Source organism: Mycena indigotica (assembly GCF_014461135.1).
Source record: "Mycena indigotica strain 171206Taipei chromosome Unknown Mind.scaff0011, whole genome shotgun sequence".
Taxonomy (NCBI): Eukaryota; Fungi; Basidiomycota; class Agaricomycetes; order Agaricales; family Mycenaceae; genus Mycena; species Mycena indigotica.
Genome location: NW_023503010.1, coordinates 646,477 through 788,081, shown reverse-complemented (window position 1 = coordinate 788,081; position 141,605 = coordinate 646,477). Strand labels below are relative to the sequence as shown.

The window sequence follows — 141,605 nt, the reverse complement described above, 5'->3', positions numbered from 1 at the left end:
CTGGAGCGCCAAATCTTCGAGATCGCGGCATCCATCCATCCAGAAACGCAATACCATCTCCTCTTCGTCGCCCGACGGGTGCTGGTTTGGTGCGTTGAAAGACTGCATCAGTCCCCGCCGGTAGTGTTGACGAAGCGAAAGGATTGAGCCGCTGTTGTACCACACGCTGTATTTCACGCAGCGGACAAAGTATCCGCCACTAACGCTCAAGCCGCCGGCGTTCTTCGCGCGCAACACAAGGCAGCTGGTGATGTACCAGGCGTCTGACGACGAGAAGACGCACGAAGTGCTGTCGCTGTGTCCGGGCATCACAGGCTTTGCACTTGGCGACATTCCGAGCGGCGCGGACTTTTACACAACGCTGTTTGAACTGCGAGCCATGCGCCGGCTCGCGTGCTTTTCCGAGCTGTTGCGCTGCCCCGACACCGCCGCAGAGATCCCCCCGCCGCCGTCGCGAGCCGCCCGCTACTGACAGTGCTGACACACATGGACGTGTTTGACCACGTGCAGGAAATGGGCGATACGATGATGACCTTCCTGACGCTGTTGCCCGCGCTGACACATCTCGCCGTCGCGGTGAACGACCCGGACATGCCGATGTTCTCTGTCTGGCGGCGGCTATTGCAGGAGTGCCCGCGGTTGCAGGTCCTCGTGCTGTTGGACTCGAGTGCGGACGGCGCGGAGGCGTACGAGGAGCTGGTCCCCTTGGATATGCGGGACGACCGCTTTGTGCTTACTTGGTACCACGAATGGGCGGAGGGCGTCTTGGAAGGGTACAGCTACTGGGATGTGGCTGAGGCATTTGTAGCGCGGAAGCGCAGGACGGACGTCAACGGTGGGCAGACTCGCCTTTTCGGCGTGTTCATATCTCAAAGACTCGTTTTACAGACGACCGATTCTTTGCGGATAGAGCGGGGATTGAATGACATCCTATGTGTTGTGGTTGATCAGTATACCATATATATGAGTGAAAAGCGGCTCATACTAGTATTATCGAAACTTCTTTCAGAAATCAACTTGGAATCTCATTTTCATTTGATTCTTTGAGAAGGTAAGTATATGAGAGACACTTAACTGTTGCTTGAAGTATTTTTATGTTGTTGGCTCCCAATTCAAGGTAGCTAGTAGCACAGTGTATTCATGATGGATTTGGCTATCTTCATTTCTAGCACTTGCTGACTTGAATCTTGGAGGTGATACACCCCAGTGAGGAGTCCGGCTGTCACGTTCCGCTCCCAACCGCTGGAATCTGTTGTTGTCAGTCGATAGCTGCTTTGTACAGAAATGGCATTCTTTCAATTCACTCAGTTTGTAGCACCTCGTCCAAATCTTAGAGTTTTCTGAGCCGTTTCGTTGACGTGTAAGCAGAATGACACGGATCAGCGGAAACTTTGCTTCTTCCATGTACAACCTGTGAACGTTGTCGACACGTGAATGGCGCCCAGTCTGACGCGCGTCCTTTGCAACTGCCAGCACTTCTGTAAGGGCCGACGCAAAATAGCATTGTCAACCTGGTACAACCACCGAGACTATTGAACGGGTGGTCCCAAAGCACACATACCTTATGCTCATCCGACTGTCTTTGAGGAGCAAAGCGACGACGACATCTCAGACGACGACTCAGACAGCGACTTGTCTTTATCCTCGTCTTCTTCCTTGTCAAGACCTGACTCTGACGACTTACAAAATACATCTCCCCATCCACAAAAGAAGTTGCGCCTTGAAGAGCCCAATCCTGCCCAAGAGGACGCTGGTTTCTTGAATCCCACAATAGATGATGTATGTATACTCATTTCTTTTCTGTCCACATGACCTGTTTTTCTGAACTTCTTGTGTATTTAGCTTCTAACCGCATTCGACATGGGCCAGGAAGAAGAAGACAACACCCCAGATGCCGGGAGCTTGGCCCAAGAAGATTTCCAGCATGGGGACGAGCCTCCGAGGGACGGAGCCCCTTAAAACGATGAAGATGAAGCTGTTCCTGGTGGTGTCGAGCCGCAGCTAGCAGAACTCCAACGCGTGGTTGCTTTCCAAACAGCCATTGAAGCTGCTACTCTCGACAATGGTGGGATGTCTTCTGATGACATCGAAGCCCTTCGCTTTCCTCCCCACGACATTCCCAACATCTCTGACCCTTCATTCCGCCATTCCCTCGATCTCTACCTTGCCACTTTCAGACACTGCTTCACCATAACGAGGCTCCACCCCACTTCACAAAGATGACAGCAGAAGCGCTGCAATACTTCCGTCTAACCTGTTGACGAGTGATTGGCGCACAAGGTATTTCTTTATCTTATCTTATCTATTTGCTTATATAGCTACTTCTCCTGTCCATCACCTCAGTCTCTTACCACGACGACTGAGGGTGAGTCTATTTATCCTTACTTACTTGTCCGGCTACTTACCGCTACCATTAGCTTACGTCTATTTCTTTACATAACCATGTATTCAGCTCTGCCTGAATATTGAAGTTTAAGTCACATCTTTAATTTTTGGTAGATCTTCAACAAGATGCTTAAATGAGTCCTTTTAGTATTTGTGGAGGATGTTGCTTAATAAACTCCATGCTTAAACAGATGTTTAAACCAGTGCTTTAGGGAATAACTTTAGGAAAAACTTACAATACTCTTGTAAGCCATAGCTAACATTGTAAGAAACACTTCAACAAGTTACGTAAGTAACATTTTAAAGCAAACCCTAAATTTCCATATTTACAGTGTGCTTTTCGGATGGGAAGAACTGGATTCAAGCCCAAACTAGCGAGCCGAGCTACAATGGCTCGTCATGGCTCAGATAATGCATCCTTACCCATCACAAAGTGAGTCGGATTTCACAAGGATCAGCGTGATCCGGTGACAGATGGAAAGGTTTTCTTCCTCTGCTCTCATGTCGCGTGGCCGCACATTTTGTCCCCACTCGACGATGTTGATAATTTGCGCATCAATGCTCTTTGCCACACTGGCAACACAACCGCTTGAGTGGTCGGCTGTCGACTCCTTTGGATTGGTGTCAGCTTGAAGGCAGACACTGTAAACTCTATCTGCCCGACGATCCTGGCCCTTGTACACGGCTATCGCTTCCTCTTCTTCCCGCCTGGACCCGCCACCATGGATATTGTCTATGGTCTGCTGCTGCTTGCACGTGGTAAAAGCACAAAGGCGGGGCGAGCAACTCGGAGCAAGTGGGCGGAAGACCTGCTCACAATGCGGGAGAGGTGCCTCTGCTGTCTCTGGAGTGGAACCTGACATGGAGGAGGACGAGCCCGTGTCCAAGGCAGAGACACATCTTCTGGTGCCTGGTCACCAATGTGTTGTCTGGCGGAGAGCGGCGGAATCATGAGCTCCGTTTGTCAACATTGACAACATTCAAAAATTTACTGCTCATTGTCACAACGGCCGTTGCATGGCATTTGCCGCTGTCAGAACTTGCCACAATCACTGATCGCACTATCCTCCAACGTCCATCTCAAGCTTCAACGAATACCAGCATCGTGTTCAGGGCAAACACCGATGGAAGTCCTTCAATGAGTATTTCAGCATGGCGGTAGCATCAATCAATCAACAAGATTCGCATCACCGCCATGTGGTACCTGCTCTTCTCTTCCCGAACCGTGATGTGAGCACTACGACAAGTCCTTTTATCTTGCGGCGGCGGCGGTAATACACGGGGAAAGTGAACTAATAGAGGAGTTCAATCAAGACCTCAACCCTATTAATCTACTAATCCACTATTTGTTTGTGTATGTGTGTGTGTTCGGGGGTTCGAGTTGCAGGAAACAACTAACTGACTCAGAATATCCAAATATAGCAATAGAATCTGCTTATTGAGAACTTTCTACAGATCACTTTGTACTGTTGTTATGAAACACAGAAGAAGGAACAATTAAGCTCAACCTCTAAAGTGCTTCACAAAATGAACAAGAATATGTATCTGTTCTTGACACAAGATACTAACTCAAATATGCAAACAAACTTGCTTCCTAGCCACTTGTTTCTTACTATAAACAAGATCCCTTGCTTCCTTGTCCTTGCACTTAACCTAACTTGACTACTACCTTGCTACCTGGTTACCTGGTTGTCACACTTGTGACCTAGCTGCCTTGCTTACTTGCCAAATATGGTAATAAGTGGGGTGGGATTCGTTCCTTTCATCTACTACAATCGAGCTCCTTATATACTACTCAGAAATTAATTATGTAATGTGACAATTAAACCAATGATGTGACAAAAGAAGCACTATGACTCAGTTGGAGTCAGTATGACTCAGTTCGAGTCATTGTGGCTGTGCATTCTAGAATATTCTGGACAATCAATCTTCTATATTGGAATGTTCTATTCCCATAACCAATGGTTCTGGTTCAGGTCTAGGCCGGAGTTCTGTGGCTGTGCTGCTAGAGCGGTCCAGAGCTGGTATTCTTAGCATTTCTGGGTTCATCTAGGTCTCTAGACCTATCAGACTCATATAATTCTGCTATAACTTTGGAATGTTCTCAAGTATTTAGAGCATTCAAATCATAATATTTGCTCTGTTTGATCAGTTTCTAGATGTGCTCCATTTACAGGCTCATCAGCGGCCCCCTTTATAACTGCAACTTCCTGCGGTCTCTACGCCAATTGGGATGACCGGAACTGGCGGTGCACCTGTTTATCCCAAAACCCACTGTGCATTATCAGTGGCAACCCAGCAGGTTGGCACTAATAACAGCCAGTCTTTTTTATTTTTGCCTCAGTGGTGAATGATTGGTGGAGATGGGGGTGAATATATCCAAAGTCCAAGGCCATTTTTTCGCTAAGTCCAACATGTAGGGGTGAATAAAGGTGAATAATTTGACACAGGCCATTAAGACCAAGTTCGCCAGTCATACTCCGTGACAAGTGTGACATATTGTCCCAAAAAGGAAGTTTTTACCAATAAACATGTAAGTAGGTTTTGTTGCCTATGTCCTGTTCTACAATATCATATAGCTATTTCCCTAAAAGGAAATTTGTGGTTTGTAAGGACAATCATCAAAGCATGTCACAGATTGTCACAAAATTAAAGTTGTATATCATGACTATATGAATAACTTTCATCAAGTGACCTATGCTCAATAGTAGTATTAGCACTGCCCAATTACTGGCTCATATATAGCTGATGGGCTTCTATCTTGCTTGTTACTTGAGTTAAATGCACAAATCAAGCACTAGCAAGAAGGGTCTTAATAGTATTATCAATTAATATGGATGTTTTCATTATTATCATGTGATATGATTCCTTTATTAACCATTCAGTCATAAACAAGAGAATATCTAGTACTTTAAAATTGTAAGGTGGCTGATTTGTAAACTTAGTTACTATAACTTATTGCTCCATTATGTACCCTCCTATCTCCTAGTGAATATGGCACTGACAATGCCATACATTCACTCATCAGTGGCATTTGATCTCCATCATGGTTGAAAGATCAGCACAGATCCCCAGCCTGCCTGGGTGGATAAAGCTGGAAGAGAGTTCATTTGAAAGGTATACCATCCAACTATACTTGAGCATCATCAACTATATTTTTTTTGCTACTATTAGGTTCATATATTTACTGCCAAGCATGCCTGAATACCAAGTTGAGTAGTATTTCGCTGATATACTGGGACTGCATGCATAGAATTTTATGATCTAACTTGATATGATACCATGGGATGGTGGCGCTGGGGACAATTGATGGCTGGATTAGTGTTGGGAAGATGCCGTTCTTTGGCGGGAAAGAGCCCAACTATGCAGACTTGCTCGTTGCCACATATGTCTCGTTTGTCAAGACTGCATTGGCACCGGAGAAGTGGGTGGAGCTCGCGACATCATACATGGCATGGTGAGCAGTGGGCAACGCTGTTGGATGCTCTCACGGAGTATGAGACTTGATTGTGCATGGGACAACAAAGTGACTGTTCACAATGCCAACTGTTTGGCAGCATTCTGGAGAGAGCGTCAAGTTGCTGCTTGAAATATGCCTAGCTCGATACGACACCCAGTAACTTATAAGACTAGACTGATTGGTCAACAGCGTGAGAGTTCGGGTGAGTACTTGCGCCATGAGGCGGTGCCACGGAGTGAATATGCCGTCGCCGAATACTAATAAAAGGCTGTGCGTTTCCGAGCTCGCTCCCCCTCTTCCCTCCCACCGTTCCTTGTACTAGTATACCCACTCCTCTGTTCCTTGCATACAGTGCATCGCGGCACTATAAGTCTACCTGGACCATCGTTGGCTGATACGTTAGTACTCCCAGCCCCACCCTTGATGCGTTTCCACACTGCCACTGCAATACTTGCACTCTCCCTTGCTTTGCTTGCGCAGACCACGGGCAGTGCCGCCCAGAACACTGCCATCACCACCGGGACCACTTCACGCCGGCTGTCCACTGCCCTCTTCCGCCCCGCGTCGCGGGGCTGGCCTGCATTCTCAGGTGCAGACGAGTTGGATGGCCTAAATTCTGCGTCGGAGCATGTCCGGCGCCACGGCCCGCGGCGCCGCGCGCGGTCCACCCTTGGTGTGTTGTGACACAAACTCCCGAGTTTTGTTTACTGAGGTTTGTCGTCGTCCGCAGAGCCCGCTGCTGTTGCCAGTGCATCCCCGATATGGGAGAGCTTGGTGCGCTTAATGCACCTGCCAGTGGACACACCTGTCCACCTGATTTCACGACTGTGTATAAGGATGACAGACTATTAATAGAACTCAAACTTGGACTCTTATCAGTGGATATTCACATGGACACTAACCCTAACCTGTGTACTTATTATACTTAGTGCTGGCCAGAATTATATTATGCTTGATTAAATATTGAATATATTCAGAATATTATGAGTATATTATGCCCTTCGTGGATCACTTGAATATGATTATGTTTGAATATATTATATTATATTATGACTATACTATATTATAGTCACAGAATATTCAACTATAGTAAGGTGGATGATTACAGCTATTTTCTCAGTCCATGTAATCAGTCCTAGTACTCATCTTAGTCTGAGTTAGCCGTACTTCTGATAAATGCCACATATTATCTATTATATATGGTGATTCATACATTACTCTTAGTAGGAACAAGTGTCAGGAGTGATCACTTTGGGTTAACCCTATAACATAGTGTAGGACCTCTGAATCAAGTGTCTACTGGCTAACCTGATACTAGTGGCAATGCCCCTGATTGTATTTTGAGAGTCCTATGTAACCCAGGGAGGCCCAAAAGGAAGTTGCCCTGACAATCCAGCATGTATTTTATGTTTTTGATTATTTTTTCTAGCAGCAAAATATGTCAGACATATCAAGAGATATGCATACTAGATTATAGTTGAATATATTCATAACATATTCATATTTTGCAGCTGAATATGATTATATTATACTACAAATATATTATTGGGTTGGAGCTCTGAATATGATATGATCATAATATATTATGCCCATAAAATAATATAATCATATTTGGCCAGCACTAATCCTAGGATATAAGGCAAGCTTCCCCATCCTTATGGGAACACCATTGTTTCTATGATTCTTACATCATGACATAGTCACGCCTCTCGCTTTGACCACGACGGTTGCGGATTTAACCTTTTGTTTGAGTCCCGCACACAGACAAAGGGGTATTATGAATTGGGCAATACTCGATAGACGCCTAAATCTGGCTTCCGTGTTCTCCCGAGTCCCGCGAAATGAAGCCGGCCGGGAGTGACGCGTCTCCCCGGCGGCTGCCATGCGTCCACTGCCACAACAGTCGCCTCACGCACCATCTTCACGTTGCTTCTGACCTCGATGGCGCCGACTTCGCTCCTCCTACTAGGCCTGCTGAAGGCCCAGATGCAGCTTGCGTGCCTCAAGACCAAGCTTGTCTTCTACCAAGGCTACCACGACCCGAGCGTTCCGATGCGCGAGCGGGTCATGAGTCTCGGGTACATCTTCAACTCTACCATTTCATGGCCTTTGACTGACTCAGCTGCGCGCAGACTCTGGACGGGGTTCGCGGGCGGGGGCGGGTTCGCGCTGGGTGCGCTGTCTGCGGCGATTCCACGCGCGGTCGAAGCTGCCATCCGCGCAAAACGGGTGTGTCCTCTGTTCAAGTTCCGTATCTCTCCATGTGGCATTTCTCAGCATTGCTTTGTCAGAAAACGGCGTATATGCCGCCCCTGCGCCTCTTCCGCCTGGGCGTCCTCAGCCACGCTGTTGCGCTCGGTTCCGGGACCGCCGCTGTGCCATCGACCGGATTCCTCCTCCAGCTGCTGGGCATACCGTCGGGCGCCGCGCCGCAACCCCAGCTTCTCGGATGGTCCGTCAACTCGGCACTCACAGTCCTGCTCAGCGCTCTCTGGGTCCTTCCTGTCCGCGTGCGCATCGACCGGGCATTTGCAGCACGTGGCGTGCGCATGGATAAGGCAGCCGATAACGTTAGCACGGCGCTCGCTGTTGGGCTCATGGGGCTCGCCTGGACGACATACAAGGATGTCATTCCAGAGTTCTGAGAAGCGTCCAATGGAATCTCATCTGAAGTAGAGATGTAGTAGCACTGTACTTGCCAAATCGCAAATTTCCCCACTCCTCAGGAGCAGGCCTGAATCGCGCAGGGGTTAGAGTAATATGGATCCGGCTCACAGGAATGCAGTGAGGTTTCCCTCGTTCAGGACAATCCACTGGAAGGTTGACAAGGTTGGATCAATCATTTATAGTGACTGGGCACGACACTGAAGAAAGGAAGTGGCTGCAAAGGAGAGTCGAAATGCAAAGAGCAACAAGAAGCGCAAAGAGCGCAAATTTAGACCCGATCCGCCCTGTTTGCAAAGAATCGGTCATCTGTGAACAGGATATAAGCCACAAGCCATACCCAGATTATAGTTTCACTCACCCTCGATCTCATGTCTGCGCTTTCTCGCGACAAATGCGTCCGCCGCATCCCAGTAGCTGTACCCCTCCAAGACGCCCTCGGCCCACTCGCGGTACCATGTGATCACGAAGCGGACGTCCCTGATGTCGGGCGGCACGCGCTCCTCATAGGCCTTGGCGGCGGAAACCTCAGAGTCGAGTAGCACCAGCACGTGCAGCCGTGGGCATTCCGCGAGAAGACGCTTGCGCGCGGGCCATGCCCCAGTCTCCCAGTCATTCACGGCCAGATGCGTCAGGGCAGGGAGCCTGCTCAGAAACGTGACAAGCGTGGCGTCCAGCACACGGTCAAACGCCTCGAAATGTGTCAGCACGCTCAGCAGCGGCCGAGCTGCGAGGGCTGCGGACATTGCGTCGGTGTTGGCGGGGCAGCGGAGCGCGCCGGAGAAGCAAGCAAGGTGGGATATGTTGTCCCGAGAGAAGAGCGAATCGTAGAAGTCTGGGCGGACAGGCACGTCTCCCAACGCGAGGCCGGTTGCATGGGAACAGAGAGTGAGGATTTGCTGGCTCTCGTCTGGGTGGGCGTCGTACATCACCAGCCGCCGCGTATACTGCGCAAAGAACACGGGCGGCTTAAGATTCAGCGGCGGGTACTTTGTCTTTTGCGTGAACTGCAGTGTGTGGTACAGCAGCGGCTCTATCCTTGACTAAGTCAGGTCTACCGGACATGGATAAGCTTGAAGGCACACCAGAGTTGCACACGTCGCGCGACAAAGAGAAGCGGGTATCTCATCGTGGCATGCAGCCCGGCCGCCATCTCGAAGATTTCGCGCTCCAGCTCGGGAGGAAGAGGGCCGCCGTCGCGGGACATGAGGGGCGAAGCCAAGATCAGGAGTGCTGACACATCACCGTGACGCGTACGTCGGGTGACCGCGGGCCGAAGGGGACACTGGAAGATGGTTGGAGCCTCACAGATGGCACAGCCAGTTCCACGGATTGTATACTCGAATGTGTGCCATTCCGATGTCTAATCGTACATAGTCCGTTGTGTAGTGTACACTTGCAAGCTGCCCCAATCCGGCGACCCAGTCCGAATGAGCGATCAAAATGCTTACGTGGCTTTTCGTCCTTCTTCTCTCCCTCCATCCAGCGCAAGCGGAACCTGTCATGCCGCCGAGCTATAACTGCCGGCGAACATCCAGCGACATAGAGCCGCCCACTGCCGCGGCGCGGAACCTCAGCAGCAGCTCTTTCGCTAGCTCCTCTGCGCGTCCCCGCCTCATGCCACGAAACATGCGCCAGAGCGAATCGGATGCCTCGTCGACGAACTGCTGGACCTCTGACCGGACCTGCGCCGCCGCCTCCGAGTTCTTGTACTCGGTGATAACCCATTGGAGATCCGGCTCGGACAGCGGTCGATTTGCCGCGCTGTGGGAAATGTGGTCGAGGAGGAGGAGACAGTGGATGCTGTATTCCAGGAAGGTGCGTGTTGCTCCGGGCCTATCTCGATTTCAGACTGACAAAATGCAGGACCTTGGAGCAGACGCACAGACGCTGACGAATCCGAATTACCACCTGTGTTATCCACAAAACCCCCGCAATCGTGGCCGCGACGTAGCCCCAGGCCCATGTCACTGCCGATCCCAGCAGCAGTCCCATGAAGACTTGGTACCGGTCCATGAAGTTGCTTCCCAAGACGTCAGTTTCCCTATCGACAATCCGACAAGACAGTCAATTGCGTACCGCAGGGACCATTTGGACTCTTCCGCACCGTCGGATAACACGGGCAGCGCGGACAGTCGCCGAACCTCCAACGTAAGCTGTGGAGAATCCCGTAGCTAGTACTTTTCAGTCAAGAGCGGAGGAATACAATGCTGACGAACGACGAAAGGATCGTTAAACGCCCACGAGCGACTCATGTCTCGATGCAATTTCCCCAAAACCGTGTCTAGGCTATTCCAAGTAACCACGGTGAATATCGCGCGGTAATATTCTTCAGGAACAATCAGAGTCGCGGGGCTTATTACATCCTCAGACGCACCGTCCATGGCCAACCTGTTCCATCCGCGATTGAGGCTGCATTCACGTTGACAGGCAAACTTCTACGTACCGCAAACACTCCTGAATTCTCTTGGACGCTTGTTGCAATTGAAACTTTGAAGCTTGAACCCCGCGTTTCTTCCTCGTCGCGCCATCTGGCGTCTGTATTGCGACAAGATCTTTCGACATTTGCAGCAGAGCGGCCAACATATCTGCTGTCTCACTGGAGATTAAATCATCATGCAGCCCTGTTCAAAGACCGTGAACTCGAGCGCAAGGGACGAAAATAATCGAGGATTCACCTGAGGTGTGTATGTGCTTCACGTCCGAGTTCAAAGCTTCCAACACATCTACACATTCTTGCTGAAACACTTTCTCGGAACGTTGTTCGATCGTTCGATCTACTCTTCTGTCGGGAACCGGCTCTTCCTCCAGACGAGCCACGAGGCGGTCGTGTTGAGTATAAATAACAATGACAGGCACTAGCATTCGGTTAGGTACGTCTCCGGAATCCAAAAGGATAATATATTCACCTGGTTTCAACTGTAGAATTTGAGACTCCACTTCGGTGAAAAGAGCAACTTCAGGTAGGGGAACCTTGACGCATAACCTACGCATGCAAGTCAAGATCGTCATGACATTCGTGATGCAAGCAACACTTACCAAACTATGTCTACACCCTCATTTAACACTATCCCATCTTGTCTCTTGGCGTCGGATGGTCGAATGAACTCGTCGATTGCATCATAGGTTTCTTCAAATACTTCATCCCGTTCATATCCGACAGAGTCGACCACTTCGAATTGCGGCTCCCTCGGAAAGTTTCGTGGCTCGAGTGGGTGCCAATCTCCTGCAGACTGATTTACAAGCCGCACATCCGATGACTGCTGCAAGATTTTAGCTATGTTCGAAATCAGGACTCTCTCTCACCTTCGACTCGATTGTGTCAACTGGGGCTCCGAAAGCTTTTCGAATCAAGGTAGTTTTTCCGACGCCCCTCTGAACAGCATAAGCAATCGCCGCAGCTGGATAATGCCCTACGCACACGTCCAAGGACCAGTACTCGGATCCTAGAAGCCTATTTAGCTGCCTGTCATCTGGGGAGGTAAGTCCGACACTAGCCTCCTGGTGGACTGGTTGGATGCGGATATCTGGCTCGCTTGCATTGGCGCGAGGTTAATGGAGCAGACGAAGGGAGACCGAAGGAAAGAAGAAGTATCCTGTGATCATTGCTAGCACGCAATCGCCTCGTGGCGAGCCCACAATCGAAAGTCGCGGCCCGTGCCTCCGTTGACAGCTCACACGAGGCCGTCCTTCTTCTGCTTGACTCCCATCTGCTCATCGATTCAGCTCGACTAACCGCACCTCTTACCCTCTTACAATGGAATCCCCCAGAGACGGCGAGAATGATCATCAGCCAAACAAAACCCCCGACGGAGCTCAAGTGCCTGCCAGTCGAGCCATGGTTGAGGAAGGTGTGGTTGAAGAGGGGTGGTCGGCTGTACTCCGAGCAAAGCCACAGTAAGCTGCCCATGTCGCCTCCCCGCGATTCCTCTTGATCCTCCTGGAATAGAGCGTTATCTCAATATCACATTCTCTGTGTTGGAAGAGCACACAGTCGAACGAAACTCTTCAAGATGTTCGCAGCATACGCAGATTCCGCTCGGGTGAGCATCATGATCGGTGGCCTCGTCGATAGACATTAATGCTGAAGTTTTGGAAAGTCTTCCGAGTCCACTACCCCGGTAACCACATGCTTCTTCGTCACTGCCAGTGTGAACTACTAACCATGTCCATAGACGTCGGCCGTCTCAAGTGACGGCACTGCCATTCGGGCATCCCCCATTGTGTTGACCAAGGACAATATTATGATTTCCATGCACGATCCAGTCCCACTCACGAAAACATCCGGTGTAGATACGGAAGAGATCAAACATTTCATACAAGTACGATCCAAGGCATTTGCACTTTCAGAGAAACTACATGCTATTTGGTCAGTTTAGTATGATTAATTTCAATTTCACAGAGGTTGAACATGTAAACAACAGGATCTGTATTGCAACTGAGATGTATCAGCCACCTTCCTACAACGAAGTCTTATTCCTCAACCGAAAAATCGCAACCTCAGGTGAGAAGAGTCCTTATCATTAACATTAGTCTGCGTTGTTCACTGGCATGGTCGCTAGTTCCGACATTCCTGGTTGTCACGAGGTTCGACGAGTTGGTCACCCAGGCCTTTATGCAGCTGAAGCCGTTGGTTGGCATCGTTGAGGCCCGGGTAAAGCGCTTTGATTTAGGAAGGGAGATCCTCCAGAACACGATCATTGAGCCCCTATGGCGGACTCCATTGCCGCCACATGGCTTTTTGATTCTCACTGGTGCGTTATACACTCACCATTGATGTACACTGAATATATTATGCTGTTATAGATGAGAATAGCACGTTCATTGAAAACCTACTGCTGCAAACCATGAAAATGCTAACTCCCAGTACCATCAATGACATGAAACATTCAATTCTTCAAAATTATGTCGACTTCAATACAGAAAATGCAATAAAGAAGTCAGGAAGTTGTCTCACTATTGGTTTTCCATTTTTCATCCCATGATAGTGTATTTACCTTTCGGCATCATCACAGATCCTTTAAATATCGGTTGGAATACCTCAGCCTCGACGACGCTCTAGGATCTCATGATGAAGCAACATTATTTGGAGACATTCTACCTTGTTTTCCATCTATTGGTGTATGTCTATTTTTCTGTAGCAAATTTTCAATCTGATTTACTGTTTCTATTCTAGCTTGTGCGTCACTAATTCTTTAAGATTTTTCATTTGAAAGTTATTAGTTTGTGAGTGATATCCTTGGTCTAATGCCATATTTGCTAATACTACTCAGACTGGATGTATTCAAAATCCCTCTGTAAGTATCTTGGCTAATTAGTTATATAGACAGCTCCAGAGCCACACAATCGCAAATACTCATCAGACATTGTTTGTCTTAATCAATTCTCAATTATTCAATTCTCACTTTATTATTGTAGTATGAAAATATTCATCGAAGGGTTTGTTTCAGCTCTTGTAACACAGATAAATCCTGGAATAAATATCTTCATTTTAGATGGTAAGGTTTCTAGGGGCTGAACAATATGATCATTACTTACATTGCTGTCACTCTAGCGCCCTTTGATCCATGAGTGTAGTAATGCATTCAGGACAGTCATTGGCATTCCCACCGTCTGTTCTCTCTCTTTGTTACTTTCTGGGTTAATATTGATTGTGTAATACAGAAAGAATGGATAACAAGTCATACACACCGTGCTGGCCATGTGGCAGCAATCTGCATCTGTATAGAGCAGGTGCTCGTTGAGCGGAGAACATCACCCCAAAAGTTTCTCTTACTATTTTAAAAAAGCACTGAAGACATACTTTGCACTGGACTGTGCTCTCAGACTTGCAGTGGATAGAGAAATAGCAAAATTTGCCCCACAAGATTTTCGGCTTGCCTACAATGATCAGGATAATGAAGAGTCCTGCAAGGCAATCCCCAAACTCATTGAGATTATCAAATCTCATCGGTTGAGTAAGTTGCTGGCAGCACCTGTATTCACTGCTAACCCGAGATAAGGGTTTCCTGCAGAAAAAATTCAATTAATCTGGAGCCCAACATAAGCATAATTTTTTTAAAAAATGGTTTTCATGAACAACACAAGCAGAGGATACAGCATAGTATAGATTGTGCTATTTTCCTATATCAAGAAAAACCGCTTAGTACAAATTCTCTGAATCATGAGAAAGTATGTTAGATTTGAAAAAAAAAAAAAACTATGAAAATGTTTAAAAATGAGTGGTAGTGATATTTTATTACTGTGGTCAGTTGTTTGATGTATCCAGGAATTGCTCAGTGAAAATATGACACTTTAGACATAGCAAGCTATATCAGAAGTTGATATCAGATAATAGATGAGACATAGTACTAAAACTTTGTCACCTTAAGGTGGGTGTGATGTATTGATAGGGAATGGAAGTAAGCAAACCCATGGGTATTACAGGTCCTGCTCTGTACCTGCACAGCCACTATGTACCTATGGTGACAAGCCTTTGGCTTGTTGTTACTTGTTTGGTCTTGTGTGTTCATGTTTGGTAGTTGTTCCTGATCTCTCCCTTTATGTGTTCCTTAGTTCCTATATAGTTCTGGCTCCAGTTCCAGTTCCAGTTCCAGTTCCAGTTCCTTCTCTTAGCTCCTAGTTCACTTAGTATATAACATCAGCAAAATCGGGAAGTCAGTACATGGTGCGGTATTGCCTTGTAGACACCACATTTGCACCTGTTTAGCCCACAAAGCACTGTACATTATCAGTGGTATGGCGCCGGGGTGGCACTGATAAGGCTCAGTTTTTTTCAGAATGCCCTGAGGGCTGAATAATTCTTGGTAGAGGGTTCAATAATGTTGAGTTTCTAAGACAATTTTTGCACTAAGTCCAGAATGTAGGGTTGAATAAAGCTGAATAATTACTACACAGGTCATGTACACCAAGTCCCCCGAAGTCATGCTATGTGACATGTGTGACATATCCTCCTAAAAAGGAAATTTTACCAATAGACACCTGAGCACACTGTGTCACACTTTCCAGTATCTATGAGAGTGACAAGGATGACAAATTTCCAAAATAGGAAATTTTCACCATTTAACAGTATGAGGATCAGATCACCGAATGTCACAGATCGTCACAAAATGAAAGTTGTATATTTTGACTAAACAAACAACTTTCATTAAGTGACTTATAGTGGTGGTTGAATGGTTGTACCAACACTGGTCAATAATTAGCTGATATATAATTGATGAGATGATAGCTTAATGACTCCAATAGCTACAGAGATGATTCAAGAACAGCTAAGGAGATCTGAATAGTAGGATTAATATGGCTGCTAAGACAATATTATCAGGATATCTTTACCATATAATGATTCTCTATCAAGCATATTGATCCAGCAATATCTCTACCAGTTCTCTATGAATTCAGCTGCTTGTTTTGCTGGTAGGTAGGCAGTTACCTGGCCTTCATATGTTCTGATGTGGGCATAGTCCTATGCCTTAAGCCTATGCTATTATACCCTTTTTCAATTGTTTTTCTGTGTTAATTTGGATCAGACATCCTGATGGCTTGATATCTAGCTCAGAAATCCATAGATAATCATGATCTAAGTTGTATTCTGCTCCAATATATGTTTCTCATAACCCTGAGAGACAGACACATTTTTAACTATCTTATCTGCCTGTATATATAATATGTATTCTGTTATCCCAGCCTTGCATTAACTCACTCACAGGTGAGTACTCCTCAATGAGATGATGGTAGGAACCATACAGAGGGGTCTCACCATGGCATGATATCCCTCACACCATCTTGCTTGTGTATAATCCCTTGTCATTCCCCATTCTATACATGACTGCTGTTACACATAGTATTGACAGTGCAGCCATGATCTGACAATTGATTACAGATCAAAATATGTCAAGTTCAGTCTATGAGCTATATACACCTACCCATATGCTCTGATTGATCCCTGTATGTTCCTGAAGGATGAATTGGGGCAGACATTTAAACAGAAGTTAAGTGCGAAACTGGTTTACATAAATAGTGGGGTCTATAGACTGAGTACTGCACAGTGAGATGCATGTATGAGGGTATTTGGATGTCTACTAGGACCCTGTACTATAATCAGTTCTGGTTCTGGCATGTGTTACAGAAGGTAGCTGAAGAGAGGTTAGGTACCTATAGAGCAGAAAAGAGTGTCTTCGCTATTACAACTGGTCAGAAATTAATTTCAAGTATGATACAAGACTTGAACATAGGATAGTATAGGACTTCAAATAAACCTGTCTAGCACTTAAATTAACCTCATAGCTATTCTGGATCTCTCACAGTACCATTATCAGTATTATCTATCTGAAAGATGATAAGTGTACCATAGCATGAGCTCTATGAGTCTGAAGAATCTGAGTATATCAACTAGTAGGGGTATGATCCACCTCCCAGAAAGTGGTGCCCCTGCCCCTCTAGCATATCTCCATCCAGGGTTATATAGCACCTAAGGTCCGCAGGAATTGACTAACCTTTACATATGCTGTCTGGTCACAAATGAGTAGGATGATAGTATAGCATCATATGTCACTATATCAGGTTGAATCATGGAATTCCATGCATGCAATCCCAGGATATCAGCAAAATACTCCCTCATTCAGTAGTCCAACATTCTTGGTAGCAACTGGATTGAGGTACTGGTAGCAGATGATATGAGTGAATGAGTCAGATAATGGCAGGATCACATACCTTCCAAATGAGTTTTTTTTTAGCTCTATCCACCAAGCATAGCTGGAGATCCATTCCCATCTTTTAGCATTGATGGAAATCAAATAATACTGATCACTGAATATATTGCACTCTTAGTGCCATATTCACTTGGGATTAGAGGTGCATAGACTTGAGCCTGAGTCTAAAGTACCTGAACCTAACAGTCAGCCACCTTACATTTTTTTAATACTAGATATTGTCATTTATATCAAAGAATAGTCAATAGAGTGGTTATATCATATGATGGTGATCAAATTCAAGAGCCAATCAATAGTAGTCTTGGAACCCTGCCTGCTAGGACTTTCTTCAGACTTGTAGCTTAAGTACCTATAAAGATAGAGGCCGATCAGTTATTTAGCAATTAGTGATGGGCACATCCCAATGCAATTACTCAACTTCTCCTATAGGTTATTTAATGAAAGTTGTTTATCAAGTCAAAATATATAACTGTCATTTTGTGACAATCTGTGACATTCTCTGTTGATTATACTGCCAAATAGTGAGAATTTCCTTTTTTGGAAATTTGTTATACTTGTTACTCTCAGTCATACTATATAAAGGTGTGGTACGGCTGTGTGGATCAGTTTAGGTGTCTGTGGGCAAAAAGATTCCTTTTTGAGAGAATGAGTCACACATGTCACATAGCGACTTGGTGTACATGACCTATCTAGTAATTATTCAACCCTATATTCTGGACTTAGTGCGAAAATTCTCTTAGAAACTCAACATTATCCAACCCTCTACCAAGAATTATTCAGCCCTCAGGGCATTCTGAAAAAACTGAGCCTTGTCAGTGCCACCCCGGCACCATACCACTGATAATGTACAGTGCTTTGTGGGCTAAACAGGTGGCAGTTGCTCCCTGCACCAGGCTCCTTTGCTGCTGCTTGAGGGTTTTTAAAAATATGTTTTGCGACCTGAGAGAGCATCAGAATAGTGAATGTAACTCATAAATCATACCATGAATAGCAGTGGGTTCTCGAGCAGCCCATCAGTCATGTTACTGGGGTTGTAGATGATCCCTGGGCGGTACATAAAAGCCGGAAACTCCAAGGCGGTACGAATGCGCTGAATGATGCTGAAACAATTAGAAGTTAAGGGCCAAATGATAGCGACACACTCTATTTCTCCGACATGTTCGAGGGGACACAAGAGTTGAGCGGTTATGTTGTTGATCCAGCCGCGGTAGGCCTTTTTGGCAAGGGGAGGCAGGTTTGGGATTGTAAGGGCAACCCCGGAGGCCTGAGATCAAGGTCCTAGCAGGGGAGGATCTAAAGAGAAGAAACTCTAAGGGTCCACCTGCTAGGGAGCTGACTATATACTGCTTGTCCGTAGCTGCCGCTGTCGGGCACAGAAGGCTTGGGCGGCGTTGCAGGTGAGGTCCCAGGGCGACCGTCGGGAGGGCATTGACAGATCAGTGATTGTGCGGGCGAGATGGAGGACCGGACCGAAGTCAGAACCGGAGTCAGACCGGAATCGGACACATCTCCGAGGGTCCGAAAGGGGGCTTCCCCTGACGGGGATGGAAATGTCTAGTGTTTTGAAGTAGTATGCTTGGTGTATGAGCTGTGTGATTGCCCAACTAAGCGAGCCTGAGTCGTCGGAGCGGGTGTTGTGAATGCCATCCATGATCTCAAGAGTAGTGAGTATAAGTGATACAATTGATAAATTATAATAGATGCACACCTGGGCACAGACTACCTTTTGCAGCTTGCGGTCTCCACCAAGTTCAATCATATTATCGAGGAAGTTTGGAATTGTAGCACAAACAATCTTCATGATAGCGTCGTCTTGCTCACATCTGTGAAAAGGTGGTTAGCGGAGTAGAAGGAAAAAGCAAAGGGCAAACTGCTCTATTTCTTTGCTTGTTTCGTCAGCAATGGTGATACTGTCAGTGTCGAGAAGTGCTCATGTGACAGCAGCTTTAACAATAGGGAGGAGCTCGATGAAGGGGCCTGTCAGGCGCACGAGGACCTGACCATATCCACGCAAGGTGGGCGCAGCTGGAAGACCATCAATGATTTCGTGATTTGCTGATGTCACAGTGTTACCACTGTCATTTGCCCTTAACTTCTCAGCGACGACAATGACAACGATAGCAAGAGAAAGACTTACTTGCGCCCACCACCGTGTTCAACCTGGGAGCAAGTCACTTTAGCTTGGAGGTGTAGAACCAGAGCCGAGGGAGCTGGAATGGTGTTGTTAGTCAAATTTTGGAGAGGGTTAGGCATGGTGGGGCAAACGGAAGAGAAGACAACTCCCACCCAGGCAAGTCTTTTGTTTTATATACCCTTAGGAGGTTGACTGGTGAACACATCAACAGACATCACATGCCTATACATCCTCTTGTTTTCGACCAAAACATAATGCTGGCAGACCCCAAAAACCATTGCCGGAGACGTCGATTCCGACTCCGACTCCAGTCCAGGGCGACTCCGAAGCCCTTTTTGGCGACATCAACCTTGCCTCAAAATTGGTCTTGCGACCAAACCCCCCGTTCACCTTCAACGGCGACCGGAAACGCGGCCGCCGCGTTCCTTTTACGGGTCCGCACCTCGCCCGCCTCGCCCCTGAGGCCTTCGTGGTCAATGGAGAGGCGAGCGAGGAAAAGGCCGTCCGCTATGCCATGTCGTTTAGGGCAGAAGGACCTGCCCAGCAATGGGCGGAGCGCCACGGAAGCAAAGCCCCGTTTCCGTTTCCGTCCTGGGGCTCGTTCGTTTCCGAGTTTCGACTCCGGTTTGTCGAGGAGAACGAGGGAGATCATGCTCTCTCCAAGCTGGAGACTTCCGCCTATCACATGGGTACAAAGGATGTCTACCAGTACACTGACAACTTCGAGGACCTGATGGACCTCGCCGGATTCGAAGACGCGCTGGTCAAGGTGACCAAGTTCCGCCACGGACTTGACCCCTTGATCAACAACGGAATCACGTCCTCGAACGACCCCGGACCTCCGGGACTACCTTAGCTGGCGCACCCGGGCCTTCCGTCAATACGAGGCCCTGGTCCGGGCCAAGCTGATCAAGTCAGCCGCCCCCAAGACGCCTGGTGGTTTGATTCGGACTCCGTTTCCGGTCAACCGCATCCCGGCTCCGGCCCCTTTCCGCCCGGTGGCTCCGGTCGTGCCACCCGCGGCCCGCGCCCCTGCTCCGGTGCCTCCAGCTCCCGTGCCTATGGAGTTGGATCGCACCAGGGCTCGGGGTGCCCCTCGTCGCGCCTGCTTCAGGTGCAGCGACCCAAACCATCTCGCCCGGGATTGCCCCCTCCCCGCGGACGTCCGCTCAATGGACATCCTCGACGAGGTGATCCAACAACTCGGTGACGAGATGTTAGCGGAGTTGATCGCCCGCTACTCGGACACAGCCGCGTTGCCGGAAACGGCTGCGGAGTCGATGGCCGGAGAGGATTTTGTCCCCCGCGACGAGTGACTGGTGTGCCCTCGTTCGCGTCCATAAATCGTTTCGCTTGTTTGTATGACGAATCAATTCCTTTGCCCTACAACGAGCCTGAAACGAAAGACATACCCTCCCCCGCCCCCGTTTCGACTCCGTCTCCGACTCCGCCCGCGACTCCGGTCATCGTCCTTCGCCGCCTCACTGCCTCCTCCCCGCTGATGTCCGCTCGATGGACATCCTCGACGAGGTGATCCAACAACTCGGTGACGAGATGTTAGCGGAGTTGATCGCCCGCTACACGGACACAGCTGCCCTGCCGGAGACGGCAGCGGAGTCGATGGCCGGAGAGGATTTTGTCCCCCGCGACGAGTGACTGGTGTGCCCTCGTTCGCGTCCATAAATTGTTTTGCCTCTTTGTATGATGAATGCAGTTCCTTGCCCTACAATGAGCCCAAAACGAAAGACACACCCTCTCCTGCCCCTGCCCCGACTCTGTTCGCCGCCTCACTGTCTGGGAAAAGAAACTGCCCAAGCATTACACTATTGCCGCTGCCCCTGGGGCGAACTCCCTCCACCTCCCGTTGGAGCTAGAGTCCACCACCAGCGTGCTGAAGCTCTCGCTCTCTGGGCTTGTCGACTGTGGTGCCACCTTCGACTTCATTGACACGAACTATGTTGCTCGGAACGGCATTCCGGTCCGCACCCTCGATCAGCCGATTCCGGTTTTCAATGTTGATGGCACCCCCAATGACGCTGGCTCCATCAAACAGATCACGGACTTGGTCCTGCTACAAAGGCCATGCCAAATGAGTTCAACTGGCCGTCACTCATCTTGGCAAGCAAGACCTCATCCTGGGGTACTCCTGGTTGCGGAAACACAACCCAGAGATCAACTGGGAAACCAAGGAGGTCAAGATGACATGGTGCCCTCGGAATTGCTCGACCTGCTGCGAGGAGGAGCGTGTCGAACGGACCGAGTTGCAGCGACTCCGGTCGCTCCAGAAATGTCTCCGCTCTGGCCCGTTCCCCTCGGTTTGCACTATGGACCTCTCTGGCCCTGAGGACGAAGACGATTCCAACTCCGGTCTCGATTCCGACCTGCCTGATCTGACACCGGACTCGGACTCGGACGACGAAGATGACCAGCTCGAAGATGGTGACCGCATCTTCTACACCTCATTTCGTCCCTCAGAGGAGATACGCGCAGGTAGCACCGTCTCACAGCGCCTGGCCGAAGCCTTTGCCAGGAACTCTGCCCCTCCGCCCTCCGAGATCCCAGACTGGGCTAAGGAGTTCCAGGACGTCTTCAACAAAGAGTCCTTCGATACGCTACCGGAACAGAGAGCCTGGGACCACGCCATTGAACTCGTCCCCGATGCTAAGCCCACCAACTGCAAGGTGTACCCTATCTCGCCCCTCGAGCAACGCAAGCTCGATGCATTGTTGTGTCTGGAAAAAGATACCCACAAAGGCTGGAATGGTAGTAAATTGATCACATGACAGAAATCGTGGGAAATCATCAAGGAATAGGTAATTTGATGGGCAAGAGTCATTTGGAGTCAATCTGAGTCAGTCTGAGTCATTTGGGAGTTCTTGACAGGCATAGCCTCAATGACTCACACTGAGTCACACTGAGTCAGTTGAGTCAGAGTGAGTCAGTTGGAGTCATTTCATTAACCCCAATATGGCAGGAAGTTCTCGTGAGGAAAGGTATATAAAGGAGGCCATTTTTCAGTAGTAAGTAAGTACCCTCTAGCACAGAACTCAGTGTCACTCTTGATTTACATAATCAATTGACATCCTTCCCACCCTACTTCTGTGGCTTATCATCAGCTTAGTCATCCATAGTCTATTTGGATTACTTGAGCAGACATTGGTCAAACTTCCTAAGTCTACTGAAGGACAATCAGCTGGATTCGTCCTGGTAACTTAGTAACAGTACAGTTTACGGAACAACAACCTAGTGGATTGCTGACGGAGAGGACTCCAGCCGAGTACTGACCACGTAGGTACACAGATTGACTTGAACTTAGGTTACAGAGAACTTGTGCAGAGTAACACCCTAGTGAGTAAGCACGTAGGGAAGCACCAACGGAATTAGGTTATACAGAGAACTTGCGCAGATCAACACCCTAGTGAGTAAGCACTTAGGGAAGCACTTCAGGAACAGGTAACAGAGAGAGCTCAAGCTGAACAACGCCCTAGTGAGTAAACACGTAGGGAGGCAGCTACAGATTTAGGTAACAGAGACAACTGAACCCAACACTACCCCTTCACAACCACCATCCAACCTCCCCTCCATTTTCCCAAATACATCTCACCTCCCTGTTTCTATACTACTGTGCCATTCCTTGAATAAAGTCACTTCCAGGAAGACACAGAGGGAAACTATTTTTCCCTACGACAGCGTTCAGCGAGGAAGGGCTTTGAACGGGCCGGATTTGCCCCTCCAAGTCTCGGATGGCGTCTCCGGTCTTCTTCGTCAAGAAGAAGGATGGCGGACTCCGCTTCATCCAGGACTACCGTGCTCTCAATGCGATAACTGTCAAAAACCGGTACCCCTTCCGCTGATCAACGACCTCATCAACCGGCTCAAAGGCACTCGTTACTTCACCAAACTCGATGTCTGTTGGGGCTTCAACAACGTCCGGATCAAGGAAGGTGACGAGTGGAAAGCGGCTTTCCGGACTAACCGAGGCCTGTTCGAGCCCTTGGTGATGTATTTCGGCCTGACAAACTCTCCCGCGACGTTCCAAACGATGATGATGAATGACATTTTCCAGAACCTCATCCTCTCCAGAGACGTCATGATCTACCTTGACGACATCCTGATCGCCCATTCCGACCTCCAGAAACACCGGCAGATCGTTCAGGAGGTCTTGCGGCGACTCTGAGAGCACAAGTTGTACCTCAGAGCGGAGAAGTGCGATCAATTGAGTACCTCAGAGTTATCATCTCCCATAACCACGTCGAAATGGACCCCGTCAAGGTCGCAGGCGTCTCCGCTTGGCCGACTCTGGAAAACAAGAAGGACATTCAGCAGTTCCTTGGGTTCGCTAATTTCTACCGCAGGTTCATTCGGGACTTCTCGACCCTTGCGCGCCCTCTTTTCGTGCTCACCAAGAAGGACCAGCAATGGACTTGGGGAGATGCGGAGGCCTCCGCGTTCCAAGCAATCAAGGACGCGGTCACCTCGGTACCGGTCCTGGCGATTCCGGAAGACGCACAGCCTTTCGGACTCGAGGCGGACAACTCTGATTATGCGATGGGGGCGGTTCTTTCACAATCCGCCCCGGACGGGAAGTGGCACCCTGTAGCATTCTATTCCAAAAGCTTAAATGATGTCCAGCGCAACTACGAAATCCACGACAAGGAGATGCTCGCGATCATCCGCGCACTCGAGGAGTATAGACACTTCCTCGAGGGCGCCGCGCACCCTGTCAAGATTTGGACTGACCATAAGAACTTGGAGTACTTCAGGAAGACGCAGCACCTCAACCGGAGACAGGCCCGGTGGTCCCTATACCTCTCCCGGTTTGACTTCACGCTGCACCACAAGCCTGGCCGCGACATGGGTCGACCTGACGCCCTCTCCCGGAGACCCAACCATGGAGTCGATTCCAAAAACTCCAATGTTGTCCTTCTACGGCCTGAACTCTTCCATGTCCGTGCACTCGAGGGTGTTTCCGTTTCCAGTCCCGGCTCTGAACTCCTCCGGCGACATCCGTGATGCCCTCTCCGGTGAGCCTGACCTGGAGGAGCCCGTCGCACTAGCGGCCCGGCAACTTCTTAAGGTTCAAGGTCAAGCTCGAGGCCCCCGCTCCTCACGGTCTGACGAGTGGGCCGTCTCCGGCGGTCTTCTCCATTTCCGAGGGAAGATCGTTGTACCAAAGGACAAGGACCTCCGGAGACGCATCATCGAGCTCTGCCATGACACCCGAGTTGCCGGACACGCAGGTCGTTTCAAGACCCTGGAGTTGGTCTCCTGGAACTACTGGTGGCCTCAGATGTCTCGCCATATCGGCCGGTATGTTGCAACCTGTGACTTGTGCTGTCGCACCAAGGCACTCCGGAGACTGCCCCACGGAGAGCTGCACCCCACGGAAACGCCCCCGGAATGCTGGCATACCGTCTCCGTCGACTTCATCGTAGAGCTTCCCGAAGCCCATGGGTACGACGCGATCATGGTCGTCGTTGACACCCTCAGAAAGTGTGCCCACTTCTCGGAGTGTCATATGACGGTTGATGCAGTAGGGGCAGCCCGCCTCTACTACCGGAACGTCTGGCGGCACCATGGGACTCCGGAGAAGTACGTCTCCGACCGCGGCTCGCAGTTCATCGCGGACTTCACCCGAGAACTTTGGCGTCTAATCGGCATCAAGCCCGCCACGTCTACCGCGTACCACCCGCAGACAGACGGTCAGACAGAGTGCGTCAACCAGGAGTTGGAGCAGTACTTGCGGATCTTCACCAACTATCAGCAGGACGACTGGGATGAGCTGATTCCGGCCGCGGAGTTCGCCTACAACAACCATGTTCACTCCTCCACGCAGCAGGTCCCCTTCATGACGGACACGGGATGGCTCCCGCGCATGGGCTTCGAACCCGGAGTCCGTTCCGCCATGGAGTCGGTGAACGAGTTCTGCGACCGGATCGCCACTGGTGTTGCTGAAGCCAAGGCCACTGCATCGAGACGCCGCATTCAAAGGGGGGGGGGGGGTGATGTCAGGGGAACCTCCCTTTCGGCCCGGAGACGCACCCGATTCCGGTCCGATTCCGGTTCCGACTCCAGTCCGGCCCTCCATCTCGCCCGCACAATCACCGATCCGTCAACGCCCTCCCGATGGTCACCCTGGGACCTCGCCTGCGACGCTGCCCAAGCCTTCTGTGCCCGACAGCGGCAGCTACGGACAAGCAGTATATAGTCAGCTCCCTAGCAAGCGGACCCTTAGAGTTTCTTCTCTTTGGATCCTCCCCTGCTAGGTCAGCTTCATTTGTATTCACTTACCAATGTTCACACTTGGGGACTTGTGGTGTAGTGGCATTCCACCTGTCCTGGCCTTTGGGTAAACCAAAAAGGTCCTGGGTTCAATCCCAGCAAAAAGCTGCCTAACGAGGGGTTTTAGTGGGTATTAAGGACAAAGAGCCTTGGAGTCCCACACTGTTTGTTCACACACTGTGTCATTCGTGCGTAAATGCATTCCCCCCGGTGGAGTAGTAGGATAAAGTCTTACTGCTTTGGATATTCACATGTCCAACCTTTACCAGAGCCTTGTGGGATGATCAATTATCAACTGCACAAGAGTTCGCATATGGTACAGCCAAAAAAAAAAAAAAAAAAAAAAAAAAAAAAAACAATGTTCACGCTTTGGATCCTCCCCTGCTAGGACCTTGACATCTTAGGCTTGCTTCATAACTTGGCGAATTGCAAGTTTTTCTGTTCTCATGGTCCTTTGTCTCAAGCGACAGATTTTCAACAACAATTCCAACGAAGAGTTGGTACGATAATGTCATATCCTCTTGAGCATTGCTAATCACACTCTTCTTAGAGTTCCGACTCAAGTCAACATGAATATAGTCCTCGCAGCAGTCCGACACCAACTTCTTCGATGTCCGCATTCAGTGGGGGCTCTCCCATGCAGTATGTGGATGAGGGTCCGACGACAGTAAGAGTTTTCTAGGTTCCTTGTGAAGCGTCTTCTAATTACTCATTAGCCTGACCACAGAACTTCCGAAACGCTGGTTGGCAGCTCTGACGGTGTATTGCCTGTTTTGCCCACCACCTTGGTCCCATACCCTGCCGGCTTTCTACCTCCCTTGCGGTCCACGACTGCTTTTGTACAGTATGCCACGTCGCTACGCTCATGCCGTCAAGTCCACACGTGCTGTACAAGAATTCACTTGTGAATATAACCCGGTGTGTTGATTCTTTTCATCCACAAACCTTGTTCTAACTATATGAGCTAGCTCCAAGACAAGTACTTCCTCGTCATACAGTTTGCACAGGGAGGACGAACTGCTGTGACATTTACTGGTGGTATCAGCCCACATGCTATCTTGCGTGGCTGGCACCATAACTCAGGGCCGAAGCCTTGGTGGGTTAAACTGCATCTTCAGGATGGTCGTTTGCGAATGTGGGTGGTTTCAATGGAGTTTGCTATCAGACGCTGCATACTCATGGCCAGCCTTAGATGAGCGCTTGCTCTCAAGCTGGCTCCCTGAGGATGAGGAGGAGTATAAGTCGGCCTCAGATGCAAGCAGCGACGACTCTACTGACAAGGTATGTATATCAACATGAAATCAATCACGCTGTATTGAAATTCATGTGAGGAGTACAATGAACCCAACAAGGAGATGAATGGTGCATTGGCGAAATATAGAGCTTGAAAATTGGCAGCACAAAGGGCATCTCATGCGCTGGTGCTCACGGAGGACCCACATGTTGTATGTATGTTCCTGAGCCACCAGCTCCACTCCCCAATGAGCCAGATGAATATGATCATGAAGACAATATCTCATTTGTGCCTTCCCAGGATGCTGAGTAGTCTATTCGCACAACGACAAATAACTTTGGTCTTTGGCACGAATACCCATGTTTTCTGACCCATAACCCCGACAGTGATGTTTCACTGGCTGATCTCTCGGATGTTCCGGTGGCGGAGCAACCCAACTTGCCTGGAGCTAGCGAAATATGTCTTTCCCCACTTGCTGCTCCAATGAACACTCTGCCCACAGCAAATGGGGACATGTCGTATGGACCATTCAACAACTTTACTGTTTGGGGGTTCATGAACTGGATGTAGACTGGGTCAGCAACGAAGAGTCTGGGAGAGGGGTTGAAGCTGCTGGCTTATCTGAAGTTGCCATTATTCAAACTCACAGACTTGATTGACTTTGACTTAACAGCGGAAACTTTACAATTCGACAAACACTTGTGGGAGCATTTGGTGATGTTAAGGATGGTTGGCAGAAGAGCAATGTGGATATTGATGTGCCCGACAACCGCCAACACACAAACGATGAACCACTGCTCCAGTATTCGGTACCTACACCCCCAATCCCAACTGATGTCTCAGTGATATCATCGGAAAATGTCTGAGAATATTTATGTAAGATATCCATAGGTAATCCCTCACATATTCAAGACAAATCCTACTGCCAAATCAAATGACTATTAGTTGATATCAGTGTGTGATCTCTGGTTGATATTTTTCAGGATTTCTCCAATAAATCTATCTGATATTCTTGAGATACCCAAGAGATACCTTAATAACATGTCATATATCATATAAACTATCTCACCATATCCTATGCTTGAATATATTTGAAGGTCACTTTTATGCTTGTACAATACACGGTAAAAGATGAGATTGTGATAATAATACACATTGGGTTGTCAATCATTAACTGTCCTCTTCTTTGAGCCGTTCATTTTCCTTTCCATCATCTGTCTCATCATCAGACAGCTCCTGTCCTGTCCGCTTGCGGCCCACATCGATCGGATTGGTGATTTTGGGGCTCTCGACCTTTGGTGCCAATTTACGGACACGCTGCAGCCATTTGGGACTGTGGCGGCCAACATCGGAGTCAAGTTTTACATCCTTGGACAATTCCCCATACTTTTTGATATCGGCCTCGAAATTCGCTTGAAGCGCACTAAAGAAATAGATCAACAGGGAGCAAAACCGACCATTAACACGTACAAAATATAAACACCGGCATCCTCATCCGAGCGCAGCTCGTGGAGTTGCTTGTCCAAGATTGGCCAGAAATCACGGCCCTTGTTTGAGGCGAGTTGCGTCCGCTATTATACAGATCAGCGATGATCAGCGTGGAATTGTCAGTGGTCACGCACCATTAACCCAAGACGCCAGAGAAATTGCAACGTCAATGGGCTCTCAATGCCCCAGCTGGACAAAAGCTGGTTGCCGACACTTGCAAGATCGGTATGTTTGGCTCCCATTGCCAGCAATGACTGTATCTGAGAGCCGATTCAAGAGTGGGAAGTGTACGGAGCGGGAAACACACCTTCTCTTTGATCATGTTCTTTGCCACAGACAGTTGGTGTCCAACGATCTTTTCGAATCCCTTGATGATAGCGCGTGATGCATCTTGGCTTGGCACCTTAGGGACTTTATCCTGGCGCATTGCGTCCTATCCGTGGCATGGGCATCGCGGACAAGCAGGAGTGTATTACGCACGATTATAACCATTTTCAGAGTACCTTCGTAAAATTTGGTGTTCGGATCAACAAGAAAAGCGCGACAGTATTTGCAGGCCTCCGCCTGTGCTCAAATGAGAACTAAAAGCAAGAATAAGATGAACGGCACACCGTAAGTTCCCCATTGGCTTTGAAGTCTTCACTCTTGGCCTCCAGCAACATTTCTTTCACCTCAGCCAACTCTCCACGAAGTTGGAAGACGGACAGAGCTTGAAGATTGTCCCGCTCATAAGCATTGGTGGCCTACACAGTGATTGCAACATATAGATGAGCACAGAGCGATGACGCAGAATGTGCCACTCACCCTACAAATTTCCAGGTAATCGCGCTCATGTTTGGGAGCCAATTTCACGCGCTTAAGTCGACGTTGGCCAAACGCAGTGAGATCAGGCACTTGAGTATAACTGGGGTTGTATTGGCCTGGGGTGCTGGGCAAGTTGGTATTGTCATTGATGTTGCCACCAGTACCAAAGTTAGAGAGTAGCGGCGATGAGCTGCGAAGTATATGACCAGGACTTGAGGGAGGGAGGTTGGCAGTGTCCAGAGCCTTCTCTGCTGCAGCAGCGGCGGCAGCGGCGGATCTCTGGCGGCCCATTTCCAGGAGAGATGACATGATATGGTACAGAGGAGAGTATTTGTGACTTGTCACCAGTCGCGTCGACGAAATAAATGTGTCCAGCTCGGAAATTGCCTGTGACAGCACGCCGGGCCGTGTCGCGTCGCGTCTGGTCACGGCCTTACCATTGACCATGCCACCCAAAAAGAAGCCCGAATGTAAGCGGCTTCTGTGTCTTGAGAGCGCTGTCTGTGCTAATAATGCTTTAGCCAATCCACATTTTCGCCCGCATCCAACTGACCCCGAGCTCACTCAGTGCATTCCCTGTGAGTTCTTTGGGCTGCAAGGAAAAGAGTATACCAAGAAGTCGGGCATACGGAAACACATCAGCACACCAGCTCATATTTCTTGTGTAACTCGTTTTGCGGAAAAGGCACAAGAGGCGGCAAAAGCTGAAAAATCTCGAAATTTGTCTATACAAAATGCTTACATGGCCCCACCGCTTATTCACCCTGCACAATCCAACTCGTCAACCTCACCTCTGTCTCGTCTTCCCATGATTTCCGCGGAACCACCGGAGTTGCTTGACCATAACATGGCAGACTTCCAGTTTATTGCGCAGGGTCTTGCACAGAACGATGTTGAGCAACGCGCTCAAGACGAATCGGATACGCCTGCCCTGGATCTCCAGCAGGAGTTCGAACGGATCTTGGCGGAGGCTCTGAGCCATACCGAGACTGAAGATGGTGAGGATGAGGAGTTCGAACAATTGCTCACCGAGGAGGACGATGAAGGCATCGTGGAGCCTGATCCGTTGTGTGCCCCATACCCAAATCGCACCGTAAGTTATTTCTCTCAATGTCTTCGACGGTTCCGGCACTGATTGTTTGAAAGGTCATGTTGCTCGATGTCATTGATAATCTTGCACGCTGCCGCTTCACCGGTGTTCAGATGCTCCTTGTCTTGAAGCTGCTTAAATGCCTTGGTGCTCACGACATTCCAACGTTGAAGTCACTTCGCAAAATTCAGAAGCAAATCCATACCGAGGTTGGGAACACACCAACGAAAATCACCACCGCCTTTGGTAATGTCTTTTACATCAACGACATTCGCGACTCGATTGCACGCGATTTTGCAAACCCTCTCGTTGCTCCACATCTCCATCTCTATCCTGAAGAGGTCCTCGGTGGCCCTGTTTTGGAGCGGTGGCAAGCCGAGCGCATTTTCGAGTATACGCCTGACCAACTGACGCCGATGTACTCCAACGGGAATCGCAGATACTGGATTAATGAGGTGGCGCAACTGAAAGACGGGCAGTTTGTTATCCCAACCACATGGATTATTCGGAACGGGAGACTCACATCCAATGTGCTATTGGTATCACGAAATGCCGATTCGAGCTGGGATTGCTCCGGGCGCGAGCTTCGGATTGATGCCCTTGACCTTTCGGCCAACTTTGACGACATGGTCGACGAGTATGGCGCAAACTTGACATGGAGCGATCGATCGCAGGCCTTTGTCGTCGCAATGCCTAACCCACAACGCCAACTCTTTGGAAATCGTGACCTGTATGTGGTTGGCTTGTCGGTTTGGGGGTTGACGATGTTTCTGGGAATCGCTCCAAGCAATACAACAAATTTCTGATGATGCTTGGGCAGAATACGGCGGTTCCGGGGCGGCTCTTGAAGCAGGAGTTTCATATTCATTTCATGGCTGCGTCGCAAAATGTATCGACAACCGAGTTCTCAGCAGCGCTGCGCGATTCGATTAAGGCGACAGAGACCAACCCCATTGTATGTTACAACGCCGAATCAGGGCAGGAGGCAGCCTTGATTTTGCGGCTGCATCACAAGGACGGCGATAATCCCCAGCGGTCGGAGGAGGCCAGTCATATTGGCTGTCATGCGAACAAGCCCTGTCGAAAATGTAAATGGGGCGGTTCGCAGAAGGAGAAAGAGACGGCCGCAACATACCATGCCGCCCATGCACCTGGCATTGCACGCACTGCTGCGGAAATTCGGGTTGATCTGTGAAAACAGCTCGAAATGGCTGCCAATGGTAGCAGTCTCAGCGCTATCGCAAAACATCAGCAAGAAACAGGAACCAAAGACAAAATAACGCAATACTGGATTGAACGAGTCGTTGAGCAGGTTGCAGCCAGGAAAGCGGAGAGCCCTAACAAGAAGAAGGATCAGATCGCCAACGATGTGCTCCAATGGCTCGAGGCACAACCAGGCGATAAAATGAACCCACTGCTTGATATCCTGGGTTTTGATCCCGCCCGCGACACTCCCATTGAGATTTTGCACACAATTCTCCTTGGCTCAATGCGGTATGTCTGGCACCACCTCCACACAAACGCATGGTCCGACGACGAGCGCCATCTGCTCGCAATCCGCCTGGAATCAACAGATATCAGTGCGATGAATATTGCATCAATGCGAGCAGCTTACAAAGTTCAATACCGCAATAATCTGATTGGGAAGGACTCCAAGGCCATTATGCAGGCGCTTGTATTCCATGCGCACAATATTTGCACGCCCGAACAATTTCAGCTGATCAAAACCACCGCGGATCTTGGTGCCTGGGTTTGGGTATCAGTTATCGACGATATGGAGACCTACATCCGGCAACTCACAACAGCTATCGCAAATGTGCTCGATGCGTGGGACGCTGTTGACCTGCTACGAATTATAGTCAAAGTCAAGCTCCATCTTCTTCCACACTTTCCCAATGAAGTTCGTCGGTTCGGGCCCCCCGTTCGTTATTTGACCGAGACGCAAGAAAGCTACAACGCAGTTTTCCGAATGTGTTCTGTGTTTGGGAATAACCAGGCACCCAGCCGAGATATTGCCACGAAATTCGCCTCGATGAATGCTGTCAAGCATATTCTCTCGGGTGGATTCTGGCGATCGAAGGAAAGTGGCAGATGGGTCCAGTCGGGACAACAAACGAGGCAGATCTTGCAAGAAGACACCGCGTTCCAGAGACATCTCGGATGGGCCCCTCCCTCGGTCGTCAAGCCCGGCTTCGTCCCACTGCTCGGTGCCCAAGTCCATCCCGCTATACAGTGGTGCCAGAGTGAGGCACAGAAGCACTGGGTGACCGAAGGGGGGGCCGCTTCCACAGGCGTTGTTCCGTCATGGTCTGTATGTTGTTGCACATACAGGAGACCACGTTAAGGAGTCTAATTGGGCCTTTGCGTGGGACAGGACTGCACGAGCGGCTGTCCTCGGACGGGTAGTCGAAATCATTGCTGCAGGCGATGTAAGTCTGGTCACCCTTGAGCGGTTCATCTGCACAAACCTGCGACATCCTCACTTCGACTGGCCGGTCATTCGCCGTCCCGACTGTGAAAGGGGAAAATGCAAGCCATCAGCGGCAGGAAAGAAACGCCAGGAAAGAGAAATAACGACTCACGATATTCGGCTAATCAAGCACACTGACGATGAGAACTTTGTCCTCAACTTGGGGTGCATCCATAACTTTGTCGAGGTGACACGCATGCTCCCGTCCCACGCATACGAACTCCGTTATCTTCAATCCGACCGGCAGACTTTCCACACTGCCGTAGCAGAAATGGCTCAGAGTACTCGAATGGCGGCGCGCAAAAAGACCGCGGAGAAACGGGCAGCAACCGCAAAGTCAAAAAAAGCCAGTGCCGAAGAGGCTGCCCGCGTTGCGGCAGAACTGGCTGCAAAGGAATCAGCACGCGCAGCCAACATTTTGGCAGATGCTGACGATTTTGACGAGGAAGGAGAGGGACTGGAGGATGATTTGGTAGAGATTGACGATATGGCGTCAGTAGAAGCAGGAGGTCGAAGGGCGGAAGTGCTTGAGGGCGTAGACCCAAGTACTGAAGGCAACAGGGTGGCCTCTGATTTGGAGAGCAACGACGACACCGAGTATGAGGTGTACTTGGGGCAGAAGCGTGGCCGAGGAGCTCAGGCTAATCAAAAAAGCAAAGAGAGGAAGACGTCGATGACAGCTGTCATGTCACGACTCCCACATCATATAGTCACAGCCGTATTTGTCAGTATTCCCATAGTAAATACCACTGAGATCGATAAAAACTTCACGCAAAAAATACTCTCTGATATTCTTCTGAATCTTTTGGGATATCATTCAGACATCCGACTAAGAACATCTGTTGTATCTACCTTTGATATATGGCTGACATCAGCAGGAAATGTCTGTCGGATTTCTGACAGTGACATCAGAGTGATATCTCAGTGGGTTGGGGGTGTAGGCTTCACTATCGGGCTCTTACTGCCACAATTTCCACAGTACTAGCAGAGGTAACATCACGATCCTTCTATTACACTCCCTTTCGACAATTCTGGCAACCGATTACGAAGACTTGTTGCAGGTAAGATTGCTGTTAACATCTGTGTCAGGCCTTTAATTTTATCAGTGTGCGCTGCCAGCGTTCGAGAAACTGCTTGCAGAGGAATATGCTGAAGACAATAAAATACTTCAAGACCTCATATTCGCCCATACATACTGGCATGGTTTGGCGAAGCTGTGCGTCCCACACCAGATTGTCCCTGGACCACCTACGGGAAGCAACATGCAATTTGGGCTACCAGCTGCAACAATTTGCACGGACAACTTGTGAAATTTCCCGACCAAAGAGCTCCCCCGCAAGGAGGAGGCAGCGTGGCGAAAGTGATATACACGCAAAGTCCAAGAAGCGAGCACTATAGGAAATCCACCTCCGCCAGCAGCAGCGCCTGGAACCAAACTCAAAACCTTCAATGTGAATATAGTCAAGATACACTTTCTCGGGGATTATGTACTGACCATCCCTTACATTGGCACTTCAGATTCATATTCCACAGTTGCAGTGCATGTCCAACTTTTTTTTTTTTTTTTTTTTTTTTACATTTCACCACTCATTGCATGAAAAGGGAGAAGCCAAACATAAACGAGGCAATGCATTCTATTCGCAGACAAGTAAGAACGATGTGATCAGCCAAATCAGCAACCTCAAGCGACAGGAGGCTGCCTTGTCAAAGATTGTGACCAATGCAAGCTATGGAGGCAAACATTCACATAAACATGGGTTCGGTGGAGTGTCCGGTTGCTGGTCAGAAGCAGAAGTGAGTGGGAGGTCTAAACCAACCATCGAAGCGACACAAACCGGTCCTCGCGCACTGGGCTGATATAGGAATTCCCCCTTTGGGAAAGTTACAGAATAAATGGATGAATAAATGCCAAATTTATCTATAGATTTTTTGTATGATAAAACCCCCTGTATAAGTGATAGTTTTTGCTACAAGGAAAATCCAGGAATAAAACTGACATATTTCCAGCACACAAACCCATGGTAAAACTTATAGATAAATGCCATATTTATCCACCAATTTAACCTGATATTTCTACAAAGGAAAAAACTAGAGATAAATTTTGGATAAATCCAGACATTTATCTGTAAGAAAAATGTGGGGTTTTCCTACTGGATAAAGCCACAGAAAAATTTGCCATTCAAAAGAGAAAGACAAGTTTATCTGTTGCTTTATCTGTCAGAAAAATCTCCGGTTTTTCCTGCAGATCGATGCTCAAATATATCTAAAATTTACACCTAGTTTTTTCCTTTGTCAAAATCACAGCTCAAATTAGTGAATAAATGTGGCATTTATCAGACAGTCTTACTTCCAGTTTTTCTGGTGGAAAAAGGACAGCTTTGTCCACAGATTTTCTTTGCCAGTGTGTCAAAAGCTATCATTTATATAGCCGTTTTATCACCCAAAGAATAGTCAGAAAAATCTGGAATTTACTCTTGCCTTTATCTTCTAACTTTCCGAAGGGGTAAATTTCCAAATCAGCCCAGTGAGATTAAACAGATCCGATTATATTTCTGATGGTCACGCGTCACCTCCAATTGTCCTTCCCAAAGCGCTGCCCGCGACAATGGCGCGGGGTACAATGAAGGGCTATTGTGCAGGGTGTATAAGGGGTGCCGCCTGCAGGAAGAGAAGATAACGACATCTCCCTCCACGCCCGTGCCTGCCTCTGTTTTACGCCCAAGACGACTTTTTTTCTGCCTCTGAGCCTGGTGGGTGGCTAGACGTTCTTCCTCTGTCTCAAGCTGACCTTATTTGCAGCATCTTTGTTAACCACCCACCCTTTCATTACTCCAGTCAACGACTCATGGCCTCCACCACCACCACTACCACCACCACCACCACTTTTGACTTCGGCGCTTTCACCCACCCCCAGTCTCAACGCTCTGCTGCCGCCCAGCGCATGCGCTCCTTCCTTCTTATTCCACGCGGCCCACCCTTTCGTCCGCGAACGACTACTGCCCCTACTGCTACTCTTGCTGCCTCCACCACACAACGCACACAACGGCCCTTTGCTTTCCCTGTCATCGAGGACGACGACAGCGCTAGCGACAGCGAGGGTTCAGTTTCGGACTGGGAGTCGGATTCGGGGAGCGTCCAAACAGCGGCGACTAGTGTGGCCAGCTTCTCCTTGCCTGCTGTTCCTGCTGTAGCCAAGCCGACAACGACTGCGGCGACAAGGAAGCTGGTGACACAATACCTCTACGAGGGCGGGCGCACGGGTGTCGTTAGTGGCGGGGTTATGCTGGGTGGGCAGCGCCCCGCGGCAGTTATTGCAGCAAAGTCTGTCCCTTCTCCCGCCCTGGTCAAGACGACCACCGGCCAGTCCGTGGCCAAAAACGCGAACAAGACGACGACCGGCTGGCGCGCTGCTTCAGCTACTATGACTAGCTGGCGCCGTGCGTAAAGAACCTGTACATGCTTGCTGTACATGCTTGCCATGTCATGCTCACGAAAAAAAGTCGAGCTCGATGCTCCGCTCTACGTTTTGCATTTCGGGACGCATTTCCGATATGGATGCGACACCAACTCTGACTCTCGACGACTGTAAATCCTTCGCAACCCGATGTATTTCTACCTCTCTGTGTTAGTATCTGTAGCAATATCACTGCCGTTTGTTTCCTTTCATTGTTTCCAGAAAAATGCAAGAAAACAGGGAAATCGCAGCAAGTGGCTGTTTTCGGTGATCTGCGGGAGCTTCAAAAACTGTGCGTCTTGGTAGGGCTTCCAAAGCCTTTCAAAGCGCTTCTGGTAGCGCTTTGGACCTGCCGTGGACGAGCAAGTTTCCGAGCTCAAGCTCTTGTCATCGCCCAAGGCCAAGTTGAATGTCCGGCTCGCCGCTCGAAGACAATTTACAGATAGGGTCGAGGAGGATCGCCATGCCCGAGAACGCAGCTTTTATCTCAGGCTGGTCTGGGCCGTACATGCGCCTATCTGATATGTGCAATCGACAAAGTAGGGCCGTCGTTGCGTGAATGGTTACTCTCAGGCAGTCAGGCTCTGTTGCGCAAATCAAAATACTGGAGCTGCTTTCGAGATGAGAATGAGGATGGGATTCGGCAATTGGCATAATGAACTGCCTGAATCAGTGAAGATAGAAGTAACTTAATCTAGCTAGCTTATTGAGGAGAGCATGTCTCTTCAAAGTTCAGGCTAGACACTCTCCCTGCCGCCACTCTCCCTGCCACTCTCTTTGCAATAAGAATGTCAAATTCCTATTGGATACCAGTACTCTCTCGTGAATGACTGTCTTCACGGGTCAGAAGAAAGGATTGCGAGCGAGATTACTTATATTATCAGTAAAGAAGACGTGAGCCGTGGCTGATGATATGAATCACATCTGATGGTCACGCGTCACCTCCAATTGTCCTTTCCCAAGCGCCGCCCGCGACAATGGCGCGGGGTACAATGAAGGGCTATTATGCGGGGTGTATAAAGGGTGCCGCCTACGGGAATAGAAGATAATAACATCTCCCTCCACGCCCGCTACTTGACGCCTGCCTCTGTTTTACGCCCTCGACGACTATTTTTGCCTGAAACTGGTGCGTGGCTAGACCTTCTTGCTCGGTCTCGAGCTGACCTTATTCGCAGCATCTTTGTTAACTACCCACCCTTTCATTACCAGATCCAACGACTCATGGCCTCTACCACCACCACTACCTTTGACTTTGGCGCCTCGGCCTACCCCCAATCCCAGCGCTCGGCTGCCGCCCAGCGCATGCGCTCTCTCCTTCTCATACCTCGTGGTCCGGCCTTCCGCCCACGCACAACTACCGCCCCGACGGGCTCCACTACTACCCCAGCCCGACGACCCTTTGCGTTCCCCGTCATCGAGGATGACGACAGCGCCAGCGATAGCGAGGACTCCATTTCTGAATCAGAATCCGATGCGGAGAGCGTGCAAACGGCGGCGACTAGTGTGGCCAGCTTGGCTCTGCCTGCTGTCAAGGACGTGCCGATGTCCAAACCCACAATGGCTACGACAACGAAGCCAGTCACACAATACCTCTACCAGGGCGGGCGTACCGGCGTAGTCAGCGGCGGAGTTATGCTCGGCGGGCAGCGCTCTTCAGCAGCTGCTGTCGCAAAGCCCGTCGTTCCTTCAATCGCGGCCAAGAAGACTATCATGGCCAAAAACTCAAACTCGAAGACAGCTGGCACAGGCTGGCGCGCTCCTTCAGCTGCTGCGGGAAACTGGCGTCGAGCGTGAAAACTTGACTTGCATTGACGAAGAAAACGAGCCGGGCTCGATGTCTTGTGCTCCACGAAACTCGATATGCAGACGATTCAAATTCTTTACTTTCGATGCGTACAATCCTGTAGACTAGTATTATCTCTGCCTGCTGTATCTCTTACCTACCTGTAGCAATATCATTATCCTCTCTGTTCAGCTTCTCGCGGAATCTCGGCTCAAAATTTTACTTGGACGAGGCCAAACAACCACGGGTGGTGAGCGGACGATTTATGTCGGCCCAGATGAAGGCGTCACGGAATCTCCTGGGAGATAAGCGGACGTGGATGGGTTAACTGCACTCCAGTGCCACACAAAATTACTTGGACGGTGTGACCGCGTCACCGCGAATCAGTGATCGCTTACTACTTCTATTTTATATCGTCCACGACGAGTGAGCCTGAAGCACGCATTCCAACATTTCTTTCACCACGGACGGCCACACACACACATAACCTACGCTGAATCGCTTTGATTTCTCCTCTCTCAGCCTCATCTGGCTCTTCCCGCCGAGAATAAGATGGATGTATGCTCAGGCCAGCCCAGGCGTGGCGCTAGCTCAAGCCTTAATTCCGTGCGTGAATATACCACTTCCCTTTGGTGTGCATTCCGATCACTTTTGCCAGCAGGACAAGTCTTATTAGACAACTTGAAGACGTCAGGCAGCCATGTTTACGGACAGGCTGTGATGCTGTGGGTGCAAGGGTGAACAAACCAGCCGGACCTGTTGGGTACGTCGTCGCTTAAGTATGCGAATTGCTGGATAGGGTCCTCTGCTCACCATAACTTTCATTTTAGTCAAGATACCTACTACTTAGTATGCCAACTTCGCGCCATTCCAGATTCGGGCATGGAAGCCTGTGAGCTCCTACTGCAAGTTCTCCTTCGCCGTTGTGGTCATGTCATTCGCTAACCATAGTCTGCAGGCTTGTCGAGGATGGGACGCAATTAAAAGCTCCAAGCTCGACAAGTTATGTCTGGATCTCGACGAACAGGGTTGGTAGTAAGCCTGAGCAGTAGCGTTATCGAGTGTCATCTCTCGGTTGTGGGTACTTTTTTTAACTCCACTCTGCTCATCGATGGAACTTGGCCCTGACTCCCCATGTTAGTACACACTGGCAAGAAATCTCGTGTCTATTCTCTCTCGAGACGGGCTCCGCCTCGCGTGCAACTGCGTCGACCGCTGTAATAGTATCCGGAAAACGAAAAACACCATTGTAGCAAATTCCGCCGCTCCAGCTTCAAGTGTACTTTAGCATCTCGACTTCAGCGCGGAGTCACGATTTTTGTGCTAGAATGGCGCATCTGAAGCTACGGGATGGCCAATTAGCGCCGCCCATCAAGCCCTGCTGCAGTGCTGCCGTGTTTCGGCTACCTTTGTGGTGTTCCACTATTTCATGAACCGTCACAATCTTGGTCACGTCGCTCCCTCTCATCCTCCTACCACTGTCTTCTCCCGAGCAGCAGCCGACCATGGACTACTTTAAACTGCCACCCGAGCAGATCGTCGTCCTAGAAAAGCGAACACCCTCTGGACAGCCGGTACACCATTCGTTCGCGCCATTGACACTTGTTGATCTGACCACCACAGCGCGTTCAACCCGTTTTCGACAGAGATGGGCCTAGAGACCGACCCCTCCAATGCAAAGTCCAAGGCTGCAGCTCAGCACATCTCAGGATGAACGAGCTCGAGCGCCACTTCCTCGCGCGACATTGTCCACCAGAGTTTCTCCAAGCACTGTGCGTTCTTGGCGCGCATTGCCACCCTCTTTACTCGACCGCTGACTTTCGTGCAGAGGATTAGGGGTATCCTGTAAACATCCCGGATGCAAGCATTGGACATTGCAGCGCAGCAACCTTCCCAACCACGAGAGAACACAGTGCGTTATCCGCCGACTCAGTGTCGATTTACTCATCCCGGTTGCAGCACAAAAGCTAGACTGACCTGCGAACACCCAGGTTGCAACGAGACGCGGTCGGATTCCGCAGCCTTGGTGCGGCATCGCAAAAGGGACCACGGGTATATCCCGGCACCCAGAGCGCCACGGGCCGACTCTTACCAGCGACAAGCCAAACGCGTCAAGACCAGCCATCATCCTGAAGAAACGTCCGCTTCCTACGCGAGCACGTCCGCACTCGCGCCACTCGATACCAACACACCCAATTCTTCCGACTTCACACTGAACACGACGACGTCGACTGCAGCTCAAATGTTGCCACCCACATGGTACTCTCCGAGTCCCGCCGCCCCTGACGTGACCTATTCTTCATCTCCGTCGGGGACGTTTGCTGGATATACAACCCAGCCCCATTGGCAACTTGATCGACAAGTTTCTGAGTCGGTTTATACCCATCCCACAAATTGGCAGCAGCCAAGAGGCTACTTCCCCTCCTCGCAATTCACCTTCGTCTCCGGATACCCTTATCCTTACGAGGCGAATACTACTAGCGGCGGCGGCGCTGCTTACCCGGATGCTTCGGCTGAATATGCAGACGCAACATGGACCAGGGACGAAGGCGCGGGTTTCGTTTATCCTCAGCCTCTTCAGCAAGCCTACACCGACCCGCTCGTGCTCGCTGGACCCCAGTGGCAAGAATACACCGACCCTATCCTCGAGCACTTCCTTAGAGAACATCTTGCTGGTCCATTTGTCGAAAGCGACCACGGCCAGGCTGTGGCAACCGCGGCCCAGTCCGACGAAAGCAGTATCCCTTCAGGCTCGATGGGCACTATTTACGCCACATACGACCGGGAGCATGAGTTCCCTGTCCATGCAGAAGATGCGCTCTGGTAAGAGTCTGACTACACGGTAGAAGGCAGTCCTAAGCCTCCGATTAGGGCCGGCTCTTGATCTCTTTGTTTGTTTATTTCTTGTTGTGCTGTAGTTATACCCGTGTAGAGATGATACCAAAAATCCCACTTTGTCTTGTCATGCAAGGCAGTCTAATAAGTCTTGTCGTGACAATGTTGAATGGTTCTCTTTGTTTCTAAATGCCATGAGAAACAAGTTGCTTGAAGCACATTCTAGTTCATGAACCCTTGACAAATGCCCACAAGCAGTAATTAGTTATCGAGTGCTTCCTAATGACATATTATATTTCTAAGGGTATCTCAGGCCGCGAGGAGCTTGCGAAGCCGATTGCTTTTGATGATATCCGCGATTCTCCCGTCAGCTTCCTCCGTGGCTTCGCGATAAAACTGCGGAGGGAGCTTGGCGATCTCCTTGTTGACGACGGTATAGGGCGAGGGTGACAAAGCGTGGTTTGCGATAAAGTATGCGCGCAGCGCTGTCTCGAACGCCTCGGGGAAGGCCGCGCCGGTGGCGCCCGCTTCCATGAAGGTATGCTCAATGCAGATACAGATGGCCGCAATGGCCTGTGCGCGTTTTGTGAGGGTCCATGCGGTTCCACTCTGTGGACAAGTAAGCTCATTCCGAGACTTGGCTGTAGACGTACGCGTGGTAGCATGAAAGCATAGATCAATGGACTACACTCGGTAATTTTTGAAGACTATAGCGTAGAAGCACTTGATTCATGTTGTCGCGATGGGAATTCGGGACACCTACCAGCTAAGCAAGCAGAAGTTATACAGAGAAAAACAAGGTGGGCAACGACATACTCTTAGATGGAGCTACAGTGTAATCAGCTATAATTGAGGGAGCCCTGCAAAAGACACACATCATGATCGGGGGAACCTTGTCCTATCGAAATCACTGGGTCCTGCGATCCACAATGAGAGCGGTCGGATGCGAAACTTGAAAAACAGACTGCCTATCATGAAAATCAGTCAATATGAATAACTTTCCACATTGTGAGATAGAAACGCACATACTGCGGAATTCCGGGTTAGAACTACAAGGAGTAATGGATCAAAAAACTCACGTCCTGTGTTAAATGCATCCTTAAGAGCGTGAAGGATATAGCACAAGCAACAACGACATACTTCGTGCTAAAAAAGATAGAGGGAATGCTTGAGCAGGCATTGTTTCAGGTAGTTACTCAGACGAACTGTACGCTGGAAACAAAATTGAATTGAACTCCCGGGGGGATATTCAGAGTACTCACCCAAATATGAGGGTAGCAGGACATTATCGCGGGCAATAAAGCTAGAGGAGTCAAGATGGTCACCGGCTGTGTGTTGATGGCCACTGACATGGAAGATTTTGTGTATCTTGACATCTATCGCAGGCTGAGTAGTTGACAATCACCGTCCAAAATAAGACGCACTGGACAATGGCCCGTTCCATACACAAATCGACGTTCAGTTGTTGAACGGAAATTAAGATTGGCCGAAGAATATCGCCCGACAGTAGGGTCAAAGTGACGCGAATGAGATCAGCGTAAGTAGGGGTCTCAGTCGTTAAATCTGTCATGTTCAAGTAAGAGCGGGTCAGACAAGCGAAAACAACCAACTATCCATCCGAACGCACTCGGCCGGCGGATATCGCATTGCCCTGAGGGGCAGTATGTATCTTGACTGGAGCAGTTCCAGTGCTCTGTCGAATCGTTTCGCCTTGGATTCTGCCCTTCCAAAAGTATCCCGGAGTTTGGCGTATGCCATCGATTCTAACCCATCAAATCTGGTGAAGACGACAATGATCGGAACTAAACAATGAGGCATCGTCTCGGTGCACTGGAAGAGAGTAGAAAGTCACCGTCTCCTGCAATATTGCTGCCAAAGAACTGCATGTCACCTGGAGAAAAGTGCATATGGGTATCTGTTCGGATACAGTACCTGGGAGGAGTGAGAATGGGTGGACTTCAGGTCTCATAGAGTAATCCCGTACCAAATCGCATGGAGTCTACTCGATAGTGACGTCGCTTTTGCTCGGTCAGCAATAAAAGCCTTTACGAGATTGATCTTGGAGTCTCCAGCACTTTCGAAGCCGACAGAATCGTGAAAAATGAAAGATGTGTGGGACAACTCCTCCTCGATTTCTTCTGATCTTTGCTGCTATATTGTCAACGCAGCTCAGCGAAACTAGTTAGATAAATCACCTCGTATGGCCTCAGACATATGCGACTCAGTAAAGTGGTTTTCCCCGCCCCGAGCCTTCCTGTGACGAGAATTCGGAATCTGCGACCCACATCGATGCCCTGTGCGTAGACTTCCGAAGCTTGATGATTTGGAGAAGAAGCCGGCGGCAACGAAGTGTCCGTGGCCAAATGATCATTGACCGATAGCCCTTGAAACGAGTGGGTTAGGTCTTCGTAACGCATTGAAGCGACAAAGGGCCCGCTACGAAAACCTCGTTCGTCCAAGTGGTGGTGAAGGTTTGAAGAAAGGTGTCAAGCGTGTGAAGGAATCACCCATTGTCTCCATTGGGACGTAATCGCCACATTCGGATCAAATTAGATCTGTGCTGAAATAGGCATCATGGCAAAAAAACTTTGGATAATCAGTCCGACATGGGAAATCTGTAGATGTGCCTCATGTTAAGCACACATGCAAGCCTTGCCGACAACTCTCCTCTTGACCTGCATGACGCGGCAAGAGGACAACCTTGGAGGCGAAAACTTCGAGTTAAGTCTTCGCAATGGCCCCACAGCCTATCACACAGCGGAACCGTATGTATCGCTTCCAATACGTCGTCAAGTTGCCTGTTGTCAAAGCTTACTATTGATAGCATTCATTTATTGGTTGTCGGCGGGGTACCCTATCCAGCTCTGAGCTCACTTGGAACTGCTTTCTAATCTCATGAAGGGCGGTGTCGGCAAATCAAGGTTGCTGCGACACGCACTCCAGTTTGGCATCGAGAATAAGGTGCGAAGAACTAGCAGGCTACGTATTATCTCAGGCACTCATCTGCTGCCTGGAATGTGGTGTGTGCAGATGACTTCATATCCCCCTGCAAGTGCTCGGAGCTGGTCGGCTATCCCTGGCGTCAGCTCTCCGCTTCAACCTGGAGTCGTAGCGCATGAGCTGTCGTATGTGGAGACCGAAGACGTCTTGCCTTCGGCTGCCGACACGATGATCGAGAAGGTCGAAAGATTTATTCACCTCAATCAAATGACGGAGAAATTGGGAGACCAAGTTCACATCATTTGGAAAGGATTTCGTCTTTTACCATTCCAAGGCCGCTGAAGTATTTTCGTAGGCTGTGCATCAGGGTTCCTGTCGATAGCAGTAGAAAAATCGCCATTCATCCCGCAGAGTTGGAATTCCTGAGGCGGCAACGAAGTAAGGACGCATATTTCTCTTTGCTTCATGTCCTGATCGGAAGCGCTCAGGACCCGTTATCGTTATCTTCACGCAATTTGACGGTCTGGTGTATCGAGTAGACGAAATGATGAACCTATCAGATGCTGAGGAATCACCCGAACAGTCAGCACTTCAACAAGTAGAAGAATTGTTCTACAAGACGTGTCAGCAACCGCTGGCCGATATCAAGCCATCCGTATCGTTTGTTCGAACGTCAAGTAAGTTGTGCCCCAAGTGATATTACTGAAGTTAATAATGGTCTTGTAAGGACTGGACCAGGACGAACTCACCATCACAGAGGCAGAAAACCTTCAAGGCTTATTAACGGCAACGCGTTACTTGAGCTTGGAGTACATCGAGCGAAGATCCGCAGAAATACCCGGGCGAAAGCAGCAAGCAGCTGAGCGTATTCAGATGGCCATCGCGTGAGCCCAGATCCCATTGGACCTACCAGTACAATATTGATTCGCAGGTTAGAATGGCAATGGAAGGTTACTAACTATTTCATGCTGTATAACAGCATTGACGTCCGCGAGTAGTTTATTCTAGCGCCGTCTTGAGCTGCATTTCGTTGAGTAGTTTGGTTACCATCCTGGGGAAACTACACCGTGATACGACTCGCGCTTGGGACTTCAATGACCCGTTCGTTGTAGGTACCGATGCTGGTTGGGACATGATGCTTGACCGACTCCAGAAACGGGACTCTCCAGAAATCATTTCCGAAGTCCAGGCTCTATCTTCGGCACAAAGCGTCTTGCATTGGGATTCCGAAGCGTGCCAGACATCATGGCTGTAAGACTGGGCCCCCCTCACATTCCATCTCTTGACAGTTTCGCAGAAGTTGGCTCGATAGATACCAGATTATCCTGGGCCTGGCGTTCGGGGCGTCGGTAACAGCAACTTTAGGCCGCGTTGCAGCGCTGCTTGCGGTCGTATTCTGGCTCGGACAGATTGCCATCCGTCTCAAACGGCGCTTGTAAGGTCTATTGGCTCGTCATCATCAGGCTGACAAAAAAGTAGACCGGAGACGACACGGACCTTCCTTGAATATAGCATCCACTTAATCCTCCTTGTTGACCGGATATCCTACGACACGTCCACGAGCCCGGCGCGTCCACTAAGCGAGATGGACTTCGAACGAGCTATAAGCGAGTACAAGGAGTCTGAGGCAGCTGCGCAGGTGCAATCCGCGGTCCAACGGTTCATCGACGACGGGTCCACTTCTCTCTGGCGGATGCTGCGTGGTTGGACGGGAGGGCGAGCGGAAGAACTGATGCAAGGCCTTCTGCTGAAATGGAGAACCGAAGCCGATAGAGGGGCTATGTCTACAGATATTCGTCACCAGTTATAGCATATAGGAAGCAACCGGGTTGCATTCGGCGGATGCCACTGATGGTGACAGGGAAGCAAGACGAGAACACATTGGACATTGATGCCAAATAAGCATACAAGGGGTAGTGACGCCGACTATGAGTTGGGCCAGAGAAATCCCGCATATTTTGCAGGCAACCCGTCGGGAAAGAATTTTGGAAACAACGTCGGATAATAACGTCGGATAATATTTATATGCGATCAGAGGATGTGCCTTCAGCTTGAAGTTAAGCACGACCTCGCCCGCAGGAATGTAGTCGTTGGCGACAAATTTGACTAGAAGATTGACAAGTGTCAAATCAGAAGCACGAGTAACAGCAGACATAATGGACATACATTCCTGGGTCTCTCCATCCCGTTCTTGTCTGGCACGCGCCATATCGACGACTTCTTGAGGGACCGCGCGATGCTTGTTGTTAGCTGGCGAAGCTTGCCGACAATAACAACAAACACTCGAATTTGGCGTCGACAACGCGCATGTCCATCGAGACGCCCTGGAAGAAGCCGACACAGTGGTGGACACCGTTTGTTGGGGACATGACTCTATGTATTGGCGCCTTGACGAGGTTGTGGGTGACCTTCTCCATAACTTGAACTGTCGTCGACATCAGCGGGGAGGAAGAACATAGAATACGGTAGGACAAACCCCGGCCAAGGAGGACGATGAATGTCCCAGGAATCGGCGGTGCAGCATACCAGTCACCAGACGGGGTTTGAAATTGAAGACCAGGCTCTTCAAAAGCTTGGATAAGCTGTTGGACAAATCAGACATAAGAAATTATTGAAAGGAACGCAAATGACATACATAGGTCAAGAAATTAGAGTCGGTATGAGGAACGAATCCGGTTGTCGGTGGTGGGCAAGCTGAATATCGGAGCAGCTTGCACCGAAGCTGTCGTTGAGCGACATCTGCCTCCTGCAGGGCCTCGAATGCGTCTTCATCAAGACCCAGTGCTTCGGCAACAAGTTTGGTGAAACGGATGGAAAGCGTCTTCATGTGCCGGTAGTACTCGTTCATCTGGGAGCGACAGCCAGGGAAGACGGCATCGTCGGGCCACCAAGCATGTATGATTTTGGTATGATTGATGCAGGGAAAGCTGGTGGTGGAATGAAAGGTGTACCGCCATGGATATGGTGGTAAATCGGGGCCCCATCTTCTGCATCTGCTGCCTCGTCTCCGTAGTTAAGTTGCTCCCGGCTGGGGTTTTCTACTGTTCCTTTCCGCAGGTAACCATTGAAGTGGGCATTGCCGCTCATATCGACGACATCTTTCACCGTCATAGGCAAAGCGAAAAACTGCTCGGTGGCATCGATCATGTTGCTGACGACGTCCGACGGTACGGGCGTGCGGGTCAAGTACACGTAGCCACCATTGATGAGCATGTCCCGCAGCTGAGACAGGAACGCTGATTTGTCGCGGTCGACGAGAGAAAAGTCAAGGAGGGGAATTTTAAGCGGTGAAGACGGCATAGTCGAACGAGTCAGGAAAAGAGTAACATCGCATTTAGCCTGCTGCTTTATGAGCCCACGGAGTTTTTCACACGAGTTCCAAGAGGCTCGCCCAGCGCCAGTCATTGGAAACAAATAAGCCAATGACGTGAGATTTCCCAATCGTGCCACAACAGTTTGACAAGGATGCCCAGCCATTTACCACGACCCTCACCAGTAGAAACAGTGAGATATGCCGCAAATTGTTCATCGGGAAGTGAAAGCTAGGCCAGAAGGACGCGGATACGGAAGGCCGATGGAGGATTCAGAAGATGTTTTGCTCTGTCATACCCCGGTTGTTTATACTATTAAGCATTTCGATGAGAGAGTGCCGTATAGGAGTTAGAAATAGAAGGTGGCACCTTGCAGGCAGCTCCCGGCACACTGGCAAGTCCGAGACAAGACTAAACACCGGCACCATTGACCAACGATTCTATGGTCCCCCGCCTCGAGCATTAGTCGGAAGCTTGGAAGGAGGATCATGATGAAAGGGTGTCTGGGGGAGAGCCAGGGCAGATAGTCGATGGTGTCGACTGCTGAAAAGCAAATTACGAGCTGGAGTTTGAATGTCGATACGGTCGATGCTTTGTTAAGACTAGAGAGTTGTACAGATGTGCTGCTCCCGTTCAAGTTAACTGAGGGTCTTTATTTGACGTAGGGATCGAAACCCCCAGAGGGAGGATATGTCGGAGAAGACCACGGAGGTGGGGTGCAAGGTTGGTTGACCGTTGATCTGCGTCAGCGTGACTTGCTTTTCGACCACCATGCTTCCCTTCAGCAAGCGCATGCCTTTGCATACTATTCGCTCGCCTAGTCCTCTCTAGTAAACGACCTCGACGTGAATCGACCTTGCGGCGATGTAATTACCTGCTCTCTTGCTCTCCGGCCGCCTCAAAGAAAAAGAGGAATATTAACGGAACATGAACAATCGAATATGGGCCCGCCTATAGCGTGCTTGGTGCGCTTCAATACAATATCTTCCTCAGCAACAGTCAGACCGACCTCTTCTTTCTAGACATAACGCGTTCGGACACCGACACCGTCAGCTTGAAAGGCTCAGTTGAGTCGACCTCATGGCCGGAGCTCTTGAAGACGAGGAAAATTTTAAAACTGGCTGCCCCCAACAGCCAACTTGAAGGACATTATCGAAAAAGGAGGTTTCCTCAGTACGTGTTTTCGCTCCTCTTACTCTTTGGTGGTTTGTTACGTTCTGAGCGCGGGTCATACAGGCGCTGCTTCCCCCGCAGCTATTTATGGAATTACCACCACGAGTCGTCTTTCCTGGTGTGTTTACTCTTCTGCATGTCCTTGGTGAGACTGAAGCAGTACTTTGTCATGCAGGTCTTTCAGTGACTGACCAGTACTTTCGTCGACGATCTCATAATAACTATATTTCAAACAACGCTCCGCTCTGGTAGAGGCTACCCAAAGCATTGCCTTTCGTGCCCCCTCGAAGACCAGCCTCACACGTTGCACTTTCGGTGTTCCCTATCCCGGCCAACGACCTTGGCAAACGACTCACAATCTTTCACCTCCCCAATCCTCCTTCGATGACTTTTCCACACACTATGTATTTGCTGCCGATAGCCAGATAACTCGACAAACATTCTGGCTATTTTTTCTGCTCATCACAACGATTATTCAAGACCACTCCTTCCTTGCCACCTCCGACGAGAGAACTCTGCGAAATGCACTCTATTCATCATCAGGGTCATCACATTCGATATCTAGTGAACGATGGGCTCCTCCTCCTCGCATCCATGTAAAGGATCAAAACGCCTTTGCGAAACGGGCATTGCTACTTCGAAACCTTGATGCAATATCGCTCTACTTCAGTGCAATACAGCGCTTTTGCTCTGTCTTGGTCACCCAGGCAGACTTGATCGCCTTTCGTGCTTGTTTTTCTTGTCCACTTTTTCCCAACTCCGACCCAACGATGATGTCTTCCGTTGTGTTCTTCTTGGAAGCATCGGCGCCATACTCTTAGCGTACTATTCCTTCAATATCCATCTCACGAAATAGTGCTCCCTTCCCCATGGACAATTTTTGAATTCGTTCTCATTCGTCTTTGTTGGCACTAATACGCGTAGATTGTTCATTCCTACATGCAGAGCTTGTGCGTCATGTGCCTGCCTCCCAGCTCGTCGCAAGAAACCAATGCTATAATTATAACGCAGCGGTGGTCAACCGTACTATTCCTCATGAGAAAAGTTGCATGTACCTGACAGAAAGATGACGGATGGAAGCGGCGATAGGTCGGTAGCACAGCTCTTCTCGCTCCAGCATGGGCAGCCTCTACCCCGATGTCGAGAGCGGCCTGAAGCGCTCTCCTGGGTCAAGCGAACGCGACGCCGATGTATTTGGACAAGCGAAGCGAAGGAAAGGGCCGCGTGACGTGACGCCACCGGTGACATCCGCCAAAATCGACCTTGACCTCGAGCAAGACGGCGAGTCCGACGACAAGGACGTTAGCGACAACGGGATGCATAATGACACGCGGAAAAGACCCGCAGTCAGCACACTGGCCATCTATGGCTGGTTCCATCGACACAGCGGCTACCTTTTCCTCCTCGCTGTCTTCCTCGCGTTTCTGCGAGCAGGACTACACGCTGCCGCCCCTCCTCCCTCTCCCACTCTCTCCGGTTCTGCCTCCTACCCGGCCTCGCTAGCCGCCCGCGCAAAGTCGTACCTCCTGCTTGGGCCCCGCTCCCAAATCCACCCCATTCCTGGGCTTATGGATGCTGCTGACGCGCGCTATCGCGCCAAGCTTAGCAGACAATCAACGACTCTCGCCGCAGCAGTTGCAGAGTACAAGAAGCGATACGGGCGGCCACCTCCAGCTGGATTTGACAAGTGGTACGCGTTTGCAAAGAAAGCGGGTTTCGTCATGATAGACGAGTTTGACGCGGTCGTTGAGGACTTGGAGCCGTTCTGGAGTCTCGCTGGAGAGGAAGTGCGAAGGAGAACTGAGCTTGTTGGCGCGCTTCCAAGCGTGGACGTTGTCAAAATCAGAGGCGGCGAGGCGAAGGCGGTCAGTGGAGGAAAGGGCTTTGATGACAGTGAGGCGGGGGCACGCGCGAAAGGATTCAAATCTATGCTGGAACGCTTCGTTGTGGACGTACGTTTGCGTCGTTATTTTCTATCTCCTGGCTTATCCTTCTTTCTAGCTACCAGATATGGACTTCGCAATCAACGCGAAGGCAGAAGGACGCGTCGTTGTCCCATGGGAGCATATAGCTCATCCAAACCTCACTGATTGTATGCTGTCAACATCTCTTCTCCTCTTCGTTCATTTCAATCCACCCTAGTTAATCCCCCTTGGCCATCTGCCGACTGGGCAGGTAAAGGCTCTGTCTGGGAAGCATGGCGTCGAACATGCCCACCAACTTCTCCAGCCCGTCGACTCTATTCTTCGCTTGGATCTGGTTGGGCGGGTACAGCTGGAGCCCGTGATCGTCTTGCTGAGGGCTATTACGCCTGGCAAGCTCGTTTGCTTGGCGGAGGAGGAGGATCTTCGCGTTCGTCTTCTGTGTCTCTTTTTGCCATCCTACGTTTGCTAAGCTGCATTATAGCGAAAAAGGAGATGGGGACAGCCAGCGGCACCGGCACTGGAAGCGAATTCTCGTTCGCTCGGGAAACGGGTTCTCGGACTGTCGATTTTTGCAAGAACCCTGGTCAACGATATGAACAGGGTATGATTTCCCAAATCTGATGTTCCAATGCTTACTGTGTGCTGCAGGCCACTTTTTCTCGGATTGGCGCACTTATCCGTTATTGGTGCCCATCTTCTCGCCTGGTCGTGCTCAAGGCTTTGCCGACATCAGAATACCGAGTCATTACTACTATGGTGGTACTAGAAGGTGTGTTTATCCTGCTGGAAGCCCCTTGTCTTTGTTTTCATGCTCGCCAGATACACATATGCTTGGGACCCAATCAATCTAGAGCAGCGGGTTACGGATCCAATGGAGGTACCTTGGGAGAAAAAACGAGATGCTGTCTGGTGGCGCGGGGCGAGCACTGGTGGAGGAAGCAGTCCATCTGGCTTTGGTCATGGGTACCAGCGTCATCGGTATGTCTTGCCGTTTGTCGCTTTCACATATTGACATTTTACAAGTTTTCTGCGGATGTCCTCCGTTGGACATGTACCCACCACCGGTGCGGATGGTGATAGGACGACGGCAGTGACTTTTGAAGTCAGTGACAAATCGGCAGTCGAGAACGGAAAGCTTGAATCATCATCATTATCCACGTCGGCGTCTACTTCTGGTGCTCCAACTTCTTCATATGTCGATAAGGGTTTCCGGACCTCTCGCGTTCCACTCGCTCGCTTGAATAAAGAGGTCATGGATGTCGCATTCGTCAAGGAAGTCGTCCGTATTGGTCCGGAGCATCGTGTTGGGGATAGCGTCGAGCTTGGAGTCAGTTGGGGCTATAAGTGCGTTCGTTCTTGGCCTTCTTTTTGGCTTTCTTAACATCCGTCCTGCCAGATATCTGCTCGATTTAGATGGTATGGGCTACAGTGGGCGGTTTATGGCATTTCTCGCCAGCGACAGTGTGCCGCTCAAAAACACTATCTATGACGAGTTCTTCAGTGGATGGATAGAGCCTTGGTTGGTTTCTAACTGCCTGTTACTTGTGTCTTTTTTTGCTAACCTGGCTGCAGGGTTCATTATATCCCCCTCTCGACGTCCTATTCGGAGGTGTACAACATTGTGTCGTACTTTTCGGGACCAGCTCCCTCTGTCCTTGATGCCGCTGGGTTGTCGAAAACACCATATTATGGAGCTCCACCTTCGGGTGACTGGGAAGATGAGGAGGACGAGGAGATCGAGCCTGGCGACAAGCAACGACGGCAGTACGAGGTCCAGAGGCAGATGAGCGTGGTCGACCCCGGAAGGAGTGTCGCTACTGGGGAGGGCGACAGACGGGCACGAAGGATTGCGAGAGCTGGGAAGCAGTGGAAAGCGACAATGGGGAGGAAAATCGACATGGAAGGTGAGTCTACAGGTTCTTTTGTCTTCTTGTCGGTTGTTGATGACGAGACAGTATATGTGTATCGACTGGCCATCGAGTATGCGCGATTGTGGGCAGATGACCGAGACCTCATGAGCTATACTGGGCCATGAAGGGCTTTCTTGTCCGGATGGAGGATTATCTGTTGCGATATGGATACGGTCGTCGCTGCCGCTTGTTGTGCCTCACAACCATGACCACATAATCAACAGCCTTTTGTCTCTGTCTTCTCCTCGTACTCACACTGCCTTCACCTGCACCCACACCCATGCGATCACCGATGACAACCGTTATCCACTTGATCCACTGTTTCGGGCCTCGTTATCCTTTCTTTGGAACCAAACCACGCTTTCATGTACACATACGCATTACATTCGACACATAACCTAGAAAGTTACATTACATAGAATGCATAGTACCTAGTTGACCAGGACCAGCAGGTGTAGTAAAGAGTTTACACGATTCACTTTTGAGGCTGACCGTAAGTAATCACTGGATACAATAAGTACATGTACAAGGATACAATAGCCAAACTGCCTTACATCCGAATATGGCAATCGTTGACGCGAGGGTGACGCGTCCCCTCCTTTATAAGGCTGCTGGATAGTGGCCCACACAAGCGCTGACTCTTAGACCCGCTTTCAAGACCACGACTACAACATGACTGAAGATAAACAAATCAACCCAATGAAGGGCTTCTACGACATTCTCGCACAGGCAGAGACACCTGGCTTCAAGGAATTGGCACCATCCATTCTTCAAAAGGAGTATGAGGCCATTGGGCTACTTCAATCCCAGGTCAACGAGAAACGGCGCTACATTGGGGCGCTCACTTACGCCGTCTCCCCGTTGAATAAGCTACCCTCGGGACTCCTTACGGACATCTTTCTGTGGGCCGTTGAATCTCGCCGAATCGCCGAGCCCAAGACCGGTGTGCGGCGTGTCGATGACGGGAGCGATTGCGATGAGTCCAACTCAGAAAAGTCTGAGACCAGTGCCGCCAAGGGGGAGACTGAGCCTCTAGAATGGTACGGAGTGTCCGGAGCCATTTACATCTCGGCGGTCTGTGTATATTGGCGGCATTTGGCACTTTGCACTGGACGATTGTGGACAAAGAATATCCATATGCCTATGTCCGCCCAAAACTCCGACCTCGAGATGTTCCGGGCCTTTATAGAACGCTCTTCTCCATTGCCTATCGAAATTTTTCTCCCGTTGAATGTGCTGCAGCGACAGGACCTCATAAATCCACGTCGGTTCGTCTGGAATGACGAGGACAGCATCATCGTCCGAGAAACCCTCAAGGTGATGGACCGATGGGGGCAGGTTCTCATGCAAGTTGATTCCAAACTGGCCGATATTATCACCTCCCTGGCCAGAACAGAGCTACAAACTGATGCCCCAAAGGTCTCGAACCTTACCCAGCTCATATATGTGTCAGACATTCCGGATCTACTAGTAGATGAAGAAGCTCGGACTGAGGATAACAAGAAACCAGAGCCATTGCTGCTTTTCCGCGATGCACCACTCCTGCAACATGTCCGTCTGGAGTTAATGTATGAGCTTTGTCAAATTCAACTGCCATGGGCACAGCTCACACACTTGGAGTTTGAACAGAGGAGGACAAATATGGCCTCAGGCCCCGATCTTCTGGACATCATTACCCAATGCGCTTCCCTTGAATTCCTTGGGTTGGACATAATGTGTTGGTCAGCAAGTCTCTTTGAAAACATGCCGGGAGATGCTGCTCGTATCTCACTGATGAACATGAAGGAGCTGCAGATATGCTTCCACCATCCAGAGAATGACAGGTCAACAGGAGAACCATTTTTTGCTCGGTTTATGTTCCGGCACTTCAAACAGCCTTTATCTGTTGTGTACCAAATCTGAGTCACGGGCGGCCTCTAGATCTCGATCTAGGGGTTAAATTCAAAAGTTTCTTTGGGGAGTGCTCTTCCCTGAAGGAGTTGCATCTCTTTAACTGCCATCTCAACAACAATCTGCTGCAAGAAACCATTGAGCAAATGCTTCCAACACTTGTGGAGTTGGAGCTCATTCACTGTTCAACCATCACAAATGCATTTTTCCAGCATCTTGAAGTCACAGACAAAACAGAAGAATTGAACTCATGCTATCATTCAAAGCTGAATACCCCCTCAACAGTGGCCCCATACCTTCATACATTGAAAATGCATGATATTACTATAGGAGCAATTGACAGGGATCTTCCAGTAAGAGTATTCTATTCAAGACATTGGAAGGAGTTTTCTCTCCAGGATGTCTCAAATTTATTTTACACTATGCAAGATGCATCTCATCAGGCAGAGACTCAGAGAAAGAAGTCACTGCTAGTCATTCCATGGCCACAAAATATTTAGATCTATTAGTTGGGATTCATTGTAGGCAACAGCTATAAACAACTGTAATAAGCAACTTGATTTGGATACAATTCAAATGGTGTTTATGTTCAAGTTATTTTATTGGACCTAGTGATTGTGGATGCAGAAAATGTTTTCGGATTGAGATTATTCTATTAAAGTCTAGCTATAGTGATATAGATAGGTCATGAAAACTAATGACTACAACTCAGCCAATGAAACTATGCAACCAAAAGAAAAGATCTGTATTGTAAATTGTACTATTCCCTCACCTGTTTAGCCCACAAAACACTGTGAGTTATCAGTGGTAACCCGCCGGGGGTGCCATTGACAAGGCTCAGTATTTTCAGAACATCCCCTGAGGTGAATAATTGCTGGGGAGAGGGGTGAATAAAGTTGAGCTCTAAGGCAAAGTTCGTACTAAGTTCAGTATGTAAGGGTGAATAAAGGTAAATAATACAACGACCAAGTCCCCAGAAGTCCTGTTATGTGACATGTGTGACACATGGTCCCAAAAGGAAATTTTATTGATAGACATTGGAACTGTGCCATGTCTTTTCACAGTAATATAGAGTGACAAGTATATTAGATTTCCTAAAAAGGAAAATTTCACTATTTAATAGTACAATCATCAGAGAATGTCACAAATCGTCACAAGATGGCAGTTCTCTATTGTGACTATACAAACAACTTTCATTAAGTGATGTATAGTAGCAGCTGATCTACAACTGATCAATAACTAGAGTAGCTACAGAGCTAATGTCAATATCTCTATCAATACCATGTCATCAGCATACACAGGGAAAATTCAAAACTTTCTTTTCCCATTAAAAGATGAATTTAATGTAAACATTTTAATTCTTCTTTCTATAGGTAAGAAAGATCATATATCTGAATTAGCATAAATAGTTGCTTTTCAAAGATATTTCCCTTGTATGGAAAGGACCTGTTTTAGGAAAAACTGAAATGTCAATTGAAAGTTCATCTTTTCAATACAGATTTGTATACCTATTTCTTTGTTGCAGAAAGAAAATATTTTTATTTTTTTCACAAAGAAGCTATTTATATTCATGTTTTCATGTCAATGAAAATAACATCTTTATATCATTTGCAGAAAGGACATCATTTGTTTCCCCTTTCATATAAGAACAAAGAGCATCTTTCTGAAAAAGTCAGAAAGATGATGTTTCCTTATCCCTTTCATGCAATCAAAAAGCACACCTTTCTCTTTGTCTTGAAAGATATTCTTTCTATCTGCTAACAAAGGTGCATATAAAGAAGACCTTTCTAAAAATGACAGAAATATTGTCTTTTATACCACAAATAAAGAGGAATATAAACCACATATTTTTGCAATGAGTGAAAATATATTCTTTATAGTACACAGAAAGGGGTATTTAAAGCCATATGGAAAGGTTAGCTTTTCAATAACTTTTCCATCCCTGTGAAAGACACTTTTTTTGTTCTTACAGAAAGCTTGATAAAGAAGAGTCATTTATGAAATAATTAATATATCATATTTCTTGGTTGAGGAAACCTGTATCTAAATATGTACATTCAATACATGTTTAAAAGGGAAAAGAAAATTTTGAATTTCCCGTGTGATAACCATACTGCCTCATGATTATCTATCAGACATTTTGATCTGGCTATATCTCTAGTAGTTGTCTATGGATTCACATTGGTATTTCACTAGTAGGTAGGTAGTAATATTGTCTTAATATGATCTGATATGACCATAGTCCCATGCCTTTAGAATATACTGGTATACCACTTTTCTGTAGTTTTTCTAACTTAAATTTGACCAGGCATAATGATGACCTGATATCTAGGTGAGAAATGCATGGATAACCATAGGGTCAGGTTTGCTATGGTTATATGGACATATCTGATAGCTCTACAAGCCACCCATATTTTTAGGCACCCTATATACCTGTCTATATGGCTCATATCTTATTATTTCAATCTCCCAATAACTCACTCAGAGGTAAGTAATCTCCAATGAGATGAAGATAGGAAGTAGAAGAGGGGTTGCCCTGAGAGATGTTATGCCTCCCATGATGTTTTATCCTTTAAATCTCTTGTTATTCTCCATTCTACATATTACTGCTATATCACAAGACATTAACAATACAGCCATGATCCGCTAGTTGATTGTGGATCAAAATAAGTCAAGTTCAGTCAATGAGGTACATACACATACCCACCTACTCTGATTGATGATTGTACATACCTGGATGGTGAAATGAGGCAGACATTCAACTGTAGGTTAGATGCAAAACTAGTTTACATGAATAGTAGGGTCTATAGACTAAGTATTGGACATTGAGATGCATGTATTGGGGTATTGGGATATCTACTAGGACCCTGTACTGAAATTGGTTGGGGTTATGGTATGTGTTACAGAAGGTAGCTAAAGAGAGGGTAGGTACCTATAGAGCAGAAGAGAGTGTCTTTGCTATTACAACTGGTCAGAAAATAATTTCAAGTATGATCCAAGACTTGATTGTAGGATGGTATACACCTTCAAATTGACCTGTCTAGCACTTGAATCAACCTCATGGCTATGATGGATCTCTCACAGTAACATTATCAGTGTTATCTATTCCAAAAATGATTGGCTCACCATGGCATGGTTTGTGGAAGTCTGAGAGATTTCAGTATATTCAATGGTAGGGGTATGATCCACCTCCCATAAAGTGGTGCCCCTGCCTTTCTGGCATATCTCCATCCTGGGTTATGTAGCACCTAAGGCCCCCAACAATTGACTCACCCAGACACATGCTATAGCATCACTAATGGGTGGGATTATAATGGACTATCCTGTGATATCATATCAATTTAGATCATGAGATTCCATGTATAGGGTCCCAAGATATCAGCAAAATACTCCTCAACTTAGTGTTTACACATGCTTAGCACTAAATAGATCAAGGTAATAGGTTACAGATGATATGGAACATTAGGCTAGATAGGAGTAGGATCCTTTCTCCAGCTTTATCCACTGAGGCCAGCTGGAGATCTAAGCCTATCTTCCAAAGTTAATGGAAATCAAATGCCACTGATGAGAGAATGCCTTGCATTTTTAGGGCCCAATTCAGTTGGGATTGGAAGTAGACATAGTCAAGCATTAGCTTAAGGTATCTGAAGGCTCAAGTCAGCAGCCTTATCACTTTAAGCACCCACATATCCTCTTTCATGTGAATAAATGGTCAGTAGAGTGATTATATCATATGATGGTGATTAAATGCCAAGTTCAAGTAATGATACTCTGAAAGGCCTTCCTGGTAGTACTGAAATCATACGTTTACATCATGTAACAATTCCAACAGCCAATGAAAATGGAACATGCGGGAGTTGCACCCGCTACCGGTCCGCTAGTCTGTCCCATCATTGCTGCGATTTTACTCTGTCATCATGCTGTAAGCGGTCACACAACCCTTACACATCAAGTGGTTGTGGAAATAGAAGCCCATTAGTTGAACATCAGCTAGTGATTCGACAGTTCTGATACTACTATTCAGCTACCACTATACATCACTTAATGAAAGTTGTTTGTATAGTCAAAATAGAGAACTGTCATTTTGTGACAATTTATGACATTCTGTGATAATTGTGGAAATTTCCCTTTTTGGAAGTTTCTTATATGTATCGCTCTATGTTATAGTATATAACCATATGACATAGTCACTAGAACTACCAACTCTAATCTCTATCATTAATGAAAGTTTCTTTTTTGGGACGCTGTGTTACCTGTTACGTAGTGTGACTCCCAGAGACTTGGTCTGGATGACCTATGTTATATTATTCACCTTTATTCACTCCTTATATACTGGACTTAGTACGAATTTTGCCTTAGAGCTCAGCTTTATTCACCCCTCTCCCCAGCAATTATTCACCTCAGGGGATGTTCTGAAAATACTGAGCCTTGTCAATAGCAACCCGGCGGGTTACCACTGATAACTCACAGTGTTTTGTGGGCTAAACAGGTGTATTCCCTTTGTCCTGGCAGGCCCTTACCTTTCTTCCCCATCACAAAGCCAGCCAACACTGTCTTCTGATTGACCCCTGCATTTGCAAATGTAGGACAGAGTTTGGGGCAAGTAGCTGGTGCAGCAGCTGGTGCAGTAGATGCTGCCAACTTTAAACCTCCTTGCATCTGCTGCTTCAGCCACTTCAAAGCCTCCCTATGGTCATTATTCTCCTTATCCGCACTACCTCGTCACTGCTTTGCATGTCCAGTATCCTCCACATTGTTGTCTACTCGCTTGTGTTTGCGAGAGCTCTCCCATTCTTCCTCATTTGTACCATCCCGCCGTCATTTGTTACACTGAGGCTTGTTGGTCTTAGTTCAGCGCTGGCTTGGCTTGGTTTTGGCGGTTCTTCGAGCCTTTGCAGCTGTGCCAAACCCATAAGCATCTTTCATTTTTGTTCAGTCACCGTCTTGGAGCTTGATGCTGTGCCCTCTTCTGTGCTTTCCGTATCTGACATGTCCACCCCTGATAGCTCCTTGTTGTCTGGCTTGCACTTCCTCGGGACCCCTTTTTTGTAGCATAACACATTGCTTTTGGGCCTTGGGAGTAGAAAGCTTGCCATTTACCTTGAGTTGCTCACCTACTAATTCCACTTATCCTTTTATATTAGAATGAATGGCCCAGTGGGCTGCACGTTCTAATATGAAGGGATGACCCCAAATGCCCTATGCTGCAATAAATACCCCAATAATTCTGCAACATCTCTAAATTCTCAAGTCCCCCAGCACTAAGTCCCTTCTACACTGCTACTGCTGCAATAATCCACTGCTATTTAATTTAGTTTCCTAAATTAGCAAGTATGACATAAATAGTGATGATAACCACATATAAGCAAAAACTTTAAAGTATACTGTATGAGAAGGTCAGATCCTATTGTCCTGCTCACAACGTTACATAATATGACATGTGTGACAAATTCCTAAAAAGGAAAAAAGAATTGTCAGTTGATAATCATGAATAATTTGCAAGCTGTAGAACTCAGACAACCAGATATGATACTTACACCAAAAAGGATAAAAATATCGGCTGGTGCCGAAACGCGCACCAATATTGCAGATCAAATAGGAAGAAACCTGATTGGAACAGGTCAGCAAGCCGCAATAGCTATACCAATCGGGTTGTCTCTGGTTTGATCCAGCGTTTCTGTGCACATTTCAGCTCTACCTGATATTTTACCTTTGTTGGTGTGACTGGTATGTGATGCCATAGAGAAGCTATTATATAATCCTCTCTAAACTTGGGTTGAAGTCAGTACCTGGGTCATGCTTAGTGTTGCCGCGAGCCGAGTTCGAGCTGAGCTCGAGCCGCCCAATCTGGCAGCTCATCACTGAGCTCGTGATGGCTTCCCAATTGAGTGTCACTGTCACTGCTGTCACTCAATAATAGCAGAGGTCAAAGAATACAAAATACCTTACTTTTGCCTCATACAAGGAGTGGGCCAGTGGTTTTTCAATGCTCCAAAGCCACTGAGCTGAAAACTTTGTGTCAAAAGTAAGGGCTTATAGTGAATTCCCATATTGGGCCACCCAAGCCCCCATCAACTCGATCAGACGGATTTGGAACGAGCCGAGTTTAGCTCGGCTCGGGGACGAGTTGGCTCGGGCTCGCAGCAACACTAGTCATGCTGCTATATTTGTCACATGGTGTGACAAACCTCCAAAAAGGAATTTTTTGCTATTTGACAGTACAACGATCAGTGAATGTCACAGATTGTCACAAATCAAAGTTGGGTACTTTAACTATATAAACAACTTTCATGACTTATAGTCCTGAATAATTGTGCTAGCACTCGCACTCGCTAATTAGCTGATCTATACCTGATCTAGTAATATCTCATAAAGTAGACAGCTTACATAAGTGATTGAAGCACTATCAAGGGTACCTGTGAGAGGGCTGGAACACACCTTATGCATACAACTCAGGTTACCTGTACAATTCCCTGTATTTAATGTAGTGTGACCTTGATGATCACATATATCATCTTTTGCTTCAGAATGTCCCCATGACCTGAAGGGGAAGTATCCGTGAACCACATATCGGTTGGACCCCCTGCATGCCTGAGCATGTATTAACTGCTCCACGCTGACCTCCAAGTACCTGAATAATAAGATTAATATCCTTGATAATAAAATGGTATCAAGATACCTATATCATCTTATGATGATTCATCACATGCATTGATACTGTAATATCTTCACCAATTGTGCATGAATTTAGATGATTGTTGTAGTGCTATGTTATCTAAGGCTTGAGATGTCCTGATGTGATCATAGTTCCCTGTGGTGAGATCATAATATTATATCGGTTTTTTCTAGGTTTCATATTTCAAATTTCACCAGGCACAATGATCCCTTGATATCTGGCTGAGGAATTCACGGATAAGCATGATCCAAGTTGCATCTCAGATGTAGTAGACCCCGTAATTTTAGGTATCATTTCTACTGGTATATATAACATATATCCTATCACACTAATGTCCCAATAACTTACTAAGAAATGAGATGTCCCCAATAGAATAAGGGTAGGAAGCATACAGAGGGGTTCCCCAATGAGATTAAATTTCTCACACCACATTATATGCATTGAAAATCTTATTATTCCCTATTATACTGATAAATAGTACTGCACATTATATTGGCAATACAACTATGATCTGCAAGTTAATTATAGATCAAATATGTAGAACTTGGCAAATGAGGTGTATACATTTATCCACATACTCTGATGGATCTCTATAATTCTTCGAGGTTAAATTGGGGTGAATATTCCAAGATGAGTTGCATGCAGAACTGGTTTACATGAATGGTGGGGTCTATAGACTGATTACTTGACATTAAGATGTATGTATAAGGATATTTAGATGTCTAGTAGGACCACATACTATAATCAGTTGTGGTTCTGGCATGTGTTACAGAAGATAGCTGTTATATCCATGGCATTCGATTCTGATACTCGATTCCGGTATTTGGTTTCTACGCAATGAAGATTTACTGAGTGTTTCCAATTACTCTGACTTATGATCTATGCAATCATCTATGCCTTGTTCCTTGTATGCAACTGCTCTTCTATCTTATTTAATCTTGTTACTTACTTTGTTATCCCTTATTCCGTTTCCGTTACTTCTTATACTATAAATACTTTGATATATCATCACGTACTTCAGTTTGTAAATTAACATTGCTGGTCTCGACTCCGCTCTTCTTCCTTGTCTTGTCTTGGTCAACTGGAAGCCCTGGTCACCCAAACATCCTTTTGTGGTGTTCTGTCCCCAAGTGCTCTCTGACTTCAATTCCGTTTCTGACTCCGACTCTGGTCCTCTGGTCGACAAAGCACTTAACAATAGCTGAAGGGAGGGCACTGTACTATTTTATTCGGTTTGTCAGTCACGCATCACAAAGGCCTCGGCCTGACAAAATTTTTCCGTCAGTCATACTGTCCCACTGAAATTTGACCTAAAACATGTCCAAAAAGGGTAATTTCTGATGATTTCTGGCGCCTTTGGCGCCGAAATTCCCTAATAGGGAAGGCACGATGAAAGGTTAGATTCATCACGCATGTCACACGTCTTTGGGGGTGACGAACTGAATAAATAGTATAGTAGGTACCCATAGAGCAAAAGGGAGTGTCTTTGGTATTACTGTAAGGGGAACATGTGATGTGACAGCTGTGACTGATCACGTGACTGGTCCGTGCGCAGATAGCCCTGTACTTAAGTAGTTGGCCGTGGGGCTGTTCCCCCGGCTTTGGTATCAACTAGGCACCTGGACCCTCATCCCCTGACAGCATACCAAAGCCTCTACATTGACTCTGGCACTCTTCTAGCCCCAGTTGATCCTCTCTATCTCCTATATTCGTCCTCACCCTACTATGCTTGCCTTCTCTCCTCCAATGACGACTCCCGGCGTCCCTGTTGACCTGTACTCGTACTGCCTGCTCCTGCAGAGCGAAATTACTCGCCTCACCGACCGTCTCGACCGCCTTGAGTATGGTACGGTACGCCTGCTCCACCCCCTGCTCCCCCTTCCCCTGGTCCTACGTTCCACGGTGTCTGGGACGGCAGTCGCTGGGTTCTTCCAACAGTCCCGGCCCCTACCCCTGCTGTCATTGCTGCCGCCCACACTTCTATACCACTTGCCGAAACCTTGCCTCCTACTGCGCCTGATACTGTCACGCGCTTCTCTTGTACGCTTGTGGTGCCTGACTCGGCTGTCGGGCATATCGTGGGGCGGCAAGGGTCTCCACCAAGCTCACGACACTTCCGGTGCTCAGTTGCGCGCGTACTCTGATCGCGCTGCGCCTGGCGAGCGCCGGGTCTCTATCCGGGTAACCAACCAGAAAATCGGTGAAGCGCTTATTGCGCTTGGGAAACGGTTTATGCGCAAGCGTGTCCGTGCGAAGAAGCAACGTCAGCCACCATCTGCTGAGGGACCTGCCCCCCCTCCTCCTGCCGCGCCTGTGCCTGTACCACGTGCCACGAAGATGGATGTCGACCGTGCCCCTCCGCACCGCTCGTCCACCGTGATCCACGCACAGTCTCAGGTGCCCCGCGCCACTACTGCGGTTCGACCTGCCACTCATCTGAGGGCCTTGGCCGCTGGTGGGCGAGCTGGGCATTCGCGACTGTCTTCCCCCCTCTTCCCGTCTTCCCTACCCCGCCAACCTGCTGCCGCCACTACCCAACCTATGCAGGCCGTGGCACCATCTCTTCCTACCCCCCAGCCTTACCCTACTCCCTTCGCACCCTCGGTGGTTATGGCCACTCCGTCGGCGCTGACCAGCGCGTCACCTACCCCGATCGGCTCTCCTATGCAGATTGACGTAGCTCACACCCGGCCGCGTAACCGGCAGACTGCCCGACAAGGGGGCGTACCTGCGCAGTCATCGCGCGTCATAGGCGACAACCTCTATTTCCCTGGCGATCCTGAATACGAGTTCGCAGAACCCTACACTCCGCCTATCCGTCGAGGCGACGGATCTTGAGGAGGGGTTGGTGTAAGGGGAGCATGTGATGTGACAGCTGTGACTGATCACGTGACTGGTCCGTGCGCAGATAGCCCTGTACTTAAGTAGTTGGCCGTGGGGCTGTTCCCCCAGCTTTGGTATCAACTAGGCACCTGGACCCTCATCCCCTGACAATTACAACTGGTCAGGAATTAATTTCAAGTATGATCTAAGACATGAATGTAGGATTGTATGGACCTTCAAATGAACCTGTCCAGCACTTGAATCAACCCCATAGCTATTCTGGATCTCTCACAGAACCATTATCAGTGTTATCTATTTCAAAAATGATGAGTTCACTATATGATGACCTTTGTGAATCTCATTGATTTGAGTACATCTACTGGTAGGGGTATCATGCCCCTCCCAGGGAATGGTGCCCCCACCCTTTTAGCATATCTCTATCCTGGGTTACACTGGGTGCAAACTTAATGGCAGTTTGCCAAAGGGCGGCCCAGTGGGAGTGGAAAGGCAAACAAAGGTTTCTTGAATCTTTATTGGGGACAAAGCAAAAAAATCTGCTTTCAAACTCCCATTGGACCCCCCTTCTTCAACTGCCATTGGCTTTGCCATGAGTGTTATATAGCACCTAAGGTCATTGGGAATTGAATGACCCTCAAACTTGCTATGTACTTAGAAATGGGTAGAAGTGTGGGGGGGGGGACTATTATATGGCATCATATGAGCTTAGATCATGACATTCTGTGCATGTAGTCCCAGGATATCAGCAAAATACTCCTTATCACCTAAAGTAACATTTCCAACCATATCCCCTCTGAGTGCCCACATTTGCAGGGCTATATATTAGAACACTGATTGTTATAATTACACCAACAAAAACACCAATGATATCTAAGACCACGTTTTAGAAGGAAATATGCTAAAATAATGCCACATGGGTAGGGAAACATGGTCAAATTGAACAGATTACCTTATACATATATATTCTAGCCTTCCATGTCCACGAAATCAGGATAATCTTACATGCAAGCAAGCAGAACACTGATATAGTTGATCACTCTAGCCCTAGACAGTAAATTTCTCAGACATTATAGCTTATTTTGAGGCTAAGGAAAGTATGTATTCAAATTTGTTAACTGGTACTTTGCATCAACTGGCAACAGCTACAGTCTCTCTAAATATCATCCAGATTGGACAATTTTCGGCTCTTAGCTTCTTGTCAAATTTCAGCCCAAAACGACAGGGTTGAGAGAATGGTTTGCTCATTACATCTTAAGGGCTTTTGGAATCTGGACTAAATTTTGGGAACCATTTGGTGCTCATACTTTAAGGACTACTATGGGATTGAACCAGGTGATATCTGATCCTCCGAATGGCATCCGATTGCTCAAATTTACTGGTTATTTGCATTCCGTTTTATTGCTACGATTAATTAGTACAGACACGCGTATGCATCGGCTCAATCTATTGGCGTCACCAGCACCAGCTCCTTGTGTTTTCCTCCTCGTCCCCTCCAAACTAGGCACGCGTTCTCCAGCCCATACACGAGCTTTACGCAAATGAGCCCCGGGTAGACCGCCTGCAGCGCTGGCCGCACCTTGCCAAACACATCCACGACATCGCCCGCCTGCTCGACCGGTGGCACCCACAGGTTGTACCGGTCCTTGCCCTCGACCCGCAGGCGAATAATGCGCAGCGACGACAGCGGGCTGTCGCGGCACGGCGCGAGGAGCGAATCCAGTGCGGCTCCGGAGAGCAGCGGGTCGGTCATCGACAGCGAGCGCAGGGCGGGGAATTGCGTGCCGATAGTTTTCAGCAGGGTCTTCGGGACGTCGCCGTCGACGCGGAAGCTGAGGCTCTCCAGGGTCTTGGGCAGCAACCGGAGTGTCCGCGCCAGCCGGTGCGCCTTTATCGGCCCACTGAGCTCGACCGCATTCAGACAGCCGCCCGAGCGAGCGAACAGGCCAGCGAAGTTGCGCGGTCCGCGGTAGAGCTTCAGCAGCGGGATCACGTTTGCTGGAAGCGCGCCAGGTACCCCCGTTCGTGGTATATTGGAAAGAGGGTGGCCATGGAACTGGACATCGATGTTTGGAGCGGAAACATGGTCCGTCTGAAGGTTAAGTCGTTCGAGGTTTGGACACTGGCTCATCGCAGTGACGAAGGAGGGCGATGTGAGGCCAAACACGGAGACTTCCAGGTGCTGAAGGCGGAGAAATGCTCTTGGTGATTGCGCAAGCGGTGGCAGGACCTGTGTCGTGTTGGAAGAGAGGCGGTGGAGATATTTGGGGGAAAGAAAGACCGCAAACAATGGAGGAAGGGATTCGTCTGGGGTATCGCTCGTAGGGTATTTTAACACGACAGTCGAAAGCGACAGCGGGCGTAATGCTGAGCTGGCGAATGCAGTAATGTCGCTCGGACAAGAGTCCAGGGTAACGGTGGTGAGACGAAGTTGGTGCAAGAGCGACAGTCGTCTGAGGGATAACCGAATAGAACGAAGAACAAGTGTCGTGAGATTGGGAAATTTGGCCAGGCTCTCGAATATTGTGTCTATCTCCTCCACATCCGAGTGATCCTCTGGCGGGTCGATGGTGACCTCCCGAACTGCAGGGGCGATGGCGACTGAACTAAAGAACTCCATTCTTTGTACTGTCCGTCGTCGATACCGTGGCCCACTTGGATTCTGCCCTAGACCAATGATACCATACCCGTTTCGTGGCGGAGGCGGATGTGTAGATATCTTTGCGAACAGCAACGGCTGTGCAAGCGAGCGGAAGGCGTGGCAGGTGAGAGTGGCCGCACGAATGGAGTCCGTTTGGCACGTCGAAGTTGTTGACGACGAATAGGTGATGAGGTAGGTGAAGATATGCAGCCAGAGCTCGGGGGGGAGATGGAATGTCTCCGTCTCTCTCTCCAGCCCAGACCCAGCACTACCACCACTTCTCGCCCGTTTGAATGCGTGCGGTAACCCCTGGCGGGCCCGGTCAACAACGGTGACAAGATGGTGTTTCATGAGCTTCCAGGCTATGATGTCGTCCCGGACTGAGCTCTTGCAGCTCCCTAAGGTGTTCGAAAGGACGACCGAATGCTGGAGATGGTCGTTGGTGTGAGGGCAACGTGAGGGAAAGAAGATGGGAGAAAATCAAGCGCCCTGATCGGCAATCGACGATGCCTACACCTGTCATACGAAGCGAGTATCTCATGCATAAAACGCGCGCATCTATCCCTGGACGTGCACCCTGCCAGGTCAGATTCCAGAGGAGCAGCGAAATTTCTTGACTGTTCAAACGGTTGCAGTATCTATCAAGTTATTTATCAGTTTGTGTTTCGTGCCAGCGGCGCTGCCAGATATCGCTCCGAAAGTTGAGCTCGTAAACAACGTTGAACTAAATCATGAATGAAACTTGAATGAAGTTCAACTGCATGAAATTGCGAGATCGGAGACTCTCAGTCTGAGCCCTTGGCAACCATGACCCTGACGCCACGTGTACTGATATGCGGGAAGCAATTTCGGGTGATTTTCGGGTCTCGGCCCTTATCCCCGGTCTACATTGAGGTCTGAGATCTGAGGGCCCGAACAGAATTGAATCGGTTGTAGTTTGTAAGTACTTGCGCAATGGCTCGTGCGTTGCTCGTGCGTAAAACTTGACGGCAACCATGAAGCATTTGCGATGATTTGGCCCAAACCTCAGGCCTGACACAGTCGTCGGCAGTGTGTATCCCCTGAATGTCGACCGGTCTCAGCCACAGGGTCACAAAGAGAATCTTTCCTTGGCTAACTCATGTTCATCATCCCTTCTTTGTCTGAAGACAGACAAGTCGCGATTTAGGTATCTTCACCTTTGGTAACTCTTGTATAACTCACCAAGAGTGAAGACTTACCAAGGGTGAAGATAGTAAGTGGAAGGACATCAGATTTGTCAATAAAAGCTTTATTATTGTTTATAAGTGCAGCTTCTAAAATAGCTGATAGTCAGCATCTAGCTTTCTTTCAAACCAACATATATTTGAATTGCATTAGATAGCAATACTTGTTCAACTTTTTTTCTTTTGTGAAAAAAACTTATACAAGCTCTAATATTTCCTGTACAAAAAACTGGTATAATTGAGTGTTCTAGCAAGATGGTATTGAACAAATAAGGTGCTTTTGATTGTTCCTAGACCAAACTAGTTATTACATATGATAATATATTGTATATGATAATGACAATGTCATTAGACTGGTGTTTAGACAATACAAGGTACTCTAGTATTTTCCTCTACCAATTCCACTTATCCTTTCATATTAGAATGAACGGCCCGCTGGGCTGCACATTCTAATATGAAGGGATGACCCCAAATGCCCTATGCTGCAATAGATACCCTAATAATTCTGCAATATCTCTAAGTTCTCAAGTTTCTCAGTGCTAAGTCCCTTCTAGGCTGCTAATGCTGCAATAATCCACTGCTATCTAAGTTAGTTTCCTAAATTAGCAAGTTTGACATAAATGGTGATAATAGTCACATATAAGCAAAAACTTTAAAGTATACTGTGTAAGAAGGTTAGATCCTATTGTCTTGGTCACAATGTCGCATAGTGTGACATGTGTGTGTGGGTGTGTGACAAATTCCTAAAAAGGAAATTTTGTCAGTTGATAATTATGAATGTAGAACATGTGACACTAGTATGTGACACTCATATGTAATGCTATAAAGAAGCTATCATATAAGTGTATTCTAGGCTTAAGATGCCCCAATGTGATCATAGTTGTATATGGTGACATCAGGATATTATACTGCTTTTCTTCTGTTTTCATGTTTCAATTTTGATCAGACACAATGATCCTTTGATATCTTGCTAAGGAATTCATGGATAAACATGATCCAAGTGGCATTCTAATCTCATAGATGTTCATCATAGATATGGGTCCTCCCCATAGCTGATTGAAGTACTTTGAAGTATATCTGAATAGTAAGATTGATATCCTTGATACAACATCATCAGTATATATATATATATACTATGTAATGATTGTGTATCAGACCTATTGATTGTGCAATATCTCTCCCCATTCTTTCTAGATTCAGATGATTGTTTCACTGCTAGGACTAGTTTACATGAATAGTAGGTTGTCTAGACTGAGTACTGGACATTGAGGTGGGTGTATAAGGATATTTGGATGTCCACTAGGACCCTGTACCATAATCAGTTGTGGTTCTGGCATGTGCCACTGAAGGTACCTGAAGAGAGGGTAGGTACCCATAGAGCAAAAGAGAGTGCCTTTGCTATTACAACTGGTCAGAAAATAATTTCAAGTATGATTCAAGACTTGAATGTAGGATGGTATAGACTTTCAAATAAGCCTGTCTAGCACTTGAATCAACCTCATAGCGAATCTGGATCTCTCACAGTACCATTATCAGTGTTATCTATGCCAAAAATGATGAGCTCACCATGGTATGACCTTTGTGAGTCTCAAGAATCTAAGTATATCTCCTAGTAGGGGTATGGTCTACCTCCCGGGAAGTGGTGCCCCTGCCCCTCTAGGAGATCTCCATCCTGTGTTATATGACACCTAAGGCCTCCAAGGATTGACTAGCCCTAACACTTGTGGTATAATCCAAGAAGGTGAGATTATAGCGGACCATTATATGTCACTATATCAACTTGGATCATGAGATTGCATGCATGTAGTCTCAGGATAACAGCAAAATACTGCTCCACTTAGTATTTAATTGTGCTTGGCTGTCTGTTATATCCATGCCGACTCCGGCATCCGTCTCCGATATCCGTCTCCGGTAATTGGTTTTTACGCAATGAAGATTTACTGAGCGTTTCCAATTACCCCGACTTATGATCTATGCAATCATCTATGCCTTGTTCCTCGTATGCAACTCCTCTTCTACTTTACTTGACTTTGTTCTAATCTCGTTACTTACCTTGTTATCCCTTATTCCGTTTCCGTTACTTCTCATACTATAAATACTTTGATGTATTACTACATACTAGTACTTCAGTTTGTAAATTAACATTGCTGGTCTCTATCTCCCAGCGTCGTCTCGACTCCGCTCTTCTCCTCTTGTCTTGTCTTGGTCAACTGGAAGCCCCGGTCACCCAAACATCCTTCTGTGGTGTTCCGCCCCAAGTGCTCTACGACTTCGATTCTGTTTCCGACTTCGACTCCGACTCCGTCTCCGTCTCCGTCCCTTTGGTCGACACGGCACTTAACACTGTCACAAACAACACCAAATCAGAGGTTGCCAGTTGGCCAGTGAAGGCTAGCAAGAAGCACCGTGAAAAGATATCGTAAAGATGATTTGTATTACAACAAAAGAGAAAGAGAAAGAACATCTTTCTGTGCATCTTTCTGCATCATTGAAATCAGTTCTTTGTGCAGCTTAAAAAGGAACACAGAAAGAGGCAATTTCAAGTGATCTTTTTGTTTTTACACAAAGGTGAGCTTTTTATATAAACAGAGAGAAGCATCAAAAGCCCATCTTTTAAATGGTCTTTCATGACCAGGGAAAGGTTAGCTTTCTTTCTGTTTGAAATGCAAGCAAAAAGTCATTGTTTTCAGATCTGTTTCCATGCAATTAAAATTGGGTATTTCTTTCACTGAGAAATGCATATGAAAATGTGTAAAATTAATTCATGTTTTTTACTGGGAAAGAAATTTTTCAATTTGCCGTGTGAGGGAGCCCATTTGCTGTCCACCCTCCGCACTCATCACCATTTCAGCAATGTAATATGTTTTGCCCAATCCGGTGTGAAGTGTTTTTCATTGTTCCTATATCAAGCATATTAAGTTGTTATTACAGATAAGAACAAATATAATATACAAAAGGGTTCAAGATTTATATCAGGGCACAGGGATTTCCAAACAGTTAGGTCACAGCACATTACAGCAAACAGGTTAGTCACACCGGCATTTCTCCCCAAAATGGGCTCCAACGTAGGATTTAGTTATGATAAATGGTGGACAAAAAAATACCTTCTAATAATTTGGAAAGATAACAAATAAAACTTTAGGAAAATAGTGTAAGGGCAACCCTGGAGACTCCGATGAAAGCCTAGCAGGGGAGGATCCAAAGCGTGAATAAAAGCTACGGAAATACACGGAGGGACCGACCTAGCAGGGGAGGATCCAAAGAGAAGAAACTCTGAGGGTCCGCCTGCTAGGGCGCCAACTATATACTGGTCGTCCGTAACTGCCGACGTAGAGCGCAGAAGGCCTGAGCGGCGTCGCAGGCTCTGTCCCAAGGTGATCGTTGGGAGGGTCTTGACGGATTGGTGATTGTGCGGGCGAAGGAGGCCGTGGACGATGGTCGGGGTGGGTCGGAGCGTCCGAGGGGGCGCCGGTCGGATGCGCCTGGGACGCGTTCGGAGGGTCCGAAGGAGGCCGAAGCGGGGGTTCCCCTGACAAATAGACTTAATTTGTAACAAATTGGGGCATACATTAAGTTATCGGATTGGACTTAACTCAAAGCCAATATCAGCTGACAGTTCTGTAGCAATGATTTGCAGCAAAATAATAAACCAGATATGCCACCAGATATATATAAAAAATCAGGAACAGCACCAAAGTATATCCAGTATAGCAAAAATGAGGGAAAATTCGCAATTATATATGACAAATCGGGATAATAATATTATGAAACTATTTTTTCAACAAATATTTGGGTTTAAATAAGGTGCACTTATTGTCTACAAAATTTTGTGTCCCAAAAGGGTAATTTTCAATAAGGAAATCATACAAATTAAAATTTTCGTATGAGATGTCATGGCATTTTTGCCATTCAAATTAAGTGAAATAGTACAGTATTGCATATCAATCAAAGCAGTGAAAAAGGCTAATGCTTTCTGCATCTGTGACTTTAAGATACTAGAAAAAATGCATTTGTGATAGTCGAACAGTAAATGAGGTCCAACTCCACAAGTGTTGGAAGCACTTTCTCAATGGTTTCTTGCAGCAGATTGTTATTGAGATGGCAGTTAAAGAGATGCAACTCCTCCTGGGAAGAGCACTCCCTGAAGAAACTTTTCAATTCAACTCCTAGATCTATATGATCTAGAGGCTGCCTGTGACTCCGATTTGGTGTACGAGAGATAAAGGCTGTTCTAAGTGCTGGGAACATGAACTGAGCAAAAAATGGTTCTGCTGTTGACCTGTCATTCTCTTGATGCTGGAAGCATAGCTACAGCTCCTTCATGTTCATCAGTGAAATACGAGCATCATCTCCCGGCATGTTTTCAAAGAGACTTGCTGACCAACAAATTATGTCCAACCTAAGGAATTGAAGGGAAGTGTATTAGATAATGATGTCCAGAAGACCGAGGTCTAAGGCCATATTTGTCCTCATCTGTTCAAACTCCAAGTGTGTCAGTTGTGTCCATGGCAGTTGAATTTGACAAAGTTCATGCATTAACTCCAGATGGACATGTTGCAGTAGTGGTGCATCACAGAAAAGCAGCCATGGCTCTGGCTCCTCGTTATCTTCTGTCAAAGTCTTGTGAGACATATATGTGAGCTGGATAAGGTTTGGGACTGTTGAAATCTCAGTTTGTAGCACTGTTCTTGCCAGACGGGTGATAATATTGGCCAGGTTGGAATTAACCTGCATGACAACCTGCTTCCATTGGTCCATCACCTTCAGGGCTTCTCGAACTATTATGTCCTTGTCACCCCATGTCAGCTGTCGCAGATCTATGAGGCCCTGTCGCCGCAGCACATTCAACAAGATTCGATAGGCAATGGAGAAGAGTGTTCCATAAAGGCTTGAAACAGCTCAAGGTCGAAGTCTTGGCTGGACAAAGGCATAGAGATATTTTTCGTCCACAATTATGGCATATGAAGTGCCAAGTGCTGCCAGTATACACAGACCGCCGAGATGTGAATGGCTTCTGACACTCCATCACTGTGGTAGGGTGCTGTGAGTAATTCCTGAGGAATTACTCACAGCTGTTTCGAAACAGTTTCGAAACACCCCCCCATTTCGAAACAGTTTCAAAACCGGCCGCTTACCGGGGCCGGACCACCCGGCGCTCGTAGCCGGCGATGGTTCCAGTCGGTCCGGATCCAGGCCAACTGAGCTTGGCGACAGGAACTCCGCGGAAGTCAGCGACGGCTCGGCGACGGCCTCAGTTGGCCGGCGAGGCCATGGCATCCGTTGCCGATGGGGTGGTGCAAGCCATGGGCCGGTCCCCAGAGTCACGTGTCGGTTTCGAAACCGGGTCGACCCCCGGCCGATTTCAAAACTTACACGTGTTTCGAAACCGGTTTCGAAACTGTTTCGAAACATGTTCAACTCACAGCACCCTACACTGTGGGAGTTTGGGAATAAACAGTGCCCGTTTCAATCGATTATACACCTGAAATCAATGTACCAAAAAAAATACATTTTTTTATACCTCTATTTGCACCCAAAAAAAATTGTTCTAAATTTGCCTGCTTATTGTCAGGGGAACCCCCGCTTCGGCCTCCTTCGGACCCTCCGAACGCATCCGAGGCGCATCCGACCGGCGCCCCCTCGGACGCTCCGACGCACCCCGACCATCGTCCACGGCCTCCTTCGCCCGCACAATCACCGATCCGTCAAGACCCTCCCAACGATCACCTTGGGACAGAGCCTGCGACGCCGCTCAGGCCTTCTGCGCTCTACGTCGGCAGTTACGGACGACCAGTATATAGTTGGCGCCCTAGCAGGCGGACCCTTAGAGTTTCTTCTCTTTGGATCCTCCCCTGCTAGGTCGGTCCCTCCGTGTATTTCCCGTAGCTCTTATTCACGCTTTGGATCCTCCCCTGCTAGGCTTTCGTCGGAGTCTCCAGGGTTGCCCTTACAGCAGAAGAAACTCTCTACGGGATTAACCGGTCAAGATTGCCAGGTTTGGCGCTGATTCAGGCTCGGAGTACGAGTCCGTACCCCCCCGTCACCGCCCCTGCCACTTGACCCCTCCTCCTCTGCTCTTGTCGTCTTTACGCCCGCTATGTCCACCGGAGCTGCTCCGACGCTGACGCGCATGATGGACGCACTTGAGGCGAAACTAGACAACCTCACCAATATCCTCACCCACCTTGCTTCCCAGGCTTCCGCTGCCGCACCACCTTCGGCAGCTCCCGAACCACCTTCGGCATCTCCGAATGCCCCCGACGTGGATGCGTTATTTGGTGATATTACTGTCGCCTCAAAACTGGTCTTACGACCAAACCCTCCGTTTGCGTTTAACGGGGATCGCAAACGCGGCCGCGCCTTCCTATACGCGGTCAAGACTTACGCTCGGCTTGCCCCGGAGGCCTTCGTGGTCAACGGAGAGCCGAGCGAAGAAAAAGGCCGTCCGCTACGCCATGTCCTATATGGCGGAGGGACCTGCTCAGCAATGGGCAGAGCGTCATGGGAGCAAAAACCCCTTCCCCTTCCCTCGGTGGAGCCAGTTCCTCTCCGAGTTTCGCCTTCGGTTCGTTGAGGAGAACGAACAGGACCTCGCGCTCGCTAAGTTGGAAAGCGGGTTATCACATGGGAACGCGGGATGTCTACGGATACACCGACGACTTCGAGGACTTGATGGACCTCGCTGGCTTCAAGACGCGTTGGTTAAGGTAACCAAGTACCGCCACGGACTTGACCCCCTGATCAACAACGGCATCACGTCTTGAACGACCCCCAGACCTCCGTGACTATCTGGGCTGGCGCACTCGGGCTTTCCGACAATATGAAGCCCTGGTGCGAGCGAAGCTCATTAAGGGAACGGCTACCCCGCGGACCGCTTCGGGAGCTCCGCGCGGCGCCTTCCCCATCACTCGTTCGGCAACTCCGTTCCCCATCCGCCCGGTGGCCGCACCTGCGCCGCCCGCGGCCCGCGGCCCGCGCCCCCGTCCCGGTACCTCCGGCTCCCGTCCCTATGGAGTTGGATCGTACTAGGGCTCGGGGCGCCCCTCGTCGAGCCTGCTTCAGATGCGGCGACCCCAATCACTTGGCTCGGGACTGTCCGCTCCCCGCCGATGTTCGCCATATGGACATCCTCGACGAGGTGATCCAGCAACTTGGCGATGAGATGCTGGGAGAGCTACTTGCGCGGTTGTCCGACACCGCGGCCTTAGCAGAGGCGCATTCGGAGGCTCCGGCAGAGGATTTTGTCCCCCGCGACGAGTGACTGGTGTGCCCTCGTTCGCGTCCATAAATCGTTTCACTTGTTTGTATGATGAATCAACTCCCTTGCCTTACAACGAGCCTGAAACGAAAGACGCACCCCCTGCCCCCTCCGAAGCCCCCGTGGATTCGCCCGACTTGCCTGGGAGAAAAAGCTACCTGGCAGCTATACCATCTCTGCCGCCCCTGGGGTTAACTCGCTCCACCTTCCTCTTGAGCTTGAGTCCACTGCGAACGCGCTCAAGCTCTCCCTCTCAGGTCTGGTCGACTGCGGAGCCACTTGGACTTTATCGACACAGAATACGTCAACCGAAACAACGTGCCAGTCCGAAATCTCTCAGTACCCATACCGGTCTACAATGTCGACGGCACCCCCAATGATGCTGGGTCTATTCGCCAAATCGCGGACCTGGTCCTACGATACAACGGACATTCCGAACGCGTTCAGCTGGCTGTAACCCACCTCGGAAACAGGACTTGATACTCGGGTACTCCTGGCTCAAAAAGCATAACCCCGAGATCAACTGGGAAACAAAGGAGGTGAAAATGAGCCGCTGCCCCCGGAGCTGCTCCACCTGCCGCGACGAGGAACGGACCGAGCGCTGAGGTTCGCCGCCTCCGACTCCTTAAATCGCGCTTGCTTGCGGGCGCCTTCCCCACCGTTTGCGCTATCGATATCGCTGGCCCAGACGATGCCGACGACGAACTCGGAGCTCCTTCGGACCCTCCGGAGCACTCACCAGACCTTGACGACGACGAGCATCTTGAAGACGGCGACCGCATCTTCTACACCTCCTTTCGCCCAATCGAGGAGATTCGCGCTGGGAGCACCGTGTCCCAACGCCTTGCAGAGGCCTTCGCCCGTAACTCGGCCCCCCGCCTTCGGAGATTCCGGACTGGGCCAAGGAGTTCCAAGACGTCTTTGACAAGGAGTCCTTCGACACGTTACCAGAGCGGAGGGCTTGGGACCACGCTATCGAACTCGTTCCCGGCGAAGCCCGCTAATTGCAAGGTGTATCCGATCTCCCCCTTGAACAGCGCGAACTTGACGAGTTCATCGAGGAGGGACTTGCCACAGGCCGTATCCGCCCTTCGAAATCTCCGATGGCTTCCCCCGTCTTCTTCGTTAAGAAAAAGGACGGAGGACTTCAGTTTGTCCAGGACTGCCGCGCCCTCAACGCAATGACGATTAAGAACCGGTACCCCCTCCCGTTGATTAATGACCTTATCAACAGGCTTAAGGGCGCCCGTTACTTCACCAAACTCGGCGTTCGCTGGGGCTTTAATAACGTCCGGATTAAAGAAGGAGACGAGTGGAAGGCGGCCTTCGGACCAACCGAGGGTTGTTCGAACCTTTGGTGATGTATTTTGGCCTGACGAACTCCCCGCGACTTTCCAAACGATGATGAATGACATTTTCCAGGATCTCATTCTCTCAGGAGACGTCATGATCTACCTCGACGATATCCTTATCGCGCATTCGGACCTCCGTAAGCACCGCGAGATCGTCCGCGAAGTCCTTCGGCGACTCCGAATGCACAAGCTGTACCTTCGCAAGGAGAAGTGCGACTTCGAAATCGTCAATCGAGTACCTGGGGGTTATCATCTCTCACAACCACGTCGAAATGGATCCCGTTAAGGTTGCCGGAGTCTCCGCATGGCCTCCGCCCGAGAACAAGAAGGACGTCCAGCAGTTTCTGGGGTTTGCTAATTTCTACCGCAGGTTCATTCGGGATTTCTCGGCCCTAGCGCAACCCCTCTTCGCGCTCACCAAGAAAGACCAGAAATGGGCCTGGGGAGACGCCGAAGCCGCCGCCTTTCAAGCTATCAAAGACGCGGTCGTCTCAGAGCCCGTCTTAGCGATCCCGGACGACTCCCGGCCTTTCCGACTTGAAGCAGACAGCTCAGATTATGCGACGGGGGCGGTTCTTTCACAACAATCCGCCCCGGACGGGAAGTGGCACCCTGTAGCGTTCTATTCCAAAAGCTTAAATGATGTCCAGCGCAACTACGAGATTCACGACAAGGAGATGCTCGATCGATCATCCGCCACTCGAGGAGTATCGGCATTTCCTCGAGGGCGCCGCGCATCCGGTCGAGATCTGGACTGACCATAAGAATTTGGAGTATTTCCGAAAGGCACAGCACCTTAACCGTCGGCAAGCCCGATGGTCGTTGTACCTTTCCAGGTTTGACTTTACGCTGCACCACGTCCCAGGTCGCCAAATGGGCCGTCCCGATGCTCTCTCGCCCGGCCCGACCACGGTATCTCCGACGACAACTCGGATGTCACCCTCTTACGCCCCGAACTGTTCCACGTTCGCGCGCTTGAGGCTGTCACCGTCTCTGGGCCTGGCTCCGAACTTGTCCGCGACATCAAGGAAGCGCTATCCGGTGAGCCTGACCTAGAGGAGCCCGTCGCGCTTGCGGCCCGGCAACTCTTGAAGGTCCGAGGTCAAGTTCGGGGCCCCCGCTCATCACGTTCGGACGAGTGGGCCGTCTCCGGCGACCTCCTGTACTTCCGCGGCAAGGTTGTAGTCCCTAAAGACAAGGACCTAAGGAGGCGCATCATCGAGCTCTGCCACGATACGCGAGTCGCCGGACACGCCCGGGCGGTTCAAGACCTTAGAGTTGGTTTCGCCAACTACTGGTGGCCACAGATGTCTCGCCATATCGGACGCTACGTCGCGACCTGCGACTTATGCTGCCGCACGAAGGCCCTCCGAAGGCTTCCGCATGGAGAGCTCCATCCGACCGAAGTCCCGCCCGAACGTTGGCACACTGTCACTGTAGACTTCATTGTCGAGCTGCCCGAGGCCCATGGGTATGACGCGGTTATGGTAGTGGTCGACGCCCTCGGAAAGCGCGCCCACTTCACTGAGTGCCATACGACAATAGACGCGGTCGGAGCTGCCCGCTTGTACTATCGGAATGTCTGGAGGCACCACGGAACCCCGAGAAGTACATTTCGGACCGTGGCTCGCAGTTCATCGCTGACTTCACGCGAAACTCTGGCGCTTAATTGGCGTCAAACCGGCTACCTCCACGGCTTACCACCCGCAAAACCGACGGACAAACCGAGCGTTAACCAAGAGCTCGAGCAGTACATCCGGATCTTCACCAACTACCAACAAGACGACTGGGACGAGCTTATCCCTGCCGCTGAGTTCGCCTATAACAACCACGTTCACTCCTCCACTCAACAGGTACCCTTTATGACTGACACTGGTCGGCTCCCCCGAATGGGTTTCGAGCCAGGCGCCCGCTCAGAGTTGGAGTCGGTGAACGAGTTTCGCGATCGGATAGCAAACGGCGTCTCCGAGGCAAAGGCCGCGCTCGTTAAAGCCAAAGACGAGTATAAACGGTACTACGATCGGAAACGTTCGGACGCTCCGAATATTCAAGTTGGTGATAAGGTTTGGTTGGACGCCTCTGACATTAGAACGACTCGGCCCTCCGAGAAGTTCTCCCACAAGCGCCTTGGACCGTTCAAGGTGCTCGCAGAGGTTAGCAAAGGTGCCTACAAGCTAGACCTCCCCCCGCGTTACTCCAAGCTCCACCCCGTCTTCCCCGTTGTTAAGCTCGAGCCCGCTCAGGACGACCCCTTCGATGGACGACCCGGCTACGACGAACCGCCCCCCGAACTAGAGGACGGAGTTCCCGAATGGGAAGTCGAGGAAATCTTGGATGCCAGGATAAGGTATAAGCGTCTTAACTATTTCGTCAGGTGGAAAGGCTACGATGCTTCACACGACTCGTGGGTTCGGTTCGACCGTGTCTTTGCGCCAGACAAGATTGCGGACTTCTATCGGAGATACCCGGGTAAACCACGGCACATCGCCTCAGCAACCTTCGACTCGCTGCCCTTCCGTATTATGCGTCGGGACGCCGCATTCAAAGGGGGGGGTGATGTCAGGGGAACCCCCGCTTCGGCCTCCTTCGGACCCTCCGAACGCATCCGAGGCGCATCCGACCGGCGCCCCCTCGGACGCTCCGACCCACCCCGACCATCGTCCACAGCCTCCTTCGCCCGCACAATCACCGATCCGTCAAGACCCTCCCAACGATCACCTTGGGACAGAGCCTGCGACGCCGCTCAGGCCTTCTGCGCTCTACGTCGGCAGTTACGGACGACCAGTATATAGTTGGCGCCCTAGCAGGCGGACCCTTAGAGTTTCTTCTCTTTGGATCCTCCCCTGCTAGGTCGGTCCCTCCGTGTATTTCCCGTAGCTCTTATTCACGCTTTGGATCCTCCCCTGCTAGGCTTTCGTCGGAGTCTCCAGGGTTGCCCTTACACTTATATGAAAAAGAGATGCTATAAACAGACTCAGTTTTGTCAACTGGTTTGGGGGCAGATCAAACAGCCTTTTCTAGACCAACTTTTGTATCAAAACAAGGACCAAAAATATTCATGTATATTCACTTATATGATATATATCAGGGCCCTGGACCATATTTTTTGGTCCCCATTTCGATGCAAAGCTGGTCTAGAAAAGGGTGTTTGATCTGCCCTCAAAGTGGGTGACAAAACTGAGTCTGTTTATAGCATCTATTTCTTATATAAGCAGGCAAATTTGAAACAATCTTTTTTGGGTGCAAATAGAGGCATAAAAAATTTCTTTTTTTGGTGCATGGATTTTAAGTGTATAATTGATCGAAAGGGGCGTCATTTATTCCCGAACTCCTGCAGTGCGTACCATTCGATCTTAGCATCAGCACTCGTCTCCGACTTGCCCGAGCCCAAATCAGCGCGACTGACGGCGCACAGAAAGATGACCATGAGGAGTCCAGGGGGTAGCTTCCTCAACGGGGAGATGGCGTAAGTGAGCGCCCCGATGCGGCGCCATTGCTCATCAGCCTGTGAGTGGGATTGGAGCAGCCCAATGGTCTCGTACTCCTTCTGAAGAATGGATGGCGCTAATTTCTTGAAGCCAGGCATCTCTGCCTGCGCGAGAATGTCGTAGAAGCTCTTCATTGGATATAGGTGTTTATCTTCAGCCAGGTTGTAGTCGTAGTCTTGAAAGCGGGTCCAAGAGTCAGTGCTTGTGTGGGCCATGGTCAACAGCCTTATAAGGGACGCGTCACCCTCGACAATTGCCATATTCGGATGTAAGGCAGTGCGAGTTGAGCCTTAGTAGTGCATTGCGTAAAGTATCCACTACTGGTCCAGGTCAACTAGGCCCTATGTAATCTATGTGTTATGTGTCGAATGATTCAAGTGAACAACATACTATAGTAATTATGTACATATCAAATGCGATGCGTATGTGTAAATGAAAGCGTGCTTGGGTTACAAAAGGAAAAAAGGACGATGGCCGAAAAAGTAGATAATGGTGATTACGGGGGTGTGAACTTGAAGGCGGTGTGAGTACAAGGAGACAATGTGGACAAAAGTTGTGAGGCACAACAAGCGTCCTATGCATTCTATGTAATGTAATTTTCTAGGTTATGTGTCGAATGCAATGTGTATGTGTACATGAAAGCAGCTTTGGTTCCAAAAAGAAGGATGACGAGGACCGAAAGAGTGGATCAAGTGGATGACGGGTGTCATCGGTGATTGCATGGGTGTGGGTGCAGGTGAAGGCAGTGTGAGTACGAGGAGAAGACAGGGACAAAAGGCTGTTGATTATGTGGTCATGGTTGTGAGGCACAACAAGCGGCAGCGACGACCGTATCCATATCGCAACAGATAAACCTCTATCCGGACAAGAAAGCCCTTCATGGCCCAGTATAGCTCATGAGGTCTCGGTCATCTGCCCACAATCGAGCATACTCGATGGCCAGTCGATACACATATACTGTCTCGTCATCAACAACCGACAAGAAGACAAAAGAACCTGTAGACTCACCTTCCATGTCGATCTTCCTCCCCATTGTCGCTTTCCACTGCTTCCCAGCTCTCGCAATCCTTCGTGCCCGTCTGTCGCCCTCCCCAGTAGCGACACTCCTTCCGGGGTCGACCACGCTCATCTGCCTCTGGACCTCGTACTGCCGTCGTTGCTTGTCGCCAGGCTCGATCTCCTCGTCCTCCTCATCTTCCCAGTCACCGGAAGGTGGAGCTCCATAATATGGTGTTTTCGCCAACCCAGCGGCATCAAGGACAGAGGGAGCTGGTCCCGAAAAAGTACGACACAATGTTGTACACCTCCGAATAGGACATCGGGAGGGGGATATAATGAACCCTGCAGCCAGGTTAGCAAAAAAGACACAAGTAACAGGCAGTTAGAAACCAACCAAGGCTCTATCCATCCACTGAAGAACTCGTCATAGATAGTGTTTTTGAGCGGCACGCTGTCGCTGGCGAGAAATGCCATAAACCGCCCACTGTAGCCCATGCCATCTAAATCGAGCAGATATCTGGCAAGACAGAGGTTAATAAAGCCAAAAAGAAGGCCAAGAACGAACGCACTTATAGCCCCAACTGACTCCAAGCTCGACGCTATCCCCAACACGATGCTCCGGAGCAATACGGACGACTTCCTTGACGAATGCGACATCCATGACCTCTTTATTCAAGCGAGCGAGTGGAACGCGAGAGGTCCGGAAACCCTTATCGACAGATGAAGAAGTTGGAGCACCAGAAGTAGACGCCGACGCGGATAATGATGATGATTCAAGCTTTTCGTTCTCGACTGCCGATTTGTCACTGACTTCAAAAGTCACTGCCGTCGTCCTATCACCATCTGCACCAGTGGTGGGTACATGTCCAACGGAGGACATCCGCAGAAAACTTGCAAAATGTCAATATGCGAAAACGACAAATGGCAAGACATACCGATGACGCTGGTACCCATGACCAAAACCAGATGGACTGCTTCCTCCACCAGTGCTCGCCCCGCGCCACCAGACAGCATCTCGTTTTTTCTCCCAAGGTACCTCCATTGGATCCGTAACCCGCTGCTCTAAATTGATTGGGTCCCAAGCATATGTGTATCTGGCGAGCATGAAAACGAAAACAAAGGGCTTCCAGCAGGATAAACACACCTTCTAGTACCACCATAGTAGTAATGACTCGGTATCCTGATGTCGGTGAAGCCTTGAGCACGACCAGGCGAGAAGATGGGCACCAATAACGGATAAGTGCGCCAATCCGAGAAAAAGTGGCCTGCAGCACACAGTAAGCATTGAAACATCAGAATTGGGAAATGATCATACTCTGTTCATATCGTTGACCAGGGTTCTTGCAAAAGTCGACAGTCCGAGAACCCGTTTCCCGAGCGAACGAGAATTCGCTTCCAGTGCCGGTGCCGCTGGCTGTCCCCATCTCCCTTTTCGCTATAATGCAGCTTAGCAAACGCAGGATGGCAAAAAGAGACACAGAAGACGAACGCGAAGATCCTCCTCCTCCTCCACCAAAGCAAACGAGCTTGCCATGCGTAATAGCCCTCAGCAAGACGGTCACGGGCTCCAGCTGTACCCGCCGAACCAGATCCAAGCGAAGAATAGAGTCGGCGGGCTGGAGAAGTCGGTGGGCATGTTCGACGCCATGCTTCCCAGACAGAGCCTTTACCTGCCCAGTCGGCAGATGGCCAAGGGGGATTAACTAGGGTGGATTGAAATCAACGAAGAGGAGAAGGGATGTTGACAGCATACCATCAGTGAGGTTTGGATGAGCGATACATACAGTTCATGGCCTTCCAGTTATGCGTTGTTCTGGGAGTTATTAGACGATAAACAGTAAGATGGGGATGAGAATACACACGAGACATCGAGTCCCGGGAAGTTGTAGGGTATCCCCAGCGCATTGTAGATAAAAAAGTCTGCAGGTTGGGCAGAAGGTAAGAGCGCCACTAGACTTGTGTCACATATGTGACACATCGTCACATCAATTACTTATTTTGCGATCAAGGGGAAAAAAACGAGACCACGACTATTCAGATTCTTGGCTCTACTTAAGTATAGTACTCAGTGTCGCTCTACTTGTACCCGCTGGCACGTAAGCTTGAAGCGATTGGAATTCTAAAAGCACCGTCGGTTCATCTTCTCGTTGCGCTGGTCTTTATGCGCGAATACCGACCATCGATCCCGGAGTCTTCTACGGTTCTCCCACTGGCAACTGAAGTCCCCTGGGCCCAACCCGTCCCCAGCAGGTAAAACAACCACCCAGTGAACCAAACCATCAATTCACTTAGAACGCCGTGGGCCCAGCAATTGCAATGCTAGTTCCGACCATCAAACTTTACACCAGCGCCGGTGCTTAATCGCTAGTCCAAAATTCGGTACTCGGAATTAAACCCTGTCGTTTCTGCTTCACGAAGTTCTCGGCTGCATCCCAGTAGCACAGGCCGTCGCAACGATCAAAAAGACATTCGTTCCACTCGACAAAACTTGCGATGACGAAGCGTGGGTCTGTGAGGGGGATCGCTGCCGTGGGCGGCGAATAGGAGGCCACAAGGTAGACAAGAACCTCGAGCTTCAAGCAGTCCGTAAGGAGGTGGCGAGGCATGTCCCAGTGGAGGCTTGTAGTGTTGAACGAGAGATGGGTAAGTGCGGGAAGGCGCGTGATGAACTGGAGGACGGTCCGGTCGGGCGCAGCGACAGTGAAGGTCGTGTCGCACATGTCGAGATGGGTCAGCGCCGAGAAGGCGGTGATTGCGAGCGTTTCAGGTGGAATGTTTCCCGTAGCATCGAGGAGGCCGCATACAGAGCATGCAAGCCGACGGAGACGCATGGTCTGCAGGACGGATGGCAACTTTGATAGGACATCGTAGTCGTCGCATAACGCGAGGCCGTGGAGGCCTGTGCAGCAATGAAGCCCCTTTATTATTTCCGAGAGCCCCAATTTTTCAACGCTATCTTCCCCAAGGATGGATTACTGTCAGCTAGAGTAATGCGTCGAACGGCACGTGCCAGGAAGTCTGGTGCCCCCCTCAGGAAGCACACCGGATTTAGTAAAATATCCCTTGAAGTAGAAACTGTTCTAGATTCTGGTAGAATCTAGAACCAAATCAACCTGTGTAGATTTGCCCAGAATATACTTTTTGGAAACTGAGATTGATTTTGGTCAAATATATACTAGTTTTAGCAAGTCTGAAGTGAAAAGTATCTATGGCACTGAAACTGTGCCTGAAATGGTTCATATCTGCATGCATATATTTGGTCATGATATCACGCGCATCAAATGTGGCGAAACTGTCAGTGAAATAAAGGATTTCACTGACAGTTTCAGCATGGATGATACAAAGGAAATCAGCAGTGGAGAAATGCACATAGATTCTCTTTGTTTCTATTTGCATTTCTCCACTGCTGAAACTGTAGGTTTACAGTACAATGAAATCATTGTTGAAATCTCAAATTTATTCATGTCAGAAATTGTGATTAAAACTGTCAGTATATACATTGGAGAAATTGTAAGAGATATTGTATGTATATCAGTGACTTGAGGGTCAACCCTCAAGTTAACCCTCAAGTCAACCCCAAGGGTCTGACCTCCGGGTAGACCCTACAAGTTCAGTCTCCAGTTACATATTCAAACACATAATTAGTGTCAATAGGATAACAACTTTGTAATGACTTTACACAAACTTTCTAATAAATGTTACCAGATTGTAGGAACCCTTAATACATGTTACTATTCAGTTTAGACTTATGTTTCAAAGTCAATGGTTGAGTCAGAAAATGCAAATTACTGACCCAACCCTGAGTTTTCAAAACAGTGGTAGGGCCATATCTCAATGAGTTCTTATCCGTTCTCAACATGTTATATATGAGCAGGAAGGTATTCAATAGGCCTACAAACTGGTATTCAACATAAAGTTCATTGCATACAAAATCACAGACTTTATTAAAAAATATATTTTGACTATTAGATTGTTAACCCAATTACTTAATGGTTTCTAGACTGTTCATTAAAAGTTAGATATAGTCAGAAAGGTATTTCAAAGTTCTACAAACTTGATTTCAACCCTGATATGGTTGATTACAAAACCACAGACTTTCACTACAAGTCAAGGTTTATTGAATTAACTTCAAAATTCAAAGTCAACCAAATGACTCCATATTGTATATGGTAGTAGAGCTTCATTGATTGAGTAAGTATTCAGTTCAAACTTATTCAAAATTTATAATCATTGACTCACAGAAGGTGAAATACTCACAAAATATCAACTTTGTTACTTTAGGGCTAGCCTGGCTCAAATAGTATTAGCACTAAATCCCTCTTCCCGTTTACTGCTTACCACTTGTAGGGTCTTACCACTTGTAGGATGGAGCACAGGTATAGCTCTGACTCTGACTCTGACCCAGACCCTGACCCTGACCCAGACCCTGACTGTTACAGATAAAGGGCTGCTGGGTCTGAGTCTTGAAAGGCAGACCCTGACCTTAACAAACCCTGCCCCTTCTGGGTATAGGTCCAACCAGGTCTAGGTTGACCTACAGGTCACAGATATGGAAGCAGAAAACATGTTTAGAACAATAATTTATATGTTTTGCTATATTATCTTGTGCCAGATATAGTATATGTAGCATATCTCTCAAAATCTAGAGTATGATCAATACAGTTCACTAATTATGATATGTTAAGTCACATAAGTGACTTGATTTTTCAAAAAAACAATTATAAAAATGAGATTCAGATAGTCAATTGTTAAATTACAACTGCCTATTGCCCCTTTCTAGTTGATCTTGAAAGGGTCCATGTTTGGCCAGGTTCAGAAGTTGGTGAGGTAGAGCATGGGTCAGGGTCTCAGGGTCAGGATCAGGGTATACTAACCCTGACCCTGATTTGTATATCCTGCCCCTGACTCTGATCATGACAAGCCCTACCTGACTTGTACTCTACCCTCATCTTGTATACATAGATATGCATATGACGAATGAGGTAAGTATATACCTCTCTCAGTTCCTTTGTGCATTCTAACATGAAACCCTGCCACTTCAACCCCCCACTCATGCTGTCTAGGGAAGAGTAAAATGTGGACAATGAAGAGGACCAGGATGGAACACAAGAAGGCTCATAAATACTAATTGTATTATATAACAATGATGATTTGAACTTTTTGAATTGTATCAAATATGATATGAGTGTTAACCTGGTCAACCTTACCCAGTAGGGTCAGGGTTAAGTAGGGTTAGTGTCACAGATAAGACCTGGCCTGTTCTCTCAGGCACTAGTATCAGTCTACCAAGGGCCCATAACACACAGGATGTGATGACAGGAACAGACACCCCAGTAGAGGGAAATGCACATATAGGAAGCACATGACCAGGAAAGATGTGTTGGGCCTGACGCTAAGCCCAACTTGCAGCACGGAGGAACAGGAAGGAGTGCTAGGATGTTAGGAGCAGTGTCTGGCCTACAAGGGATGTGCAATCATCTTTGCAGCCAGAGACAGGGATATAGGAGGAGCAGGAGAGGCCAAGAGCAGGCCCTTTTGGTTTCGATCTACCCTGCTTGCGGGCCCGACGATTTGTCTGTTCTGTTCCGGGCACGCACTCATAGGAGAAGACCTTGCACGGCCTGACCTGAAGCCTGATACTGACCTTGACCCTGACTGTCAGGGTTCAGGTTGGGCTGTGCAAGACTCCTCTTGAGAAACAAGTGCCTGGAACAGAATAGATGAATTGTCAGGCCCACAAGTACGGTGGGCAGGTTCAAATCAAACCAAAAGGGCCAATTTAAGTAGGTGTCAGTGTCAGGGTCAGGTCATGTCGACAAGGCCCAATGAGTCGGTGTCAACTTGGTGATGCCTCCTTGCATAGGGTGAGGTAGTATAATAGGTGATCTAAGCAATGGAGTATGGTGTATACTATCACACCTTATATATGTGGCCCTGCTGAGGTAAGACTTCTGGCCCTGAAGGCATAGCACAAGATTCGGGGGTCTCGGGGGAGGAACCGGGCCCACATGTGTTGTGATGGTGTCAGTCAGGACCAGGTTCATCAGGTTGGCGTTGCTCAGTGCTCGAGCGCTCGCTGCCCAGCTTCAGCAACCCGTATCGACGTGGCTCGGACGGCATCATCCTCAGTTGGTGGCCACCAACCACGACGAGCCGCAGGCGCAGGCGCCACAGATAATGATGATAGCAAAATGTCGCCTGTGAATCAGAGTGCCTAGCCCTGTAGTGCTGTCACACTGCTATAACTTGTTGCGGCGCTGAATTATTATTGAATGATATGTAAACAAAGAAAGAACAAAGAAAACTTGGCTCCCATTGGGACCGCCGTTGGGTCTGCTATGTGGTCCGTCTTACAAACTGTCATTGAGACTGTCATCTGCCAGCCGCCGGTGTCATTGCACCCTGTGTCATCCTTGTTCTAATCTTCTGCTTACCTTGTTCTACTTTATTTCCTTTTTGCTTCTTCTTACACTTTGATGTATTATCTCATACTTTAGTCTAGAAATTAACATTGCTGGTCTCTATCTCCCAGTGTTGTCTCAACTCTGCTCTCATCTCTCCTGTGGTCGACTGGAAGCCTTAGCTGCCCAAAATTCCTTCCATAGTGTTTCACCCTGACAGCCCAGGCTCTTGTCTCTTATGTTCACTCCTTGTCCTAGTCACTTCCTACTTGCTCTCTGGCCTCAAACCTCAGGTTCCCCTGGTATGGGGCAATGGGAGGGTGCGGGCCCGATGAGTCGTTGGCACCTCCTTGCATAGAGAAAGATAGTTCTTCAGACAATCTAAGTGATAGAGTACATGGTACGCTATTGCACATTATATACACGGGCCCGCAAAGGGGTGATTAGACACCCTGGCCTCTCCTGCTCCTCCTCACCCCCCGTTCCTGGCTGCAGAGGGGACAATCGTACATCCCTTGCGGGCCAGGCGCTACTTCTACATAACCTCCTAGCACTCCCCCCCAGTCCCCTGGTATTGGGTTGGGCTCGGCAACGGCTCGACATGTTGTTCTTGGTCACGTGCTTCCCACATGTGCGTTCCTCCAACCAAAATCGCACTTCCGCCGCCATGTCACATCCCAAAATGGAGATGTGGGAAACGGCAGAGAAGGCGCCGTCGGCCGGCAGTCTTGACCTTCCGCTCACCCTAACCGCCAGGGGCTCGACGACGATGACGGTCGCACCCCGTCTCCTTGCACCCTGCTACCATGTTCTCCTTCCGCCTCGACCTTCCCAAGGCTGCGACCGCTGCCACACCTCAGCCCCGCCCAGCCGAAATCTCATTCCGCGTCTTCGAAAGCCCTCATACTCCTCCACCACTGCAGGGAACACTGGCCTACCACCTCGCCAACAAGAATTTCGACCTTCGATGGAGCAGTATTCAAGAATTTGAGTCGTGGTTGGTTCGAGAGGAGGAGGAGAAGGGGTGTGAGCTGCGGAAGGTGAAAGAGTACAAGCCAAGAAGAAACGAGAACCGCGAGAATGGGACTCGACATCGCTATGTTTGCTCGCGCTGGCACTGGCGGCCTCAAGAAGTATGTCAAGCTGCTTCCGCTACGCCGACGCAAGATACAAAACAAGCGAACCAACTGTCCTTGTCGACTGCTCGTCAAGACGTACCCTGGCAGCCCCATCGTCCTTGCCACATACCACTCTCAACACAACCACGTTCTAGGCGACGATAACCTCAAGTTCACTCGTATTTCACGGACTACGCGGGAACATATCGCTGGACTTCTTCGGGGAGCAGCAGCGACGTCAATAGTGCGTTAACCTTCTGTTCATCAAGTTTATCTCACTTTACGCAGCTTTCCAACCTTCATGGTCTTCCTGAACCTAGCATCAAGAACCTCAAAGCTGCCATCGCACCCAGCAACACTGCTCCAGTCCGCAACACCCTTGTCGAAGCCCGACATCCGCCGGATTGAGAAATCACTTGAAGCTGAGAAGATTCGTATGCACCGCGATGATGGACGGTCAACACGTATCTGGGTGGATAACCTGCGTGAAGTCGACTGCATTCTTGGCTTCAAAGCGAAATGCGACCCACCGCCGCCAAACTCGGGTCTGGCAAGTGACCTCTTCTTCCTGGCAATTCAGACGCCTTGGCAAAGAGAAATGTACTCAAGCATGGCGAAGGCATCCTTTGCATCGATGCAACGCACAATATCACGATTTACGAGAACCTCCTACTTACGACACTGGTCGTCCGCGATAAGTGGGCCCATGGTCAGTACACCGCTTCTATCTTCGTAATGGTGTCGGATGCTGAGTTGCTCAAGGAATACCAGTTGCTTGGATGCTACACTCGGACGGCACTCAGGTTACGATCGAGTACTTCCTCAAGCTGCATCTTCAACGCAACGCAACCATACCGCGATACCTCATGACAGACTTTGACTGGGCAGAAGTCAACGCATCAAATCGAAGTTTTCAAGACTGCATTTGTCTTACTCTGCTGGTGGCATGTTCTGCGTGCATGGAAGAAGCACCTCAACGCCGACTTACATCCAGACTTGTGGAACCTGCTGCAGCGATGGATCCGCGTCACCGACCAGAGCCAGTTTGATGCAATGTGGACTCAAATCAAGCTCATTGGCCCTCGTGGATTCGTCGAGTACATGGCCGAGTATTACATGAAGCCCGACGTCGTCAAAATGTGGTCAGCGGTATATCGCACGCAGCGGTCAGTTTTCGAGCGATGTGATACCAACATGCTCATCGAGGCGTGCGTGTCCATTCCTCGAAACTGATATCAATTGACTGGTTTCGCAGGTCATCTTGATGATATTCTTCGTGCTACCGATGATAGTGATGTGCTGCCGACTTCTCAAAGTGTTCACCCACGGACGAAGCAATGGAACAAGACAAAACTGCTTATGCAACCAGGGCATGCCCAACCAAAACCACCCAGACAACCGCCGTCTCTCGTTCTCCCGACAGTTAAGAATAAGTCGAAAGCGAAAAGGAAGGCCGACACCGCCAACCCTTCGACAACGACACCACGGAAGCAAGCCCGACTTGATGTAAACTCGGTATCGACTGCTTCACTACCCCCTCCAGACCTACCTACCTACGCCAATTACCCTCCATACTTTGCTATACCTCCTAAATATCCACCGCATGTATTGCACGCTAGGAAATGACACTTCTATGGATACTGGTTTGTACTTCGTCGTTCAGTGACTTCAGTATTGAGAGGGGTGCCGATTATTGCCGCACTGCTGACGCGCTCGATCCGAGCTTCAATAGTTCCCACACTCCTTTTTGAGATGTGACCTGGCGGCGGAATTTTCACAAGTTCCTCCAACTGGGGCACCTGTTCCCCGTTGTCACGTGCTGTATGTTGCAGGCTCATGATGGCCCGACACCAGTGCCGGAGCGGACAGGCCAGGTCTTATCTGTGACAGTCAGGGTCAGGGTCTGGGTCTGGGTCAGAGTCAGAGTCAGAGTCAGAGTCAGAGTCAGGGTCTGAGTCAAGTTAAGCAGACTCAGAGCTATACCTGTGCTCCATCCTACAAGTGGTAAGACCCTACAAGTGGTAAGCAGTAAACGGGAAGAGGGATTTAGTGCTAATACTATTTGAGCCAGGCTAGCCCTAAAGTAACAAAGTTGATATTTTGTGAGTATTTCACCTTCTGTGAGTCAATGATTATAAATTTTGAATAAGTTTGAACTGAATACTTACTCAATCAATGAAGCTCTACTACCATATACAATATGGAGTCATTTGGTTGACTTTGAATTTTGAAGTTAATTCAATAAACCTTGACTTGTAGTGAAAGTCTGTGGTTTTGTAATCAACCATATCAGGGTTGAAATCAAGTTTGTAGAACTTTGAAATACCTTTCTGACTATATCTAACTTTTAATGAACAGTCTAGAAACCATTAAGTAATTGGGTTAACAATCTAATAGTCAAAATATATTTTTTAATAAAGTCTGTGATTTTGTATGCAATGAACTTTATGTTGAATACCAGTTTGTAGGCCTATTGAATACCTTCCTGCTCATATATAACATGTTGAGAACGGATAAGAACTCATTGAGATATGGCCCTACCACTGTTTTGAAAACTCAGGGTTGGGTCAGTAATTTGCATTTTCTGACTCAACCATTGACTTTGAAACATAAGTCTAAACTGAATAGTAACATGTATTAAGGGTTCCTACAATCTGGTAACATTTATTAGAAAGTTTGTGTAAAGTCATTACAAAGTTGTTATCCTATTGACACTAATTATGTGTTTGAATATGTAGCTGGAGACTGAACTTGTAGGGTCTACCCGGAGGTCAGACCCTTGGGGTTGACTTGAGGGTTAACTTGAGGGTTGACCCTCAAGTCACTGATATACATACAATATCTCTTACAATTTCTCCAATGTATATACTGACAGTTTTAATCACAATTTCTGACATGAATAAATTTGAGATTTCAACAATGATTTCATTGTACTGTAAACCTACAGTTTCAGCAGTGGAGAAATGCAAATAGAAACAAAGAGAATCTATGTGCATTTCTCCACTGCTGATTTCCTTTGTATCATCCATGCTGAAACTGTCAGTGAAATCCTTTATTTCACTGACAGTTTCGCCACATTTGATGCGCGTGATATCATGACCAAATATATGCATGCAGATATGAACCATTTCAGGCACAGTTTCAGTGCCATAGATACTTTTCACTTCAGACTTGCTAAAACTAGTATATATTTGACCAAAATCAATCTCAGTTTCCAAAAAGTATATTCTGGGCAAATCTACACAGGTTGATTTGGTTCTAGATTCTACCAGAATCTAGAACAGTTTCTACTTCAAGGGATATTTTACCAAATCCGGTGTGAAGGTTTCTTGCACGTGTATCCAGTTATCTTCTCCGATGACAATTTCGCGATACAGAAACGGCTTCAACCTGGCCTATTAGTGAGTGGCAAGGAAAACTCGCAATTGCACACCATTGATAAACACGCCGCGAGACAAGTAGAAGTCGCGCAACGTGTTTCCAGTCGATCTCAGCAGCGGTCTCGAATATCTCCCGCTCGAGATCGAGAGGAAACACTGGCGACATGACGGAAAGAATCAAAGGGCGGAATTAGATCCCGCCATCAGCGCATCACGTGAAATCTGCCGCATGTTGATGCGGTAGCTGTCGACGCCCCAATCTTCCCCCGCTGTCAGGACTGCCCCACTCTTTTTCCCTCCCTCCGTCATCGTCCTTCTGGACCCCGCATTGTCCCGGGCCTGGTGCTCGTCCGTCTCCGTCCGCTCCAACACGAACTTCCCTACAAAGCGCAGCCTCCACAGAATCAGCGACCCTTTTCCAGCTTAGCACAATAACGTCAATCTCGGTATAAAGGCCGCGACGTGCGTCCACATACTCGCTATTGTTCTCCCCCCTTCTTAACTCGCTCCCCCTGCCTCTAGCTAAACCCGCAGACATGACCGAATACGACTACTCCCCCGAAGGCTACCGCCAGTTCCAGCGCACGCAGGAGAGGATATCGAATTGGGCAGACGACACAGCGCAGCAGGCGCACAAATACAAGAATCCTTTCTTGCCACGCTCTGACGCTGACTTCCGCGGCAACGAGTTCTACGGGAAAGGCTCCGGTTCTGGCTCGAAATCGGGGTCGGCATCGAGCAGTCGCAGACACACGCCTTCCGGGCACCACCACCATTCCTCCCGCTCAAAGCCAACCCGGTCATACTCTCAGGGAGTGGTAGCACAGCCAACCGCGCGGGCACCAGCCCGCTCGAATACCATCGCTGTCAGTCCTCACGACTCCATCTCCCAAATCGGGACTCGCCAGCGCGCCCGCTCCCATTCGCCATCTCGCCATCGTAGCAGCAGCGGAAAGCACCACCGTTCTGGCACAACAACCTATGTTATCAACCCCCAGCCTCAATATGGGTACACTGGTGCTCCCTATGTCCAGTCTCCGGGTGGTTATTACGCAGCGCCTCAGCCTCAGCCCCAAGCACAACCCCAACCGGCTGCCTATGTCGTTTATCCGCGCGGCAAGGTGCAGATTGTGGTACGCCATCTTCTCATAGCCCCGTTATTTCCTTCCGTTGATGACCTCTCCCAGTATCCAGAGCCACAACAGTATACGTCCTACCCCCCAGCGGCACACCCTTCGCAGGAGCATCACAGTGGCTTTTTCTCCAAGATCTTCAACCGCAGTGGCAGCGGGAGTCGTCGCAGCCGCAGCCTGAGCCGGTCGCGCAGATAGCTTGGGGGGGTGGATTGTTGTCGTCGAATGCTGTTCCTGTCATTCCGACGAATGTCCTTGATAGCGGATTAGATGCAGATGGGCAGAAAACATTTAGAGCATCTGGCATGGTGATTGGACTGTTCCCTTTGGTGTTTCGGTTTTTGTTATTTTTGGACTTTTGGCATTGGATTCGGATAGCATATATTCACATACCCGCACAAGTTTTAACCTACATCCACCATACCTACATACTCGTAGAGCACCCACAAATTGGAATTCAATATAGATTTTTTCCTGGTCGCTTTCTTTTGTGTGGTCCTGTTTGACGAGTTGTGAATCATTCCTCAGTGTCAGATCGTCGACTGAGGAGATGGATAGCGATGATAAATGGCATATGATAAGAACGACGTCGCGATTCCCGGCGAGTAGTGGCGGTATGCATCATGTACTGACTCGTAGACCCAATATCAATCGCGCAAATCAGCTTGGTGAAAAGTTTCAAGCGCCGCCAAATCGCATTGCCGATAGCCGGCGGCTTTGGAACCAAATACTGCCAAAGCTTGATGGTGTAACGTGTGTGACGTGCGCGTGTGTGACGTGCGCGTTACACCACTTCTTGTCAACAACCACGTTACAACCTGGTCGGATGCAAGTAGGATGCTGGCGGCGACGGATATGGTTGAGCTGAAGCTACTGACCTGCGAATGACCTTGCATGATCCTGCCTTCGCATCTCACTCTTACTAGTCCCATGCGACAACTTGAAATCCCGGCGATTCTCTCGAATTAATCTATCCCTTGCCGGGGCTTTGCTTGGATATACCATGATATTCAAAGCCCTCGGTGGACGGTGCTTATCTCGCACACTCAGCGCACACCTCAGGCTCAGCAAAAACAACCAGGATGGGATAAGTTAGTTAGGACTTCGATCTCACTCAAGGTCGTCTTAATTAGCTAATGATTACAAAAGGCAGGAGTCAAACGTCATATTTCGCTCATCAATCGAGTATCAGGACTGCGACAAAATGAGTACTTGACTATAAGCGGCACTGTGTCTCCAGATATTAATTCCCTTCAGTATGATGATGACGGTTCTCCTCCGGTGCTAGTACGAGTGGCAATACCAATGAAATACTCTGGATTCAAACAATTTATCCGGCCTTCAAAGTATGCGGCAAACAGAGTGGTCATCGTAGGGGCCAGTTGTCCATCGCATGTGTTTTGGGGGCCGGCGCCATTCGGTGTGTGTCCCCCCTCTAGAGCGGTTCTGGATTCGGAGTAAGGTACATTCATCTTCCTTACACAGACCAATCTTGATCTTTCCGCGCAGAAATCCACTTGTGTGGCGCGTTGCGCGCGTCCGAAACCACCACAGAGGCGCCAGCTAGTACCATGCGACAACTCCGGCGAACCCACTAGCAGCGTCTGCTGGCTTTTGCACCCCAGATTTTCTTCGCGGTCCATTTTTGGTCCTTTCTAGTTCACAGCGCCGACAGTGTGCGTGCCCTGGGCCTCAGGCTCCCCGTCGTTCTCCACTGTCTTGGGAATTCACTAGCAGCGTCACAGGGACTGGGCATGCTATCGCCTGCATACACGAAGACGCTTCGACTTCTCGGAATCAGAAACCGAGTCTTCAATCCTGACTTGACGTACAGTACTACTAAGTAAAGCATATATTCCGACAACTGGCAAATGTGTCGGCCATCTCCAATGCGCCTCGAGGCTCAGGCTGCCGTCCTCGCTACACGCCCGTCGGGCGTGGTCCCCCCAGTCAAGGCTCACCCGTCACATCCGTCATCAAGTTTCGCATCGCATCGGGAATAATCGGTGCTAGGGAGGCCGTAATCCTTCTCGGCGTCCCACGGTGAGGCTCCTGCATTGCGCGTGGGTCTATCCTTTATTTGGCGATGATTGAGCTTGTTCTGACAGTCGCCTCAGAGGATATCACCCATGCTGTTATCCACTCAGTATTCAAGAATCATGATCTGTACCGTCCACCCGATGGGGGCGTTGGGGAGGCGTCGACGGCGCCGCTTGTGTGAAGACAGTCACCGTGCAGGCGGTCATGGAGACGTCTCTGCAGCCCAAAATAGCGCGATAACCGTCGAGCGTGGGTGGCGGTGGAAAATCCGTCTTCGAAAATTCCGACGAAGCGCGTAAGCTTTTTAGGGTCGTGCAAGTGTGCGTGTTCTTTGAATGTCCGTGAACCATAATAGAATTTTCCGTCGCCCAAAGGATGGCCCCACTGATGGGGGGGAATACGGCGATCGCCAAACGCAAACGCACGATCAAAACTTTCACGTCTATGTGCTCAGGGTGCAGGTCACGGGGCACGTATGGTCGACGTTCCAGGATCGGCGCGGCCCTCGAATAGGAAGGAAGAGCTTGTGTGGGATCTGGTCTTGATTCCTGCCAATTGGACGAAGCTCAGTTGTACCTTAGTGTGGATCACGACTGGGGACTCGGAAATATCCGAGGCGAATTACTGGCAATTGCACCGTGCGGCGCAGCGGACCGGTCTACTGTAATCGTTGGCCAATTAACTGACTTTTCCGCATCAGTTATCACCTGCGGCGCCGTGCTCCAGCCCACGCACAGGCATACTAGTAGCGAGACTCGGACTCGGAAGCGCACATCTCCAGCTCCTGGTTCAGACTCCGCGAGGGGCGCTAGAACTAGCCAAGGCGGAACAGAAGCGAGGCTAACCAGTTCCCGGCGTTCTAACTCAGACGCCCACAGCCAGCACACTCAGGCGGTTGCGGTTAGGCCCTCCGACCTTCATTCAGTCACTCAGTTACCTAGTAATGGTGTTGTTCCACGATCAAGGCGCCCGAACGGTCGGTGAAATCCGGCGCCGTGCGATGTAATAGTGGCCCGAGTCCGGCTGGAGTTTCCTTCGAGGCTCTTCTCTGCTTCTGCTTCTGCGCCCGAGCCCAATATCAACTTGAATGAATGAATCTCAGGCTGCGCCGTGACACTATAACAACTCGAGAACAAAGTCCATCCATTTAGCATATATGATGTCCAGAGTCGGCAGCCCGCAAGACCATTCGCAAGCCCAAAGAATCATTCTTCATGATCAGCACGTTCGTTGTTGATTACATAGTACCAGCGAGAAAACCAGTCTCGGGATGTTATCACCGAAGAAGCACGACCGAGGGGGCGGTTCTTCATTGAAATGCGACTCGGTCCTCGAGACTTGGTGATGGAAAGAAGATGCCAATGTCGGGTCAGGCGATGGGGCCAGGGAGATGGGGATAAGTAGATAATTAGATCCCGCGTAAGATAAGGTGATAACAGACCATACTAACGCCAACACACTGCATAAGCATAGAAGCGCGGTTGCACTATCATGTCAGGATCAACGAACATACGATAGGTACGGAGGCTCGAGCCGGAAGGAGAGGGGCGTCGCACGATCGTGCCAGTCCACCCGGTACCGGTACGAAGATAAGCTATAGGATGACCCGGTTCCAGACGTGAAGCTGAGTTGCAGGGCAGCAAGACATCTTCATCGGCCTCGAGCTGCGCGCTCCTGGGCTGCCTTGCATGCCCAACAGTAATCATCAACAGCATCTACATCGCGTTGAATCTCGGTTCCAAAATTCTGACGACAGATAATGAGTCGTGAAAGGGGGAACCAAAGCCGTGGCCGTACTCTAGCGCATGTTGTAGCCCGACAGCCTCGAGGGTGGTAGACCGAACGCTCGCAGCGTGTGGTGTTGCAGTCAACGATAGCGACAACGAGATGTCGTTGAAAATGCTTGGGGTATTGTTAGCCTTGGCGCAACCGACCCAAGCTCGCACAAACGTACCCCACATCGCGTCCAGCGAGTGCCTTCACTATGGGGCAGAAGCGTCAAAGAGGAAATGGCGGTTGAGCAGATGATACATACGCTAATTGTTGACACATGATTGGATGCACTGAGTAGAACTCGTCGAAAGGGAGGGTTGTGGGGGAAAGAGGTGGAATCAAATGGGCCAGGATCTTGGGTATTTATTTGCCAGGATGTAGGTCCAGCAGAGACGTCAAAGAAACGAGATGCGATCGCGACGATGCCGGAATCACGGAAGCCGTCTGACCGCGCCGGTGTTTCGCAGAAGAAGCCATTGCCAAGGGCATAAACAACGGTGTCGTCATCTGTCACCACATGTTGCACGTTCCGTTTGTGGTTCCTGGCTGGGCCATATGACTCAACCGCACGAGCCGCACAAAGAAGTTCACCCACATTTGTTTCAAGCGCGCTGCGCAATCATCCAAGGACGACGTTCTCTGAATGTGCCGATGATGAGAAGAACAAATCATATCGTATTGTCACCTGGAGACTGTGCTGCTTATCCGTTATCGGCGAGGTCGACTTAAGTTCCGGGATCTTGACATGAGAAATACCAGAAAATCTCCGAGGGCACCTCGATCTCACGGCCATCAATTCTGCATAACTTGAAAGACACAATGCATTCGATGACCCTCGGACCTGGCCGACCTCGCGTTCAATTCACACAACTAGCACAGAAAGAAAACTATATAGCATTCAGCGGCGTTAAATTGAGGAATGAATATCTGACCGCGGTCAGCTGGACTGTCCACGAGGGCGAATTTGTTCGTCCGATATTTTGGGCGGCACTGACAAGCACGGATTCCGGAAGCGGGCCGTACCAGCCGGCATTCAGCGGCAAGAGGACACGTTGCAACGGCGAGGGCGTAGATGTTAGTTTGGTAAAGGCACAAAGCAGGAACGCAGCTTTCGCACCCCCTCTTCCTTTCACTCATACATGCGGCTTGTTTCACACCCAGTCATGCCTGCCGACCCACAGGACGCTTGTGTCAAAACAGTCAAGAAAGACGCTATCAATGGGAGTGCTGGGGGAATGGGAATGTGAGATGTCTGACAGTTGCCATGAAGAGAGTCCGCCGTACCAGATGCTGCAGCGTGTTTGTCTAGATTCCCAGAGCTCCACAGTTCACGCGGTCAGTGCATTGTCTTCAAAACTCGTGATTGCTGGATGCAGGATAGCAATTCGGAGGTACGGGCCTCGGCAAATAGTATGACAGCACATAACAGACCTGATCAGCCGTTCTTTATTTCCGGACCGGCGACCAAGCAGACGACAAAGGAAAGAGCTCGAGCTAGGACCTGCATGAAGCGTGACAATTTCGATGTGAACAAGCGCGGAGATAGATGAATGGAGCGCGGGAGCCGGGGGTCGGAAGCCTGAATGCCCGCAGCAGGCTGAAAACCACTCGGTTCTTTCATTTCACGCCTGACTTCTCCTGGGTATACAAGAGGAAACTACCAGGAGAAGGATGTGCTGCCGGACGGCATTCTGAACGCGAAGTCAAGCATAGACTTGCAGCTTCTGCAACGTCAGTCGTCGGATGAGCGAAAACACACACACAAGACTCTGCGTTCGCTCCATTAAACCCATTGTCCTTTCCTCTACCGCCCTTCCATCAAGATTCCGGCAGCCATGTCGAGCATTTTGCGCAAGGTGAAGCGCGTGGTTGCCCTGGGTTGTTTTCCCAAGCGCCCGACCTCTGTAGGCCAACGATCCGCCGTAGCGACAACAGAGAGGAATTTTGGGTTGGCGACGGGTCAGCGGGAAGTAGGATATCATTGTGTGAGCGCATGTTTGTTATTTCCCTGTAGAAACGCCGCACCATCTGCTGAGAATTATGGGTAGGATCGAATGTTTGTGGAAGGGAAGAAGAACAAGAAGGAGTGGATGACGTTGATGTCACGGTGGTGACGGTGTCACGAATAGCTGGGACTCCATATCTTAAAGGGTTTTCTGGGACGTGTGGCAGTTCTAAGGATTAGCGGCCGGCCGGCGCCTAATTAGGAAGTTGTTGATGGTCATGTGACAAGCACAATGGCGGACTGAGCTGAACTCTGCCACAGAGTCTTCAATATTAATCATTGGGATAGGATAGGAAGCTCTCAACAAAAATAAAGAGTGGATAGAGTTAGAGCAATATTCCAGGAGTTACACCAAGTCCTAAGTACTACTACATAGTAAACAATGAGTGAACTTTCTATATTTTCAAGTGTCTAACCACTGGCCAGCGTTGGCCGTGCAACCAGATTAGACAATGACATAGGTGGCATGGTTGCCATTGCTGATAGGCACAGGGACCAGGGTGGGGAGGGGCAACAGATCTGCTGGTGTGCTCAAGCAGCCAAGGTGGTGGTAGGCCCGAAGCAGTCGGCTAATAACTACTGGAGTCACACTGATGCATATCCGGCCGCTATTGTTCTCCTAAATGGGCGCTGTCGGCCCGTTAATGCTTAGAACAGCCATTGAACCGTCTCTGACTGGCGATAAGTACCATCGAATAAATGTGACGTGGGATTTTGACTTGGCAACTTCCTATTTGATGCGCCTACTGATGCGACATTTTGGTGTGCTTGATGCGCCAGTTCTTGGCCACAAGTCACCCTATCAAAGCAGATCAAATCTTGTTGTGGAAGCTTGCCAGGCCCAACCAGCTGCAGAAGGTCATAATCTTAATGACAAACGGCGGCGCGCCTGTCCGTTCAGCCTGACGGAAAGGTGACGGCATCTGCGACGGTTAAATGTCCTCCGCCAGATGTCTGCACTCAATCGCCACTTCTCACCTACCGCCATGTCCTGCCACTGCATTAACCCGCGACTTCCCCCAGATTTAGAACGCTATATCTTCGAAGAGACGGCGGGGCAGCGTCCTAGAGATGTTCCGAATCTACTACTCGTTGCTCGGAGGGTTCAATATTGGTATTTCTTTAAAGTTGCCCAACCAATCCGCACGGCTTATCAAGTGTGTGCAGGTTAGAGCCTATCTTGTACCGCGATTTCCGCCTGGGGGACTCCCAGAAACTCGACTCCCTGCTCTGTCTCGCGTCCTCGAAATCCCACACTTTTCTTCCTCGCTCTATTCGCAGTCTGGTGTTTTGGGGAGAGTACCCTCTGCGTCATGAGCATTACGACACGCTTAAACGATGCACGGGGATCACCCATCTCGTCATCAGCTCCACGCAGTCAGTCCCGGATGTGCTTCCGTCTCTTGCCAACATGCGACTCCGACGCTTGGCAGTGTATCCTCAAGGGCTAATGCCCACCCTTGGCGCGATCGACGGCGCAAATCCCGTCTTCAAACAACTGACCCATTTCGAGATTTTCAACGGTCCACGGTCCGGCACCGACGACTATGCGTTGATCGCATTCATCACCGCACTTCCGTCGTTGACGCACCTCGCGCTGAACGGTCCTCCCAAGGCTGGGGCCCCAGCCATCCGCCGACTCTTGGCCGAGTGCAAGAACCTGCGTTGTCTTGTGATTCTCAGCAACGAGAAATGGATGCAGTCGAAGTTGACGACGGGCGACTATCATGATATCAATGATCTACGATTCGTTGTTACTGGTTTCCGACGATGGGACGAAGTGATCTGCAATGGTTATTGGGCCATTGCAGAAGACACTGTGGAGCAGAGGCGACGGGGAGTAATGGTGAATCTCACTGGCAGCGACGCCTATCCACTGGACGATCGAGTTGCTTCGCCTGTTGTTGGTTGACTACTAGTAGATTTTTCTTGTTGGTATTATCGGTACTCGTATAATCCAAGGTATAATATATATTATGAGCATTTTGGAGTTGGAATGTAAGTCGTACAGGAGCTGTAGCAGAGAGGTGAGGATGTGTGATCGTGATGTGACGATGAGCGTGACCGATCGTGATACCTTGGCCCCGCTTGGAGTCTTTTCGTCGCCATGCACAAGGATGCGTGCATGGAGGATTAGCGCCTAACAGTCGTAGAAGCATGTAAGAAGTTCTGCTGCCCTGTCAAATATTAAAAAGGTGAAAATAAGCAGAGCAATGCAAGCGCGTCTGAGGAGGAGGGCAACGGGAGTCCAGGACTCTGGGCGGGCTGATGTGCGAACGAGAGCGACGGACGCAATAAGCACGACGGAGAAACGTTGCGTAAACGAGATGGCAGGGATAGAGGGAGGGTCAGGTGCAGCAAAATGGACGCATTGGGAATTGAACCCAACACCTCTCGCAAATGGAATGCCTGGTCATTTGATAAACCAAGCTTCTGCTAAGCGAGCGTGATAACCAACTACACCATGCGCCGTTGGAGACGCTCAATATTTGTGCAATCTCGGTTGGGGTTACCGGAGAGGACCATTCAGAACTTGATCAAGTCAGTATGTCAAGGGAAACACTCATAGATATGCTGTTATACAGTACTAATCTGTGCAGGCAACCATGTTTTGGAAGTTAGTCATTGAACTCTTATCATGTACAACCTTCCTGTGACATGTGCCTGAAGGGAGCAGCAGACAGACAGAGAAGGTATTGAACACCCTTGGAGTATAAATTGGTGGTGACTTGTGGCTAGCAGGCAAGTAAGTGGACCAGACACGCATGCCGACATTTTGGATGACCATTGGTCCTATTGAAACTGGAAGTAGTGTCACAGTTCGGGTCGGGCCGTCGGGCCCTATACGGCCCATCAGCCCCTCGCCACTCTTAGAGCCCTAGGGCTTGACAAGCCCTCATATATTCACAAGCTCAAGGCACTGAGCTACAACACTAATATCTCAGACAAGGGACATAATCACAGATCGCGCTTTAGTCAGCCATCATGACCCGCCATCAGGGATCATGATGGACGCCCTTGACAGCAGGCCCAATCGGCCCCAGACAACCACAGGGATCAGGAGGGAGCTCCTTACTGTTGCATTGCCTCAACTCACAGCAGGCAGACTGGGTATCTAAGTGGAAGGCAATGATTGAGGGCTTCAGTCCCTACCAGGTAACTATCAAAGGTCTGGCACTCCCTATTCAACTGCTCTCCATTGAGGTGTGATAGTGTGGAAGTACAATGTGTTTTGCACATCACCTTTACAGTCTGGCAGGTTTGACCCAAGAAAGCTGAATTGACAGCATGACCCACAATCAGTGGGTAACACTGTCAATCAACACTGAAACGCTCGTAATACGTCCGAAGGGTGGGGTGGGAGATGATGAGAACAGGTGATGGGTGATGGGGAAGGAGGAAGGGCTAGACTCAGCTACAACCCTCAACACAACACAAAACACCCAAACCAATAGCTTGTTCCAACAAATACAATATCCTTCAGTCCGTATGATGACGCGCGCAAGTTCGGGGGCTCCTATCAAGGTATATGATAGTTGCAACCTGGTAATAGTCGGTACAAGAATTGTAGAGTAGTGTTGATATAGTAGTAGTCCAATCCGGCGGCAAAGGTCGTGAGAGTGTAGTCGGTAGTGCTGAATTAAAGTCGGACCGACGGCGTTATCGGGTCCGGTGTCAATCGAAAGTCTTGGCGCTTCTTAATACAGTTACCCCGGATCGGCGAGGTCGTTATCGTTATCGTTATCGTTGTCGTGGGTGCCCTTATCCTTTGATAATCAGGCCGTTGTCGTGGTTGCCCCTACCCTTTGGTAAGCAGGCCGTTTCGTAGTCGTTTCGGAGGCCTTATCCTTTGATAATCAGCCAGTGGGTGCAATCACAACGGATTCACTGTCTATCTACTGACATATGCGCTAAACTTATAGATCACCGACGGGCTTGGCATCAATCCGCAGCCGGCAACCGTTGCCGGTCCACCGCCTCCGTCTCCGCCACTGCCCCGCCCGTTGCCTGCATCGCCCCGCCCGTTGCCTGCATCGCCCAGCTCGTCGCCAACACCGCCTCGCCCGTTGCTGCTGCGCACACTGCGCGTATCGCCCGTCGCCTTGCCCTCTCGCTGCGGCACTACTGCGGATACTGCGGCACCCGCTCACTGCCTCCACCTCACTCCTCTGACTTGACGTCTTTTTGACGCCGCGTCGCGCGTCGCGTCCCCGTCCACGGAAGTCACTCCCCATGACTTTCCTGGTACCGCCCCCGTGCCAGGTGCGTCATGTCCCCCAATGAAAAATCCTGAGTGTCCTCACTCAGCGTGGCTATGCCGGACCGGTACTATAAATGGTGCCGTCCGGCTTGGCGACGATCTCATTCAATCCACCACATGTCCTACCCCGCCTACTTCGATTCTTCCGACTTCAGGTTGATCCGCGTTTCCCTCTCATCGGAACGATTACTCCCCGCTTCCCCGACTTCTGTATCCCATCCCCTCCCGCACTACTGGAGGTCTCCACTGGTCCTCACGGCGAGACCGAATTCCCTCGTGTCCACGAGCACCCTGCCCCCGTTACTTCCAACGAAGTCCTACGCGCTATCCGCTGGCGTCCCGCTGTGAGCCATTTTTGCTGTATATTCCTCCTCCTAACCATTTTTGGTAGTATCTTGGCAAATGCGCTTATTGCATCGTACACGAGCTCCCTTGCCGTTTCCGCTCCTTTGGTGCCCCTTGCGCCAATTGCCTCCTCGCCGCCCATAACGATTGTTCATACGTCAACCCCGTCCTCTTCATGGCTGCCCTCCGCGACTGGCGTACTGAAGAGATTACCGAGGTTTGTGGGGAATTGTCGCATCAGATCAGCGACCCAACCCAATTAGGTGCGTCTTCTCCTTCGTTCTGCCCCAAGCTAACTTTGTTCCCTTAGCCATTTGCTTCAATCACGCGATTGAGCAGGTCGACCGGGCCGTCCAAGGGACCATGGGAATGTTCGAGGTGCGTGCTCATTTTTCCTTATCCCTTGCTCTAACTTCACCCAGATTGCAACTCAAGCTTTCCACAACCTTGCCCTAGACGGCTACAGCGACCTGGCCCAGTTGCCAAACCGCTCGTCCCATCTCGAGCGCGTCCTCACGCTCGTCCTTCATAACCGTACTGTTGACTAGAAATTGTGTATGTAATCTTGCTGACTTGATCGGCAATTAATATACGCGTTCTGCCGGCTGGTCCGCTTCTATCACTTCTGTATGAGTCCGCTGCCTCGTTGCGAGCTTGTATTTTAAGCTCTAATTGAGTCCATCTTCCCTTGTTTTTCTGTGTTTCAGATGCCCGCCTCACGCAGCTTCTCCGAAGTCCGCCTGCGCGCCAACCACTCGATTATCCCAGACAGTATCTCTGGAGATACGTCCTCCTCCGACGGTGCTCGCACCTTCATTACTGCGGCAGCATCCGTGGCGTGGAAGCCTTCGACAATTTCTGATCACCTGGGCGTCTCTATTGATTCCAAAGGCCGGGCCACGTTCTCCCAGGTCAGCCCTCAACCCTACCCGGTGATGGCCGCCGATGTGACCCGAGCTGTCACACACCGCCAACAGGTGCGCCTACGCGTTTCTCACTGTTTTTGACGCGTCAAACCCTCCTCTAGGGTCTCATCAACTGTGCTAATTGCATCGAGCGGGAGCTCCCTTGCTCGTTCCGCTTCATGGGCGTCATCTGTGGCCCTTGCGCTGCTGCTGGTGATGACTCATGTTGCTTCACCGATCCCATCACCCTCGTGGCCTCGCTTAATAGCTTCCGCAACGCGGAACTGGATGATATCCGCTTCGATTTGGCAAGCCGTCTTGCCGATGGTAGCGTGGACCCTGAAGACGTTGGTGCGTTCAGTCCCCTTCCTCTGCTTACTTGCTCATTCTTCCTAGACTCGTATTACGAGCATGCTTCTCGTCGTGTTAACCGCGTGGTCCAAGGGGCCATCGAGCGCTTCCAAGTGCGCGTTTTCTATTACGTTTTTCTGTCACTGACCCGCCATAGGTCACATCAAGCGCCACAGAAGGCCTCGTGGCCTCCGGGTATCAGGCCTTCATCGACTCGTGCCACAAGCCCTCCTTCCTCGGGCAGTTCATTCATCTTTCTGAGGAATCTGGAGTCCTCCATCCTTCCATTCGAATGGCTGCCGCGCAGCGCGTATTGACCCTAGCCCGCTCTCAATTGGAATAGCCAGTAGTTATTTTTGAATATATCATCTTCTTTGGTGATGGTTGCCATGCGCTATTTTTACCAGTTCTAGACCCGCGGCATCTAGCCCTTGACGCGTCACCCTGCCGTGCCGCGACGTGTCGTGCCGAACGCGTCAGCCAGACGCGTCACCTTCATAGCCCTACACTGCCCATGCCAGGCGGTGCCGTCGTATAGTGACTGTAGTATTTTCTTGACTATAAAATCGAGATCTGTAGATCCCAGATCTTCAGCCCGGTGCCCATTCATTTCCTCAATTCAACAACTCCTCTATTCAATGTCTTCAGCTTCTATTATCCGCCTCTCGTCGGCAGAGCTTGAGTCTGTACTCCAGATTCTTCTCGACGTCCGGAAGCACATGCCTCAGGACCCTGTTGATCGGGACGCGTTCCTCGTGGAGCGAGCCAACACAGTGGTAATTAGCTGGCTTTTCTTCTTTTGGTAATCTTCTCCTGATTTGTCCAGCTGAAACTCAAGGACGCCATTTCCTCATTCGTGGAGAATTCATCTGCTGCCGAGTGCGTGTTTGCGCTCCGGACCGCCATGGCGCGTCACGGTTTTCGTATTGGAGGCCCGTTTGGGCGCATTTTATCAGACATCGTGGTCTTTTGTTCCGACATCTCCCGCCTTCGCCGTGCCGCTCGCAGCATCAAACGCGCCACCAGAGTCTCTTCTGATGCCGCCGACTCCGAACGTCCTGACGCCGCCCTTGCCGACCTTGCCGAGTATGCGGCACACCTGGCCGACTGGCAGGTATTTCATTCTCCGTCCTAATTCCTCTCATTTCTGACCATTTTCGCCAGGCCAGAACGGATGCGCGTGGCTCTGATGCCATGCATTGTTCTCCTCCTGCCGAGGCCGCGCCGGCTCCTCCCAGCACCCCTTCCGATATGCCAGCGCTCGAAATAGTCACTGATTCAGGCAAATCTGCGTCCGGTACGCCGTTTTCCCATTTTGATACCAATTTTAACCTCTAATAGTGAGTATTTCAGAGCTTCTTTCGCCAGTGTCCAAATTGCTTCTCCAATTTAGTGGACTCCGCCCGGACGATTCAAAGTCTTCGGTATTGTTTTTCAATTTTTGCATAATATTTTCGCCTAATCGGGCACAGATCCAGTCACCGATGCCGTTGTTACCCAAAATCCAGCTTTCGAGGCTGTTCCAGCGGGTTCCTCCGCGGCCCCACGTAAACGTGCTCGATCCCCCTGTCCATCACCGTCGCCATCAGGCAGGCAATCGAAACGGCAGGGTACGCGTGTACCCTCCGCCGTGCTTCCCACTGACTCACTATGCTTCTAGCTCGTCACACCCGATCTCCTCCGCGTCCAGCCGCAATCACCCCGCAGCAAGGCCCAAGCGAAGAAGCAGCCATCAGGAGGCTTCTCTCCATTGAGTCCCGCATCCAGCGGCTCGAGCGGCAACGCGAATGCCTTGCCTGGACCATCGACACGTTCTACCAAGGTGCTGCGCCCACGAACCCGGCGCTTTCAGCCGAAGATTGTTGTGACTCGTGCTGTGGAAGCTCGGTGCGTGTCCATCTAGCCCTCTTCCCTTTCAATTAACATTTGCTTCCGCAGGACGCGTAAGCGTTGCCAGTACTGTGACTCCCTCAGTCACTCCATGAAGTACTGCAACCTGCTGAATTAGCCAGTCCTTTCTTTTCCTGCCATATTTTCCTAGTGCCCTGTACTGGTAGCCACTTTTTGTACTTCTTTATTTTTCGGATATTTAATTTGATGCGCCTGATGCGCCCTTCCCGATTTGGTAATAGTTGCCCAATATGGCTGCTCGGCTTGTTCGGCATTGAATTAATTCGAGGTCTTCTAATTCCGCGTTGACCAAAATAGGTATAGGTTCTGAGTGCGCCCCCTTCCTTTTCAATTAATAAAAACCCACTGCCCCCAGTGGAATATTCCTTCGTGCTACCATTCATCCGCTCCCTCTCAATCGACACGCAAATCTCCAGTCGATACGCGCTATGGTCGACGAGGAACGTGCTAAAGGATATATTCGATCTTGATGCCGCGGCTCGCCTATCAAACTATGCCCGCACGATCTTGCTTGACGGGTTTAGCGACGCCACGGAGCGGTCCGAGTTTAAGCTTGAGGCCATTAAGTTTGCCGTGCGTCGTCCTATTCACTCTACCCTGCCTAGCTTACTGAATTATAGCTTGATCGTGCGGATGAATTTTCCGCTACTGCATTCCTCACCCCAACTGGTGGCACCATGCCTGCGCAGGCCGTCACGACCATCTGGCGGTCTTGTTTCGAAATGCGGTTTCAATTCGACGGCCCCGACCACAAGGAATATAAGGCCATTCGACATTTGTCCGACAGTCTCCTCTTTACTCTCCGTTGTGCAGAAGACGGCGCCGCTGCTATTCGCACTGCTGAACGCCGTCGACAGAACAACCAGGTAATTTTCCTTCTAGTCTTTCCCGTTCGCTAATCCCCTTCTAGCTCACCATCAAGAAACCTCGCTATCCCAGCACATCCGAATACGACGCAGACGAGGCCATGTCTTATGGTACGTCCCACTTTCTCTTCCGCTTCCATCGCTAACCCCTCAAAAGTCGACGATGAAGACTCGGATATCGAAGTTCTGGACGCTCCTCCGGCTCCTGTGGCAACGGGTACTCAAAGTGCCATGGTGCGTGGTTATTTTCTTGTCTTGCTTCAAGTCCTGACGCGTTTACAGCTCTATGCTGTTGACCACCAGTCTCCTTCTCCTCCTCGGACTGGTTCTGTTGCTCCGGCACGTGGTGCGTGCCCATATTCACGCGTTTGACACGGACTAACCCGCTGTTTTGTTTAGTTCTCTCACCCGACGCCCCCGTCTTCAACCCAAAAGGACAATATGTCCGCGAATCCACGCCGGCCCCTGCTCAGCCGAGCGAAAAGCGTCCTGTTTCGTCTTTGCCTGCTGTTGCTCATTCTGTTCCTGTTTCGACAACCCCTTCCGGTCAACGACTCCACCATTATTACCCTGACGACGCTCTTCGCATTCCGGTGGCTAACGAAGATCACATCCGCTGGGTCCCAATCAACTCGCACGAGCCCGCTCAGCCCGCCCCTCGTTATGTCGGACATGCTCCCGCGCGGCCCAGCCTCTGTTAGCGGGTATCCTGTTCCACGTCGTCCACCAACTTGCGAGGATCCTGGCTGGGTCGATTGGCGCACGCACTCGCGCGACCACAGCAACACATCCGCGGGTCATCGTCCCAACAAGCGGTCGATCCACCAAGTTCCGGAGGCCGCTCGTGGCCCATCGCCACGTCTTCACGGTCCCATGAGCCAGCCATCTCTTGGCGCGGTTGCCGTTGACGCGATGCCACATGTGCCAACCATCCCTGGGCCAACTATCCCTGCCGAGCAACTCGCGAGCGCACCGTACCCGAGTACGTGTCTCGCTTACCCTCATTTCTCATTTACTAACATTTCTCCTTTAGTTGCTTATCGTTTTGAGCCTCGCGTCGACGTGAACGGTACTACAGCCCTGTTGTCCCTCGAGAACGAAGAGGAGGCCGCCCGCGAGCTTGCTGCCATCGCCATTTGCGATTTGACCTCTGGCCGCCTGGTTCACGAGCGTGCAGTCCGCTGCGAGCGCATTTCTCAACTCGTTGGTTACACCGTTGCTGTCCCGATGTATTCGACCGTCCCTTTGGACCAGGTACGTGCTCTCTTTCCTGTTTGTAGCATTGCTGACTTGTTCGTCCCGTCTAGCGCCATCCCGGCTGCCACCAGATGTTGATTGATCTCGACAGCTTGGCCGGCGCTGCCAACTAAACGCGTCAACGACTTCACGCGTCAAAATGTATTTCTTCTCCCCGCTCTCGTCCGCTTTCCGTTTCGCTGTCAAAACCGCGGTGCCCCGATTCGCCCGCGTGTACCATAGTGTAAGTTGTCGTCTGGTATCTGCTGTCGTCGCCGTGTGCATCGTGGTTCGTTGTCTGTACTCGTATATGTGTCGTTAAACCCCCACTCTGCGTATTTCCGCCTTCGGGCACAAAATATATATTTTTACCCCCGCTCTATAGCCCGATTTGTAAGAGTTTGCGTGGAATTCGAGATTTCCGACAAAGTTGTCTTGATTTTGTGCCGCCAGCGAGTTCGAGCTCGAAACCCGCGCTACACAGTCACGTTGTCGTGTTTTGCCATCAATTGCCACGATCCTTTGTTCTTAATTATAGAACCAGTAGCTCCATTGTCTCTCCCTCGGCTTTGGAGGTCTTTTTGATCTCCGCAATCCATTTTCGTCCGGCTCCTCTTCCGAGAGCTGATCTTCGTGATCCTGGTCAAACGGCTCATCACCAGAGTCTGATAATGGTGTTAGAGGTGATCCCAAGCCTCCGGCATCCTCGGCACGCTCGGCATTGCTGATGCGAAGCTTGATTCCATCAAATTGGAAATCTGGCCCATGATACTCCAGATCTTGCTCAGGTTCTGCCTCCAATTCATCCAGTAACTCTTTTGATGCATCAACCAGGTCTTCAATGGATGTTCCCACGGTCAATTTGCGGCGTTGATGGAAGGGAATAACCCTGAATCTTCCTATCTTTTTCTGCCAGACTGCTCCATTGAGCTCTGCCACAATGTATGCTCCACCTTTGGTCCTTCTGATGACCACTACTGGTCCTGCCCAACGACTTCTGTTGCGAGCACTGGTTGAATCCTCATCCTCTGAGTTCCTAACCAGGACTATATCACCAGGCCCAAATCTGTAATCCTTGATGCTTCCTTTGTATTTTTCAGCATATTCTTTTGCAGATAGGGCTCTCTCCTTGAGCATCCTGTCCTTCATCTCTTCCACATGGGTGACATGTTTTGCCAGTGCCTTTGCCCTTAGTCCAATCAACTCCTCAGTTGAGATGATGGCATCAGGAAATTCAGATAACCAGGTGATTTCTGATATATCCAGAGGTAGTGTTGGATGTGCTCCACAAACAGCAAAGTATGGTGAGCAACCCATTCCTCTCCTGATGGTGATCCTGTCTGCCCATAGTACTTGATGGAAGAACCAGTACCACTTGCTCAAATCTCCTCCTGTAGCCTTGTATAGTGACTGCCTCAAATCCCAGTGTCCCCTCTCTATAATTCCATTTGCCTGCGAGTTGTATGGTGCAATCTTGATGCCCTTGATTCCATATTTGTGCTCCAGCCATTTGATTGCTGCTACAAATGGAGTGCCATTGTCAGAGACAATCTCCTTTGGACAACCCCATCTGCAGATGACTTCTTCCAGCAGAAATAGCCCAATAGTCCTGGCATTTTGCTCTCTAATAGCCCTTCCCTCTACATATCTGGAAAGAGCACATCTGGCATTTACCACAAAATGACAACCATGTGACTTTTCAGACATGTACATCACATCTGTGTGAATCCTCTGGAATATTCCTGGAATGGCAGCAACAACTGGTGGTGTCCTGACCAAATTAAGCCTTCTCTTCTGGCAGAGAGTGCAGGTCTTTATATACCACCCTACATCCCCTCCAAATCTGGCCACCAAAATCTCAATTCCAATAGAGACTTTGTTGCATATGCTCCCCTGTGTCCCAAGGCATCATGTGCTGCTCTCATCATATACATCCTATATGGTTTCTCCACCACTAGCTGATGCATAGAGTTAACTCCTCTTCTGTAGAATTTTCCTTCTTTGCTTAAGAAGAATTTTGAAGCCAGGCTGACAAAATTCTGGTACTTGCGACTGTCTTCCATTCCTGGTGGTCTCTTCAAAGGGTCCTTCAACCATTTCTTGACCAAATCCAACTTATTTTCCAGAATCTTGACACTCTTCCTCCTATGTTCTTCATCATATGGCTCCCTCTCAGATTCCTCCTCCTTGAGAATTTCATCTGGCAATAATTTCTCCTCATGCAAATCTGCTTGAAGATAGGCTGGCATTTCCAATCCCTCAGCCTTATATGCCTCCTGAACACAATTGTTGTATGCTCTATTCTCTTCTTGTGCTTGACCAATCTCCTTGCTGAAATCCTTGACAGATGTAGCCAAATCAACCAACTCCTGAGCATATCCTCCTCTGGTGTCAATGTCACATTTGAAGTCATCAAAGCCCAGGGGTTGATCTATGTCATAATCCCAGTCTTCATGTTCTTCTGGTGGTTGACTAGGTTCAAAACCATCCTTGTCTGGAGGCCAAATCTCATCTCCTGGCTGTGCCTCTCTCCTAGATAACCCATCAGGAGGAAATGTTGCTCCTTTGACATGCTTGAGTTTGAACTTGAACATCAGAATCTGCTCAATCCATCTGTTGATTGTTGCATTTGGACCCATCCCAGGGTTGTTCAACATTCCTTGAATATACTTGGCATCTGTCTCAATGACCAGTCTCCTGCAACCCAACAACCAGTACTTCATAGCCTCCAATGCCCTCTTGAGACCATATAACTCCCTCTTTGGCTGAGAGAATTCTGCCTCCCTCTTGTTCAAAGGTATTGATGCAAACTTGGCATAGTAGCGCTTCTTTGGGTCCTTGGGATCACACTGATAGATCTGAAGACCTACAGCCATCCATGAGGTGTCCACAGCCATGACTATGTCAGAGTCCCATTCATAGTTGAGTGGCTTCAAACTTGGTGCATTGATCAAAGCTTGCTTCAGCTTGTCCATAGCTTTCTCCTGTTCTTCTCCCCAAACAAATTCCACATCTTGCCTGACCAGCTTCTGGATAGGCCTGGCCAGTAAGGCATAGTCCTTGATGAACATCCTGAGTACTCCCACAGTTCCCAGAAATTTCCTAACATCAGAGGCATCCTTCAATGGTCCCCATCTGGCAATAACTCCAACTCTGTCTGAGTCTGCAGTCCTCCCTTCAAATGAACACAGATGTCCCACCACATGGAACTTTTCTGCACATAGGATAGACTTGGCTCCAGAAAATGTCCCTCCACAATATTTCATCCTCTGCACAACCCTGTTCAAATTTTGGAAGTGCTCCCATACAAATTTCCTGATTCCTGGATTTTCTGGAATTGTCTCTGGTGTCCCATCCGGTAGCTCATATCTTGATCCTGGTCCTCTCAAAGGTACATCATCAATGTAGGGCTGGGTGACATGGGGAATCTCATCCTCCAGAATATATGTCACATCATCATGGAAGATTGGAACACTGTTGGTCCATCCTTGGGGTAGCTTGACTAGTCTCATAGCTCCAAATGGTGTCTGGAATGTGGTGAAGTCCCTTGAACTCTCAGCAATATCCCTAGCATCATAGCCAGAATACAAGTCCAAACATCCTCCACATGCTCTCCCTGCAAAATGGTTTGCCAGTTCCTCTGTTGCTGGTGGTATTCCTGAATGAGCAATAGTGACAGCATTCAGAGGTTCCAGAGCATGAACCAGTCTGATACTCTTCCCATCCTTCTTGATAACTCCAAAGAACTTGCTCCTATATGATGCATTTGATGGTTCATACACTCCTGCATCCATCTTCTTCTTGATGACCTTGCAAAACTCCTCCAATTGTCCCCTTGGAATTGGGATACTCCTTTCTACCCATGTCTCATGTTCAACCAAAGGAAACTCCACAGGAGGAAAGAAGTCATGTCTGAAGCTGCCTCTCTCATCATCTGTCCAAGCAAAGGCCTCTTCATGATTCCCAACCAGTTCATGCATCATCTTGAGCTCCTCAGGTTGAAGGAAATCAGCATGCCTCTTCTCCATATCCTCTGCTCTCTCCTTGGTGTATCTCTTGCCCTCCCTATATCCTTGTGGCTTTGGATTCAAAGGTGGCATACCAGCCAATGGATCACCCTTGATCTCCCTCTTGATCCTATATCTGTCTGGCAGCTCTGTGTAAACAGGCCTGACTTTGAGTCCTACTGGCTTGTACTTCTTTCCAGCAAATACAGAGGCCACACCATCCTGTTCTTGATGGTTTGATACATCATCAATCGGTTTGATGAAATCAATTGATTGACAGCAGAAGCACCTCTCAACACCGTCCATCCTATGGGTTGTGTGCATAGTTTCCCCATCTTTCGTCTGATTTGAGCTCTTCCCAGACTTGGCAACTGGTTCAGCAACCACATTGGCAAAGACTTTATATGGAACTCCCTCCACATGTTCCACTTTCTGCTGTTGATAGTTCTCAAACAATTCTGCTGCCTCTGCATCTTCCTTGAAACAATTTACAGTTGACTTGGATGCTGCCAGATAAGACTCCACTATTTTCTTTGAATCCATTTTGCCGCCATTAGGTCTGTATAACTGATCGATCGTTGCTTCTCCCTTTTCATTGAAGCCAATTATGACCGCGGCTTCTTCTCCTTGGCACATGCTTGCCAATTCATCGAAGGCTGTTGAAAATCCCCTAGGTTGGCCTCTATAGAATCTGATGGTTTAGGCTCCTTGACCCTGTGTGCTGCAGGTCCATTCTTGGTCCTGTCAAAAGTGGGTACTGTCCAATTTCTGCCAGTGTTGGGGTCTGTCACAGTCAAGATTTGATGTTCTCCCTCATGTTCCATCCTACTCCTGGTCAAGACATCAAAAGGTCTGCCCAGTAGAACTTTGTAGGCTGGTCCTTTTATGACATGAACTTGAAGGAAAAGCTTGAGTTCTCCCCATCTAAACATCACATTCCTTGCCAATCCCATAGATTTCTCCAGTTGTCCATTTGCTGACTGCATGTATATGTTGATTGAGGGGTCCCACATTAGACCACATAGTTGAGCTGTCTCCAATGACATTGAGACAATTTGTGATCCAGAGTCCAAAACACATTCAATTGGCCCATTTGCATGGATATGTGGGTAGGTGACCTTGAGTGGTTCTGAGTCTCTGGCAACATAGATCTGTCTTGGTGATTCATCCTCCTCCAATCCTTCAAGATATTGAAGATAAGGGTCCTGTGCCACCATAGATCCAGCTGGTATGCCATCCACATCAGTGTTGACAATAAAAACTCCTGCTACTCCTGGCAAATCTCCCATTTCCACTGCATCACTGTCCAGCTTGAGTTCTTCCTCTTCTGGCACTAACTGTGCTGTGTTTGAAGCAAAGGACCTCCCAGGCATACCCTCTGCATCTACTGGTTCTCTGACTCTGGTGAGACGAATTTTCTCACGCTCGCGTAAGTCCTTGCTAAGCCCAAACAAATCACCAAGTTTGATGGTGACCTCTGTGTCATTGATCCTGCCCAATATCTCCTCTGTTAGGCCTTCCCTCTGAATGGGTGCCTTCAACTTGAAAGCGCCCAGCGGTTGTCGTATTCGTCCTCCTGCACAGGTTGTCTTGGTTTGGGTGGCTGAGTTCGAGCCCCACCTCCAACTTGGACAAACTTGTAAGGCAGTTCCCTCATCTCCTTGCTAACTCTAGCCTTCTTGGCTCTTGGTCTTGGTGGTTCTGGGTCTTCATCTTCCTCTAATTCATCAATATCGTCCCTCTCAGGTGGCCTATGATGCTGGCCCTCCTTCATCGAGGTCTCTAAAAACCCGATCCTTGTGAACTGCTGCCCTTGGCCTTCTTCTGCTGTGCAAATTGCTCAGAAGCTCCATTCTGTGCATTCATCATGTTGAAGACCATTCTCCCAAGTGCCTCCATATCCATAGTCTGTGCTGGTGGTTGCTGAGAAACCACTGGTGCTGGTGCCTTCTGTGCCATATAGGTAGGTTGAGCTGCATATCTCCCATTATTTGAAGTGGGTCCTCCATTATCTGCAAGCTGACTGAGCTTGACATGGATGGTCCTAACCTCATCCCTGAGCAGATCAAACTCATCATCATTGATGCCTGATGGCCCATCACCATAGTAGTGTTGTCCTGCAGCTCCCTTCCTCTGCCAATACTCCTCAACTCTGAGTGCTGCTGGTGTTGGTCCTGCTGGAATGATGTTGCCATCAGACAATCTCTGTCTGCCATCTTCCACCACAATCCAACCCTTCATCAGATGTTGATGCTTCCTTGGGCAATCTCTTGCAAAGTGGTCTGTATCTCCACAGTAATAGCAACTTGTACTGCTGTTGCCACCACCCATTCCACCTCTATTCATGCCTCCTCCATAACTTCTATTGCTGTTGTATCCCCTGTCTTGTTGTCCATAGGAGTTCTGTGCCCTGTCACGCTGATCCTGATCGTCACGGTCACGTGGTGGATAGTTCTTCTGATTTTGGAAAGCCTTGACCAGCTCCTCAATTGAAGACTGGGTCTGCTTCTGCCCAATATCAACCATGTCCCTCAGACCAGACACCTGTCCTTCCAGATCATCAAGTCTGACATCACGTTCCTCCAGTTTGACGTGGGAATTTCTCTGATCTCTTGATCTCAGGTGGGCTGACGTCATAAGTAGCATCCCCTCCACTAGTCTTGGCATATCTCTCTGCCAACTTGATGAGGTCCTCCAGCTTGATAGGATCCTCCTTCCTGTCTGCAGTCACTACTGCTCCTGCAGCTGGTGCAAATTCTTCCTTGAGAATATTCCTGGTATTCATGGCAGTCTTCAGAGATTTGGCAAAACTCCTCTCCAGGGTGTCCAGGTATCTGGTGCAAGCCTCCTTGTTCAGAATAATAGCAGGGTTGTCCTGAAGCTTCTTAATCAAGGCCTTGTACTTCAACCCAAATCGGGTAAGTTTTCCCTCTTGAGTGTGACGGATGCCATAATATTCGTCACATAGTTCCTCCAGATCCCTCAATGTGCCCATTCTGTCCTCTTCCACTTCAGGATAGACTTTCTTGATTGCATTCTTGAACTCCTCATAGGTCTTGGTCACATCAATGTACTCTGGCAAGAGTCTCCATTCCTCCTTCCTTTTGTTGGAAAGGTAACTGGTCATCAATGTCTTCTTCTCCTGATCCTGTTTGACTTTCCCCAGGAAAATGATATCATCAACCTGATCAAAGAAATCCATCAAATCATTTTTGTCCTCTGATGTGAACCTAGGAACTCCTGATTCCCATGGTCTTGGTATTTTGAATGGGGCTGAGTTTGTCCCATTACTAGCCTGGTTGGCAGCCATTGGTACTTGGTTGTTGTTGTTGGATGAAACAGTAGATGAGGATGTGGATGAACTTGAACTTGGTGAACCAGGTATGGGTACTGTGTATGGCAGTTGGTTGTCCCAATTATGGTAGTTGTCCTGGTTCTGATAGTCTAGACCTAAAGCCTGCTCAAAGTCTTGTTCTCCAAGGTCCTGCTCTTGCTCCTCTTGTTTTGGCTCCTCCTCTGGTGTTCCTTCAGGGATCTCCTCTGGGTCTGGCCTAAGTGCTGATGCCAATAATTCAACCCAAGCTCCAACTCTTTCCTTTTGCTCCACCTCTTGTGAGTTGCTTGTTGATGCTGATATGTTTAAGGGAGGAGTGGCTGTGTTCCTGTTACCAATCAATGGTTCCCAGTGGTGATAGTCTCCAGATCCTTGTTCAAAGTCCTGCTCTTCTTCTATGTTTGGTTCTTCAACAATTGAGGGCAGCACAGTCAATATGTGCTCTTCAATTTCAAAGGAGTCTTCTTCAGCAACCTCAAGTGTCTGTGTTGTGCTTGGTGGTGTATGTCCAAATATGTCTTGTGTGTTACGTAATCTTGTCCAACGCTCTGCGCGGTCACGTGTCTTGTCTCGTTCCAATTGTCTTGCGATATCCGCGGCAGATAGTCTTGTAGTCGTGGTTATATGTGTTCAACACAATATAATTTCTTGTTGATAATTTCCAGATGAACCCCCTCGCGGTGGGCTCCAGATGAAACGCTCGTAATACGTCCGAAGGGTGGGGTGGGAGATGATGAGAACAGGTGATGGGTGATGGGGAAGGAGGAAGGGCTAGACTCAGCTACAACCCTCAACACAACACAAAACACCCAAACCAATAGCTTGTTCCAACAAATACAATATCCTTCAGTCCGTATGATGACGCCGCGCAAGTTCGGGGCTCCTATCAAGGTATATGATAGTTGCAACCTGGTAATAGTCGGTACAAGAATTGTAGAGTAGTGTTGATATAGTAGTAGTCCAATCCGCGGCGGCAAAGGTCGTGAGAGTGTAGTCGGTAGTGCTGAATTAAAGTCGGACCGACGGCGTTATCGGGTCCGGTGTCAATCGAAAGTCTTGGCGCTTCTTAATACAGTTACCCCGGATCGGCGAGGTCGTTATCGTTATCGTTATCGTTGTCGTGGGTGCCCTTATCCTTTGATAATCAGGCCGTTGTCGTGGTTGCCCCTACCCTTTGGTAAGCAGGCCGTTTCGTAGTCGTTTCGGAGGCCTTATCCTTTGATAATCAGCCAGTGGGTGCAATCACAACGGATTCACTGTCTATCTACTGACATATGCGCTAAACTTATAGATCACCGACGGGCTTGGCATCAATCCGCAGCCGGCAACCGTTGCCGGTCCACCGCCTCCGTCTCCGCCACTGCCCCGCCCGTTGCCTGCATCGCCCAGCTCGTCGCCAACACCGCCTCGCCCGTTGCTGCTGCGCACACTGCGCGTATCGCCCGTCGCCTTGCCCTCTCGCTGCGGCACTACTGCGGATACTGCGGCACCCGCTCACTGCCTCCACCTCACTCCTCTGACTTGACGCGTCTTTGGACGCGTCGCGCGTCGCGTCCCGTCCACGGAAGTCACTCCCCGTGACTTTCCTGGTACCGCCCCCGTGCCAGGTGCGTCAACACCCTTCTTATTTACTCCCTTACATTTGACATCTTCCCTTTGCCTTGCACCTCTTGGCTGGCCAACCACAACAAGACCACACATATGTAGCATGCTTGGAACAGACCCACTGTGAGTACACTGGCTGGGGAGCACTGAACAAAGCACAGCAGCCCTCGATATATGTCAGACACGTGTTGAAGGACAAGCTTCTAGTCCGACCTTGCTGCCTTTTCTGTCCCCTAAGGGACAACCCTCTTCTTCCACAACAGAAACCCAGGTTCGGGAAGAACTGGATCATCAAGATGAAGCACACCAAGCAACAGGAGTTAAACCCATACACAATATAAGCCCTTCTGCCTTCATTGTCAAACTATTGGACATCAAACAGGAGCAGTGAGTAACTGATTTATTTGTCATAACATTGAGACTCAAGTCAGTTGCTGTTGTTAAATCCTGTTATTTTGGCCTCTACGCTAAGATACTTCTTTCTTCTCTGTCCCCCTTTCTCTTTCTGCAGTATCTTGCCCTTCCAGCTGGGGGTGCTGGGGGCAGCAGCATAGAAAAAGTGTAATAGCTGTCAGGTAAGTATTATAAGTAAGTAAACATATGTGTTTATATCTCTTCCTTGGCGGGTCACTTCTGTTCTAGTGTGCGTGTGGGCTAGAAGCCATCATCTGCAGTGTTATTCATCCAAATGGTCCCACCCCCCAGCAGTTTCTTTATGACCCCTGTATCCCAGCCTCCCTCCATGTACAATTGTCTTCTCACTTTGCTATGGGGATCAAGTCAGTATTTTAAGAGAAATACTAGTGGATAATCTAATCTTTGCAGGCAACCATGTTTTGGAATTGAATAAGAGGTTAATCATTGAACTCTTGTCCTTTTCAGACATACAACCTTCCTATGACAGGTAGCTGAAGAGACACACCCTATAAAACTCATAATTCTGGTATCTACTGTCAGGCTTTGGGTCAGGCCGTGCAAGGCTTCTCCTAAAAATATGTGCCCAGAACAGAACAGACGGATCGTTGTGCCTGCAAGTAGAGCGAGCGGGTAGAGTTGAACTGACAGGGCCCGTTAACGTGGTCCCTTGTCGGGGTTGGTTGTCGAGGGTTCGAATCGGGTCGTTTCGGGCCTGATAAGTTGGCGATACCTCCTTGCACAGAGAGAAGCGGTACTTTTGTTAAGTGCAGTGCAAGAACCAAGGGGAAGTAACAGAAATTCTGAAGGGGAACCGAGTGGCTATCACAATACTATATCGGACTGAGCAACTACACGTCTTGCAGGCCGAAAGCAAGTCTGAACAAATACGTGAACTCCTGTGGATACATTCGGAGAAGCCGAAGATGTCATAAAGGGAAACACTCAGATACCTTCATCACGTAAAAACCCTGTTGCACCCCAAGGATAACCTTGGAGCGTCCGAAGATGCACGGGATATAACAACTTTAGATGATCTAAGCGATAGAGTACAGAGTACACTATCATGCTTTATATATACGGGCCTGTAAAAGAGGTGATCGGACACCCTGGCCTCTCCTGCTCCTCCTCCGCCCCGTTCCTGGCTGCAGGGGGGATGATCGTACATTCCTTGTGGGCCAGGCACTACTCCTAGCCTCCTGAGTCCTAGCACTCCTCCCTAATCCCCTGATGTCGAGTTGGGCTTGGCAACGGCTTGACGCATCGTTCTTGGTCATGTGTTGCCCACGTGTGCATTCCTCCTACTAGGGTGCATGTTCCCCATCGTCACGTGCTGCATGTTACGGGACCGCGATGGCCCGACACCAGCGCTGGAGTGGACGGGCTGGGTCTTATCTATGACATCTATACCTCAGCTTATGCATATCCAACACCGGGCAACATTGCTATAGCTAATGATATGCTATGTATGACTAGAGCATAGGTCTAGCAGAGTGCAGCAAATAAGGCAATACTTATTTCTGTAGCAGGTTAGATCAAATATGGTCAACCTCAATGCAGCATCTCATCCATTTCCTTCATACAAGCTAGATGTCACAAGTGTAGAGCAGTCCAAGTATTAAGTGCTATATTGACCAGAGAACCAGAGACAGGGTTAAAGTCAGCAACAGAATCAAAAGTTGCAGAGAGAGCACTTGGGGCTGACAAGCCTCAGAGGCTAATAGCAATGATTAGTTAGCATTAATCCAGATGTGCCGTCCTTCCAGACTCCTTTAGTTCCTCCAGCTCCTTATTCCTGCTCCTAGCTCCCAGTTAGTAGTTTATAAAAGCTTGTATTTGGTTTAGTTTCTAGATTATATAGCTCTTCTTCCCTAGCAGAGTTTCCTACAGAGGTTCTAAAGTCTAAAGCCTTCCTTTTCTTCTTCTTCCTCTTTTTTTTTTTTTTTTTTTTTTCCCGTTATTTGGCCTTTACATTAATGTATGGTAGCCATTACATTGCGCGTGTGTATGTAACTTCTTCTTTTCTGCCCCTCCTTGTTCGCTGTCCTTCGATATCTTGCCCGTTCAGCCAAATAACGCTCTGGGCGGCGGCGTGAAGTGGGGATGAATAATGTCCTATATATTATAAGGGATTAGTGTGTAAATGGTCTTGCCTTCCTGTCCTGCTTCCCGCGTCGTCGCTCTCTCCTCGGTGTTCGCCGCTCGTCGCCTCCTCTGGTCCTCATCCGAATGGCTTCGCTTCCCTGGTCATCGTTGGTAAGTCGTCCTTTTTGGGCTTCACGGTGATCTTCAGCTTCGATATCATGTCCAACAGCTCGTCGCCATATTTCTTCGTCTGGTCGAGTGGCTCGCCGAGATTGCGATGGACTGCCCGGAACCTTCCCGTCCTGTATATGTACCACATCAACGGCTCCATGAGCTTCCCCGCTCCGAGCAGCTTCTTGATGACTTTCGTATCTCTGCCTCCTTCGTTGTATAGCCTTCTCCCTCGCCTCCTCGTGCGCGGTACAGTGCAGGAGGTAGTGAGCTACCGTTTCGTCCGCTTGCCTGCAACATGGGCAGATCGGGGAGTCGGCTCTCTTGATCCGGTGTAGGTGTTTGGCAAGTGTGCAGTGCCCCGACCGCAGCTGGAGCATTATCACGGCGTACGACTTCGGGACGCTGGTGTACAATTTGAGGTAGGACCCTTTAACCAGTCCGGGGTCGTATTGCATCGTCTGCTGGTACCTTTTGGATTTCTTCCACCTGTCCGCTACCCTCTGCTTTCGTCTCGCGTTCAGCATTTGCCTTACCGCTGCTTTGCTCAATGGCAGCTCCGGGTGGTATTCCTTTGGTAGGTCGTCCAGGCTTGTGACGTCTCCCGCTGCCGCTTTCTTCGCCTCTTTGTCCGCCTGTTCGTTCCCTGGTATGTCAATATGACCTGGTGCCCAACGGATAGTCAGTCTTATGTCGTTGTGAACGGAATTTAAGTGTGAAAACTTCTCATGCCAGTCGTCCCATATCCAGCTGGATGGCATTGATTTCGTTGAGTTCACCGCCTTTATGGCCGCTTGACTGTCCACCGCGATCGTTACCCTTCCCGACACCTCCCTCTGTTTCGTCAAGAGCTCCAGCGCCATTCCACTTCCCACCGCCTCGCCCTCATACACCGTGTGTTGCTGCATCGTCCCCAATCTCGCCCTCATGCTACCAACCTTCCTGTCGTTCCTGTACAGCACTGCCGCTGCCCCGATTTCGCCGTCGATGCCTGACCCATCCGTGTATACCTTCCACTCCGCCTGGTCCAGTAGTTCCTCCGCCAGCGCTGCTTTCTTATTGGGCGCGATGTTGGTTTCGATCTGCACGTTCCCGTTTGCCGTCTTCCTCACTGCCTGTATGTGTTCGAAGTTCTTGGCTGGCTGCGGCAGGTACTCCAGGAGCTCAGTTACCGTGTTTCGGTCCTTCTTCCTCGTGGCTGGTTTGTTCCGCCTGACCTCCTTGTAAAGCGGGTGTGACTCCGGTAGCGTCGCCAGGCGCAAAGTCGCTGTTTCTCTGACTTTGTGAATCAGTTCTTCTATTGGCAGCAGGTTGGCGTATACGTCCGAGTACTTCCGTCGGGGTCGACGACAGTGCTCCTGTGATTTTGAGGGCCGCTCTTCTCTGAATTGTCCTGAACCTTTTAATTACCCCCTGTTCCCTCTCTCTCCCTGCTGCTGTCTTGTCCAGTGGCTTGAGAAATATATCGGCTGCATATAACATCTGCGGCACACATATGCTGAGATATAGTCTGTGCATGCTCACCGGTGGTAATCCCCCCGTCACTTTTGCCAATCTCTCGAAAGTTGCCAGCCACGCTTGGCCCTTCCCTATCGCCGCCGCCTCTTGCTGCTTCCACTTGAGCTCGTTGTCGATATGCACGCCAACGAGCTTGACCGCTGCAGTCGACTTGATTGTATGTCTTCCTAACTCGAGGTCCCGTCTCTCCATAGGCCTTGTCCCCGCTTGTCCCGCCGGGTTCTTCACTCTCTTCCTGGTCACGTCCGCCAACTGGTATTTTTCGGGCCCAAATATCGCGTTGTGTTCCGCTCCCCAGTGTACGATGCCCCCGTCCCTGTGCGTGATGTTGTCGATCTTCTTATGGGTCGTCGTGAAGTCCTTCCCGGTAGTTATCAGTGTATCATCGTCAACAAAAAGCACCTTGTTTTCTCCCCTGCGCTTTTTCGGTATCTCCGCCAGTGACGCGTTGTAGATGAGGTAGAGTATGCCGGATATCGGGTCGCCCTGGTCCAACCCGTTGCTTACTTTGTACCATTCCGATTCGAAGTCCCCAAACACCATCTTGCTCTTCCTCGATCCATACCTCCTTTCGACCCAGTTGGCGTATCCTTCCGGTACCCCCCTCTCTCTCATTTCATGTCGTAGTCGGTTTAAGTCCACGCTCGGGAAGGCGCCTTTAACGTCCATGCACAAGATGCTCGCCACGTCATCTCTTTCCCACGCCTTCTTGATGATCGCCACGGCGTTATGCACTGCGTCCGTTGTCGATCTTCCCGGTCTCGCCCCATATTGATTCGCCGGGCAGGATGCCCGCTAACTCTGCCTCCCTTGTCAGTTGCTTGGCTTTGCAGGTGTGATAGAGCCTCGCCATCCCTTTCGATAGCACTACCGGCCTGTAGGCTCCGGGCTTGGTGTAGTCGGGTTTGCCGGGCTTGTGCAGTACTACGGTCATCGTGTCCGCCCATCCTTCCGGATACCATTCGAAGTCGTCCATCGCCCTGAATAACGGCCCGAGTCTTCTTCCTCTTTAGTTGTGCTATAGCCTAGTCTTTGGTTGTGGTTATAGCAGTTTGAAGGGCTCTTACTTTTCTTGTTCTATCTCACTGCAGTGGAAAAGTGTCACGGATAAGACCCGGCCCGTCTGCTCTGGCGCTGGTGTCGGGCCATCGCGGGCCTGTAACACGCAGCATGTGACGACGGGGAACATGCGCCCCAGTAGGAGGAATGCACACGTGGGAAGCACGTGACCGAGAACGATGCGTCGAGCCGTTGCCGAGCTCAACTCAACACCAGGGGACTGGGGAGGAGTGCTAGGAGGTTAGGAGTAGCGCCTGGCCCGCAAGGGATGTACGATTGTCCCCTCTGCAGCCAGGAACGGGGGTGAGGAGGAGCAGGAGAGGCCAGGGTGTCTAATCACCCCTTTGCGGGCCCGTGTATATAATGTGCAATAGCGTACCATGTACTCTATCACTTAGATTGTCTGAAGAACTATCTTTCTCTATGCAAGGAGGTGCCAACGACTCATCGGGCCCGCACCCTCCCATTGCCCCATACCAGGGGAACCTGAGGTTTGAGGCCAGAGAGCAAGTAGGAAGTGACTAGGACAAGGAGTGAACATAAGAGACAAGAGCCTGGGCTGTCAGGGTGAAACACTATGGAAGGAATTTTGGGCAGCTAAGGCTTCCAGTCGACCACAGGAGAGATGAGAGCAGAGTTGAGACAACACTGGGAGATAGAGACCAGCAATGTTAATTTCTAGACTAAAGTATGAGATAATACATCAAAGTGTAAGAAGAAGCAAAAAGGAAATAAAGTAGAACAAGGTAAGCAGAAGATTAGAACAAGGATGACACAGGGTGCAATGACACCGGCGGCTGGCAGATGACAGTCTCAATGACAGTTTGTAAGACGGACCACATAGCAGACCCAACGGCGGTCCCAATGGGAGCCAAGTTTTCTTTGTTCTTTCTTTGTTTACATATCATTCAATAATAATTCAGCGCCGCAACAAGTTATAGCAGTGTGACAGCACTACAGGGCTAGGCACTCTGATTCACAGGCGACATTTTGCTATCATCATTATCTGTGGCGCCTGCGCCTGCGGCTCGTCGTGGTTGGTGGCCACCAACTGAGGATGATGCCGTCCGAGCACGTCGATACGGGTTGCTGAAGCTGGGCAGCGAGCGCTCGAGCACTGAGCAACGCCAACCTGATGAACCTGGTCCTGACTGACACCATCACAACACATGTGGGCCCGGTTCCTCCCCCGAGACCCCCGAATCTTGTGCTATGCCTTCAGGGCCAGAAGTCTCTACTTTGTATATATTGGTCTCCTCGCTAGAAATATTTGGCGGACTAATAACCACCGAGCACCGAAAAGCTGGGGTAGCGGGAGACCGAGACACTGAGGGGCAGGGCGGCCGTCTGCTGTTGACATCCGTTCCCGACTCCCGCTATCCCAACATGCTGGGCCCGGGTCCGGTTCTACCCCAAGGTAAATCTGAGGCTGACGACCAGCACACAAGATGCGCAGGCGTCTGCGCAGACGACGCGCACAGCTGCTGGGGTGTGGGAAGTGCAGCGGGGGCTGGTTATTAAAGGCTGGATCTTCGATGATCATGCTGGACCTCGGCAGCACGCGCGGCGACGGGAATGCGATTTAAGAATGCGATTTAACGACAGTAGGCCGCCCTGGTGCAGTTGGGAAACTCCGGGCCTGCAGGACTTTCAGCGAAATCGGCCAAGGACTAAGACCGTGGCGCACCATTCTGGGAGGAGGATGGAATTGGGTGGGGCTGAGCATTCAGGTCGCGACAAGCGCGCTGAGACAGATAGAATATATTGGAAAGGTCCCGCAAGTCATCCCAAGCGTGGCTGATTGTCTCCGGGGCCTATTCGAGGCGAAACGGGCGAGTTTGGCCCAAGCTCGGGACGCGAGTGGGAGAGAATGAGGCGAGCGAGCGGCGGGAGACAACCGCTGGCCCGTTCGTGCTGAAATTTTCAGCGTTTGGAGAGACGCCCCGTAAGCGCCAAACGCCGCGGTTTGGCACGAAACGGAACAGGATTAGGCGCGGGGGAAGCCGGGGAAGTCAGAGACTGCAAGTGTCGGCGAGCGGGAACACGTGAGACGATCGCCGCCGTTTGCGCGGTGATTTAAGTGCCTAGGGGGCCAATTCATATGGCGCTGTTTGGCGGGATTCGGCTGGGAAACGCGCCCGGGGTGGCCGAGGGAATTTTGAGCCCATGGCGCGTTCAGCGGTCTCGGTCGTTGAGATTTGGGAAGGGGAGTGGTGTCCCAGATGCTCCTCCGAAGATGGGGGGGAATGGCCCAGAATTGACTGTAGGGAGGGCAGGCACAGTGTTTGGTGAGCCGGCTGAAGCCAGGGGGTTTTAACAACACACCTTCCCTCCCTAGCTCTCCATTCGACCCTCTACATTCCCCCCAAATCCCTCCCCACATCGCAGTCCTTCTACGCACACGCCGTTGTCCGAGCTTGTCCGAAGTGGTGAGTGGTTGGCGTGAGAGGCAGCCGTGAGTCACATCCGGAGCTCCGATCCGCGTGACCAGAGCTCACGCACGGTCCGACTTGCGAACACCATGGAAATCAGGCCAAGTGTGTGATTCTCGCATGCAGAGCGGCAACAATTTTTGCTTTACAAGAGACAAAGAAGGTCTCTTTGTTCAGCTGGCTCCCAGCCAAACCGCCGTTGGGTCTGCCATAAGGACTGTCAGTCATGCTGTCATTCGGCCGGTCATCGGGCTCCCATCTCCCAGCCGCCATTGCCATTGCCCCCGGTGTGAGTCAAGTAGTAAGGGAGTTGTATATGATTGCATAAATTATAAATTGGGGTAATTGTATATGTTTATCTAGTCAATATATACAACTCTTATTTTGTAACAATCTGTGACATTTTCTGTTGATTGTACTGTCAAATGGTGAAATTTTCCTTTTTTTGAGAAGTTGCCATGCTTGTTACTCTCAGTGATACTATGTAAAAGTGTGACATAGGTGCTAGGACCAGTTCAGGTATCTATTAGTGAAAATTTCCTTTTGGGGAGGATATGTCACACATGACACATAGGATGACTTCAGAGACTTAGTGTGCATGGCCTGTGTGGTATTGTTCAGCTTTTTTTCAACTCCTACATACTAGACTCAGTGTAAAATTTCCCTCAGGAGCCAAGCAGATGTCAAGATGCTTCAAGTTGTCATGGTGGGTCCCAGAAGGCCCTTAAAAACTTTTACTATATGAAAGTTTGGGGGGTTCTGGTAGGTCTGATGTTGGTTTTACACTACATTTGTACTATTTTGGCATAGAATATAAAGTGGATATACAAAATGCCTACTACTTTCCTATGGGAAGGCTTCCAACTTACTTGGGGTGCAGTGTGACTACAATGTGACTGGTGTCATAAATTCATCATTGCTTATTGATTACATATAGCCTTGGATGACCTACTAGGGACTCTGTGAAGGCTCAAGTCCTATATATCTATAATAAGTCATAGTATTTTCATGAATTTAATTGGAAATATGAATTTTATCACCACTTTTGATTGTATTATTAGGTCACATGATGAGAGATCATGGGAATATATTACCCAATATGGTAAGGGTCCCTTAAAAAATGTTTCGCCAGTATATCTGTTTTTTGAATAATGATACCCCCCTTGTCAGGAGCTCAACTTTTCAACTTTATTCAACCCCCCTACTGTCAAACTTTGGGTTGGGTCATGCAAGGCTCTCCTTAGAAATACATGCCCAGAACAGAACAGATGGTTTGTCTGGCCCACAAGCAAGGCCGCGAGCAGAGTTAAAGTCAAGTTGAGAGGGCCCGGTACAGCGGTCTCTCGTAGTCATTGACATGGAGTCATATTAGGTTGTCAGGGCCCAATGGGTCATTGGTACCATCTTGCATGGAGAGAAGTGGTACAATAGATAATAAGTGATAGAGTACATGGGTACACTATTACACCTACCCAGAATTATTCAACTGGCAGGGCATGCTGAAAACAACTACTGTAGTAATTTATTCAATTCGGCACCTCAAAATGGTGTGACATCGGCGCCAAAATTAAATTTTCGGCGCTGCCTGTCGATGTGTGTGACAGCCAAAATTTTTCGGCCTATTTGGCGGCCCGGAGGGCCGCCAAATTTTTTTTTGATGCTTTGATGGGCATTTGACATTCGGCATCTGGCTGTGGGCCCGTGACATGCCGAAATATTTCAGCGCCGGAGGGCTGGTGTGACGCGTGACCGCCGAATTGAATAAAATGCTACAGTAAGCCTTCAAGTTATCAGTGGGCTAAACAGGTGCTGACTCTTTATATACAACAAATATCTTCTATTGACTATAAAACTAGACTCTGAGGACTCTGCCAGGGATCTATCTATGTTACACATTACAGATAGTCTCCCCGTGGACACCCGTGGTCTCCGTTATACATTCAGGCCTGGATTATGATTAAAAACAGCCTTAAATAGATAATTTTCTTTGTTCCTGTCTACAATCTGTCTCTGTTATTGCTGTTCACCTGTTAAGTCTGTCCTGCCGTTGTATTGTCCTGCTGTCATCTCCTCTGTTCCGCTTCAAGTACCGTGACCATGTTTAACCCTGTGCCCCATTATTCAAGAATCAATATTACCTCATCACCTACATTGCTCCAAATTATCTAATCGACCCGAAGTTGTGTTTTCTGAATTGCAACTGCTATATACTTTAGTAGGAGCCCCCAAACTCGCATGCTTGTGAAAACCAAACTACCTCAAATCAAACTCTGACGTGATTTGATTGATCCGACTGATCCAAAGCTTGGCATAGGTGGTTTAGGTCCAGATTAGGTTGTGTGTTGTGTTGTGTGTGTCTGTTTGTTTGTGTTTGTGTTGGAGTTGGGTTTTGTGTGGTTTTGTGTTTCTCTTTTAGTGCTCTGTTGTGGTTCACCCTTTTCAAGGGTTTCAACGGTAGTCTGAATGCCTTGTTTGGTGGACACTTTGTGTTATGTGTTACATGCCCTGGACACTTGGATCAAAATAGGACAGTAGTCTCTAAGTAATTACTGAGGCCACCCCTATCATGATTCCTAATTTCCAATATTTACTTTCTTTGTCTTCCCAGACTCAACATCAACAGGACTATATAACACATACTAACTGCAAATTGATTGAAACCCTATAGGATATGAAAGTTAAACTTGAGGCTCCATTCAAGTAACTGTCATTTCTGTGGAGTGACCTGCCAACTTTCCATAGCCATATTTAGCTTGTTCATGAAAATTGCCAGTCCAAAACTCTGTCACTATAAGCAATCAGTTGGCGAAAGCTGCCGTGAGGATTGAGCCAATGACTAACTTGTATGACTCCTGCTTTCTTTTGCCTGATTAAATTTTCTGCAGGCTGCAGCATCCCAATAGCATAGGCCATCGGAGCAATCAAATAGACACTCGTCCCAGAATACGGAAATCGCATGCAAGAATGCATCCTGAGTTTGACCTTCGTCAGCTGTCGTAGCCCCCAAAACAATTTTCCGATAGAGAAAAGGCTCTAACCTGGGTCTGTGATTAGTATGTCTCCCGAATAGTAACTTGTAATAGAATATCACCAACTCGTCGTGCTACCAAAACCAGAGGTAGAACATAATTCCAATTAGTCTCTGCGGCCATCTCGAAGATTTCACGTTCCAGCTCCGGAGGGAGGGCAGGCTCGTTGCCAGACATGATAGAGAGAAGAGAGAAGCACTAGCAGTTCTGAGTTTATGATGTGTCATAATCTGACATGACTTGATATTATTGAAATGATCGCTACAGCTATGCTACCTTCCGTGGAGTTAGCTTCAACCTGCACCCATCACGAGGGAAGCATGTCGCAATGATACTGCCCGAGTTGTCAGGTGCATTTTAGTTAAAAAATCGACCATACTCACTCGATCTTATCCGAGTTCGGTGTCCGTTCATGCTCCCAGTCAAACGTCGACGCCGCAAGGCCCAAGACGATAGCCATATTCATCATCGCATACTCAAGCCCGATGCATTTGTGGGGCCCGGAGCCCCAGACCATGTAGTTCTTCGGGTTCTGGTTGGCGACGCCATCTGGGTCAAGCCAGCGGTCCGGGACAAACGAGAAGGGCATTGGGTACACGGATGACTCGTGAAGGGAATTGTAGAACGATGGAATGAGCATACTTCCACTTGGGACAGTGTAATCGTCGGCAATTTTAAAGTCCTTGGTCGCTTTGTAGGGGACCATCAAGACTGGCGGTTGGAGACGTAGACTTTCCTTGACCACTGCGCGGAGATAGGGCATGTCGTCGAGCATTTCGATTGTGAGCGGGGTTTCGTAATTTCCCTTCCTCACTCGGTCTTGTTCATCTCGAACTTTGTCGAGGACAGCAGGGTGGTCAACGAGATGCTGGAAGCCGTAGATGAGCCCGCTGCTCATAGCGTCCTGCGACGCAAACAGGAATGAGAAGACCACTAAGGCCATCTCCTCGTCGGTAAAGTCCTTGCGACCTTTATAGGCGGGGTCAGCCAGCACCCGCACCCATTGGTCGAGCAAACACGTAGGCTCTGCACTGTCAGCGTTGAGCATTGCCAGTTTGCTCCTATGCGCCGCCAGCGTCAGCCATCTCATTGCCACCTTGCGGGACTGGATAGCGTTGTAGACGTTGGTCCCCGGAAATGCGAAAGGGAAGTTGACAAGCTGGAGTGCTTTTGTGATGTGCCAATATGTGTCACCAATTTCGCGGGTCGCTTCGTCGGGGATGTGCGACCCGCAAAAAACGCGAAGGGAGGTGGCCATATTGAGATGCCGCGCATTCCACATGATAGGCTTAGCGCTACTGAACTCTTGTGACCACTGGGCGAAATGGGCGCGGGTGGTTTTGTCTTGTATAGCAACGTATATTCTCCAACGGCATAAGCGGGAGGCAAGGCAAGGCACTGAGATGATGACACACCCGAGGGCTTTCCGCGTAAAGAGTGCTGTCAGACCTCGGCGAAACTCGACATGTGTTTTGCCGTTGAGAAATATCCTTTTCAGTCAGTCTCTTGACGCCAGAATAAATAGTCATACTTACCAGTTTTCCGGCAGTAGAATCGACTTGGCAGAGTGGACGAGACACGGCTCGACTTGCAGCGGTGAGTTCATGATCTTGCGGGCGTACTCGTTCGATGAAGCCATAACGATGAATCTGCAGTCATTCCGCGTCAAGGTCAACACATAAAAGAACACAGTGGCACACAACGCACATATTGAATACGCTGGCAACGCTCAATGGCCCAGAGTCCCATCCTTTCCGGTAGTTCTCCATGGTTGGGTGCACCGAGTCCGCGAAGCGCCCAATGAGCGGGATTGTCCATGCAGGTCCAGGCAGGTGCCGCTTTTTAAGACGGTAAAACGTTTGTTCAAGTACGAGGAGGGCGATGAGGACGGCGAAGGTCGTTGCAAGCCACGGGATATTGAGCAGTCTGTCGATGGAAAGCCCCAACTTGAATCCAATGGGGGAGGAACACATCTTCAGTTGTGCGTGTGCGACGGGTACCGCAATTTAAGAGCTAATCGAAAAACATCGCTTGGGTCGCATATTTCGCTGATAGGTGGCTGATCGGGAGGTGGGAGAGAAGTCTAGGCTGTGAAGGAGTTGCAATTGAAGACCGAGGCACAGGCAAAACCGACTCGGAGTCAATCGAGATGCAATTCTTCTATTGATTGGGGATGCCCGAGCAGTGCAACAGCCGGCATTGGCGGCGGATGGATGCTAGAAGCTGTCAGAAGTTCAAATGAACCAACAGACTCGAATGACATCAAGGCAAAAGGCAAGCGGCTCGTGCGACTGCCAGTGCGATCATTAAGTCAACAGGCCGTCGGATCTGATGGGCCGCTTCGGTCCGATCGCGCGCTGACGTACGCATGACGACGTTCTTTTCACTTGCTTCAAACAGATACTGCAGGGCTTTGTCGACGGAGATACAGGTAGGGACAATGCGCCAGGGATGGCAGGCCCGGGCAACCGGGCCACGCGAGTCCGGTTGCTTCGTCCGCACAAGCTCCACTGTGTGTGCTTTGACTTGCCTCTTGCCTTGCCATGGCATAAAAGCCGCATCGACACACTTTCACCAAGTCTGTCAACCTCTGGTCAACTCTGTTACCCCCCTCCCGCACCACTCCGAAGATCCCTTTGGGCTCCCCATAAAACATCCTCCGTGGTCACTGTCGCCATCGAATCTCTTGCTAGGACTTGGATGGAGCCTGACACCACCACAGCACGAAATGGCCCCGCGACTGGTCCTCTTCTGACTCATGCCACTCCATTCATTCAACTTGAAATCGATCGGACCATCCGCTCTGAATCGCGTCTTTCCCTCGCCGAAACAAATCTAGATTCTGATACCGACTCGCGTGTCGGGGACTGGGGCTATTCTGATAGCGATGAGATTGAGCGCGTGGGCGATTTGGAAGAATGGCAGTCGCTCGCAACCGAGAATGGGAGAGCAAACAACGGAGCTCAGACGGCGCTCCCGCTTTTCTTCCCCGATCCTGACGCTGCCAATTCGGACTCGGGAATTGACGACACAAGTGCCTCTGACTCAGATGGCGCCGATGCAGACGAGTCCTCCATCGGCGATAACGACAGCGATGCTCCGCCTACATCTGACTCGGAGGACGAAGAAGAGCCTGGCTCTGTCACCTACCACTCCGACTTCGACGAGGCCCCAGAGCTGGACGCAGAGTTGGTCTTTTGGCTTCACGAAAACAGCAACCAGCTTACGACCACTCACCCGGCGCAGTCAACCATCGCCTTCGAAACTCGTGCCCAACGGGCTGCACCGAAGATTGGTCATCTTCTATGGTTTCTCCTCAGCGAGGACGGTATTTTGAATGCACTTTTTGACGGGCAGTATTGAATACTACAATGAATAGAAGCGCTCACGCGAGAAGTGTTTTTAGAGTGTAACCTGTGTACTTATATTACTTTTTCAATTTTCGGGTCACTAGTCACGTTTTGTTGATGGTCCGTGCGCCATGATTGTGTGATCGGTGATTCTTTGCTTCTTCCCAACCACATCCACCAACCAAGCTCTGGGTCGACAGTCCCGAAATTCGAATCGAAGTCCTTCAATTTCAGAAAAATACGCAGCCTATGCTTTTCTCTTCTCGTTGTCCATAGACGGCTTCTTAGAACCCGACCCGGTTCAAGCTTGTGATATCCCGGCCCGTCATGACAATGAATCTTATGTTGATCTTATGTACAGTCGAACCCCTCCTAAACCATACCTCTCTAAGTCCATAAACCCTTATAGTCCATAGAAAATTGTCCGCACCAGCTTCGTCCGCAGGAATAAGCCATAGGTCATTAATAAACCATAAACCATGCTCTTTTTAGGTCGATAACCCATGATTCTGTCCTAAAAAGGAAATTTGATGATGAATCACAAAATGATGATTGCGTAAATACGAGTTTTTTGACAGCGAAAAAAGTGTCTATGGCTCCTAATACCCTCCAAAAGCTCAAAAAAGGGCTCTCAGCCCTCAAAAGTCATGTTGGTCGGCGCTCTAAAACACTCCAAGAGCGTCTGGCTCAAGGCAAAGAGGTCTCCGAGGCAGACCTTGAATGGCTTGACAACTCAGCCAACCTTGTCGATGAGCAACGCGCTCTAGAAGCAGTTGAACAAGCTTCAGATGTCGAACGTGGCATTTCCCGCCTTACTGAGTCAGGCAAGGCAGCTCTAAAGCGCCTTGAAGAGTTTGCCAACGGTGTCAAATCTGCGGTTGCTTCACAGGCAGTCCCTGGACAGAAGCGTAAACGTGCGTCCTTGTGTTTTCTATTTTGGTCTGTCTTACCGTGCACCAGGTCCTGAGCAGAAGCCAGTTATTCCAGCTGGCAAGAAACCGGGAAAGAAGAAAGAAGTCGCCCCAGAGTTCACACACAAAGAAAACGCCACCCTGTCCCAGCGAATCGAAGTCCTTGATTGGCACAATGCGAATGGCAAGAACCAGACCAAAACAGCAAAGCATTTTGATGCCAAATGGCCCAACCTACGTCTGAAACAACCCATCATCTCTTCCTGGGTCCGCGACGAGACAAAATGGCGCCAGCAGCATGCTCAAAAACACGCACAATGCCAACGCCAAACGGGCACGCCAGACTGCCCATCCCGATGTGACAGAGATGATGGAGTTGTGGACGGAGCAGGCACTTGCCAATGGGCTCTTGTTGAGTGGTGACGTCTTGCGACACAAGTGGAAGGAATTTGCTGATGTGGCCCACATACCGGAGGAAGAGAGGCTGGCCTTGAGCAATGGCTGGCTCGGTCGCTTCAAGCAGCGTCTTGGCATCTTTCAAGTCAAACGACATGGAGAGGCGGCATCTGCTGACGCTGAGGCGGTCACGGCGGAACGAAAGCGTGTCCAGGAGTTGATAAAGAAGGGAGGATATGCGTTGAAAGATGTCTACAATATGGATGAGACAGGCTTGTTTTATGCGTGCGTGGTGGTTTCTCCCAAGTTGACGACTGCTGACGCATGCCATAGATTCGTTCCAGACCGCGGCTTGTCAGACAAAACGACCAGCGGCGTCAAAGGCAACAAAGTGCGGTTGACCTACGCCTTCACTGCCAATGCTGATGGCACCGACAAACTTGAGCCTTTTGTCATTGGCAAGGCCAAGCAACCCCGCTGCTTTCAGAAGCGGGCAGCTCGCACACTCGGCTTTTATTATCGCAACAATGCGAAGGCATGGATGACGACGGTTCTGTACCAGGAGTGGTTGTCAGCATGGGATGCGCAAATGCGACTGGCCAATCGCAAAATCCTACTTCTCCAAGACAACTTCTCAGCCCACAAGCCTCCGGAAAATCTCACCAACATCACTGTCGAGAACTTTGAGGCCAACCTCACTGCACATGTACAACCCAACGACGCTGGCATCATACGTTGTTTCAAGGCTCACTATCGGGCTCGCTACATCCAACGTGCCATCGACAACTACGACAAGGGTGTGACCCCAGCAAAGGTCTACGACATCGACCAGCTCGAGGCGATGCGGATGGCTGACCGTGCTTGGGACACCTATAGTGCACCATATTTCTCTCTAGTTAGAGGGTCAGGAGCCCCCACGCTGACCCTCTAACTAGAGAGAAATAGAGCACTGTAGGGCACCCCCGCTAATTCTACCTTAGCGCGCTGCTCTTCTCAGCGGGGGAGACCGCTCACTGGCGGTCACTGGCCCGGCCCTTGCCCACCGTCACCCCGCCGTCACCCCCGCCGCTCGCTGCCCCGACCCCGCCCACCCCGCCATCGTTACCATCAGCGCGATGTGACGTCAACCCCATCAACATCAACGCCATCTGTCAACGCCGTGGCGACCGTTGACGCCGCATGTTCCGCGGCTGTCCCGGCCTGTCGCCGTTGACAGCCCGCCCCCCGCGCTCGCTGTGCTCGACGTCGTTGAGCACAGCGAGCTCAATTCTTGTCCGTTTGGCACGGGACCACGTGTATTTGATAGATATGATGTAATACAGTAGATTTCCATCACATTTAGGCCCGCGTGTGCGCCCCTTGCCCGGCCGACCCTCCCGCCCGCTGTCCCGCCCTCCCCGCCCGCCCCCCGCCCGCCCCTGCCCGCCCCCCGACCCAAAAAATTAAAAGTTGGGGAATCAAAAAAGAACACGTGCCGTATAGGTGGCACCACTCAAATCGCGTTCGTTGCTGAGATATAGCGCGTTCTTGTTAACTCAAGTTGATGATGTAATTTTTCAAAAAAATAAGAAGGTTGCGTATTGATTGGAAAGCACGGGCAGTACAAGTTTCACCGGAAAAAACGCGTTCATTGTCGAGATATGACGCGTTCTTGTTAACTCACTCTGCCACTACGTATGGTTGTTAACTCAATTTTGACTGAAAAAAATAAAAGTTGTATATTGATTAGAGAACATGGATAGGACAAGTCTCATTGCCAGAAATGAGTTCTTTCTTCTGATATGACCCATTCTTCTTAACTCACTCTGCCACTACGTATGGTTGTTAACTCAATTTTGACTGAAAAAAATAAAAGTTGTATATTGATTAGAGAACATGGATAGGACAAGTCTCATTGCCAGAAATGAGTTCTTTCTTCTGATATGACCCATTCTTGTTAACTCACTCTGCCACTACGTATGGTTGTTAACTCAATTTTGACTGAAAAAAATAAAAGTTGTATATTGATTAGAGAACATGGATAGGACAAGTCTCATTGCCAGAAATGAGTTCTTTCTTCTGATATGACCCATTCTTGTTAACTCACTCTGCCACTACGTATGGTTGTTAACTCAATTTTGACTGAAAAAAACAAATGATGCCGGAGACATATTGCTTGGAAAACAAGTACTGGACTGGTCTCATAGTTCATTTTTTGGCAAGATACTACACTCTCCAAGTCATACTGTGCCTATTGTTAACTCAATATCTATTATCTGGTCCATTCTACTTTCTGAGCGACATGGCAACACCCGCAATGAATTCGACTGCATTATCCTTTGCATCACGACCAGGAAGAACTCGTGGAGAAGGGGGTGGCCTAGGTTGACGCTTTGCAGGAGCAGAAATCACCTTCTGCTTCTTCTGAGGTGGTCCATCGATGGCTTCAGCCGACTTTCGCTTTCCTCCTTTTGCCCCCTTCGCCTTGGGTTTCGGCTTGGGTCTTGGTTTGGTCTTGACTGCCTCACCCCCCCGTTTGCTCGCCCTCTCCTCCTGCTTCATCTTGATTCCCCACGCCTCCGCTTGCCACTTCATCTTGGTTCTCCATGCCTCCGCCTGCTACCTCATCTTGATTCTCCACGCCTCCGCCTGCCACTTCATCTGCGTTCTCCACGGCCCCTCCCGTTCCCATATTAACGATGGAAAACTCGCCCATCATCGACTGCTGGGTCGGTACATCTGCCCCAGCAGGGCGCGGGTCTTCCTCGCCATCATCTTCCGTGCTTGTTTCTGCTGCTGCCGGTGCAGGTTGAACACCACTCCCATCCTCTTCCTCCTGGAATGGAATACCACCCCATTCATCCTCGTCCTCACTGAAATCCTCCTCGTCCTCGTCCTCGTCGATCGTTTCCGCAGACTTCGCCTTCTTCTTCCAAGGACCACGCGGCTTATTGGCGTCTGATCGTTTCGCTCGAAGTCGAAGGGAACCATCAGCTTGCATTTGACAAATCTTGTTGTCCAATGCTTTAACATCGGCTGGCTTCATCATCTCCCATCGCATCGCTCCGCCCCGAAGTGCGATCCGAATTTCACGAAGGACATGGATTTGATATATCCGAGAGGGACTTTGCGGTGCGTTGCCATCGTCGACGCCAGGGATCCCTACGAGTTGAACGTGGTGTTTGAAGCGGATGGCGTAGTCATAATGCTTGTAATACATCTTGACTTTTGGGTCCGTTGTGATCTTTCGCAAGCCTTCGTTAATGAGGCCAACGATCTCGCTCCGGATTCCGACAAGGTCTCGCGCCTCACCAGGGCCTTGAGATGTATTAGGAAAAATCAAAAACAATACGCCTTTAACGCACCATTCTTCTGAGCCTGAGCCCACCCCGCAAATCTCTTGGATAGCTCCATATGCGACATTCCCAAGACTTCGATGACAAACTTTTCGGCTCCCCCGCTGGCGAAGAAGTGCGACATTGCGGCGTCGCCTGGGTTGCCTTTAGAACAGAGCCCAAAAGTGCGGGCCCCCGTCCGATCGTATAGAGCGTTCTGCTTGAAGGATGTCAGCCAGTGAAACAAGTTAATAGAAACAGCACTTACACGAACAGATGTGTTTCCAACGGTGCGATTCACATCGCTCACGTTGGAAGCCTCGGTAAGGCGAGGCCCATGCTGCTGCACCTCCCTGTTCTCCAGTGCGTTTTTTTCTCATCTCCTTGACCTCCTCCTCCGTAAAGAGCTCCTCCACCTTGCTGACCCCTTCCTTCTCCATCTCCCTCTTGATTCTTGCATGGATTTCCTTGAGGTCCAACTCTGTGAAATGGCGGTCAGAGGTGTGAGTAGGCGCAGGAGTAATCACACACTTGGGTCCTCCTTCGACTTGATGCTTGAATAGATATTCCATATGTTGGGTGCTCGTGGTTTTTTTGGTCTGCAGGGCGCTGCAGATGTTTGAGCGGATGTAGTCTTCTGTGCGGCTGGGGAATTCGCGGCAAAGCCGAGCTATCGTCTCCTCGCGTTCGGTAAAGAACTTGACGAATTTCGTCCTTGAGCCTTTGCTCCTCCTCTTGTCTCTCTGTGAGCGCAATTTTTCGGGACGCGATTTCGGTGTCGGTGAGGGTCTTCTTGCCCGGCTTCTTGCGGAGGGGCTGGGCCTGTCGGTCGGCGTTGCGCGCAGCGTGGGCGGATTCTTGGCTGGGCATAGTGCGAAGACAAAACAAGCAGGTGAAACGTAACGTGTCACCTACTGTGACCAAACGAGATCTCGTGATCATTTCTTCCTCCCGGCATTCATGTCTGTGCCGTCCTCTCCCCGGAAGGTGGCCCGACCCCTCAAAACACCAGTCCCCTCGGGTCCCATCCTCTATCCCAACAACTTCCCCACCACCGATGCCGCACTCGAACAGGCCTTGAGAGAGGCCGAGCCTTTCGTCAAGGATGATCTCCGTAAAGATCAAGCCTTCCTCGAGTATTTGTCGAATGAGGCGGCGCTTCCTCCCTCGCTCCGGTCCCCTGCTCCTGCTGCAACGCCCCGCAAGAGTGGCTGGGATCATTCCCCAGCGAGCAACGTTTTCCAAACGAAGCCTGTCGGTCCTGGGACATGGATAGCCACCTACTCCTCCGACGACGATGAAGAGAAAGCTGAAGGAGAGCCAAAGCCGAAGGCTCGCACCGCCCGCGCTGGCTCCCCCACCAAATCACGCGCTGGCTCCCCCACCAAATTGCGTGCTGGCTCGCCCAGCAAGAAGAAGCTCCCACACGATGGTCAGCATCCAGAGCCAGCAATTCCGCTCCCATCTCCACAATATGGCGTTCTATATAGGAAGATATTCAACAACAAGTGCGTTTTCTTTTCAGAAATTTTCAAATCCTTACTCATTGATGCTCAGAACCGAGGCAAAAGCCATTGCAGATTTGATTGGAGGGGAGCTCAGTGTTTTGCAGACCCCTGAAGATGTTCGGCGTTTCCAGTTTTACCAATGACCATAGAGAGACCGCTGCAAATAGAACCCAGTCGCACCACTGAATTCAATTTGAGTTAACAATCCAAGTGTGAATTTGAGTTAACAATATAAAATTTGCCAGAGACTCTTTTTTCAAGGCATCTTATGGGCTCTAATATGCTATAGTTGATATGCTATGTACAAGTAGGCGAATATACAGTAAGAGACTACGAGGAGACGACGTAAAAGCAGAGCAAGCAAGCAGATATTGAGTTAACAACCCATCATTCGGAATCAGGGAAAAATAGAGGAAGCTCGACCCCCGTATCCTCCGGGTCCGACTCGTTGTGTATCTCGGACAGCGATGCAGGCTCTTGTGCCCCTTGTGCCTCCCGTACTTCCCGTCGTCGCTCTGCCCGTTCTGAGAGCTGCTGCCTCAACTGTCCTCCAGCGACAACGGCGCCCGCTTGGGGTTCGGCGTTCTTCTTCGTCTCCTTCGTCTTGCCCTTCAGCCCCTTCTTCCCCTTGTTCTTCCCAAGACCCCGGATTCGCTCACGGAACTCCTCTCGTCTGTTGTCAAGCCTCTGCTCGCGGTCAAAGCAAGCATCGCAAAAGCAATGGGCCTTCGCCCTCCTCCACCAGCTCGCCACGTCCATCGTAAGTGGGCGACAACGTCATATGACGGCGAAGTCGACAGCCTGAGGGCAATTGACCCCCAGGAAGGGTGCAACAATGCTCGTATTGTTGACACTGAGTGATGCTTCGGTCTTCTTGAGCTTGCTGGCGAAAGAGGGGACGAGGTTGTGGACGTGAGGAGGAAAACGTTGGTCCAAGCATTGGCGACAGTTTCGAAGGACGTGGGCGCGAGGAGGTTGGTGTGGAAGGGCCAGCTGCAGGAGTTCGCGAGGAAGAGGATGTTGGTGTGGAAGGGCCAGCTGCAGGAGTTGAAGGACCAGCCGTAGCAGCGGCAGAGCTGTTGGCGATTGAAGCGCGATGACGAGCAATCACAACGGCTTTCATCTCGACAGCGTGTGCACCGAAAGAGCGGTGGTAGTCCGCGCGAGTGAAGCCTGCCTCGTCTGGCACATCTGGCGCATCGTCGTCGGAAAGCTGGTCCCCTTCAGCACCCTCAGCACCTTGGTCGTCCTCGTGGCCCTCGTCTGGCGGATTGTCGGCCAGGTCGTCTCTTTCTTCTTCTTCCTCGTCTGTGTCCTGCTGCTCCTCCTCATCAGACTCGTCCTCAACATCCTTGCGCTTTCGAGGATTGAGCGGCGCATTTCCCTGCCTAAATGTAGGTTGTCAGTCCGGTAAGCCTTTGACAGCAGCTAGCCACACGCCTAGCGTAGTACCGCTGCGTGGCTTCTACAGCCTTCTTCTTTGCCTCCTTCAAGGCCTTTCCTCCCGCCGCTTTCAGTCTCGCACGATACCTAAGAAACAGCGTGGGTTAGATGAGGGAGCAAGGATGGATGACGATGAAGACGCACTTCCGCATCGACATTTTTGCACGCTCGCGACCGACGTCAAGGTTACTGTGAGAGGAGACATCAGATAGACGAAATGAAAAGATGAAGGCGAATACTGACTCCGCTAGCCACTTGGCAGAGCTTGCTCTCTGTTTGTCTGCAAGTGGACCCGTCTTAGTTCGTCGTCTGCCTCGGATAACGGGCGACGGAGAACGTGGTGGAGGTGTCCGGGCCATGAGTTGAAGAGGTGAAGAGGATTTGAAGATTTGAAGATGAAAGTTAGAAGCAAGAGTATAAGTAACAACTGCGGTGACCGTCACTATGAGTGAATTGCGTGAACGAATGCTTCTTCCGCAGTCCTTTGACGATGCTCACAGTTGTTCTTCTGTTGGAAGGTATTGCAGTACTAAGGCCACTGACAAAATATGTGCACAATCGGACGAAGGAGGGAGCTGTAGTGAGTAAAACATCGTGACATCTGAGTTAATAATTGAGTTAACGGTTGAGTTAACAATTGAGTTAACAATGAGTATTTGCGTCGTCATTCGTTGTTATTAGCTTTGCTAAGTAGCTCATCTATAGTACTCCATAGCTCTATGCCCATCTTCCATCGACCGTCTCTTCCAGCCAACATCTGGGCAAAACCTGCTGGATCTTGCCGCTCAAACTCTTCCTCTGTCCTCATGCCATTGTCAACGAAACGAAACAGACCACCTGCTGTGAACTGAGTGAACGAGGCGCGCGTCTCGTCCTTCCCAACAGGTATATTAGAATGCGCTAGCGTGGCTGAGGGAACGAGAACCAAAGAGCCCGCAGGGAACTCGATGATTAATTTCAAATCCCAGAGGACCAAGTGGCCTCCCTTGGTCGGGTCAAAACGACCCAGTGCTTGAATCGCACACCATCCAAACGGGAGATTCAAAACATCCCTGTGTCTGAAAGTCCAAGCATTTGGGCCGAAATTAAATGCTGCACAGGAAAAAACGGAGGTGGCGAAGGGGCGTCGAAGGTGAAGTTTTGCGTTATAGCCCAGGTAGTGTTGATAAAGTCGAGGGGCCCAGAATGCGAACGCCGCTGCGATGAAGCCAGTGAATCAGGGAATCAGGACAAAGGCGCAACTCACCACTAGCAAATGTGGCCATGGTCGTGACATCTGGGTCGGCCAACAGCGCTTCAGCAGTTGTCGAATAGTCGCCTTGAAGCCAACCGGGCTTCACCTGTCCTTGCCCATAAGAAATGCCGAGGTTGACAGCGGCATAGAGCCCGCGACGATGCTTTTTGAATGAGGCCGGAAATTGAGCTGCAGTCCCAGCGCGGCTTAGAGATTCATAGGCGCGATGTGTGGCGGCCTTATACTTCGTGTCGTCAGGGCGGCCCGCAAGAACTGCAAAGACGCGCCCCGACTTGTCAACGAGTGGCCGGGCCTTCCTGAATTTGAGTTAACAATCGTATATTGCTTCGAATGATTCAGGGCACTCACTTGCCGTCCCATTGTACCAAAGAGAAGCCCATCTTCTTGAATTCGCTGACCCCTCTTTTTTTTTTGCCACCGTATGCCTCCTTTGCCCCCTCTATGGCAGCCACATATGCTCCGTTGGCTGTGGGGAGGTCCTCCAGCACGTTCAGGGCAGTGGCGATGGCTAATGCGCCATGGACGTGCTTGGAGTAGGCTGCATTGCGAGGGGCATGACCATGGGCAGCTATTGCACTGCTGCGCTGCTTCTGTCGACGTCGGTGTGCCCGGGAGAATGGCCCCTTCAGCACGGGGAGGGCGGCGACGTCGGTGGTTCTTTGTCTTTTGGCGGGGGGTGGAAGTGGAAGGTCGTCGATTTCGGAGAGAGAGTCCGTGGTGGAGTTGTGATTCTCGTCCTCGACAGTCTCGTCCTCGACATCCTCAACGTCGTCCTCAGATTCGTGGTCGACTAGTGCATCGGACTCGCGGGCTACGGCAGCAGCCAGGGCTTTGTTGATGAGAAAGGCGGGTGACTGCAGGTATTCAGCAAAGCTGGCACCGCTACGAGTCTGAAGGTGAGTTAGCAAGAAAGTCGAGGGGAGGAGGAGGGGATGCGCGCCTTTCTGGTGAGTGTCCACAGCATGGGCGGCGGCCTGTGGCTGTGAGAAGATATCGATAAGTTAGCAATCTGTTGAGCAGCGAAGCGAGCGAGGAGAGAGGTGTAGAGGCCCGCACGCCTACGACACCAGCTGATACTCCAAGCCCAGTTTGAGCTCAAAGAATGCCAGCGACGGTGTCATGTGCGCGCGGGCCTTGCTGGGTAGCGGGAGTGCGACGGGAGGGACACTCACCACAGTATTTTTCTGCCTTGTAGTCTGGTGACGAGGAGCAATAAACAAGGAGACGCGTGTCACGTGCCCTCTTCTGCATCAACCATACGATGACCAGGTCCAGCACAAGCTCTTCCTCTCGGAAGACTCGTGTTCTTTTGGGCTCGTCCAGCCATGGGGCGGCCCCCCGCCCAATCACGAGCTGCCTCTCTCACAGCCGGAAAAGCAAACGTCTACCAAAGGGCGGAAGAGGCTGCTGAAAAGCATCGTCTGGCAAGTAAGGGCCTTAATTCTGCAGGAGGGCGTCGCGACTGATGTTTCACTGTAGATATGTCTCATGCACAACGCGAGCGAGAGAGAGCGAGGTATGACATACCGGACCCCATGGATATCGACGACTACGAACAAGATGTACTGGACGGAAGCACTCGAATGGACATTAGCGCTGGGGGAGAGGAACCGCTGGGCACTAGTCTTGCCGACGACGCAAGGGAAATGTAC

General features: G+C 49.6%; 18 protein-coding genes across 18 annotated transcripts; 11 read left to right on the top strand and 7 right to left on the bottom strand.

Annotated features, from left to right (window-relative positions):
* Window positions 1-7,747: 7,747 nt before the first annotated feature.
* On the top strand, window positions 7,748-8,490 carry MIND_01160200 (uncharacterized protein; the record flags this gene model as incomplete). Its single annotated transcript, XM_037368125.1, has 3 exons — window positions 7,748-7,923; window positions 7,978-8,074; window positions 8,137-8,490. Exons 1-3 carry the CDS (start codon window positions 7,787-7,789, stop codon window positions 8,488-8,490), a joined length of 588 nt encoding a protein of 195 aa, XP_037215051.1. The 5' UTR covers window positions 7,748-7,786.
* A 290-nt stretch (window positions 8,491-8,780) lies between these two features.
* MIND_01160100 (uncharacterized protein) lies at window positions 8,781-9,731 on the bottom strand (the record flags this gene model as incomplete). The annotated part of the gene is made up of 3 exons (XM_037368124.1): window positions 9,595-9,731; window positions 8,871-9,547; window positions 8,781-8,818 (listed from the first exon to the last, which is right to left on the bottom strand). The coding sequence occupies exons 1-3, from the start codon at window positions 9,714-9,716 to the stop codon at window positions 8,781-8,783; spliced, it is 837 nt and encodes a 278-aa protein (XP_037215050.1). The 5' UTR covers window positions 9,717-9,731.
* Window positions 9,732-12,266: 2,535 nt separating this feature from the next.
* On the top strand, window positions 12,267-13,494 carry MIND_01160000 (uncharacterized protein; the record flags this gene model as incomplete). The annotated part of the gene is made up of 7 exons (XM_037368123.1): window positions 12,267-12,406; window positions 12,459-12,552; window positions 12,610-12,630; window positions 12,685-12,878; window positions 12,934-13,013; window positions 13,072-13,263; window positions 13,316-13,494. The coding sequence occupies 7 exons, from the start codon at window positions 12,267-12,269 to the stop codon at window positions 13,492-13,494; spliced, it is 900 nt and encodes a 299-aa protein (XP_037215049.1).
* A 16,110-nt stretch (window positions 13,495-29,604) lies between these two features.
* MIND_01159900 (uncharacterized protein) lies at window positions 29,605-31,444 on the top strand (the record flags this gene model as incomplete). The annotated part of the gene is made up of 4 exons (XM_037368122.1): window positions 29,605-29,629; window positions 29,681-30,252; window positions 30,306-30,998; window positions 31,070-31,444. The coding sequence occupies 4 exons, from the start codon at window positions 29,605-29,607 to the stop codon at window positions 31,442-31,444; spliced, it is 1,665 nt and encodes a 554-aa protein (XP_037215048.1).
* Window positions 31,445-31,456: 12 nt separating this feature from the next.
* Window positions 31,457-34,029, top strand: MIND_01159800 (uncharacterized protein; the record flags this gene model as incomplete). Its single annotated transcript, XM_037368121.1, has 3 exons — window positions 31,457-32,556; window positions 32,624-33,323; window positions 33,826-34,029. 3 exons carry the CDS (start codon window positions 31,457-31,459, stop codon window positions 34,027-34,029), a joined length of 2,004 nt encoding a protein of 667 aa, XP_037215047.1.
* Window positions 34,030-35,564: 1,535 nt separating this feature from the next.
* MIND_01159700 (uncharacterized protein) lies at window positions 35,565-36,164 on the top strand (the record flags this gene model as incomplete). Its single annotated transcript, XM_037368120.1, has 1 exon — window positions 35,565-36,164. One exon carries the CDS (start codon window positions 35,565-35,567, stop codon window positions 36,162-36,164), a length of 600 nt encoding a protein of 199 aa, XP_037215046.1.
* A 1,230-nt stretch (window positions 36,165-37,394) lies between these two features.
* MIND_01159600 (uncharacterized protein) lies at window positions 37,395-37,967 on the top strand (the record flags this gene model as incomplete). Its single annotated transcript, XM_037368119.1, has 1 exon — window positions 37,395-37,967. One exon carries the CDS (start codon window positions 37,395-37,397, stop codon window positions 37,965-37,967), a length of 573 nt encoding a protein of 190 aa, XP_037215045.1.
* Window positions 37,968-41,467: 3,500 nt separating this feature from the next.
* Window positions 41,468-43,208, bottom strand: MIND_01159500 (uncharacterized protein; the record flags this gene model as incomplete). The annotated part of the gene is made up of 13 exons (XM_037368118.1): window positions 41,468-41,557; window positions 41,608-41,619; window positions 41,667-41,759; window positions 41,821-41,889; window positions 41,932-41,937; window positions 41,998-42,003; window positions 42,054-42,094; window positions 42,142-42,167; window positions 42,216-42,354; window positions 42,402-42,593; window positions 42,644-42,723; window positions 42,776-42,939; window positions 42,987-43,208. 13 exons carry the CDS (start codon window positions 43,206-43,208, stop codon window positions 41,468-41,470), a joined length of 1,140 nt encoding a protein of 379 aa, XP_037215044.1.
* Window positions 43,209-43,434: 226 nt separating this feature from the next.
* MIND_01159400 (uncharacterized protein) lies at window positions 43,435-45,541 on the top strand (the record flags this gene model as incomplete). The annotated part of the gene is made up of 11 exons (XM_037368117.1): window positions 43,435-43,556; window positions 43,616-43,640; window positions 43,693-43,752; window positions 43,822-43,916; window positions 44,087-44,169; window positions 44,220-44,408; window positions 44,459-44,615; window positions 44,668-44,681; window positions 44,730-44,982; window positions 45,029-45,166; window positions 45,211-45,541. The coding sequence occupies 11 exons, from the start codon at window positions 43,435-43,437 to the stop codon at window positions 45,539-45,541; spliced, it is 1,467 nt and encodes a 488-aa protein (XP_037215043.1).
* A 436-nt stretch (window positions 45,542-45,977) lies between these two features.
* MIND_01159300 (Fe2OG dioxygenase domain-containing protein) lies at window positions 45,978-46,579 on the bottom strand (the record flags this gene model as incomplete). Its single annotated transcript, XM_037368116.1, has 3 exons — window positions 45,978-46,156; window positions 46,208-46,313; window positions 46,367-46,579. The coding sequence occupies 3 exons, from the start codon at window positions 46,577-46,579 to the stop codon at window positions 45,978-45,980; spliced, it is 498 nt and encodes a 165-aa protein (XP_037215042.1).
* Window positions 46,580-49,315: 2,736 nt separating this feature from the next.
* MIND_01159200 (CAP10 domain-containing protein) lies at window positions 49,316-52,175 on the top strand (the record flags this gene model as incomplete). The annotated part of the gene is made up of 10 exons (XM_037368115.1): window positions 49,316-50,167; window positions 50,217-50,307; window positions 50,358-50,567; window positions 50,622-50,741; window positions 50,789-50,909; window positions 50,960-51,118; window positions 51,164-51,484; window positions 51,537-51,659; window positions 51,713-52,044; window positions 52,096-52,175. Exons 1-10 carry the CDS (start codon window positions 49,334-49,336, stop codon window positions 52,173-52,175), a joined length of 2,391 nt encoding a protein of 796 aa, XP_037215041.1. The 5' UTR covers window positions 49,316-49,333.
* A 12,720-nt stretch (window positions 52,176-64,895) lies between these two features.
* MIND_01159100 (uncharacterized protein) lies at window positions 64,896-66,551 on the bottom strand (the record flags this gene model as incomplete). The annotated part of the gene is made up of 1 exon (XM_037368114.1): window positions 64,896-66,551. Exon 1 carries the CDS (start codon window positions 66,444-66,446, stop codon window positions 64,896-64,898), a length of 1,551 nt encoding a protein of 516 aa, XP_037215040.1. The 5' UTR covers window positions 66,447-66,551.
* A 13,724-nt stretch (window positions 66,552-80,275) lies between these two features.
* Window positions 80,276-82,153, bottom strand: MIND_01159000 (CAP10 domain-containing protein; the record flags this gene model as incomplete). The annotated part of the gene is made up of 10 exons (XM_037368113.1): window positions 80,276-80,355; window positions 80,407-80,667; window positions 80,703-80,739; window positions 80,788-80,914; window positions 80,967-81,287; window positions 81,333-81,491; window positions 81,542-81,662; window positions 81,713-81,832; window positions 81,887-82,100; window positions 82,151-82,153. 10 exons carry the CDS (start codon window positions 82,151-82,153, stop codon window positions 80,276-80,278), a joined length of 1,443 nt encoding a protein of 480 aa, XP_037215039.1.
* A 9,120-nt stretch (window positions 82,154-91,273) lies between these two features.
* MIND_01158900 (uncharacterized protein) lies at window positions 91,274-92,627 on the top strand (the record flags this gene model as incomplete). The annotated part of the gene is made up of 2 exons (XM_037368112.1): window positions 91,274-92,429; window positions 92,484-92,627. The coding sequence occupies exons 1-2, from the start codon at window positions 91,833-91,835 to the stop codon at window positions 92,625-92,627; spliced, it is 741 nt and encodes a 246-aa protein (XP_037215038.1). The 5' UTR covers window positions 91,274-91,832.
* A 3,492-nt stretch (window positions 92,628-96,119) lies between these two features.
* Window positions 96,120-96,521, bottom strand: MIND_01158800 (uncharacterized protein; the record flags this gene model as incomplete). The annotated part of the gene is made up of 4 exons (XM_037368111.1): window positions 96,120-96,215; window positions 96,267-96,371; window positions 96,424-96,451; window positions 96,505-96,521. 4 exons carry the CDS (start codon window positions 96,519-96,521, stop codon window positions 96,120-96,122), a joined length of 246 nt encoding a protein of 81 aa, XP_037215037.1.
* Window positions 96,522-99,221: 2,700 nt separating this feature from the next.
* On the top strand, window positions 99,222-100,159 carry MIND_01158700 (uncharacterized protein; the record flags this gene model as incomplete). Its single annotated transcript, XM_037368110.1, has 2 exons — window positions 99,222-99,361; window positions 99,415-100,159. Exons 1-2 carry the CDS (start codon window positions 99,234-99,236, stop codon window positions 100,157-100,159), a joined length of 873 nt encoding a protein of 290 aa, XP_037215036.1. The 5' UTR covers window positions 99,222-99,233.
* Window positions 100,160-128,043: 27,884 nt separating this feature from the next.
* Window positions 128,044-129,749, bottom strand: MIND_01158600 (Cytochrome P450; the record flags this gene model as incomplete). The annotated part of the gene is made up of 5 exons (XM_037368109.1): window positions 128,044-128,110; window positions 128,160-129,140; window positions 129,192-129,266; window positions 129,312-129,425; window positions 129,484-129,749. 5 exons carry the CDS (start codon window positions 129,747-129,749, stop codon window positions 128,044-128,046), a joined length of 1,503 nt encoding a protein of 500 aa, XP_037215035.1.
* Window positions 129,750-130,161: 412 nt separating this feature from the next.
* On the top strand, window positions 130,162-131,139 carry MIND_01158500 (uncharacterized protein; the record flags this gene model as incomplete). The annotated part of the gene is made up of 1 exon (XM_037368108.1): window positions 130,162-131,139. Exon 1 carries the CDS (start codon window positions 130,228-130,230, stop codon window positions 131,137-131,139), a length of 912 nt encoding a protein of 303 aa, XP_037215034.1. The 5' UTR covers window positions 130,162-130,227.
* Between the last annotated feature and the right edge of the window lie 10,466 nt (window positions 131,140-141,605).